At 43.1% G+C, this 144,179-nt stretch overlaps 1 protein-coding gene and 1 long non-coding RNA gene across 4 annotated transcripts; both read left to right on the top strand.

Moving 5' to 3' along the window:
* The first annotated feature begins 61,263 nt into the window (after window positions 1–61,263).
* pcdh10a (protocadherin 10a) lies at window positions 61,264–86,946 on the top strand. Of its 3 annotated transcripts, none has more exons than XM_058083696.2 (5): window positions 61,265–64,321; window positions 65,351–65,409; window positions 65,930–66,036; window positions 80,537–80,917; window positions 84,171–86,946. In XM_058083696.2, exons 1-5 carry the CDS (start codon window positions 61,778–61,780, stop codon window positions 84,188–84,190), a joined length of 3,111 nt encoding a protein of 1,036 aa, XP_057939679.1. In that variant the 5' UTR covers window positions 61,265–61,777; the 3' UTR covers window positions 84,191–86,946. The 3 variants fall into 3 exon arrangements, with proteins under 3 accessions (XP_057939670.1, XP_057939679.1, XP_057939687.1); XM_058083704.2 differs by having other exon boundaries at window positions 61,268–64,321; window positions 80,537–80,697; window positions 84,171–86,945; XM_058083687.2 differs by lacking the exon at window positions 84,171–86,946 and having other exon boundaries at window positions 61,264–64,321; window positions 80,537–82,529.
* A 31,442-nt stretch (window positions 86,947–118,388) lies between these two features.
* Window positions 118,389–119,407, top strand: LOC144899774 (uncharacterized). Its single transcript, XR_013628060.1, has 3 exons — window positions 118,389–118,486; window positions 118,586–118,656; window positions 118,838–119,407. It is a non-coding gene; the product is annotated as an uncharacterized LOC144899774 (long non-coding RNA).
* The last annotated feature ends 24,772 nt before the right edge of the window (window positions 119,408–144,179 follow it).

The following is a 144,179-nucleotide window of genomic DNA, read 5'->3' as shown; positions in this document are numbered from 1 at the left end:
TCTATCTATCTATCTATCTATCTATCTATCTATCTATCTATCTTCAGATGGTGAAGTGTTATGTCCTAAATTTAGGTTTTTCTTATTGCTATTTTTGGGGCTTTGTGGCATTTTTTTTGGTTTACACCAGCCTTGTTTCTATTTTCAGATCTTCTCACGGTTGGTGACGAGGAGATGGAGATGCACCTATTGACAATTAATTTTCTGACCTTCTTGTCTCCAAACAATTCACTGTGAGCTAGCTGCCACCAAGAACTGATGATTGCCGTGCGTGTTTGAACATCGTTCTATAACCATAGCAATCCTCATTTAATGCCACCAGTATCCAGAACAGAAATAAACTGGGTATCCAATTGCAAACTTGTGTCCTGGTGGTTATGTGGTTTTGTGGCTCCAGTTAGAACTTATAAATCCCCATAAATGGTCCTTCGAGCCGGACACTGAGCCACAACCACAGAGTGACCACTCACATAAAATGTCTACCGGGCACACAAAGCCTACTGATGAGCCCACACAAGAAGGCCACCAGGCTCCTTCTATTGAGAGTATAGTTGATGATTGAGGTGTAACAGACTCAACGCAGCTTTTCACAGAACAAGCAACCCCTGAATTGTCTTAAACTATTACACCTAGTAGGCCACCTATACATACCTCACCAAACAGAGCCATGCCTTTCACCAAAGCCATTATTGCCCTCCTCCTAAAAGGATGATCAAATCCCTTCGCTACCAGTTGAATGCATTCCAAAGCCAACAGGCCCAGGCGCTAGACCTAACAGGGTTACACGCCAGCCTGATTGGTATGGCATTTCTAAGCCACCACAAAGGGCTCCTACAAAGTCCCATGGCCCCCTGAGTTCTCACAGCAGAAGAAATCACACTGAATCGGCATCTAGTCTCCCTGCTATTTCTCAGAGAAGTTGGCATTCAGTTGGCAGCAGTGCATCCAGCTTGAGTGATGCCCAACTCAGCATTCTGGATGCAACAAAGAAGAGAGATGAGCTGGAGGAGCTTAAAGGGCAAAGAGAGGAGGAAAACCAGCTTTCTGAAAAATGTAAATTAATTGATGATTAAAGCCAGAGCTGCTCCGCTCTCCCAAGAAGATGCTTTCAAGGAGAAGGAGAGACTTGTCAAACAGGTTGAGATGGACCTCTGTAGCTCCTGCCCAAACTGCATCACTGCCCTTATATGGTCATGCTCCCACTTTGCCCTCTGTCGCTCCTGCCCAGGCTGCACAACTGTCAATTCCTCATGTGTCTGCACATGCAATGCCATCCTCCAGCCACCATGCAGCTCTGCAACACACACTGCTCCTCCATTTGCCATGTACATTATTCAGCTACTGTCCAAGCCCCCGTCGATACTGCATCCTATACTGCATCCATGCCCAGTTCTACTATTAGTCGGCCAGCAATACAAGCCATGTCATCCCAGCAGCCACAACCATAGCCACTGCCTATGGGATACCCAGGCCATCACTTCCTGCGGTCAGGAGTGGTAGAGAGAATTTGCCCCCCTGAAAATGGCGCTGGATAACTTCCTTGATATTCACCCCCACCTTTCAAAGCAGTATAAATATTAGATCCTATGATTGTCTTCAGCACAGGTGCTAACAAACTGGCCAGATCCTGCATGCATGATGTACGACCATATTTCACTGCCCTCCGAGCACTCCAAGAGTGATACGGCCAACCAAGACTCCTTGTTCCTTGCTCCTTGAGTGAAGTTGGCCCCTTATTAAATTCCCCCATTATTCGCATTAGTGATGTAGAGGCCTTGGATGATTTTTTTTTCCTCTCCATCCATGCCCTGGTGGGAATGTTGCTGTCCCTAGAAGGCCCAACTGGTTCTGAATTAACATGGGGCTCCCATGTCAACAGACTGCTTAGTAAACTCCCTGTGCAGTACAGAGATGGATTCGTGGAGTACTGCATTAACTGTGGCATTCTGACTGGACAGGCAAATCAGACCTACTCCCTCTTTCAACTTGCATGCAGTCAAGTCAAAGTCTAGAGCCAAATGCATATCAGAGAGAGCTGTTGAACTCCATAAACGGGAGAAACCACGGGCTGTAAAGGAACGCCAGCCCTCCAACCAGCTTTCCCGTGTCTACCTGTCAACATCATCATCTGAGATGGAAAGCACACCAGGAGGTCACCCCCAAGAGAAGTCATATTCTAAACCTAAACCTTACTGTCCCCATTGTAATGTCAGAGACCATTTTCTTGGTTCATGCATAGAATTCAAGAAACTTTCCAAAAATTACATTATGAAATTAATTAAAGAGAAAGAAAGATGCAGTAAAAGTGGGAGAATGCATAAAATTGACAAATGCATCTTAAAGAGGCCATGTAACATTTGCAAGGAGACTCACCTGACCATTCTGTGTCACTTTAACGTAAACAAATCCGCCACAATGATGTTTACATCCTCCCACTCAGAGCTCCTTTACATGGATAAAGCTAACTGATCCCATAAAGTCATGTTGAAAGTTGTCAATATGTGTCCCCACCATGGAGGAAAGACCCTCAGAACTCATGCAGTCCTCGATGATGGTGCTGACAGGTCCATCCTGCTCCCTGAAGCTGTCCAGTTCTTGGGTCTGTCAACTCGGCCTGAAACCATCTCACTACGCACAGTAAGACAAAATGTAGTGCAATTGAATGGAGCATCCGTATCTTTTGAAATTTCCCCTATTAACCAGCCAACAGAAAGGCATGTGATCATTGGTGCATTCACTGTTGACAATCTAGGACTGTCAGAACACACCTATCCTGTGAAACAGCTGCAAGAGCAGTATCACCATCTCAGAGATGTTCCTTTGATGTCTACTGATCATGCATGCCCTTTCGTCCTCATTGGCTCAGATTATGCCCATATCATTTCAGCCACAGAGCCAGTTCTAATGGGGCCCCCTGATGGCCATTGGCCGTAGGCTCTCCAAGGGCCAGCCAGCTTACTCAAAGCATTTCATCACACGCTGTCTTTCACCGTCACCTGTTTCAAAATTGAGTTGCTTCGTAATGTGGAAAAACTCTGGCAGATTGAAACCTATGTGAATGAGAAGAATGCTACAAGGTCAAAGCAAGACAAACTAGCCCTCAATCTACTCCATTCTATGACTGTAAGAGTAGAAATAGATGGTGTAATGCACGATGCCACTTTACTGCTAAGAGCCCCCAACATTCCTGTCTTTAAAGCCCCAAAGGAAGCTGTCTTGCCCCGTCTCTGTGCTACAGAAAGACACCTGTCCAAAGATCCCAAGCTGGCTAATAAATATCAGGAGGAACTGGATAAGCTGAACGGATCCCCACTGAAGAACTTGTTTTCAGGTCAGGTTGTGATGATTGTTGACCCTCAACTTCCCCGATCATCATGGCCTATTGGAAGGATAACTGAAACCTACCCTGGAAAGGATAGAAAGGTTCGCAGTGACAAAGCCATTATTCAAGGCTGAGAATATGTGCGACCTGTTTACAGATTAATCCCACTCCCTGAAAGCAATGAGGAAACCAAATGAACGTATTTGCTGCACAAATCCGGCGGTGGCTGTTACAAACTAAAAGGTTCCCTCAGTATTTCCCCTTTGCTCCACAAGGGGACCCAATAGTGGTGAAACCCTCAGTGGACCTGCAGCCACCTCACTTCCTGCCACTCTCTACATATAGGCCTGGATCTCCAGCCACACTTTTCTATTGTCTCCAAACAATTCACAGCAGCCAGTCTGTGAGCTAGCTGCCACCAAGAACTGATGATTGCCGTGCGTGTTTGAACATCGTTCCATAACCATAGCAATCCTCATTTAATGCCACCAATATCCAGAACAGAAATAAACTGGGTATTCAATTGCAAACTTGTGTCTTGGTGGTTCTGTGGGTTTGTGGCTCCACTTAGAACCTACAAATCCCCATAGTACCTTTTGTTCTTCTCATTGTGGGTTCATTTTGTTGCAGGCCTTGTATGTTAGACCTTCAGATCACTTTACTTAGCCAGTTAGCCTTAGTATATATTTGATTTGTTATTAGTTTAGTCACCTGGCATCTTTTCCTCCGCAGCCCTTGTTGTGAGTACACAGAAGTATTTTTGTTCATTTTTTTGTGTGTACTATTTCAGGCCTTTCGCCTCACATTTAGTTGCCGTTAGTTGTATTTTTGTCACTTGTTTTTCAAGCTGTGTGCTTTGCCTTCCGTTGCTCTTTTTGTGCCCTGCTGTTGGACAAATAAAGACTCGTCTGTTCCCACAGTCTGTTTGCCTTTTTGGTGTTTTCACAACTCTGATCTTAACAGGTCCTTAACGCTTGCTGAGGTGAAGTCACAGAAAAATCAGGAACGTCTTGCACAACGGTGGTTCAAAGTTCTTTTGACTTTAGAGTGCATTTTTTTCTCAAAAATATTGGTTACATTCCAAAACCAGTGTCCTGGATGCCATAATCAAAATATGGTCACCATACTGTAGCTTCATGTGTAAGTTTTTGAAAATCTCCACGCTGGCTGGATTTTTCCAAAGCCTTTTTAAGGACAAAAAACTATGTGTTTTAACAAGCTCCATATTGTTGTAGGCACACGTCCACATGGTCATTGTTTTCTGTGATTAAAACATTTTTGTTTATAGAAAAGAAGCATATTTAGGGGGAAATGACCTGAGCACTACGTTCTACACAACCCTTCTAGGTATATCAATCATTCAAAAGGACAAAGCGTCTGATACATGTGAGAAAATGCAGCTGACTTTCCCACTCCATGTCAATATTTTGACAGTAAAGAGTGGAAAGGGTCCAATGGGATTCCACCATGTAAGTGTTCTTTCATGTTGCAAAGTGAGTGGCTATTTCTTGCTATTTGTGCATCCATGAAATGGGGAGTCAAGATGAAGCCACTGTTGCAGCACACTCAGTTCAGAGCAACTTAATGACTTGGTGGCTGGAGGCTTCAAGACGCCCTTTTTCTCTGGAGCAGCTCTCGCCTTTTGGCACTCTACCAGTAGGACCATACAAAAGCAGCAGCAGGGAGAATTACACACAGATGATGGTGAAAGGGTGGAAGAAGAATAATTATTCAAATTCATCTGAGTGATTTCAAAAGAGCCTGCTGCTTGGTGCTCGGGCGCTTATTGTCAGAATAGAGCAGTGATTTAAAACAAATGATGAGTCTAAATTGGGTGGGGTTACAACAGTGCCCCTCTTTTGGTGGGGTTATGTATGGGAGTAATTGATACGTCCACACAGGACCCCACACCTTTCTTCTGGCTTGACGTTGACGTTCTCCCCCAATTGCAGATCAACATTTCATCAATAGAATAGCTACTAAACAATCCCATTTTCTCTTCGATTGTCATTATTCACTTATGATACAATCATGGTTTAAGCCCTGAATATTCCACACACATTTAATACACACATTTAGTATAAAATATGTGGACACTGACCACCAATGAATGATAATGTAAGATGAAGAAGAGATGCTGTGTACCTCAACTATGTACTCAAATCTTACTTTTATGCATTGTAGTTTGCCACAAAGAGATTTAGATCCCCATAAATATTACATGACATTAATATCCATTACTTGTATTGCAATTATAAAATGTACAGTAAGCCCTTGTTTATTGCGGTTATTTACTTCCAGACCCATATTTCCGCAAAGTAGGATTCTTTATTTATAAATTGGATTGTCTTCACACTTCAAGCACAAGTAAACTGTTTATGACCTTTGAAACAAGTTTATTAAGATGATTAAAGCCCTCTAAATTACACCTCTATGAGTTATCGCTACCCTCCTATTCCCCAATATAGTAGAGACAATAAGCGAAACTAAGGCACACAATGCATAATGTGGACTCACATGTTTGTGTTCCTTGTTGTTGTTTTTACCTACAGTTTCTGTTAATCCATCCTTCCATCTATTTTTTGTACTGCTTATCCCCACGAGGGCCATACAGTACTGCTATTGTCTCATCAATGTGACATTACTGCCACCAAGTCAACCAGTTAGAATACTGCATCTCTGAACGTCTTTGAATTAATCTTCTGAATGCCTTGTTTGTATTTTAGTTAGTTCATCATTTTTATGGTTGGAAATACTACATTTAGGGCAAAATTATAACATTTTTGGAGTGATAGTGATGACCATAAGTGATGACGATGGAGTGATAATACGCCATAGTCAGCCAGGAGGCAGTTTGTACATTTTTAAAAACCATGATACACCAAAATCGCAAACGCCGGAGCACAAAGTGGCAAGGGATGACTGTAGACCATCATCACCAGAAGAACTTTTTCCTCATGTTCCATGCTATTGAACTCCTAAAAGTATCGTTTAAATGCAACATACAACAAACACATGCATGCACAAAGTGAAAAGGTACGCCTCAAACACTCTAATGATGGTGTAAAGTTTCCTCCCGGATGCCCTAGTTATCTCATGGAGCTGGTACATGGCAGTCTTTGGGGACAAATGACTCCCTGAAGTGTGCGATGGAAGACGTCCCCAGAGGCAGCAAGCAGGCACTCTCAGGGGGGAACATCTCAGGACCTTGTTTTCTTCTTTGTTCTGCTCCCTCTACCAAAGATCAAAATAAAACAAAACAACATCCCAGAACATCTGGAACATAAAACAGGAGATGTGGAGCCATTAGTCAGGGTGTTTAAGGTTGGAAGTGCTGTTGTTTTTTAATTTGTGGCTACTGCATCTGTAATAAGTTATATGCGTTTACCTCTGTGCTAGCTTTTAGGTTCTTCAGTTGTATTTACTTGCAAACAATGTCTTCCAATATGAGGCAGACGTTTCTTTGACATTGGTGTATTGCTGTGAACAAGCTGTGGATGAATAGGGCCTTATGTCCACATTGTGTTATTAAATATGAAATGCTCCAAGTGTCAGGCAACATAACTGGGAAAAAGTGCAAATACATGCTAGGTTTTTGAAGTAAGGACTCCATCCAAAAAGCTTCCGCTGGAGGGAGGGAACTTGGGTCTCTAATGACGGTTTTATAATTGTTAGATTCTGTCAGAAACGATAACCCCTTCTTCTCTGTGAGATATTACGACAGCTTTAGATTCAGTCGATTAGCTCAGGGTGTTTTCAGTCTAATAGCTTCTCATAGAAGGCCTTCTTGCTACACACATAGCCCAACACTCACAGAACACAAGTTAGAGCACTGTGAGATCCAGCCTGGGTTCAATCCCATACCTTTACTTCAGATGGCTTTAAACGCTAAAACCCCATGTTCTGATGATAAAAATGGAATTAATTATTTTGTTATTTTGTCTTATTGCTAATAACGCCTATGATCTGAAGTCCGTGCATCCACTGTATTGTGTTGGCAATGATAAAGCTTCTCATAAAGTCCCATTTATTTTAATTGTACAGAACATCAGACCCCATTTATAGTCGAATACAAAGTGACTTGAATGCTCTTGGTTTATTGGCTGACAACGTCGTATCCCCCCTGCGTGTTGCGTGAGCGTTTTATGACACATACAAAAATGAATTAACACACTCGGGATGTCCAGTCTGTGGGTTGTGTCACCTTTTAATCTCATTTGCTTGTATTTCTCCGTCTTGTCTTTACAGTTATTACACTGGTGATAATTATTGTACTCCGTGTGGGCAATGAGCTCCCCTAATGAAACATGGGTGACTTTCTTCTTTCATTTACAATACAGACAGATGGAGAAATATCTCCATCTGAAAGAAAAATCCTGTCTTTGATTTTGAGATTATTGGACATTTCAGGAACTGTTCACTGGAGAGTTGTTAACTGCAGTCGTAGTTGTAGTGAATAGTATGAAAGCTGCTGCAGAGTGTTATTCAGATATGCACAAGGATGATGATTTGGACCAATTGGACAATGGTTGGACGGGCTATTGAGGAACTGTACCAGACCATTCTAAATGACAAAAGGTTCGAGTTGACAGTGTATAGTTTATATAACCAGGAGCAGAACTGGTGGGTGACAATGTTGGCTTATGGCCAACGATTATTGGAACTTGCCTAAAGGTCCATGTATAGGTCTTCACCATGTCAAGGTACAGTATGTGTGTCATTTGAGAGGTGTTACTTTACCCTGCAATGTGGGATCCGTGTGGCCACTGTTAGAGGTACAATCCCTTCTTCATCACAGTGTTTATATTTTTAGTAATAATAGGTTATATTTAACCACCAAACAGTAATGATTTGTTAATTAATATATTCTGAAAAACTGTGATCGAGTGAAGCAGAAGAATTTGACTGGCAAAGTAGTACATAGAAATTCAAGATATCAGTCATAAAAGAGAGTCGTTTTGCTCAGTGACTTCTTGTTTCTCACTGACTCAAATGTTTATCCCAAGGTGTCAACTTTTTTGACTAATATAATTGAATTAATCCGACGAAATTACCAGGCTTTATCATCGGACACCGCCTTCGCTGGCTTCTCTCTGACTTGGAACGAAACTATGTGATACCTGGAAACCCTAATGGGGCTCCACCTTGCACTTAATCTCACAGTCAATTTCTCCTCAAAGAGGAGAATGTGAATGTAAGTTTCTCCACTCGCGTACAGGTATGTTCTGTTGGAAATGTTTTTGCCTAAATTAAGATCATTCGATTTTATGGTGGCTGCACGGCAGGTGTACCCTGCCTCTCACCCAAGACAGCTGGGATAGGCTCCAGCACACCTTGTGAGGATAAGCGGGAGAAAATGAATGAATGAATGACTTAATGGCTATTTTTACCATATCATAAAGCTAATCGCAAGGCTGCAGCCAATCCCATGAAAAAAAGAGACCCCCCCTGTCACGTCCTGTGTGGGTTTCCAGGTGACAGTTTGTTTATGTTCCCCGTTTGGGCTTTGATTTCCCTTTTGAACACTCTTATTTTGTACTTGGCTTCCTGTTTTGCCGCCTCTGCCTTTGTTTCCTTAATCATTCACACCTGTCCCTAATTTGTCCTCTTATTTAGTTCAGGTGTGCGCTTCTCCCGGTGCGGGATCATTGTTACTTTGTCCGTGAGCTAGTTCAGTTGCCTTTTCCTGCTGCTGCATTTAATGCATGCAATAAATATTATTTACCTGCTATTGGTCCTGCTCTCTGCATCCTGGGGTCGCACCGCAACATCGACATGCCGCACCGTGACAGAATGATCCCACCAAGTGACGACGACCTCGCGGAGAGCGATTATTGGACCTGGCAGCTCCTCAAGGCCATGGAGGACGAGGAGATGGCGATACCACCATGGGAGATGGAGGACTTGGTGCGCGGTCCGGACGACACGTTCGTTTCCACGGCGTGGCTGTACCCCGGACCCACTGACGGCACTCCAAACCCTCCGCGACGCCGACGCAAGCCGCGGCGCCACAGAGCGAAGCCAAGCTCGTCCTTCCCTCCAAGCCAAGTCGAGGTGCATCCGCCCTCATGCCCTGCCGGCTTTGACGAACCCGACGACAATCTTGCGGAGCTCGACGAATGGACCCGGCAGTTCTTCAAGGCGATGGAGCAGGAGTGTGCAAGGTACACCCCGGAGGAACTGGAGACCATGGTGTGGGGGCCGGACGGCACCCTCGTGCCCATGGCGTTGGTGTTCCCGGTACCCGCTGCACACCCTCCGACGCGGCGGCGTCGCCGACGCACGGCACGTCGCCAAGAGGTGTGGCCGCCCTCTTCCGCCTCGCCATGTCACGCCACGGCACAGCTCAGTCCTCTCGCTGCTGCCGAGTTGCAGCCCGTCGTGCATTCCCCGACGGCTCCCGTGCCAAGTGGCGAGGCGCCCCGGATTCCTCCAGTGCCCAAGCCACGCAGCCCCAGGGGTTTCCAAGACCCGGCTCCCATGCCAAGCTGCGTGGCCTCTCAGATTCCTCCAGTTCCCAAGCCACGCAGTCCCAGGGGTTTCCAAGACCCGGCTCCCGTGCCAAGCTGCGTGGCATCACAGATTCCTCCAGTTCCCAGGCCACGCAGCCCCAGGGGTTTCCAAGACCCGGCTCCTGTGCCAAGCTGCATGGCGTTACGGATTCCTCCAGTCCCCAAGCCACGCAGCTTCAAGGTTCCTCAAACCCCGGCTCCCGCGCCAAGCTGTGTGGCCTCACAGATTCCTCCAGTCCCCAAGCCGCGCAGCCCCAGGGGTTCCCAAGACCCGGCTCCCATGCCAAGCTGCGTGGCATCCCGGATTCTGCCTGTGCCCAAGCCGCGCAGCCACTGGGGTTCCCAAGACCCGGCTCCCGTGCCAAGCTGCGTGGCATCCCTGATCCCGCCCGTGCCCAAGCCGCGCGGCTTCAAGCCTACACAAGTGGCTGCGGCCGGGACTGCTGACCTGGAGGAGCCAGTGACCCTCCTCCAAGCCTCCCTCCTCCCTTCCCTGGTTTCGGCTCCCTCTGATGACGGCGTCTGGGATCCGCCTACGAGAGGGGGGGCTAGTACCACCTGCTGGGCTACGCTGGAGGCACAGCCCAGCCTGCCAATAGCAAGGGATGGCGCCACCTGCGGGGGGAGTGAGGAGGCACAGCCCACTCCACCGGCAAGACGAGGAGCAGGGCCTGCTGGAGCAGATGGAGAGGCTCTGGCAGAGACGACACCTGCTGCTTCGCCGTCTCCGCGTCAGGGCCGGACGCCTGCTTCTTCACCGTCTCCGCGTCAGGGCCGGACGCCTGCTTCTTCGCCGTCTCCGCGTCAGGGCCGGACTCCTGCTTCTTCGCCGTCGCTGCGTCAGGGCCGGACGCCTGCTTCTTCGCCGTCGCCGCATCAGGGCCGGACGCCTGCTTCTTCGCCATCGCCGCGTCAGGGCCGGACGCCTGCTTCTTCGCCGTCGCCGCGTCAGGGCCGGACGCCTGCTTCTTCGCCGTCGCCGCGTCAGGGCCGGACGCCTGCTTCTTCACCGTCTCGGCGTCAGGGCCGGACGCCTGCTTCTTCGCCGCCTCCGCGTCAGGGCCGGACGCCTGCTTCTTCGCCGTCTCCGCGTCAGGGCCGGACGCCTGCTTCTTCACCGTCTCCGCGTCAGGGCCGGACGCCGCCTACCTCTAGACTCTCTGCCGGGGCTCAGGTTCTGCACCCAGGGCGCCCCCCTGAGGAGGCCTACCCCGCGAATAGTCGAGGGCGCCCCCCGGAGAGTGCTTACCACCTCCGCCGACCCAACCATTCCCTCCATCACTTGGAGGGGTGATGCCCCGGCCGGCCCCCAGAAGGGTCCCGTCGGCGACCCACCTCCGGTCCCCCCACCACCCATCCCTCTTTGACTTCTGTTTTGGACGTCTGGGATCCGTCCTTGAGGGGGGTGTACTGGGGGTGTGAATGATTGCCGCCTCTGCCTTTGTTTCCTTAATCATTCACACCTGTCCCTAATTTGTCCTCTTATTTAGTTCAGGTGTGCGCTTCTCCCGGTGTGGGATCATTGTTAGTTTGTCCGTGAGCTAGTTCAGTTGCCTTTTCCTGCTGCTGCATTTAATGCATGCAATAAATATTATTTACCTGCTATTGGTCCTGCTCTCTGCATCCTGGGGTCGCACCGCAACATCGACATGCCGCACCGTGACACCCCCATTAATTATTAGTTTTATTTGGAATTTTTGAAATCATTTTACATTTTTGTAAAGTGATTTTCCTGGATGTTCCCAGTTGTATGACTCCCATAGATGAACTGAAACATTTATAACTGAGCCATGAGATCGGTGTCTGCAGATTCGTCATCTCTGAAGAGAACCAATTGATGGTTCCTCCAACTCAGGATTATTCAGTATGCGTCAGGGCGCTGCTTCTTCCTGCTCCTTTTTGGACAGGTTGACTTGGGCAAGTGCAACGGTGATGCACTGTGTAAACTGTTTTGCATGGTTGAAATAAATGATATACTCTATTACATGTGCTGAATCCACACAAGAGCAAGGTAATTGACGATTTTATAAATACAATGTACAGCTTAAGTTTGTTTCCCAAAATCATCAGACCAAGTAGAATGACAGACCATTGTGCCACTCTAAATGACAATATATTCACCAATGACGTTGATAACAAAACCACTAGTGGCCTGCTAATCAAAGACATCAGTGATCATCTCCAGTGTTCACAATTTATAACCATCATTACAACAACAAACCAATGGAGACTACAAAGACTGTCCAAAGACTACGTTCAGAGGACAGAGTCAACGCTTTCAAGAAGGATCTAGAAGAACAAAAATGGGAGTGTGATTACAGTGCCAAAGATGTGGATGAAGCATACAAACACTTTCAACATACTTATATGAAGCTGTACGATAAGAACTGTCCCTGGAGAGAAAAGTCAAAAAAGCAAAGGAAAAACAACCAGCCATGGATGACAAAAGGACTTACTAATGCTTGCAAGAAGAAGAACACACACTAGACAGGAAATTCATCGTTCAACAGACTAAAGAATCAGAAAGAACATATAAGACTTGGAAAAATAAGTTGACTACAATCCTAAGAGTGTGTAAGAAGGAATATTACAGCCAACTATTAGACAAGCACAAAAACAATATTCGAGCAACCTGGGGCATTCTAAATAGTATTATCAGGAAAAGTACCAAGACAGACTACCCTAATTATTTCATGTTGGGAAACACCTATAATGATGATATAGATGAGACAGTTGAAGAGTTCAATATTGGTCCCAAACTAGAAGAAGGGATTCCGAAACAAAGGACAAGCGAGGAAAGGAATGAAACAATAGAAAGGAATCCTTTCCTTGTAAAGCAAAAACATCAACTGATTGTAATGGAATTGAAATGGACATTATAAAAACGGTAGTCAATGAGATCGTAGAACCGCTGATGTACATCAGTAATTTATCTTTTCAGACCGGAAGATTTCCCCAAGAAATGAAAACAGCTTAGGTTGTTCCAATTTTTAAAAACGGTGACAAACACCAATTTACAAACTATCGGCCAGTCTCCTTACTACCACAATTCTCCAAAATTATTGAAAAGCTATTCAACAATAGGCTGGATACATTTATTAATTTGAACGAATTACTATCAGAAAGTCAGTATGGATACAGACTTAACATTTCTACCTCCATGCCACACTGATCAAAATTACGGAGGAAATCACTAACAGTATAGCTCATAGGAAATGTGCAGCTGCAGTCTTCATGGACCTGACAATCAATTAGATACAATCAATCTTGACATCCTAATAACTAAATTAGAACGTTACGGAATAAGAGGATTAGTTTTAAAGTGGGTCAAAAGCTACTTAGCTGACAGGAAGCAATACGTGAAGCTAGGAGAACACACATTGTAAGTTCATATATTATGTGCAGAGTTCCCCAGGGGTCAATACTGGGACCAACACTGTTCGACTTGTACATCAATGATATCTCCAAAGTCACGAAAGACTTAAAGCTGGTATTATTTGCGGATGATACCACTGCCTATTGTCCTGGAGGGAGTACAGACGAAATCATTAGAAAGGTCAGAGAAGAAATGGTCACACTAAAAAGATGGTTTGATGATAATAGATTGTCCTTGAACCTAAGTAAAACTAAAATCATGCTGTTTGGTAACAGCAGAAAGTACCAGCAAATACAGATAGACATTTTAGACAAATAGACAAGTAGACATTGAAAGGGTGAAGGAAAATAAATTTCTGGGGATCACAATAGATGAAAATATGAGCTGGAAGCCTCATATTACAAATATACAACATAATCGCTAAATGTACCAAAAAAGGGTAGTAAGCATAATTCATAATGCTGCCTAAAGAGAACATACTAACTCCTTATTTCCAAAATCACAAATACTTAAACTTGCTGATATTGTTAATACTCAAACAGCTAAAATAATGCATAAGGCTAAAAATAACCAATTACCTAAAAATGTCATACGATGCTATATATATCACTCTATTGACGGTTACTATGGTACCCATTATGTCATTGTATGGTCATATCACCTGTATGTGACAAAAAAATAGATAAATAAAAAATTCAAAAAGAAAATCTTAACTTAAACTATATCAGGAAAGCAGGAAGTGAACAAATGTAACAGTTACTGATTGTAAAAGTACCAGGTGGAGGGGTAGGATTTAATGAGCTTTGCTTCTTCTTACTCCTTTTGGACATGTGGAACTGTGAACTGATTATGTGATGCACTCAATAGTAATCTGATGCATGTTCAAATGAAATAAAACAATTACCATTACCATTACATAATGACGATAAATCTCCAAATCTAGGTTAACATTTACTTGTTTTATTTTTTTAGGAGTTTCATCCCCAAAACTCATTTGAGAAGAGAACACCTAATTTTAACGAGGTGTTTCCTGTCGCTGCCAGATATCCTGACTTCAAACAGCATTCCCGTTTGCAAATGAGGATACATCCTGTTTTCAAATCACTTTCTGTGAAATGTGTTTGCCTTTCAGTGTCTTCCAACCCTCTCCCTTCATCCCTTCACTCCTTCACAATTGAGCTCTGAAATCACGTACTAATCCATTTGAAGCTGACAGGATGTCGTGATTACGGCAGAGACTTTCTTCTTCAAACACACCATGGTCCTCCATCCAGGAACACGCATCAAAACATGAAAGAGTTCCTAAGTTCAATTAGCGGTTCAACTGTTTGTCAGATGAGCCAGCAAACTGGGGGCAAGTTGTTGTACACACCTGAGCCATTATGTAGGGATTTAGGCACTCAAACACATGCGCATTCATTTGTGGAGTGAAATCACCAAGCTATTGCACTCTTAAAAAAAAATCCCATCACTGTCACTTTGTTGAATTAATAAACTGTTGAAATTAAAACCCGCTAAGAGCGTTGTGCCATGAAATGAGAACAGGAGCAAGCATTTGAAGGTGAATAACATCCATCATTCAAATATTTTCCTGCAGAAATGGCCATATGTGGCATAAAAGTGATCACCTTAAATAAAGCGATAAGAAGAGGCAGCTCATGACTTCAAATACCTCCAGCAAAGTTTTATACTAGGATATGAAAAAAATAACCATAAAATCATTCATTCATTTTCTACCGCTTATCCACACTGGGGTGGGGGTATGCTGGAGCCTATCCCAGCTGTCTTTGGGAGAGAGGCGGTGTACACCCTGGACTGGTGGCCGGCCAATCACAGGGCACATTTAGACAAACAACCATTCCCACCCATATTCATACCTATGGACAATTTGGAGTCTCCAATTAACCAAGCATATTTTTGGAATGGGGGAGGAATCCGGAGTACCCGGGGAAAACCCACGTATGCACGGGTAGAACATGCTAACTGTGTGGCCTGCACGCTAACCACTCCTCTGACATGCAGCCCATACAATGTATTTACCATATTTTTTGCACTTTTTAATGGGTTGGCTGTTCCTGCGACTTATACTCTTATACTTGGTTACAAAACTACGTTACAAAACCATTACCGTATAGCCGACAGGGAAATGTATGTTGTTATGTACTGATATTTACTGTATATCAACCACCTGGATGTCATCTCAGTCTCCATTGTTTGTGAGTACAACACAGGAAAGCTCCCAGCTAGTCAACGAGAGCTGGAGTTAGTTACTCTCAGGAAGACACTTTTGGTCGAAATGCAATACAATACACCAATACAAACTACGTCCCAATTCTTTGACAGAAGTAACGCTAAAATTGCTATTATAACTTAACTTTTATAGGCTCCAACCAATTTCTGCCGGTACTATCGAGTACTGACAAGGTACTAAACTTAAAAGCGGTGTTGCAGTGGAGTTTTGCCATTGCTCCTGAAAACCCATAATATTTGATGCACAAAATGGTGAAGGATGATCGCAATCAAGTGTGGCCGGGGAGGCAATTAAGCCCATGTCTGTTTTTCATTGGCCATCAGCCCAGTTAAGAATACAATGAGAAAGAAGAAAACTGCGAAAACTGAGAATAAAAAAAAACAAAGAATAAAGTTTCACTTTGAAGAAAATTAGGTTGGATCAAAGTTATAAATTTATGAAAATAGAAAGTGAAGTCAAAATAATCCAAAATAATAAATAACCATTGATAATAAAAAAAAACCACACTCTTTATCACAGACAAAACGAAGCTGAGATGCAGTAAACGTTCCATCACCCCCGCGCAAAATCAATGAAATCAGCATTTATAAAAACACAAAAAGATGCAACATTCTTACCATATTTGGTAAGTATGATTTTTTTTTACTCGATTTCATCTCTCATAACATCCATAAAAATTACATGAGCATGCGTCACAGCCAGTTATCCAAATTTGACCAGGATGTCATCTTTCCCACCACAGATATATGTTCCAGTGGGATTCTGCTCTAAATTCCAAAGTTTGTGATTTTGTGCCACCCTCCTATTTTGAACTACTATTACCATCTTCTAAATGGAGTGGTCAAGGTTAAATATCTAACTTGGGGTTTTGAGTGTGTGATGAAAAAGGTGAAAATTTGGAACAAGTGCCTACAAATAGCGGCTGCACACACACACACACACACACACACACACACACACACACACACACACACCAGGCATGCTGTGCTCAATCAGTTCTTTAAAGAAACCCAGCAGGATGTTCTGCAGCTCTGCTTTATTGTCCATTGTTGTAAGCCCTCACTTTTTAGTTTGGGTTCAAAAGGAAAAAAAAAAACAACTAAGAAGGTATGTGAAATGTGGGGAGGGGGGACAATATTTCCCAACAGCTTTCTGCTAACCAAAGAAGTTTCTTCACCCGCTTGCATTTCCTCCTCACATTTTCTCTCCTTAACAACAAAGTAAGTTTGAGTGAGCAACAACAAGAGTGCTTATTCTCTCAAAAGCTGTTTAAGTGAATTTCATCGGCTCACTGGGGAATCGCCCCTCTGAGGCTTCTGAAGGCATCGAGGCAGAGAGAGAAAGTAATTACATTTTTCCCTAAACAGAAGCAGGGTGTGGCGTGTGTGTGTGTGCAGCTTTGTGAGGACCACTTTGTGCAGTATGCTTATATTTATGTTGTATGTCCTCATTGTAGGGCTGCAGCTAATTAGATTTTTTTCATCAATTAATCGGAAGCTTCTTTTTTCGATTAATCTAGCAAATCCCTAAACAGGGGTAGGGAATCCATGGCTTGGGAGCCAGACGTGGCTCTTTTGATGACTCCATCTGGCTGTGACATTTCTTAACATGGTAAAATGTGTTTGTTTTGCTGACATTTTAAAGTAAAACATTACGTCATTAAAAATATCCATCCATCCATTTTCTTCCGCTTATCCAGCAGTCTCTCCAGCAGAAGTCAAGGCTTCCCGGTCTCCAACCACCTCCTCCAGCTCCACACTGGAAGGACCCCAAGGCGTTCCCAGGCCAGCTGTGAGACATAATCCCTCCAGCGTGTCCTATGTCTGCCCCGGGGCCGTCTCCTGGCTGGGCATGCCCAGAACACCTCACCAGGGAGGCATCCAGACTAGATGCCTGAGCCACCTCAACTGGCTCCTCTCCATGTGAAGGAGCAGCGGCTAAACGCTGAGTGCCCCCCGGATGACCGAGCGCTCAGGGTGAGTCCTGCCACTCTATGTAGGAAACTCATTTCTGCAGCTAGTTTCCACGATCTTGTTCTTTCCGTCACGACCCAAAGCTCGTGACTATAGGTAAGGCACCAAATCTCCATAATGGGTGATGGTGGAAACAAAGAAAGATACCGACAGTGGTGTAAAACCATGTTGCACCAGAGGTTGCATTAATGGTAAGTAGTATTTTAATTATTATTGTTTAGCTTTAGAATAACAATGCTATTTAAAATGTCAATTGAGAGTTTTATTATATTCTAAAATTGCTGGTCTTGCTTAAAGGGTACCTATCATGCTCATTTTTCGGCGCTTTGTATTGAGGTTGTTGTGGACTCCCATAGAACAGCTCCACACGATAACCAGCACAGAAAGCTTTCTCAATCTTCCATAATTTGCACCTATTCCAGCTGTATTCCTTTGTAGTTTATGCTTCCCGTGAAAACAGTTTGTTTTAATTTATTCCACCCACGACCCGCCTCCAGGCACGCCTACTCGACTGTTGTTGGTCACACTCCTAAGTGCATAGGAGGACTTCCAGTGTTGTGCTGCGAGCTGCAAACCCAACTTCATAGGAGTTGATAATAAATGGTGATTTGTCTATTTTAAACGTCTTACTCATTATATGAAGTCAAAAGTGTGTCAGTTTGTCTCCTTACTATACAAACTGGATCTCACTTTATCACTGACAATCACCCTGTACAAATACAGCCAGAACTCTGAACTCCGGTCCGTCACTTTGTAGACGTCTGTGTCAAACCCAAACAACAATAACAATTCCTGTTGTTACAAAAAGGTATCTGTAATATATTGTTGTGTGCAAGAAATGGTCGTGTCTTTAATGTTCCTTCTCAGCTGCCGTAGCATGCACAGTAGAGTGCATGCGTTGTTCGAGCATGTGATGTAGTAATAAAGAAGATGGCCACCACCCAAAACTCATGCAAGTCATGTAGTCTGTAATACACATTATTTCACAGCACCCAAAAAACAGTGAAATCTACAACACTGTGGCTGTTTACAATATCTTCCTGTATACCAGGTTAGTCATCGCGTGAACATCTGTCTCATGAGCACAATTTTCGCAACCAGATCGGACGCTCCCCACAGATTGGCGGCAAGACCAATAGGACAGGACCGCTGCAACCACAACGGATCCAGTGTGATCGTGATGTTACACCTGAAGAAACACTTCCTGTGAAACATTGCTAACAATGTAAGGGAACATATCTCGCCTACAACGCCTACGCCCATATAAGGAAGCCCACCCATGTGTGACATCAAACACCTCCAGTTTTACCACGCCCTCTGAAACAGAGCGTTTTGAGCCATCCCAAACTTCTTTCAGGGCTCACTTCCAAATGCGTAAACCTCATTATCTGAAACTTTGGCGTGGTTTAAAAAGAGAATACAAAATTCTAACCACATTTAGCGATCGGGAAAGTGGAAAATGTGTGACCCTTTCAAAATGTACACATGTAGTTATATTCCATTAAAAAAAAATATATATATATGTGTATATATATATTTTTTATCACAGAAATACATTTTATATAATATGTGGCTTTCATGGCTCTCTGCCTGACCCCTGACCTAGACGGATCAACACTATATGAAGCAAACATAGTTAGTGGTTTGGTCCCCAACATATTAGACCAAAAAAATAGAAAAAAGGCAAAACGGTTTTCCAAAGTCAACACTGATGTGTGTGAATATCTTGTTGAGAATATCTCATCCGCTGTGGAACACATACATAAACAAGATGCGACAGCCGCAGAGCAGATGAAGATGCGTGTGTTGTAGCCATTTTCATCACATACGTATGAAAGAACGGGTAGGTGCAGTGATGCAACGAAAGAGGAACGCTGAGCAAATTTTTGAGATCTGATTTCTTTTGAGGGGCCATTTTTGTGGTGTAAATGTATTACTAGAGAAGCCAAAGGTTTTACATAAGTGGCCCAGGAAATAACCGAGATCACTGAATAACTGATAACTGAAATCTGACCACAACCAAGTGGGCGGTAAGTCACCATGGATGCACTACACCGCTAATGGGTATGTCATGTCAAAAAATCCGAACTATCACTTTAATGTGTGCTTCCAATCATGTTATGTAGCCTGCCGCATCCGCATTACTGTATTGTCATATCAAAGGCTGATTGGCTTCTGGCTGCCCTGTTTTCATACTTTTCTCCAAATGTGAAATCCCGCCATGTTTTAATGTCACCCCTAGTGTATATTATAGACTACACATAGGCTTGACTCTACCTTCCACTTGAATGCACAAACTCTCTGACCACTCCAGCTCTCCAACAGTTCAATCAACCTACGCCCACACGGAATGCCTTGCTCCCACCAGAGCCAGTAAAAAACACAAACTAGTGAAAATAAACATATTAAGCAAGATACTAAAGTTTCAGAAAAATAAAACATATAATTTAGTGTATAATATATAACTTTAAAAGGTCACTTAAATGCTGCATAAGTGATATGGTCAGCTTGAATGCTTTGAATTTATTAACACCAGAAATAGATAGATAGATAGATAGATAGATAGATAGATAGATAGATAGATAGATAGATAGATAGATAGATAGATAGATAGATAGATAGATAGATAGATAGATAGATAGATAGATAGATAGATAGATAGATAGATAGATAGATAGATAGATAGATAGATAGATAGATAGATAGATAGATAGATAGATAGATAGATAGATAGATAGATAGATAGATAGATAGATAGATAGATAGATAGATAGATAGATAGATAGATAGATAGATAGATAGATAGATAGATAGATAGATAGATAGATAGACTCCCTTTATTGTCATTGCACAAAAACACAGTAGTGAAATTGCCAACGAAATGTCGTTGCCTGGCTCCCATATAATAACAGACACAAAAGAAGATACGTAATAATAAATAAATAACGATGAGACAGACACCTTGTGCACCCTCAATGCACCACCGCATTAATAGAATGTTTCCCGGGAACTGGAGTGTGTGTGTGTGTTTGTGTGCGAGGGTATGCCTGTGTGTCACTCGAAGTCAATGACGGAGCCACTCCGCCGCACACTATCGAAGATTTTAGAAACCGCGAAAGGTTGGCAGCCACGCAAACTTGTAGGTTTGCAGCGATAGCTACCATCCTGTCATGCAACTGCTTTGATCCCTCAAGAAGTTGATCCACCTCAGAGCATGGTGATCCGTCCCCAAATACCAAAACACCAAGTACCTCAGACTTTGCAGGGCTTGTTTGATTGCCAGACCATTATTTTTCACGACTGATCTCATGTGTCACTGGTTCTCCATGAGCTGAGCGAGGACAGCACCAAGCCCAGCTGCTGAGATGCCCACATGGACCAGGAACCTTCTATCGAAGACCAGGCTTTGCACTTCAGCAGAGGAGCAGAGGCGCATTCTTTGGTCTTGATGACTAGATTCTTTGTCTCCTTCATGATCAGTGCAGTGAGCGGGGCAACAATAGTTGCAAAATGGGGAACAAATCTTTGGTCTTTGGTCTTTTGTACGCTTTGCTGGAGATCTTCAAGGTCACCACAGCTACAGTACTTTCCCCACAAACAAAAATCCCCCACAGTGATTGCAATTGCACGGCCAGAAAAATCTTATGTCCTATTGTGACCTAGGCTTTAGAAGCTGAGGTTGAAACTGATATGAAATAGCAGAGCATGCTACCTGCTGCCTCCAACAGACTCTTAGACAGGAACTATGTTGTAAAGTAATGTCTTGCTGGACTTAGAGCATCCCAGATTGCCCAACACTTAGATCAGTGTTTTTCATCCTTTTTTGAGCCATGGCACGATTTTTACATTGAAAAAATTTTGTGGCACACCACTAACCAAAAATTTTCCAAAATGTCACCACGACCTCACACGTGCATCAATAAGTCTATCAGAGGAACAAGGTAGGTGTTGCCACACGGACCAATATTACATTTTATTATATTACATATAATATTACATTGCTATGCCAGTCTTTACACCACAGACACTCGACAGTAGTCACGTTTTTACATGACGAGTTCTTCTCTTTCCGAATGACCTTTCGGGAAACAATGGTATCAATGGAAAGGAATATTCCAATCTCTTGTCTACATGCACCGTGAAAAACAGAATAGTCAATAGGGCATGCCCAGTCAAACGTAAACATCAACATCACGTGATACCGGCTTCCCCAAGTTTTTCTTTCACTTGTTGGAATAACTCCGTATTGCCAGTTTTTTGTCTGTCCAGTCTTGAAATTTAGTTTGAATCAAAAACAAACTTTGCTTAGTCCAGTGCCGATTGCTGGCCTCCATTTTTAAAACTGAAGAACGTCTGGAGCTGCGTGTTACGTCATATCGGAGCATGCGCTGAAAGAACGCACCCGGGATAAATTTAAACAGGAAAAGATCAAATTCAATCTTGCTAATATTTTATAATTAAACTCAGGACATGTTTTATATAGATATATATTTTCTTTTTTAATAAAACTGCACTTGTGAATAAAGTATAGAAGGGTTTAGATTCTGTTCCACAGATGGCGGTAATGCACACGAAAGCTGCTTGCCAACCGCCAATAAACAACAGAAGAAGAAAAACACTATGAAGAAGAAGGCACCCAAACTTTCCGTTTGAGCGGGCACAGGATTGGTTAAAGGAATAGTCCATCTCTTTCATCTCAGTGGTTGAAAATCACTGACCTAGAGCAGTGTTTTTCAACCTTTTTTGAGCCACGGCACGTTTTTTTTTTACATTGGAAAACATCACTAAGTCTATAGGAGGAACAAGCTAGGTGTTGCCACACAGACCGATATTACATTGCTCTGCCAGTCTTTACACCACGTACACTCGACAGTAGCCATGTTTACATGAGGAGTTTTTCTCTTTCCGAATGACTTTTCCGGAAACAATGGGATACATGGAAAGGAATATTCCAATATCTTGTCTACATGCGTCGCTATTATCAACCAGAATAGTCAATGGGGCATTTGTAGTAAAACTTCCCCAAGTTGTTCTTTGTTGGAATAATTCCGTATTGCCAGTTTTTCGTTTGTCCAGTCTTGAAATTTATTTTGGATCATATTTATTTATATTTATTTAGTCATATCTGAGCATGTGATATGATCAATTTAACCAGGAAAGGATCAAATTCAATCCTGCTAATATTTTATAATTCAACTCGGTACATGTTTTATATAGATATATATTTTCTTTTGACTTCTGGACTTATGAATGGCGTATAGAAGGGTTTAGATTGCATTCCACAGATGGCGCTAATGCACACGAAAGCTGCTTGCCAACCGCCAATAAACAACAGAAGAAGAAAAATGCACCCTGACAACTTTCCGTTGGAGCGGCTACAAGATACCTCAATCGGATTGGGGAAAGGAATATTCCACCTCTGTTAATCCGATTATATATTCATTCGGATTGGCACTATGTCTGCACTGCAAGACTGTTTTGAGTGCACCGAATGGGACATGTTCAGAGAGCTGCAACATACAACCAACACACCAATGTGGGGGAGTATGCTGCATCTGTAACAGGCTACATACAGTGGTGCATGGAGGAGGTTACAGTCACCAAGACGACCATCACACAGGCCAACCAGAAACCTTGGATGACTCAGGAGGTGCGTGAAAGACTAAGAGAACGCAATGCTGCGTTTAAATCTGGTGATGTGATGGCACTCAGATCAGCAAGGGCAAATCTGAACCGTGCCATCAGAGTGGCAAAGCGTGCCCACAGCCGGAAGATCCAAAGCTTCTTCCAGGACCCCGGCAACACCAGACAACTGTGGCAGGGCATCCAGGCTGTCACTGACTACAAAGCCAGACCTGCACCCTGCCAGAATGACATCAGCTTCCTCAATGAGCTAAATAACTTCTTCGGAAGGTTTGAGGCTCTGAACAATAACCCTGCGAGGAAGGCTACCCCCCACCCCGATGAACAGGCAGTCAAGTTTGATACTGCTGCTGTGTGGAGAGTCCTGAGGAAGGTCAACGTGCGGAAAGCTGCAAGCCCAGACGCCATTCCAGGACGGGTGATCAAGGAATGTGCAGACCAGCTGGCCCACATGCTCACAGACATCTTCAACACCTCACTGGCCCAAGCTGTAGTCCCCCCGTGTTTCAAGACCGCCACAATAATTCCAGTGCCCGAGAAACCATCTATTACATGTCTGAACGACTTTCGGCCCGTTGCACTCACATCAACCATTATGAAATGTTTCGAGAGGGTGGTTAAGGACCATATCACCTCCATACTCCCCCCATCACTCGACCCCTTCCAATTCGCGTACCAGCCAAACCGCTCCACTGAAGACGCCATCTCCACTGCTCTCCACCTGAGCCTGGAGCACCTGGAGATGAAAAACACCCATGTACGGATGGTGTTCCTAGACTTCAGCATTCAACACGATCATCCCCCAGGACCTGGTACGCAAGTTGGAGCCACTGGGCCTCAAGACCTCCCTGTGCAACTGGCTGCTTGACTTCCTCACAGATAGAACCCAGTATGTCAGAGTGGGCAACAACACATCCAGTGTCATCTCCCTGAACACCGGCTCGCCCCAGGGATGTGTTCTGAGCCCCCTGTTGTTTACCCTAATGACCCATGACTGTTGCCCCAAGTACAGCAGCAACCATATCCTGAAGTACGCGGACGACACAGCAGTTGTGGGCCTCATTCAGGACAACAACGAACTGGCTTACAGGGAGGAAGTGCGACACCTTGTGGATTGGTGCAAGGCGAACAACCTGATCCTGAATGTTGACAAAACAAAGGAGATCATCGTCGACTTCAGGAGATCCAGACCCAGCCACACTCCACTCAGCATCAACGGCACAGCCATAGAAGTTGTGAACACAACCAAGTACTTGGGGGTGCATACCACGGACAACCTCGGCTGGTCACTCCACACCTCCGCTCTGGCGAAGAAGGCACAGCAGCGACTGCACTTCCTGCGGCGGATGAGAAGAGCCTCCCTCCTATCCTTACCACCTTCTACAGAGGAACCATTGAGAGCCTGCTGACCAACTGCATCTCCGTCTGGTCTGGGAGCTGCAAGGCCTCGGACTGGACGTTACTGCAGAGAGTGGTGAGGACAGCGGAGAAGAACATCGGGACCCAGCTCCCCCCCATTAAGGACATAGTTAACAGCCGGTGTGTATCTAGAGCCCATCGGATCTGCTCTGACCCCACACACCCCCAGCATGGACTGTTCTCTCGCCTGGCATCGGGGAGAAGGCTCTGCAGCATCCGCTGTAGGACGACCAGGTTCAGAGACAGCTACTTCCCCCTGGGCATCAGACTGCTGAATGCCAAATAAGCCCCTCTACCTTTACTTACATTATTATTATTTATTTAAATTATTTGGGCAATTTACTGTTCACGCTGCACTTTACATTATGTTGTTCATATTTGGTGTCTATCCTACCTATTTATTCTCCACATTATTATTATTATTATTATTTATTATTACTTATCTTCTTTTGTGTCTGTTATTATATGGGAGCCAGGCAACGGCATTTCGTTGGCAATTTCACTACTGTGTTTTTGTGCAATGACAATAAAGGGAGTCTATTCTATTCTATTCTACTATTCTTTCGGGATGAGGCGTATACAAAGGTTAAATTCTTTCAGTTTGAGCAAATAAACCAAATGCAATTGGAATATTTGGGTCCACGTATACGTGGATTTTGACATATTTGCAAATGGTGATTAATAAATGTTAATTATAAAAAGTGATATTGGATAATTTCTCAAGGCACACTAGTGTGCCACGGCACAGTGGTTGAAAATCACTGACCTAGAGGACCTGCAGGGTAGAGCATATTGGGCAGTATTGGTAAATATTTTACTTTGAATAAATAGCACAGTGGGTTGGTATGCAGAATAACATAGTGAAATACATATTTGTGCTTCTCACATGTTCACCCATGGGCACACATTTGCATGAAACACTTGACAACCTTCGCATTAAAATGAGCTTCCGTGTCACGTCATGGCCATATCAGCCCAAGCTGAGCCCCGACACTAAAGCCGGTTTGCTTTTCGATCACTCGTTTCTTATGGAAATCCATGTGACACCAAAGCAGTCTGTCATAACCTTCGTGTCTCTTCATCTCATGGCCTCATCTCCTGCACTCAGTAATCGTATAACCGACATTCCTTACACTAAAATCAACTACATATTTTTTTTTCTTTTTTAAAGAATTGACTATGTGGTTTTTAAAGATTATTGTAATGAAAAAATAAATAAATTAAGAGGGTGGACATTAAATATATATTTTTTAATTTTGTAAAAATGGTATATTTAAAGACAAAGCTCTGTGTTATAAATTCTTCAATTGATTTCAGCTTTTTTTCTTCAATTTCCCCCGTTTTTAAAACATTTTATTTCTACAAAGTGGCTATAAAATGCCAGTCACAGGCTACAATTTGGACACCCCTGCTTTTATCGCCTTTGCCACATTTCTCGTCAACCATTTAACTTGTTTGCTTCCTTAGAAACAAGCAAACAATGGTAATTGAAGAGAAAGAGAGAGTGTTTGAAATTATTAGAAATGTTCGATAATAATGCAGTGTTGTCACACCATAGAGCATGAATATGCAAATAATACATCGTGTTCATACTACAATCAAATGAAAATGGGCCATTTCACTGAATTTGAGCCAATGTATACAGTAAATGCACAGTGAATATTAAGGAATGTGTCCTGCTAAGTTGTTGATTAGTTTGAAACTCTACTCCAAGTGAGCATCGAAGAAGCATACCCCCCCCTCCACTTAATCATGGACCTGCTAAGACCTGCCACTCCCACTACTACTTGACAAGCACTCAGTCTTTTTCATTCTGCCGGCAGCAGATTGCCACTCCCACTTGCTCTCTGCATGATAATATTCATACCCCTCCAACCTTCCCTGACAACGGTGACCCCTCAGTGCTTTATTCATCATATCCCTCATTTCCTTCTTGGACAACACGCAGCAGTGGGAGCAGCAAATGTTAATATGACTTCAAGAAAAATGAGTGAGGAATGGGAGACAAAGACGGTGATAGAAACGGAGTGTATGCATATAGTATATGAATACACACACACATATGCATAAAAGATAATAGACCTATGCACAAATACACAGAGCTGCCACATAAACACCAAGCCGTTCTGGGTGCCGGCACATTCAGTAGATTGATGATATTTGGGGCTCAAACTTTCATCAAAATGTCACAAAGAAATTGTGAATCTGTCTGCAATGAAGTGTGTATACGTATATGGTTGTCTGTTACGTCATGAAAGGGCTGTCGGTGTGTTATTCGTTGGTGTTGGTGTGCATGGCGATAAGCACATCAGATGACAGCAGTGCAAAGGCTCCTAACAACAACCTCTTTGTCCCAAGAGCTTCAATAATTCAGAGATAATTCACAAAAGGGTAGCCTTCCCTCATATTCATACCTGCATTTCCATAGAAGAAGGTATTTGCACAGGGGATGAGCTGAAGCATTCAACACAGATGACTCATAAGTGTATTGATAAAATAACGTTTGGTTGGTTGGGCTACTTTTTAGCTCAGATAATCTCTATCGCACAGGTGTGGTAACCATGGAAGTGCAACTAAAGGGTCAGCTTTGACAAATAAGTCAAAGTATTGTATTTAACCTGGAATCTAAAACAAATTGTTCATTCATTCATTCATTTTCTACCCCTCACGAGGGTCACGGGGGTGCTGGAGCCTATCCCAGCTGTCTTCTGGCAGAGGCGGGGTACACCCTGGACTGGTGGCCAGCCAATCCCAGGGCACATATAGACAAACAACCATTCCCACCCACATTCATACCTATGGACAATTTGGAGTGGCCAATTAACCTAACATGTTTTTGAAATGTGGGAGGAAAGCGGAGTACCCGGAGGAAACCCATGCATGCACGGGGAGAACATGCAAACTCCCCGCAGAGATGGCCGAGGTTGGGATTGAACTCCTAGTCTGCCTGCTGTGAGGTCTGCGTGTTAGCCACTCGCCTGCCGTGCAGCCCTAAAACAACTTGTCCTATAGAAAATAATGTAAATGTAATTAATCTGTCACAGACACCCAAAAATGTTAACAATAAATGAACAGCTGATCATTTAACATCACTTTTATCTCATCTTGCAAAGATTGAGTGGGAGGAGAGGAGATTATGCTTGGAGATCAATGTTGTTGTTTTAACTGTTTTTTACTGCACTCATGAGAGATCTGTGCACATTTTTACTTTTGTATGGAGAAGTGAACATTTGGAGAAATAGTTGGGATTTTTTTACATGAGGTTGTATGACACCCCCATAAGCAGTGAAGTCCCTCAAAAGTGACTCACACCCACTTCGTATCCTCAACCAAGTTGTGGTGGGATTTCGGTAAAGAGGTAATTGTTTTCGGATTTCACTGCTATGTGGGTGTCATATACTAACTTCATGTCAAAAAAATCCCAACTATGCCTTTAACGTCATTTTAACCATAGTGGACACCCTTGGACAAAAAAAAGAGGGACAACAACCACAATTTGTGGATGTGAGAAGTCGTGGTGACAATGCATTGTCATACACTAAATGTAAACAGTACTTGACAGGGTGTGATTAAATGTGTGGGAGCATGGTCATTTCGTGCTGACACAGCAACGCCGCGTGTTGTTTCCATATCTCTGACATGATGATGGTGGTCTTCTGTTTGACTGTACAATTTGCACCTTAGTCTTGGTATGGTGCATCGCCTGTGTCTTTTGTGTGGTCCATTTGTTGATGTTGTGTATTTCTCTGTGGCCAGAGAAAACTCTGACAAACTCTGGGTGGCAGTATAGCTCAGGAGGTAGAGCAGATCGTCCAGAGACCGGAAGGCTGGCGGTTTATTCCTCACTCTCTCTGCCTCACTGTTGTTGTGCCCCTGGGCAACATACTTCACCCAGCTCCTCCTAGTGGATCCTGAGGTGTTCCCAGGCCAGTTGAGAGACATAGTCTCTCCAACCTGTCCTACCGGTCGGACATGCCCTGAACACTTACCTAGGGAGGTGCATGGGATGAATACTAAGATGGCCAAGCCACCTCGTCTATCTACTCTCAATGTGGAGGAGCAGCAGTTTTACTCAGACTTTCTCCTGGATGACAATAATTCTCATCTTATCTCTAAGAGAACGCCCCAAATACCCTATGAAGAAAACTAATTCCAACAACTTGTGAAGAAAACATCTGAGCAATGTTTATATTTTAAGCCTCCTTTCCTGTGTCAGTTTAGTCCTGTGTGAGTCCAAATGAATTAAATTCACCTTTAATTATGTAGTTATTCATTACTCCCTTGTTGCCAGCTCACAATTGGCAGCAGCGAACACCATGCAGGGAGCCGGTTTGACATGCTAAAGATATAAATGTGCTGACCCATATAGCCTCATTATTGATAATTACCTTCCGCCATCATTTACAGCGTGAGAGATTAAGTTGACAGGGCATGACATGGGGGGAAAGGGACTAGGAAGGGTCCTGAGACCCCGTGGAGACGACGTGGGAGGTGCAGATGCTGCATTTTAATGGCAATTTAAGTACAAAGAGGAGGCCTGGTGTGTGTGACTTGGGTGGTGCGAGAAATGTCAGGCTTAGGTATTCTCAATAATTAAGAGAGCTGTGCCTGCTGGGAATATATGCTAAATATTAGATTCAATTCATTTTCATATTCAGTGAGAAGAGCTGAGATTTTATTTTGTACTGATTGTGTGTAAAGTACAGATAAGCCGAGAAGTATTTGGATTTTCTATGCTTTTATGAAGGTTTTTTGAAATACATTCCAAATGCCATTTTTGCTACCACATTTGTTTCAACGAAGACAAAGTGCAATTTGTTTTTTAATATTTCAAATTTACAACTATTGGCTTTTTAAATTTTTCTGCAAGGGTGCTGTGTCACTGAAATGACACATGCGTGTTTCAACTGATTTTTGACAATAGTGTATGTAGTTTGTGTGTATTTTTGCTTTAACTTTATTAAAACACTACATTACAGTCTTCCCTCGCCAAACCGCGGTTTGAATATTGTGGCTTCAGTTTACCAAGGTTTTTCAAAAATACATTAATAAATAAATGACATTTTTTGTGGATGAAAATATATGCATATTTAAGCAAATTGCATATTTTTGGCTTAAATTAATCTTTGTCGAGCATATAAAAGGCTTAATCACTAAACTACAAACACAGGCAGAAGACACATTCTAATTTGGAATGTCGTTTAGTTTAAGACCACTTCCTTGTAAAGAAAACATCCTCGCAAAAATGTGCATTCAGTGTCATTTTCTGTTGGATGGCAAAGACAAAAAAAAAAGATTTTGCTCTTTAAACACGGTCCAATGGTTCAGCTGCACGAGCAAGGCAGCATGCAGTGTGCCATTGCAGCTGAGGTTGGACGCATGAAACAGTCATTTCAAACGTCCTCAAAGATCCCGAGGGTCACGGAAGAAAGACAACGTCAAGTGACAGACTCAAAAAATATGTTTAGTTTTCCGTCAAGATGGGGTCATCCTCAACCCAAACGAAGGTTGTTACTGGTTTCAAGGGTAGTCCAATAACCTTCACCAATCAATAACCATCAAAATTTGACCCCATCCTCAAATCCCTCCACTGCACTGCCCCACTGGTTTGGTTTTTGGATTTTGGTTGTTCTTATTATGTTATTACTTTTACTTACTTTTATTTACTTTTATTCTTCTATTGTAACTGTTGCACTTTGAGATCATTCATTTGATGTACAGTGCGTTATAAATTAAATGTATTATTATTATTATTATCATTATCACATGGCATCTGCGAGGAAAGGGTTTTACGAGGAAAAAACTTTTTCAAAAGCCTCCTTTCCTTCAACACCCCAAAATTGCCCATTTGAAATTTGCACAAGAGCACCAAACATGGGAAATTGAGAGGTGGAAGAAAGAACAAATTTAACCTTGATGCTCCTGAGGGCTTCCAACATTACTGGCATGACAAGGAGATCCTACCCAAGATGTTTTTTTTTCCCAACGGCACAATGGAGGGGGTGCCATTGTGATCCTTCAATGGAACAATGGAACTTCAGGTTGTGCAAGGGAGTCAAACAGCACCTGGTTACGTGGAGATATTGCAGGGGGCATCCTTCTCGACTGAAGACCCTCGACTGTGTGATAATGATTGGCTTTTTCAACACGACAACTTTGCAGCTCATAATGACAAAGGACTTTTTCCAGAGACATGACTTCGCTCTTTTAGACCATTTGCAAAAGAGCACCAAACATGGGAAATTGAGAGGTAAATTTAACGTGATCTCAGTCGAGTGGAGAACATTTTGGGATGGATGACAAGAGAAGTTTAGTCAGTTCCAGGCAGGATGCCCTCTGTGAAGCCGTTTTCACCACCTGGACCAACATTCCCACTAGAGACGCTGGCATCAAGCATGCCCAACATTACTAAGTCCCTTTTCCGCTTAATGCTTCACAATAAAACACTTAATTTTGATCAGGAGTACATATGTGGCTGTAGATTGTTGACTACTTCTCCGGGAGCAATGCATTCCAAAGAACCAGCAAGAAAAACCAGAGAGATGAAAAGTCCTTTTGGATGGAGTACTGCGTTCAGGTCAGGTGGGAGATCATAAAGAATTGCAAAACTGGGGTGTACAGTAATGGTTTGTACAAATGTACCAGAATGGGCGAGATGCTCTCCATTTGAGTTAACCATGGGATGTTTCGCAATGTGTTTGTGTGAGCATATTCCCATAGGTGCATTTCACCACGGCTGCATGGTAGAGTCCCATAGAGTCCTAACAGCTTTAGCAGCTTTAATCCAACTCCTCCTCTTCCAGTCTGGAGTGTAATGGAGGGTCAGAATATGGCTGCCCAGGGGATAATAGTCTTCCACAAGGCTCATTGGGGAAACAGATGGGGTCATTGGGATTCTTTGAGTCGGAAAAAACACGTATTTACAAACACAGGGCAGGGAGCTCCCAACCACAGTGCTCTCTGATCAACAACTGTCCTTGTAATTAATGTGTCATACAAAATGGGCAAAGAACCATCATTAACAAACCTTGTCTTCCATTATGAGCTTGATCACTTCATGTACTGTAGATAAAAGCTGCTATTTGATGTCTTAGTTAGTCCTAGAACTCCCGACTTGGCATCTTTGTGTACCATGTGTATGGTTTTACACTCATTCAATAAAACCATTGTTCCAACAAATCCCTGCTTTATACTTCCGAATAACCTTGAATGCATTGGCACTGAATGCTCCCAATGGGGATCCGGGGACTCTCTTTGTCATTAAGAGCTGTTACACAGTAAATCTGAAAAGTAGATTGCAGGGCAGTGAGCTGTGACGGGGTCCAGGAAAGAAGCAGTCAAGGTGGGATTGACAGGATTGCCAGTCGAGTCAAACAGACAAGGGGAAATACAAATATTTGACTGTGATGCAATTGGCTTTTGATCAGACCCAATGAGAGGTGGTTGGGGGTTTTGACAAACAAATTCCAGGTTATTAGCCAATAATGCGGTGGGTGGTAAAGGAGACAGGACAGAATGAATGAGATTATTCATGAAAAACAAAGAGTGAGGGAGTAAATAAATGAGTGTATGCAGATACACCGCACCAGTGGCAATGGCAGCTGTTTTAAGGATACAGGCACCAAGGTGACTGCTGATTGAATGAATCTCAAATCATTTTTTGTTTTGATCTCACTCCAATCCTCATCAAACATCAAGTGATGAGGGGAAATTGGCAAGACTCACTTCAAAGTAGAATGTGAAATACGACAGCACCAAAAGGTTAAATTAAATTGGTGAGCCGCACCAACAGTGGAAAAAAAAAGTCTGAATAGAATAGAAGCTCATTGAAATCATGAAGTCACTCATTCATTTTAAATGTGTCTGACAAATATTTTAATTTATTTGGGCTTTCTTTCCATTGGTAGTTAAAGTAAAGTTGTTATTCAATTTTCCCCTTCAAAGCGTGCATGTTTTATGCTCTTTGAACATCAAGGAAAACCTTCTAATTACATGTAAAGGAACACTCATCCAACCGTCTCTGCTGCTCATGACGAGCAATGCAACAAAATGGCATGACGGATATACAATGAATGTCTTCAAAAAGTTTTTTTTCTTGATGATTAAAAACATGAAAGATTCATCAATATTCATTCAATATTCAATATTCCACCCCTGTTCCCAGGCAAAGTATGTGATGTATAAAAAAGCAACCTGATGTGAGCAGGTACGCCACCTTTGCAGCTGGTGTAAGCACTTTTTGGAGACGTGACAAAAAGGCAACACACATATAACGTGTTGAAGTGAAGTCATATGTTTGAAATAAATAAAGGCTTATTCATCACTGTATGAAAACTTCTCGGCGTTATTGACTTAGAAACATTTGTGGATATATTTCTGGATATAATCATCAAATCATAAATTAAAGCCTTGGTCACAAATATTCGTATGTGCTCCTACGGTCGGTCTACGTGCAAAAAACTGAAGAACCACAATAAGGGTGCACGTGGCGTACTGATTTTCTTGCCGTTCACTGGCCGCAGAGTTTCTTTGTCATGTCAAACAAACGCTAAGGGCAGTTGTGTTTTTTTCAGGACAAATGTACTCACTTCATACATCTTTGTGTCTTTCCTACATTTTGCAGTTTTTTGTACGTCACACTTGACTCCATATGTGTTGTATGCCACAGCGTGTATGAGAGTGCATTAATCACATAAAAGCTCTGGGATAGAAAGCTCTGTGTCTAGAGGTTTGTTTGGTAAATTCACAATCCTGTGTGTTTCCTAGCTGTGTGGCCTGCGCAGTAACCACTCGACTGCCATGTAGCCCTGTAAGAAATTCACAATCCTTATGTGCAACATGAACACATTTTTATTTCCCTTTTCTGTGCATTATCATATGAGAAAACAAGTTAATTTCAGCTAGCTTACAATGCTGTCATTGGGATACACCTATTTCTACTATGAATCCCTCTAAAAAAAAACTTTCGAAACATGGCATCATTTGATCAAGCATGAACACGTGCAGTGACAATAACATGTAATAGTTGCAGTATCCTGATGTATTTTGATCATTTAAAAACACTCTGGAAACTTCTTTTATCTGTGCTATGATACTAGCTAACTGACATGAGGCTTTGCTTGCCTCAGCGTCATTCACAGACGGAAGAGTGGATACGTACCTCTCAATATCTCTATAAAGACTCAACAAGATGCTGGTTTGCCGTCAGCATTTTTTAACCTGAGGACTGGAGCACACGTCTTGTGCTGGAAGACACAGCCATCCCAAGGAGAGCATACATTAAAAGTGTTGTTGCTGCTGGTGTTGTTGACGGAACTAGCATAAGTGTATGTATTAATATGCAGAGGAAAGAAGTTTGGGTAGTGTTTTAAATAATCTCAATTAGGCAAGATACTGTAACTATTACATGGTATCATCAGTGTACGTGTTAATGTATGATCACAGCATGTATATCAAACCATGCAACTTTGGAGGGCTTCATAGTTGAAATAGGGGTATCCCAGTGACGTTCATGGTAAGCTAGCTCATATTAACTTGTTTCCTCATGTTATAATGCACAGCAAAGGGAAAGAAATATGTGTTCATGGTTCACATAATGGTTAACATCCAATGTATTACACCTATTACATATCTTTTTGACCATTTATGTTATAAATGAAAAAAAAGAAAAAAAAAGTCTGTATCACAGCATGTGACATTGCAGAAACTGTCAATAGGATAGGACCAACCATGTACAGGATGCGCCATGTTTCGGGATCTTATGTTGTTGAAGCCTGACTTACAGGTTGTATGTCGGATGCACGGTGATCTTACTCCTTCAGGGTCACTATAACCATATTCTTCAAAACACAGACATTTGGGGAGCACTAGAAAATCTGGTTGTAATCCTGGAAAATTTCAAGCAATTGTACTTAAAGCACCCTTTTAGTATCCCTATCTGCAATACATGCTTTTTGTAGGATCAATACCAACATTTACAAAATTGCCCAATCTTTCTTGCTGCTCCTCTGGTCGTTATAACACAGTAGTTCTGTGCAATTTGATAGTGATTTCATATCATGGCGTATACATGACAGTCTGAGTCCCAATAACAATCAGCGTATAATTATGGTTGATGATTGACAAAATTTGCCCTTAAATTAAAAACGAGACTGAATGATTTAATTAGCAATCACATTTGTTTTCTTGATTTCCAATCCGCATTGCTTTTCTTCCCTATCTTTTTCAAACAAGCTAGTTAAGACACATATGACATGATTAGCAAATAAGGATATTTTTGTAGTCTTCGAGTGCCTCGCATGTGGACTCAAAGCAAATCAAGTGAGGAAAGGAAAACACAGTACAATATATGACATTCGGAGACCACCAGAAAAAGGCCTGCTCGATATTATACAGGACAATAGCTCTGTGTGTTGTCAGTCTAATTGACTTTTCATAGAGGCCTTTACAACACACACCTTCAGCCTTTATAAGACATACATACGTACAGGACACGCACTGACATAGCACAATCAGAGTTGATCAACACTTAGATACGACTCGTGACAGAAACACAACAGACTCACACCAGCTTAACTCTCATTTTCTCAAATTAATGTTCACTTTCCAGGCACACGAGTTTACGTTCCACTTTGTCGAGGGACATGGCAACTGTTGTATAGACACCGTGTACTAACATTCTTGGCTCTTTTCTCGGCCGCCAGTATTGATGATAAGAGTCCAGCACTGTAAGAAAATATAATTCATTCATTCATTCATCCATTCATTCATCCATTCATTCATTCATTCATAAGGGTCGCGGGGGTGCTGGAGCCTATCCCAGCTGTCTTCAGGCGAGAGGCTGTGTACACCCTGGACTGGTGGCCAGCCAATCCCAGGGCACATATAGACAAACAACCATTCCCACCCACATTCATACCTATGGACAATTTGGAGTGGCCAATTAGCCTAGCATGGTTTTGGAATGTGGGAGAACCCCCGCAAGCACGGGGAGAACATGCAAACTCCACACAGAGATGTCCAAGTGTGGAATTGAACTCGAGTTTCCTAGCTGTGTGGCCTGCACAGTAACCACTAGAACTCCGTGTAGCCCTGTAAGAAAATATATTTCACTTATTTTTTAAATTTAAGCCTTTTAAATTGTGTGACCAATGACTACTCCAAAGAACCTAAATGATTAAAAATATATAAATACGACAGCCATAAAATCCATTTTCTATGCCACTTATTCCCACTGGAGCCTATCCCAGCTGTCTTTGGGCGAGAGGCGAGGTACACCCTGGACTGGTGGTGTTGTAAATCTCTTCAAAATGCCCCACACACTTATTATACTTATTTAAAGTATGAGAAGTATGAGCAGAGAGTCCAGCACACAACAAAATGACCGATTCTTCAGAGTCTTCTTTTTTTTCCTAGTTGCCCTCATACAGCCCATCTACTCCAACAGATTGGGTAGGGGACCACAAATGAGTAGTGTAGCCCAACGGGACACATCATATGATGGAGCAGGCAGGGTCTGGCCAGTGTGCCTGAAGGTCAGAAGTCTGTGGGTTCCAATAGATAGCCAGACATTAGACAAGGTCACTGGGCAGCTTGATCAGGTAGAACAATTAGAAGACAGATCTTCTCTCAACTGCAAGGTTGAAGGTTTACTTCCCTCCTTCCCCATCACTCCAGAATCAGTAGATGCTGAACCATGTTTGTGTGCAGTTTACTTATCATTCCCTTGTGTTTTCCTGTCCTTCCATTACACTATCCATCCCTGCATGAATGGATGAATGAGGTACCCTAGAAAATTATTTTCTTAACCTTGGGGGTAGGAAGAAACTGTTCAATCAAATCCATTTAAAGAAAGTCATGATTGTACAAGGCCAAACTAACTTGAATGCCAATAGCCCGCAATCCCTCAGGCAGGTTAATGAGTCGATAAATGGTGATACTACTTAGGTATAGGAACCCTTTGGACATTGTCAATAAATGGTTTGCAGTTTGAAACATCCTTAAATGGCGAGTAATGTTGTTCGTTCGGAAGAAAGAGCCATATACAGTATGTAACACATACATACTGAAGGAAAGCGACACAGTGAAACATTTTACAATGCATTCATAAATACATATTAATATGTATTAAATAACCAATGTTAAAATGAATGTTACAATAAAGTTGCGTTTTTTTCATTTTTCTTTAATATAATTCATCATGTTAGCTTCATTGGCCACTCCAAATTGTGCATAGGTATGAATGTGGGTCGGAGTGGTTGTTTGTCTATATGTGCCCTGTGATTGGCTGGCCACCAGTCCAGGGTGGACCCCGCCTCTCGCCATTAGTCAGCTGGGATAGGCTCCAGCATAAACACAACCCTAGTGAGGATAAGAGGCATAAACAATGGAAGGATAAATCATTGTTATTGAAAATAATCATCCAGTCCCTGTCTGGGGGTGGTGCCTTTGTTAATAAAAATATTTTTTTTTAATCTTTTGAATAAACTTGAATGTAATTAATCTTTATTGAAAATAATCATCAAATTGCCATTTGGGAGTCATGCCTTGGTCGGTAAAATAATTTTTAATTCATTTTTCTTGAGTGTAATTTACTGTTATCAATGATTGTTTTCATTAATGATCAGTTACATTATGAAAGAAAAACAGAAAGAAGTGACATTTTGTGGGCCGTGGTCTGCAAAAACACCAATTTTTTCTGTCATTCATGTTGTTATGGCTGACTGCTTACGGCTTATGTTAGACCTCATGTCAGCTAACCCTTATTTTGCTGCCTCAATGTCTCACAACCTGGAATTCATTTGCCTTGATGCTCAGCGAATCTAAAACCTCTGATCCCCCCCCCCCCCCCCCCCCTCAAATGGTTAGATTTTCAGCTCCATCTATTCAGAGCACAGTTCACATCTCCAACTCTGAGCACTTGCCTGATGTATTCTGAGCCCATCACTCAATCCCCCAGTGCCATTTACTCTCCACCTACAACTTCACCTTTTACACCACTTTCAGAAGTCATTGCTGGCCAGAGAATTACACCCACCTGAGGATGAACCCACATAAGAATCAAAAGAAGCACGCATTGACTGCCTTAAGGCTTGTTGGGTAACCAGTGCAAAATGAGGTATTGGAATCAGAGTTAGGTATGTTTGGCTGTGGATGGCTTGAGTTATGTTTCATGAAAGCCTGGGGGCCATGTAAAGAAGTGGAGAAGGACTAATGTATCTCTCCACTTCAGACCTCAAGGGGTTAAAAAAAAAATCTCTTCACCAAAGTTCAAATGCAGTTTTGATTCACCTCAGCAGGCTGGCGTGCGTGTGCAACTGTTGAGGCCCATGCACTTTTTGTGAGTGCTTCAAAAGAATTGGACAGGAGAGCGATCGTCGTATGAGTGCGCATGTGTGTGTTGATATTTCGCCTGCAATAAATAGACAGACATTTGAGAGATGCCCCCTGGCTTTCCTCGCTTTAGTGCATTTTGGACTATGTAAGTCCCCTTAGAGCCAAATGTCTAACCGGATCTGTCAATATTGACACAGAAAAAACACACTTTCTCCTGACATAGCCTCGTAGAACTCATAGAATGTAGTTCAGTGTTGGGAGTAACGGCGTTAAAAACCGTGGACTAATATAAGTGAATTTCACAGACAGTACACATTTATCACTGGAATATTTTCATGAATTCAAAAAAAGAAATATAACTTGTTCACAAAACCTGTATAAATACTTGTTTTAAATAGAGCCCTCTAGACATGAACTAACACCCCTATAGTTACCTTTACACTTGTACTACTCAAAAGTAAGCCATTTAAGACATAATTAAGACACATAGTTGTGTGTTCTGCTAGAAATGTGTTGTGTTTGAAATGTGTATGAAACAGGAAGTAACATCAGGGGTACATAGTTAAGTTTTAACTTGCCGGGGTTTATGGTCATAGCAGTAGCTCATGCTAGAGCTTATTCTGCCTATTGATTGAAACCTGCAATCAAGTCTGGTGCTTGTGTATAAACATGTGACCAGTGTATTCTGCTACTCATCACAGCGTTGTTGAATGCATCTAATGAATGCCTTACATTTGTATTTTACTTCATTTAGCCCTTTATGCTTGAAAATGCTTAATTTAGACCCAAAACTATAACCCATTTGCTTAAGCTAAATAATTTTTGACTAATAATAGCTTGTATTCACTCACAGAACTGTATGATTTGTTAATTTAATATACGTATTTAAGTAAAAGCGTGGCAGAGTGAAGCTGCAATATTTGAAGTGCAGTAAGCAAAACAGTGTGTATCAGCAAGCCAATAGAATGCTAACAAGAACAATTTGTTTTTAAAAAATGCATCAAGAACACAGCTAAACTCAATTAATAACAGGACTCATGCCATATTTTATGCTAACTGGAAAATGTATACACACCTAGGCAACATTTTTGATGTTCGCACAAAAAAACACACTAACCCAGGCATACGCTAACCAAGGTTCTAATGTAGTATAGGATACTACATTGGATGCTACATTCCTTTCCTAGCCAGTACCCCAACACCCAGACATTGGAGCTAATTGGGCTAAGTGAAAGGTTCAGGCTTCAGGAGCGGAGAACATCCATCCATCTATTCATCTATCCAGCGGTCCATTTTCTATGCTGCTTATCCTCATTTGGGTCGTGGGTATGCTGGAGCCTATCCCAGCTGTCTTCAGGCAAGAAGCGGGTTAAACCCTTGACCGAGGAGTGGAGAACAACTATGTAACTAAAAAAAGAAATATACTTTGTACCATTTAACATTGAAATTCCACCTTTTCGTCTCAGGCAGGTCTTTCTATGCAACTGGACAGTGACACCTGGTGAGTGTCTTTGTCTTGCAGATCTAAACATAACAATGTGTTTTCCCCATGAAATCAACGAGCTGTGAGCTTTATTACAATGAATAATGCATTGCCCCTGTGAAGCTGCATTCCATCTCACTCTCGCTTGGTGTTTGCCATGCACCCCGTGGTCTCCACTGTTTGCCTTCCCTCGCACCTCATAATAAAGTAGAATAAAGGTGCTGATCCTTGTGAGAGTGTTTCTTAATGATCTTCTCAGGCTGGCTGATGCAGAGCTACTGTTGGGCACTTGTTACACAGAAGCCAGGAACAAACGGAAATGCTGCATATTATTTTCTTGAATATGTCGTCAACAAATCAGCTAAGGTTTGTATTGCTCATGAAACGAGCTAATGTCGGATTTGCCACCTTTACGTTGCTCTCTTCCAAACTCACGCCATTCTGACATCCTTTACATTGTTCACTCTTACAAGGACTCTGAAGACACAATAGGCCCGGGTCCCACTTCCTTAATAACTCTCTCTGTAGAAGTCTACGGGTGTGTGTAAAGCCTTATTGATCCCCTGCAGAGCGGCAAGGCCAGCAGTCCTCTGTGGTGTGCAATGTTGACCTTGTCTCCCTCCATGTAATTAATTAAAACTTCACAGCGGTCTTGACAGCTGATGGATCGCCCCCTTGTTGATTGTTGCAGTTGTGCCAATCACAAGCTCATACACATGCACATACACACACTTGCCCAACGCGCTGAGGTGTATGCATTTACACCGTGCTGAGACGGACAGTTGATGAAAGCGATCTGTTAATGGTGAAGCCAGCGACATAGAGAATTGTGGGGATTAGACGTGTATGGTTGCAATAGAGCTTTCCCTCCAAAATAGCCTTCCTGTTGCAGTAATCCCTCGTTTTTCGTGGTTAATTTCTTCCAGAGCCTGGCTGTGCAAAGCAAATTTCCGCGTAGTAGGATTCCTTATTTTTATAATTAAAGCATGGAGAAACTCTCTACGACCTTCAAAATATTGTTTTGAACATTATTAGAGAACATGCTATTACCGAATAGAGTTAACATAATAAGAGAAAATTAGACATGACATACTGTAGACTCATACATGTTAGCATTGGGAGAATTCCTTGTTGTTGCTGTTCCATTTTTATTTATGGTTCCTGTACAGAGCTTCCAGCAGTGGCTATTGTCTTATTAATGTAAAGCTACTGACACTATTAGTAGTCCCCAGTTTAGACTACTACATATCATCACACCTTTGAATGCATGTTCTTTATGCCTCACCTTTGTGTTGTTCATTTAGCCATTTTTATGCTTGAAAATGTTTAATTTTGGCCAAAAATACATATAATTTGCATAAACAGGCAAAACAGCAATGATTTATCAATGACTATATTTTTGATAAACATGATAGAGTGAAGCTGCAAAATTTGAAGCGCCATGCGGGGAGGGATTACTGTATATCTTATTAACCAGGGGTCTCAAATATATTGACACTGAACCGGCAGTGAGCTCTTCAAACAGCGAAATGAAAGAGGGAATGTGGGGGTTGTCATAAGACACAGCACTTACTACAGTCACTGTAAACACAAAAATGACAGCAGGACCTAAACAATCACACATAGGGACACTTCTGTTACTATGGGGAATCAAACAACAGCTATGTTAACTCTAAGGCCAACTCACCATGCCAATGGGGTGTGGCCAGTGCACTTTGCAATTTTCGTGAGCGGCACAGTCCGAAGCAGCGTGGGGCACCCACGCCTCCATCCCTCCCACCAGTGCAAGTGGCAAAGAGGGAGCAGAGATGGTGTGGTGGTTTCAACACAGCCAAGTGTACTCTTCACCAATCAAATGAAGGCCTCAATTGCCTTTCAACGTACCACGTAAACCACCTTGTGGGACATCTATTCCTGACTGTTACATTAAACACAGCAGCAGGCTAATCTGGGCATCGTGCTTGTCATCACCAAATAGGAGAACCTTTGATGGTATATTCTCGGTCATCCTCCTTGCATATACACCATCTTTTCAGATCTCAAGACACCAACTGACATTTCTACATTACTACTACTGCAACTACATTTATTAAACGGATGTCTCTCTTTTTCCCTTTCTTTCCCCTCTTTTTTCCTGTTTAAATGAGATTCGTGAGAAAATAGAGCCCTATATGTCCTGAAGACCTGTTCTTTCTCTAAACTGTTATTGGTAAAGATTAAGAATCTTAGATGAGTTGTGCTTTTTTGGTGCAGTTGAGACTCCAGCTTTTCCCCAGGTAAGTTGAGTTTGAGACCCCTGATGTAAACAGTATGTGTGGCTCTTTCACGTCCTTGTACTTTGCACAGCATGGCTGTCTGTCTCCTCACATTGGTGTCCTTCATCCCCGACAGCCAACCAGAACTGCAGTATGTCGGCCCCAGTTCAACAGGTTCAGTCAGACTTTCAAAGTAAAACCCCTTTTCCACCTCGGCTGCTTGCCTTTCTGAAGCACACTGACAACCTTGGCGGGGCACCGGCTGACCATCTGCCCCCCTTAGCTCCTGTTACTAAGTGTGCTAAGCTTTCACTTTCTGCACTACAGTCTGCACTACACAAATAATTATTATCCAAGCTGGAAGAAGGGTCTTCCGTATGAATGATGTCAAGGTTCCATCCACAAATTCTAACTGACATGAGAAAATAATGCAAAACAAATCAAGATTGAAGCACTGTGTGTGTGCCTCATAACTAACTGGCGACCAGGCAAGGTGCGGTATGCCTTTCGGTCCTGCTCCCTGCGACCCCGAAGATGATGAAATGATCATGTGTAAAGATGTCAGAGCAATGATATTATTGGTATAATTAAAAAGGAAAGATAAATTAATTTTTGTGATTCAATGTTAAGAAATGAAATATTTCATAGTTAGAGCATAGAAAACTTGACTTTCTTAATATGAGTTTTACCATAATTAGAGCCTGGAGACATAAAACAGCACACATATACCACCTTTACACTCCAATTATTAATTGTTTTCAACACATTGCACAACTGTGATGCTGCAGGGACTCAAGACAGCCATGAGCTAGTTTGCCTGGATTTTTTTTTCTTTTAAACTTAAGAAGCCAAAAACATTTTGATGGTCCCCTTAGGGGCCATCCATAATTTTCAACATTTTCACGAGCGTACAAACCGTACTCTTTTGAGCAACCCCCCCAAAAAAAGAGTACAATCCCAAATGAAAAATGTTGATAGGTCCATGACCAACTGACCCAATACAGCCAGGAAATTTGAACATATCCAATCCAATTATGTTCTCTGGCTGTATTTTGGGACTCTGGTCAATCAGTCACTGCCCATCAACATTGTATTGAACATGAACAAGATAAAAAATTATATCAAATGCCTCTTTTTTGTACAATAAACCTCGGATATATTGGACTCGGATATATCGGAAATTCGCTCACAACGGACAGATAAAAAAGAACACATTTTTCTGTAATGCATTTCCAATAAAAATTCATTGCATTTATCGGATTTTTTATAACGGATTTCGCCTATTTGGGACAAAATCTCCAGTCCCGTTCCAATTTCCCTCGCATAGTATATCGGATGGCCGCATCGTGGCCTTTGATCCATCTTTGATCCATGTTCACAGCCAAAGCTGAAGATTATAAAATCTTTGTATGAATTACAGACATGTACATGAGCATGTACAACAAAAAAAAAAAGAAATTCTCAAATCTGTAGAAATGCCTTCTTGTTGCTATTAGCGAGGTTTAGAAACCAAATGATAAACGTAAGTGCAAACGATAATGACGTCACATGCTATTGAAATGTATGGAAACTTGCCGACTTGTCAATAGCCTGTGACGTCATTATCGTTTGCGTTTACGTTTATCGTTTGGTTTCTAAACCTCCCTAATAGCAACAAGAAGGCATTTCTACAGATTTGAGATTTTTTTTTATTTCATTGTACATGCTCATGTACATGTCTGTAATTCATACAAAGATGTTATAATCTTCAGTTCCCCCATGGCATTGCGCGTCCGTGTAATGAATGTGGCGGACATTTTCCGGTATACGCATATAACGGATTTCGCTTATATCGGACAAAACCAGTGGGAACAATTGAATCCGATATATCCGAGGTTTACTGTATTTTTCTTTCAAGAAAATACAAATGTATTACAAATTTGGTCTTTTTGTATTGTTCTTTCTATCAAATGATACATGTAGAAAGGTCCTGATGCAACAACTGTTTTCCACAGGATTTTTTAAACAAGGGAATACTTCTTGTATACACACATGATTACTCAAGGAGCAGAAGAGTTGCCCCTGGTTTCCAAAAGCCTGAGGAGATAAAATCTTCTTTGAAATGATGGACACAACCCTTGAACTCAACTCAATGTGAAGTATGCAATAAAGATGCCACAACTGTTTTGAAAAGGCTTAACAATCACACCTATAGTCTAGTCAGTGTATCACAGGAAGTGAAAATCACATTGATTGTTACTGCACTGTCCACAAAGTCAAATTCACCACCACAGAGTAATTCAGAAAATGGCAATCACAGCCAGGTCCATGCCCAAATATAGAAAATAAACACAGAGCTGGCAAATAGATTCAGGATGGTCGGTTTAGTTTTGATCTTCTCCATTTTCGCAACGGCACTTCGGAACAAATCCGCCCTGCTCGATTCCTTCGATTTGGAACCTTTCCAAGCCGCCTGGCCAGCCGCGACAGCGTCCTTCCGCTTTCTTTCCGAACGCACAAAGCAGTAAACATTGATGTATTGTTCGTATGCATTGCTCGGTGAGCGATGAATGGCAGTAATTCTCTTTTTGATGAACGAAAATAGGTAATCCAAATCACCGGGGTCGGCCATTGTCTGATTGTTGTGTTGGAATGCGAAGCACGCAGAGCTCCGTGGAGTATCGCGTGGACTGGTACACTCTCGCGCGAGCATGCGACGACAGGGGACCAGTCTATTCGCGCTAAAATTTGACTGCGTCCCGCGGTTCGAACATACAGACATCGACATTTTCTGGTTTTCAAAAAAGCGTACGTTGATGTCTTAACCCCCTCCCCCCTCGTACGGTTTGTACGCTCGTGAAAATGTTGAAAATTATGGATGGCCCCTTAGTTCCCTTAGGGCAAAATGTCTAACCGGCTCTATCAATCTTGAAACAGAAAAAAGACACTTTTCTCCTGACCATGTTTGTAGAATCCTATCATTCATGCTTGTTTTGAGTGTAAGAACGCCTTTACTAATGTTGCAGTAATGCCTTTTTTAGCGTGGTTAATTGGTTTCAAATCCGACTGTGATGAGTGAAGTTCCGCAAAGTAGGATTCTTTATTCAGAACTGGAATATTTCATTCCTGAATGACGGATGCCATGTTTTTGGTAAAAACCTCTTAAATGAAAGATATTTCTAATCTTGCAGAGAGTGCGAATTTTAAGAAACTTTGCATACAGCTCCCTTGCAAATTAATCTTTGTCTGAACCATGCAAACAAATTTAACTTTTTAACCCAAACAAATGGAGAGAACAGGATTATGCCGTCATAACTTCGGAGATACCGCACGGAATGACAGCAAAACCGCAATAATACCTTGGTGTCTTCCTCTCTGTCTTAGGGGGGCAGAGTTTGGGCTAATTAGCTATAATATCAGGAAGCAACTGTTCTCGCTTCATTGACACCCACGGCGTCCCCTAATTGCCTGCCAGAGTTTTGAGGCTGTAAAACAGTGAAAAAGCAAGCTGTATGTTGGTGATTATGAGGTTTGGGGATATAGTGAATTACACACAAAACACTGTTGCAGAACCAATCCAATGTCACGAACTTTGAATGCAACAATACTTGAATAAACAAAGATATGCTCAAACATCAGAAAACCCCCAAAGGAAAGAGAAAGCATCCTCCATAGCAGTTTGACGTTTTGGTTGGTGCTTTGAATAACACACACATACACACACACACAAAACCTTTGCTGACTTAAATGTTGTATTCCTGGTGTGGTTTGCCAATCCATTAGCCCCTGGTAATAACCTTGGCAAGGGTGTCAGGTTGTACTGTATCGCTTTGTCTCTTAGCTGAAAGTGAACCTTGGCCATTGCACTCAATTTGGGCCATTTGCTTACTTAACTCTTTTAAAATAAACCGACATGTCTGTCTTTTCTCAAATCTACCTGTGATAATACCAGCGGCAGGCATTGGGACGGGGGGCCCGTTTCTTTGCTCTGATCAACCAATAAGAATTGGGGGCCTACACGCTGGCCATGATAGTCAAATCAGAAGTCTGATTGGCTAAAAACAAACAAACAAAATACCCTTGCAAATAGTGTGCATGTGACAGGGGGCAAAACTCATTGAAAGCCTTGGCTAGATTATATTGATGTGGCACCACGCAGAAGCCGAACTCTTATTGGACAAAAAATTATAACAAAAATAAATAAAATACACCTATACTACTGGAATCACTGCAGCCAAGAAACACACAAGAACTGTTAATAAATTAATATCATATGATGGCACAAATGTGCATTTAAGTTAGAAATATACTGTAGGTCCGTGCTTCTGGTAATAGGCTAGCAGGGAAGGATGCTAGCCCTGACTGGACACCCACTGGATAAGTAACGAGTTTTTGCATAAAATGGTCAAATACATGAAATACAGCCTCATCGTATTTAAACATCAATTAATTTGATTATGTTTAATTGTAATGATAAAGAAAATAGAATTAAATCATCTTCTTAGTTTTTTGTTATTTAAAATCATATTTTTAAACAAATAGCCAAATATAACACAATGTAAATACACATATGTAAGAAAGAAACCTTTCTGAAGAATTAAAATGATTATATTTCATGGTGAAAAAAAGTCTAAATTTAGGAATCAGGGACAAGCAGGCAATCCCAGCTGTCTTTGCGCGAGAGGTGGGGTCCACCCTGGACTGGTGGCCAGCCAATCACAGGGCACATATAGACAAACAACCATTCCCACCCACATTCATAGGAAACTGGAGTACGACCATGCACACGGGGAAAACATGCAAACTCCACACAGAGATGTCCAAGCGGAGATTCCAACCCAGGTCCTCCCATCTCCTGACTGTGTGGCCTTCAGATATATCCGTTGATAGGTTTTAAGTATTTTTTTGTGTTTTCTTTAAGTTTTCGGATCTCTATGTCCAAACCCCTCTCCCCCATTTTTTAAATTGCTAAATCACAAAATGTACAATGTTTTCCAAAAAAAAGTTTCAGAGTAGAAGTACAACCAAAGTAATTGATAGAGACCCACCAGACACCACCAGAGGGAGCCCAAGAAGATAAGAAGATAACTTAGAGCAGAGATAGGGAACCTATGGCTCGGGAGCCAGGTAACATTGCTAACATTTTAAAGTAAACATCACAGAAATGACTGTTAAAAATAATATTAAAAATATTAAAAAACAACTTTTTTATGCATTTTAATTCGTCCATCTATTTTCTACTGCAATACGGCCGACCATATCCATCTTTCCTGATATTTTCCAGGTCAAACACCAAAACTCGATTATTACTGGGTAATGCGGTAGTCTACCTCGGTCATTGAGATGTCAACATGTAAATATAAACTTTTCTCCTTTAGTCAAATAGTCACCTAGCTAAAGCTGCAGAACCAAGCCTTCTGGCAAAGATGGCCAAAAGAATGAAATATACTGAGTATGGTGCAAAATTATGCAGCAGCAGAAGTTGTATTAATGGCAACAAGTATTTGATTTATTATTAGACACTGCGCTGCTCACGAAAGTGTGCTGGCCACACCCCATTGGCGTGCGGTAGTGTGCCTGGTCAATTAGAGCCCATTATATCTAAAACTGTTGGTCTTACATAACAATGCACACATTTTATTGCATTCAATGTTTAAAAGAATGTATATGGCTCTCACAGATACACATTTTAAAATATCTGGCCTTCATGGCTCTCTTAGCCAAAAAGGTTCCCGGCCCCTGACTTGGAGTGTTAGACGTTCCAAAGGTTCAGTTGGGTATTCTAAGGCGCACACCTTAAAACAAAAATCACACATTCCAAACCCTATTTGTTGATGTTTTCAGTGTGTTCCCAGTGACACTGGCAATAGAAATGCCATTGGCATCTTATATATTCCCCACAAAAAGGTCCAGCATGTACAGTATAGAAGCATGAATATTGAACACTGCATTTGTTTGAACTCCTTTGCCGTCACTGCCGAACTAAATCTTTTATCCTCCTAGAGCAAGGGAGGGACAGAGAAGTGCGAGTGGGCGGAATATGATGGAGGGAGCCTCACCTAACCCTGGGGGGGGGGAAGGCCAGTGCATTAGATGGAGAACAAATCAGTTCAAGCTAAGATGAATATGAGCACACAGATTGGTCTACTGTCTGGGGAGACTTGGAAAATGCAGTTTTGTGTATGCTGGAGCTGCAGGACTCAGACACAGAGAGTGTGGGGGTCCAGGGAAAGAGGCAATCACCGCATTACCAAGCAGACCCTGGGCGGAGCACATCAGTGCTCGGGGCCAAGTTGAGATATATAGATTGTTTATTGAGCTATTTTTACAGTGATGGTATTAACAAGTGAAAAAATAGCTCAAGCGATCTTGTGCTCTCTGACTCTGACAGCCTGTGTAAACTGTGCAAACCCCCCCCAAAGGGAGTTGATGATTGGAATCTTCTAACATACTCCAAAAAACATACTTGTGTTCGACAGAATAAATTATATTGTCTATCATGCAGTACAAGCATGGGGCCCACAAGGGCTGCGTCCTTTCAGCCATGTCACCAATTACTGTCTGTCATTAGTATTACATGAGCAGGGTCTACAGGGTCTTTGATTGCTGTCTGGTGAGACTGTGTGAGGGCAATTCCACCTCCTTCATTCACACTCAGCATTTGTGCTTTGGCCTTTCACTTCTCTTCTTCTGTATCGCTGCATTTCTCCTGATTGTCTTTTTTCTGCGTCTTTCTGATTATTTTTAATGCATGAGGTGGTTACTTAATGTGCATGTGCATGGAATTGAGCTGTAGTTGCTAAGTGGGCTCATTATTGAGCCCATGTCAATCATATCTTATGATTGACCAAACGGTACTCACCTCTGTTAACTCTTTCGCTTAATTACCCCTGCTACTACGAGCTAAACTAAACAAAAGTAAACAAGGTAATATGTAATTCATTGTGAAACTGTTGCTCTAGCTACATTTCTATACATGTATTAACCCTGTGGAAAAAAGCAACACATCCTCTCCATACCTCAAATCAACTCTAAACGGTAAAACCCTTCCTGCCTGAGTGGCATCACCGACTCGACAAAATGAACAATTCACTCAGTCAGCCCATGAGTTTCACTGACTTGCCGATGCTTGCTGAAGACTTTAGTTTCACAAAGTAGGGGTGTCACGTGATTAAAACGTAACAAGATTTCTCATTCAGAAAAAAAAATATTATTAATAATAATAATAACACTAACACTAAAATGAATTTTACTAGAATCAATATCTTACCATGTGCGTGTGTCTTCCTCTTTTCTCGCCTCCAGACAGAAGTCGGGTTCACTCTGTGCTTCTTTTCAGCCATTGGGCACATTTGCTTCATAAAACAACAGCTTAAACGAAGTGAGCCCTCTTGTCAGTTCTACAGTCTTTGTCATTGTCTCTGTGAGGGGAGGAGCGGTCGCTAGCATACACACAGCAGACGAGTGTAGCCTGGTGAGGAGCAATGCAAGGTAACGTCGTAGAAATTAGGAGAGAAAAAGATACAAAAGGAAGTTACAAATCTAATGTCACTGGCCCGGTGAGGGATTATTTGGGCTTCAAACCAAGGATCAAGGGGAGCCCATCAACACGGACAAGCCTGTATGCTGAATTAGTTTGAAAGTGGTGGAAACAAAAATATTCACTGTGGACAAAGTAAATACAAATGGAACAGTGCAAAATGATTTGCCCTCACAGAAACCGCGCTCAATCACAAAAGAAATATTGCTTTTTAATGCAGTTGAAAAGCCAGCATTTTGAGAAATGCTGCAAACCTTTGACAGTCAGTAGAAATTGCCTGTGAGAAAACACATCACAAACGCAAATTCCACAGCTGTACAGGGTGAAAGATTACATATTAATGAAATTGCATTATTATGGTACATTATACAGGATGCACGGTGGACGAGTGATTAGCGCGCAGGCCACACAGCTAAGAGACCCGAGTTCAAACTACCCTCGGCCATTATCCGGTTTCCTCCCCCATTCCAAAAACATGCTAGGTTAATTGGTGATGCCAAATTGTCCATAGGTATGAATGTGGGTGTGAATGGTTGTTTGGCTGTGATTGGCTGGCCACCAGTCCAGGGTGTATCCCGGCTCTTGCCCGAAGACAGCTGGGATAGGCTCCAGCACACCCGCAACACAGGGTTAGCACACAAACAGGAGATACAGAGAGAGTGAAAGAATGTTACGTAATTAGAGACCACACATTGAGGCTCAAGACGAGCAAAAACTGTTACCTGAATGCAGCTTTTTCTGTGTTGATTGTAAATAGAGTTCAAAATGATAAAGTCATATTGGACCATTTGTTTAATTGAGATGGGTCTTCTTACAATTTGTTACATGTTGAGCATACAAATGCCAATTTGTATGCAGACACGGTTCCTGAAGGAATCACAATTTCTGCTGGAAAAGATCTTTCTAGATCTGTCTAGAAAAAAAATTGGGATTTGTGGAATCAACCACTCACTTTCAATAATGTCAGCTTCATTTTGCTGCTCTTCAACCATTTTTCTGCACCACCATTTCATGTCAGCACCACTCGCTGCCATCAAGCAATCTCTGCACCCCCTTCTTCCTTCAAGTGTCCTCCTCGCACTTTAACACCTCATCCTCCTGGGGCCTTCATACATCCTGACTGTTCTCTCTGCCCGTCCTAATCCACTATCCACACCTTCCTTTGAGGCCCATCTATCCCTGCTTCCTTCCTATCACCCTTTGCATTTTCTCACCACCATGTCCCTCCATCCATCAGACTGAGTAATAGCCCTCAGGCCCGGGAGTCACCCTGCAGCTGTCTGGGACAGACACTGATCACATACCCAGTCACTTTGAGCTGAGGGTACAATCATCCATTCTGTACATGCTCAAATCCTGGTCTGGGTTCACCGCACTCTGCATGCTGAATTCCTTGCAGGTTACACAGCACAGTTGAAATGAATATGGTTATGCAAGGAAGGGGAAAGAGCAAGATGTTTTTTTTTTTCCCAATAGGCGACATTCCCATTATCCTCCTGGAAACATTGGCATCAAACATTCTGGAATGACTTTTTGGGGTGATGAACAAGAATGGTGTAGCGACTCATTTCTAAGTCCATTTTTGAACATTTTACTTCTATTTTTGTAGGTTTTTTAATTTTTTGAGCTATGGCTGATGAACAGCCTATTTCAAATTAATGCCTGCTTGCAATTGTTTTGTCTCACTTCCACGTCTCCGTTTTGCATTGTGAAGCTCTACTCCTTTAGATCGACTCTCATGTGGAAATTCACTGTCATGGTTTGCTCTGGAACCAATTAACCACAATAAACAAGAGATTACTGTAATCACAAGAGTCGCTTTTCTTGCAAATGTTGATTCGTAATTGGAAGAGAACATCAACGTTAGCTAGCAGGAGGGGATGGAGGGGGAGGGGCGAGCTATAAATACATTTTACAGGCATATCAATTACTTGCCATTCGCCGGTGGTACCTTAACCTTCACAAATTGCAGATATCTACTGTATTGTACATCTATAATACGTGACTGGATATGTCCTGTCATTGATAATCACAAATAACTGAATTGTTCTGCCATTCAAATGTTAAAAGTTATCAAGTCTCCTGCCTTTTTCTGCACATGTCAATAAGTTAATTTCAGCCGCTGAACCTACCTAAATGGTGACGGAATTCGGAATTCTGCGTTCATGCAAACTCAACAGCCTACAGTATACAAAGGGACCATTGGTCCCCTTTACTACCATTTCATCGGCCCGCAAGTCAGTTGTATTGCACTTCCAAAGTGCTGTTTCACACAGCCGTGAGGTAGCAGTTTATTGGAGGGCTCTGTTCTTGGCACGAGGTATATCCTTTGGGTGCTAACCCCCTTAATGATATCTTAATTGCCTTTTTGTTCATATTATGAAATTTTAATAGCCTTCTAAGCTTCAGCGGACAGACCAGACTCCATTTGTTGGCCCCTCCCAACATGTCTGGTTATGATGTAATTTGTCAAAAATATATAAGCCATTTGTCACCGCAGAGCCACTAAATTATAAATGCGCGAAGAGTAAGAAAAGTGACCGCTGATAGTTTTCTGGCAGGTCAAACTATGAATAAATGTGACATATTTATTCCATGCTTAAATTAATTTGCATCTGGTGCCAATGAAGGTCTTTAAATAATGTTGCTACCGTAGATTTGATTATTTGCTGGACAGCAATAACCCAACTGTTGACCTTACTGGAAATAGACCATGTTTCAATTATGGTAATTGTTTCACAGAGAATACTACAGAGGAGTCCCGCCCACATACAACACAACCCTGTATAATACAGTACGATCCCCCTTTTTTCTGTCACTCAAAAAATATGAACACAAAACACATTTTGTATAAAACACTAAAATAAAATTAAACAATAAAATTAAACAAAACATTTGGAAAACAATGAAAAAAGCATTTACATGAAATGGATAAATTAACATTTAACATTTGTAGAATCCTTGTTGGTGAAGGCGGCGATGACCGGAGGCAGATCTTTTTCATTCTGGTCACGTCTAGTCGTTCAAGTTAACTATGAAGAGTGGACGGCTGAGAGCTGTGCAGTAATCTTTTGTTTATCACCGTTAATTGGTTACAGACTTGACTGCAATAGGTTGCCACTGTCACGATCCGCAAGCTCGCCGGTGTGACAGTTTATTTGGTTTATATTTTCTATGCCTTGGTTCCTGTTTTCATGCTCTTGTTTTGGTAGCGTTTCCTGTTTTGTCTGCCTGCTTTTCTGTTCCCTTATTACTCGCACCTGTTGCTAATTATGTTACCCTTCTATTTAGTTCAGGTGCGTGCTCACTAGTTTGTGGCTGCATTGTTTGTTGTAGCTCTCCACGCTACTCCGACCGTCTTTGCTCGCATCCTGCTGCTGTAAACCATTTCTGTTTATATTAAATTGACTTTCGATCTGCACTTGGATCTCCTGCTCTCTGCATCTTGGGGTCGTGTCGCAATACCGAAGCGAAGGCGTGACAGAATGCAGCCACCAAATGAAGGCGACCTCGCAGAGAGCGACTTTTGGACCTGGCAGATCCTGAAGGCGATGGAAGAGGAGTGCACGAGGTTCACTCCGGAGGAACTGGAGGACATGGTGTGGGGGCCGGATGGCACGCTCATACCCATGGCGTGGGTTCATCCGGGCCCCGTAGATGACACACCGGCCTGGCCGCGACACCGACGTACGTCTCGGCCGCCTCCAGCCAGGGCTCCACGGCGTCAAAAGGTGAAATCGCTCTCTTCCACCTCGTCACGCCAAGCCAGGGCACAACCCTCAACTCACACAGTCACTGAGTGCTGGCCCATCTCGCTGCTGCCGTTGACTCCCACGTCACGACTGCCCGCCGAGCCCCAGCTGCCCACCTCTTCGGAATCCCCGTTGCCTCCCATGCAACACGAAGAGGACCACGGCGCATGTTCCCCTCCTGTGCCCAAGCCACGCAGCCTCAAGGGTTCCCAAACCCCGGCTCCCGTGCCAAGCTGCGTGACGGCCCAGTTTCCTCCTGTGCCCAAGCCACGCAGCTTCAAGGGTTTCCAAACCCCGGCTCCCGTGCCTAGCTGCGTGTCGGCCCAGATTCCTCCTGTGCCCAAACCGCGCAGCCCCAAGGGTTCCCAAACTCCGGCTCCCGTGCCAAGCAGCGTGATAGCCCGGATTCCTCCTGTGCCCAAACCGCGCAGCCCCAAGGGTTCCCAAACTCCGGCTCCCATGCCAAGCTGCGTGGCATCCCGGATTCCGCCTGTGCCCAAGCCACGCAGCCACTGGGGTTCCCAAGACCCGGCTCCCGTGCCAAGCTGCGTGGCATCCCAGATTCCGCCTGTGCCCAAGCCGCGCAGCCCGAGGGGTTCTCAAGACCCGGCTCTCATGCCAAGCTGCGCGGCGTCCCTGATCCCGCCCGTGCCCAAGCCGTGCAGCCCGAGGGGTTCTCAAGACCCGGCTCTCATGCCAAGCTGCGCGGCGTCCCTGATCCCGCCCGTGCCCAAGCCGCGCAGCCCGAGGGGTTCTCAAGACCCGGCTCCCATGCCAAGCTGCGCGGCGTCCCTGATCCCGCCCGTGCCCAAGCCGCGCAGCTTCAGGCCCAAACAAGTGGCTGTGGCCGGGACTGCTGACCTGGAGGAGCCAGTGACCCTCCTCCAAGCCTCCCTCCTCCCTGCCCTGGTTTCGGCTCCCTCGGATTACGGCGTCTGGGATCCGCCTTCGAGAGGGGGGGCTAGTACCACCTGCTGGGCTATGGTGGAAGCACAGCCCAGCCCGCCGATGGAAGGGGAGAATGGCGCCACCTGCTGGGGGAGTGAGGAGGCACAGCCCACTCCACCTGTAGGACGAGCAGCAGGGCTTGCTGGAGCAGATGGTCAGGCTCTGGCATGGACGACGCCTGCTGCTTCGCCATCGCCGCGTCAGGGCCGGACGCCCGCTGCTTCGCCGTCTCCGCGTCAGGGCCGGACGCCCGCTGCTTCGCCGTCTCCGCGTCAGGGCCGGACGCCCGCTGCTTCGCCGTCTCCGCGTCAGGGCCGGACGCCCGCTCGTCCTCTCCAGCGGCGGGATGCCGCTCGTCCTCTCCAGCGGCGGGATGCCGCTCGTCCTCTCCAGCGGCGGGATGCCGCTCGTCCTCTCCAGCGGCGGGATGCCGCTCTGCCTCCTCCGGCATCACCTCGCCTATGTTGGGCCGGCCTCCCTGGCCAGGCCCACCACCCTGGCCGGCCCCCAGAGGGGTCCATCCATGGCTCTCACGGGGCCTGTTGTCCTGGGCACCCTCCAGAGGAGCCCAGTGCCCTCTGGGCTGCTCACCCTTCTGGCCGTCCTCCTGCGTGGCCCTGCCACCCTGGCCGACCTCCTGAGAGGTTCGGCCTTGTTCGTCTAGTCCACCGTCCAGGACGACCCCCCGAGTGTTTTGCCGGCTACCCACCACCGAACCTCCCTCCACCCATCCCTGCCTTTTTGTGACTTTGGACTTTCTGGACGTCTAGGATCCGTCCTTGAGGGGGGTGTACTGTCACGATCCGCAAGCTCGCCGGTGTGACAGTTTATTTGGTTTATATTTTCTATGCCTTGGTTCCTGTTTTCATGCTCTTGTTTTGGTAGCGTTTCCTGTTTTGTCTGCCTGCTTTTCTGTTCCCTTATTACTCGCACCTGTTGCTAATTATGTTACCCTTCTATTTAGTTCAGGTGCGTGCTCACTAGTTTGTGGCTGCATTGTTTGTTGTAGCTCTCCACGCTACTCCGACCGTCTTTGCTCGCATCCTGCTGCTGTAAACCATTTCTGTTTATATTAAATTGACTTTCGATCTGCACTTGGATCTCCTGCTCTCTGCATCTTGGGGTCGTGTCGCAATACCGAAGCGAAGGCGTGACAGCCACCTTGAAAATACAGTTTTTCACATGACACCCCTATTGTCCCCTTTCCAAGATACAGTAGACATAAGAGGAAATAACGCGAAATAAATGTGTTCCAGGAAGTGACTTCGTGCAGCAGTGCTAAGTGTTATTATGCTAGGTGTTTTTATTTTAACAGCTCGCATATTAGCATTGCTAGCAGGCTAACATTATAATGTTATGCCTAGCATGTGGTGATGTATTGTCTGAGTGTGTTAATGCGTCGGGTACGTGCATACTAGCTAGGTGGCACAGGTATTATCTTATATGTACATTTAGCATGGTAGCATAAATTATCATGTTACGTTTTAGCATGCTAACAGCTAGTTTCTCATCTCTATCACTTGCAACATTGTGTGGCCCAATGGTAGGTTGTTTTGCAGCCACGATAAATGCAAAAAGCAGACTTGTAGTGATTGTCAAAGACATAAACTTATATAGTGTGTTAGCATGCTAATTGTCAGCATGTTAACATATATTTACCAATTGTACATATACAAAATTACATTGACACTAAGTGTGTTAGCATGCTAACATTGTTAACATGTTAACATTAGCATGTTAGCTTTGTATATTAGCTGAGCATGCTACAGCATTTCAGTTCGGTGTCACCTCGTCAGGGTTTGGGCGAGGGATTCGACAATGAGTGCATCATTTCATTTTGATGTCAGCATCGCCAGCATTCACACACAATTTCTCCCAAAATTTTACATTTCAATTTTTTTTATTATTGTGCCTGTTGCTGTTGACATGACTTGGTGAAACAAGTGAAAGACCATTTACCAATTACTACATTCCATCCACCTGTTTCAATGCGTCCTTGAAGCTTCATATTTGTATTTTAGTTCATTTCAGTATTTTCAGGCTTGAAAATGTTTAATTTATTTTACATCACAATCATACTTTTTTAGGACTTTTTTCTTGAATTTGATTGTGTTTCTCATCAATGTTTATTCAAAGTTCTGCCACTTGCGATTTTTTTTTACAGTGATCCTATATATTCTAAAAAAAAGCACACGTTTTTCAAACACTCAAAAATGCAAATGCCGGATCAGCGCATGGCACGTGCTCAAAGGCGGAAGAAATGAGATGGACACAAAGTTGTTCATTGTTCTGTGTGAGTTCTATGGACACATAAAGCACCACCTCTCACACATAATAAAGATGAGTGAATGATTGCCTGCATCAGGGGTGGGCAAATATTTTGACTCATGGGCCGCATTGAGTTAACAAAATTGTCCCGGGGACCAGAACATATATTTAACACACACACACACACACACTATTTTATGCTTATAATTTTCCTTGAATTATTTGTCTAATTTTATCTGTAAAAGTGTTATACTATCAGCTGTATGTTCTCATGTCCCTTTTTTCAGGAGCACTTTAAACGTCAGACCACATCAAACTATGTTAATTTGACAGTTTTTTTTTTTTTACTAAATAAGACATCCGACTTGCAAGTAATGTTGCCAGTTTGTATCTTAAAAGTTGAAATACTGGCCGGATTCAAACGCTTGGTGGGCTGCATGTGGCCCCGGGCCGTAGTTTGCCCACCCTTGCGCTGCATGGACAGAATTTGTCTATAGTGTCCCACAATCCAAAAAGAACCACATAACATAACTCAGTCAACCACGCATGGATGCTTTGTTTGGCAGCCTACAAAAACCGGGCCATACGAGAACTGAGGTGCCCCTGTATCTCTGTCCCACACTTATTTTCAGTCAGGGTACCATTTACTCCCATTTAACCCATAAAGATAATACTGGCATCAAGCGGACTGGACACACCTAATGTTAAGATGGGTCTGTACATGTCTTCTTGAGCAGGGTCACTGCAGCAAAGTATGTTACGTATGCCTTTCTTGCTGACTGTGCTCCCAACTCCCTCGACATTCAGGGAGCGGTTGCATGTAGCTGAAGAAGAACTGGAGGTAGCAGAGATGAGGATGCTGAGGTTCTCATTGGGAGTGACCAGGATGGATAGGATCAGCAAGGAGTACATCAGAGGGACATTACATGTTAGAGGCCTTGGAGATAAAGTTCTTTAGGCCAGACTGAGATGGTTGGCACATGTCCAGAGGAGAGATAGTGAATATATTGGTAGAAAGATGCTGCCAGAGGTAGGAGGCATAGAGCAAGACCAAAGAGGAGGTTTATGGATGTAGTGAAAGATTACATGAGGGTAGTTGGTGCTAGAGAGACAGACGCAGAAGACAGGGTTGGATGGAGGAGATTGGTTTGCTGTAGCGACCCCTGAAGGGAAAAGCCCAAAGAGAAAGAAGAAGGTATTGAGTTAATGAAAGAGTTAATGCATAAATCATACTGTTTTACGGTTGAATACAGCCTATTATAGTCCAAAAATATGCCTACTTAAGCACATTTAATGTATTTTTTTGCTTGAATTAATCATTTCCTAACATAGCAATGGCTAAATTAAGTAAAAATATAAATCTAAGGCATTAAGACAACGCATTGTTGTTACAACTGGCAGCAAGTGTGCCAGTTTGTGGAAAAAATGTATTTTCAGAATAACAAAAGAAGCGAAAGAAAGAAAAGTAAAACAGAAAAGTTACAAAAAGTCACTGGGAAGCTAACCAAAATATATTAGATTTACAAGAATTATAAGATTTTGAAAAAGGCTCAACAATTACAGGTATAACTGTCAGCAAAGGGAAAAAATCACAAAAGAGTAACTCTAGCAAATGTGCCATGGAGGAGCGATGCATGCATGACGCATGACGCAACTGCTGATGAGCTGCATGTGTGCTAGCCAGCCAAGCAGATGGGAGCAGTCCTCTGCAATGAGACAGCAGAAAGCAGAAGACCAAACAGGGGGCAAACCATGACAATTGTGATGATATGAATTACACTGGTCACTAATGTTACTGTGATGTTGCATGAGAAACACGCCACACCAGACTCGATTGCCAGAACTCCAAGCTTTCACTGCAGGTTTGTAGTATCTCAAAATAGGCACAGTATCCATCCATCCGCTTTCTATACCGCTTGTCCTCATGAGGGTCGCGGGGAGCCTATCCTAGCTGTCTTTGAATGAAAGGTGCGGTACACCCTGGACTGGTGGCCAGCCAATCCCAAACAGGCACAGTAATCCCTGATAAATAATCCCTGGACTCGCTACATCAGTTCCAGTCAGCTCTCCAACATGGGAACACACACAAACACGAGTCTTACTGTTAGAAAGCCCATAATTTGCATTGCATTGTATCATTGATAATGTTCAGCTTTGAGTTTCGTTTGTCCTACGGTGTTCAGCCGTCAGTAAACGCACCACAGTGCGGGGCGTTTTTTTCGGTTGAACAATTTATAGATCTCTGAGCCTGATTGCGGCTCATACATCATTTCACAAGGTTGATGCTGTGCGTGAATGCATAGAGGTGAGTTTTTGGCTCTGTTGTGGGAGCTGTGGAGTTGTTTGGGCACCCTTTTCACGGAGTTAGGCTCCCTTTGTCAGCGGTGCTAATATCAGTATTTAAGCTAGCTATGACTAACTTGTTTTAGTGAGCGTCATGTTTGCTTGGATCCTTTGTTGAATTCTGTGTGTAGTGTGCCTTTGGCTTATCATTATACTTGTGTAATATGAGTTACGTTACGATACTTATCATTTAATGTGTATTTGTCTTTGTATGTACGTATGTCATAGAGTACCACAGCATAAACCTAAATAAAATTTCCAAAAGAAGACAACCTTCCGTGTTCTTTGATTTGAACACACCCCCTATACCAGGGGTCGGCAACCTTTACTATCAAAAGAGCCATTTTACCCCCTCACTCACTGAAGAAAAATAGAATGGAGCCGCGAAACATAATTTAACAGCAGAATATAGGGGCTGCATAGCGGTCGAGTGGGTAGCGCGCAGACCTCACAGCTAGGAGACCTGAGTTCAATCCCACCCTCGGCTATCTCTGTGTGGAGTTTGCATGTTCTCCCCATGCACGCCTTAAGAAATGTGTAGCAACATGCTCACATCCAGAGCAATTTGCTAGTCTCCCAAGATTTTGATTGAGGGAATTTTGGGATATCAAAGTAGAGAAAAAGCGGAGTTGATCAAGTACTCTTGCTAGTATACGGCCTCACAGAAAGTCAGATTTTGTTCAAAAGATGCATATTTTCCTCATTTGGGTGTTAAAACAAATATTTGAGCATTGCAAAGAGAGCCACAACAAAGAGGCTGAAGAGCCACATGCGGCTCTGGAGCCGTAGGTTGCTGACCCCTGCCCTATACCTTTGACCGCTCCAAACCAGTGCATCCTTGGAGACGATCTCACACCAGAAGCCTCTCAGTTACTCTTATTTTCTCTTGCTGTGTCTACTGTATAAAGTTGACAAAACACTGGTTAGCAGTAAGTACAAGATGTGCAATATTACTTTGATCAAAAAAAAGAAAATTAAATGGTCAACTAATATTAACATTTTATAATGAATATACCCGGCATAAAGTTTTCTAATATGGTACATAATGCCTTATCCAAGACATACCTTTTAAACACCATACATTATGCTCTATATTTTAAATTAAAAAAAAATAATGAAGTGAACATATGTTGTGTATTTTAGCAGTAAAACGTTTCATCAAAATGATTTAGAAATCCAAACAAGAAATCCAAAATACCATGAAATCCACACAAAAAGGATTAAGCATGAAAGTATTAAAATAAAGAGCTTACACCAGGGGGCGACATTGTTCTCTGTAATGGTGTCTTCCATCCAGAGACAGCGGGAGCGAGAAAGGAAGAGAGAGAGAGATAAGAGAGAGGGAGGCTGTGAGTTCTCACTTCAGTGTCACTTTCATTCCGTCACACAGATGTGGCTCAGACATGGATGGAAATGTATCTAACGTCAGCTTTGTTTCCCCTGGCTTGCGTGGCTCGACGCGGAACGGTTATTTCATCCACTCCTCGGTGCGCACGTCGCTTGTCGCGCCTCGTCCATGAGGTTTGGATTGAGGGACTTATGCCAATTCGGTTAAATGATACGCCTTTTCATCCTTTTGTCGTCATCCTCCCATAACGGCATATAAACAGAAAGACCACAACAAGTATTCCACCGAGCATTTGCATATGTAATAAATGCGCTGAATGATGCATTTAAGGACAGCGTGAAGGTGGATTGTTATGAATGTTTTTCATTGATAATAAATAAATTAATGGTCACTTTATTTAAATACCAACTGAGCACACAGATATTGTTCAGGAAAGGAGTGCAAAGTAGATCAATCTCACGATGTACTATTGCGCTCCATTCTAGGAGGGCGATACGCTACCTTTGGATACCGAGTAGAAACAGGGACCTTGTTGCCGATATCAACGCTTTTTTTTGTTCTTGAAAATGTTCATTGATCAATTTGGCGTTTTTGCCTTTAATAAGAAAACAAAAATGTGTTTAAATAAGTACAATGCCACATGCTTTTAATGTAAGTGAATGGGTCATAATGCACAATATAAACAAGAAATGCACCACAGGAGGGACACAGATGAGCATATATGTTCACATGTAATCATTTCTATCACTAAAACATGAATGAGCTTTCACAACACCAACAATGTTAGACAGGATATCAAGATAATCATGTTTTTCCTTGTTTGAGGTGAAGTTGTTTGAGCCAAATAAGTAAACAAAAGCAAAAACTACATTGTAAAAAATATCCATTGATTTTCTTATGAGGATATTATATATTTTATTTATACAGATGCTTATATATATAGATATATATTTTATTTAAAATAATATCAATTATATATAATTGTGTTATTGTTATATATAAAATCTTATTAAAAATATAAAATCTTATTAATCTTATATTTATATTTTATATACTAAAATATGATTAACACTATCAACATATGAACACAAACACAACAAAAATGCGAAAATAAACATACTGGAGAAATTATAAACATTATTCTTTTCACACTTGTATCCATCCGATACTGATACTACCGGTTGTATTGACGTTGGGATCGATCCGCCCACCGCATTGGTATGAGAGCGCTGCTGTCATTGGAAGGTAAATAATGATAGTGGTTTAAAAAACATCATTTATTTCACAGCTCCGTTTTGAACCGTTTCACCAAAGCAGCCTTCTCTGGGCAGCTGAGCGCGGCCATCAAGCGTCCCTGACTCTTATTGGACTTTTCTTCACGATTTAGATGAGTAAAAGAGTTGATGTGGCTACTCCAAGCCAGGCTTGGCCTGGAAGAGAAGCGAAGAAGAAGGGGTGAGGAAGCTAAGTGTGCTTTTGTTAAGCGTCTTCAGTGTGCGCGCTGGCTGGCGTCGCCTAGCCCCAATCATGTGGCATTACGCGCGGCGTCGGCGCTCACCATTGGCTGGTGGAGAAAGAAGCTGTGCGCAAAACCAACCCCGCTGGTCACACTCACTTTACACAAGCCGAGCTGAGTGCATCATCCGCTTGGAGCGCACGGAAGCACCGATTGAGAGCGCTGCTATTCGCCAACAAGTTGACTTTTCTTCTTCCTTTTTTGTTTTGTTGCTCTGACAGACAGCCAGGAAGTGCCTGTTTTGTTGTGTGAGACTTTGCGTGAAGAAGGACCAGTGTGATTTTTTTTCTTGCACAGGAAGTGTTGGCGACACGTAGTGGCTCCAGTCTGGTGCAGAATTGATTAAAAAGGTGCTCGGATCAGATGGCCGTGCGTGAGAAGAAAATGTTCCATGTGTCAATGGAACGGATTTTCACCGTTTTGCAGGCAGATCATTTGGGAAATGCGCACTGCTTGTAAAAATAAGGAATAACGCCTTTTTGTCCTGAAGTGCACTTGGAAACTGTGAGCGGAGATGATTTGGTTGTTTTTCCTGTGCTCCATCCTGGATGGAGCAGTCTCTCAGCTCCGTTACTCTGTGCCAGAAGAGCAGGAGCCCGGGACTGTGGTTGGGAATATCGCTGATGATTTGGGGCTGGACATTACTAAACTTTCCGCGCGGCGCTTCCAGACTGTGCCCAGTTCACGGACACCTTACTTGGAGGTGAATTTAGAAAACGGCGCGCTTGTGGTGAAGGAGAAAATTGACCGGGAAGAAATTTGCAAGCAGACCATCCCGTGCCTTTTGCACCTGGAAGTGTTTTTGGAGAACCCCCTGGAGCTCTTTCGCGTCGAGATTGAAGTGATGGATATCAACGACAACCCACCCAATTTTCCCGAGGCGGACATTTCCGTGGAGATATCAGAGAGCGCCATCCCCGGGACGCGTTTCCCGGTGGAGAACGCCTTCGATCCAGACGTGGGCGCAAACGCGCTCAGCACGTATGCCATCACGAATAACAACAATTTCTACCTGGACGTGCAGACTCAAAGTGACGGCAATAAATTCGCCGAGCTCGTGCTGGAGAAACCTTTAGACCGGGAGCAGCAGGCGGTGCACCGCTACGTGCTCACCGCGGTGGATGGCGGCAACCCGCAGCGCACCGGCACGGCGCTCCTGGTCGTTAAAGTTCTGGACTCCAACGACAACGCGCCCACTTTCGACCAGTCTGTGTACACGGTGGACTTGCGGGAAAACTCCCCCTTGGGCACCCAAGTGATTCAGCTTAACGCCACCGACGTGGACGAGGGGCAAAACGGGGAGATTATTTATTCCTTCAGCAGCCACAATACGCCGCGGATTAAGGACTTGTTCAGCATTGACGCCAGAACTGGCAGGATCGAAGTGGCAGGTGAGGTAGACTATGAGGAGGCCAGCACGCACCAGATCTACGTCCAGGCTAAAGACATGGGGGCCAACGCCGTTCCCGCTCATTGCAAAGTGCTCGTTAAACTTGTGGACGTGAACGACAACACTCCGGAGATCAGCTTCAGCACCGTGACAGAGTCGGTGAACGAGCAGGACGCCCCCGCTGTCATCGCACTTTTCAGCGTCTCGGATCGAGACTCCGGTGAGAACGGTGTCATGAGCTGCGAGATCCTGGGAGATGTTCCTTTCAAGTTGAAGTCTTCTTATAAGAATTATTACACCATCATGACTGACGGCCCGCTGGACCGAGAGACCACAGAGTCCTACACCATCACAGTAGTGGCCAAAGACAAGGGCCAGCCGGCTCTTGCCACCAGTAAGTCCATTAAAGTTCATGTGTCTGATGAGAACGACAACGCCCCGCGCTTTACACAGGCGGTGTATGACGTGTATGTGACTGAGAATAATGTGCCTGGGGCCTTCATTCACGCTGTGAGCGCCGTAGACCCTGATATAGGACAGAACGCTCTCATTACTTACTCCATATTGGAGTGTGACATACAGGGCATGTCTGTGGACACATATGTGTCCATCAATCAGGACACGGGCTACCTGTACGCGCTGCGCTCTTTTGATTATGAACAGCTCAAAGAGTTCAGTTTCATGGTGCAGGCCAAGGACTCAGGAACCCCAGAGCTCTTCTCCAACGCCACAGCAAATGTAATCATAGTAGACCAGAATGACAACGCCCCGACTGTCATCGCCCCAATTGGTAAAAATGGCACCGCGAAGGAGCACCTGCCACGCTCTGCTGAGCCCGGATACCTTGTGACGCGCATTGTGGCCATGGATGCTGATGATGGCGAGAACGCACGTCTGTCCTACAGCATCCTGCGGGGCAACGAGATGGGCATGTTCCGCATGGACTGGAGGACCGGAGAACTGAGGACCGCCCGCCGGATCTCGCCCAAGCGGGACTCTCTGGGCCACTATGATCTGCTGATCGAAGTGAGGGACCACGGGCAGCCCCCCCTGTCGTCCTCAGCCAGTGTGAGCGTGCTGTTAGTGGACAGTGTTGTGGAAGGTCGCAGTGGGGATCGTGGCTCTGCCTCTAGGGCAAAGGAGACCTCGCTTGACCTGACGCTTATTCTCATCATCGCCCTGGGCTCTGTCTCATTTATTTTCCTCTTGGCCATGATTGTCCTGGCTGTGCGTTGCCAAAAGGACAAGAAATTCAATCTGTACACCTGCCTGTTGGCCGGCGACTGTTGCATGTGCTGCGGTTCCTGTTGCAGCAGGCAAGCTCGCAGCCGCAAGCAAAAGAAGCTGAGTAAGTCCGACATCATGTTGGTTCAGAGCACCAATGTGACCTCAGGTGTGGGGCCCGTGGGGCAGGTACCCGTGGAGGAGTCCGGAGTGGGCAGCGTAGGAGGGGGTTTTGGCTCCCACCACCACCAGAACCAGAACTCCTACTGCTACCAAGTGTGTCTGACGCCAGAGTCTGCCAAGACGGACCTGATGTTCCTCAAACCGTGCAGCCCCTCCCGAAGCACTGACACAGACCACACCAACCCGTGTGGCGCATTAGTCACCGGTTACAGTGACCAACAACCGGATATCATCTCCAACGGCAGCATTCTTTCGAGTGAGGTAAGAAAAACTGATTGAAAATGATTTGTCTTTCTTTCTTTCTTTCTTTCTTTTTGTTTCTCTTCAACGCTAACGCATGGTCAGAAATAATCTGTTTCCTATCAAGCATGCTTCCCATTCAGGTCATGCCCAGCAAAGGAAGATGGAAATTGTATTGACTGACTGTTGAACTTTGTGGCCTTTAATCATTGTCACGCCTCGTGGTGATTGCACATGTCAATTGCTGAATCTCATGTGTCCTTTTAGTTTTATTCACAGCGACCAGACAGAGCTCAATCTCAAGCCTCAATTCTCATTTAAAGTTAGATTTTATTCGCTTTGATGTGGGACCAAAGACAGATTTGCATAGACTGGGAGTTGCATTAAGGGGGTCCATTTGAAGTTCAATTATGGGAGTCAGTTTTACTCATTGAAATGACACTACGGGAAACTTCATTTACTCCAGTTTTTGTATAAAAATAACCAAGAACCAATCTCTCTGAGTACGAGATAGTCAAGTAACATCACAGATGGTTGTAATTACTCCCTCCCTCCCCCAAATAAGGCTTCTGATAAATACTTAGAAAGCCAAACTATGTTGAGACAGCAAATATTCAAAGAAAAGAGGAGATAAATGAGTTCTGCGTGGGGAGCTGTGAAGACTTGAGGCTTTTTTGTTGATTGCAGTGTGGAGTTTTTGCCAGACAGCCAGTCGCAGTCTTGGCTTTGCTGTGCGTTAAGCATTCTGTGCACGGCCCAGCGTGGCAGCAGCATGAACAAAGGTTGTTCAGTCCCAGCGTCAGCCGGCTCAATCATTTACGCATTCAATCGCCTCCTAACCCACTCTCCACTGCTCTCATCTCTTCTCACCCACTCACTAAGTGGATGCGTACGTGCAAGTGGATGCATTCAACATCGCTACTGATCTATGCAGAGCAGGCATACTTTTTTTAACACTCGAATGATGCATTTGTGGTATGCACTTGTGTTTCTGCTGTCCATGTCTCAGTCTGTTTTGAATTGTCATGTTTGTTTTTATGGGTTTACTAGAACAAACACCAGCGATCGGAACTCAGCTACCTGGTGGACAGGCCAAGACGTGTTAACAGGTACTAAAAACACGCATGCATCTGAATCCCATCAGCAATGTGCTGAGCCAGCTGAACCACATAACTTTCACCATCAGAGGACCGCTAACCTCCAGCAGGCCAAAGGGATCCTCAGTCTATTCACAGATCTATAAAATTGAATATTACACCCATCAGGATGAGCCTGGTGGAGTCTGCGTCATTAATTGCAACTCTGAGAGGCTACATGGTTCCCGGTGTGTTCGTAATGTAGCTCTTCAATTTGGCACCGGGCCCATAACTAGCAGTGCGGCACCCATTAAAGCTCTAAGACTGGATTTCATTACATGCCATGTGTAACATCCAATTTAGAATGGTGATGGCCGCCGTGACGGTATTAATGCGGTTATGTGGTGACGCTGCTGTTCTCACTCTCTTTGTCGCTTCCTTTAATCCTCCCTCCCAGCATCAGTGAAGCTTGACCTTTGTCTATACCTGTGAATTCTTTTCGTTTCACCCTACCTTGTGACACAACTTGCTGCGTTTTGCCTCTCTCCTCCAGTTCGGCATTCCAAGAAGCAGACATTGTAAGCTCGAAGGACAGCGGTCACGGCGATAGCGAGCAAGGCGACAGTGATCACGACGCCACCAACCGGGGCCACTCAGCAGGTGAGTCTCTAAATAACGTGTTTGCGGACAGGATGGGGCGACTTATTTGAGAAGAGGTGGCTGTGCATTATAAGAAACAAAGGTGCTGATTTGATTTCATATGCAGTGATTATTTGGCAAACCTCTGTTTTCCGTCTGTGTTCTCCTCACTGCGGTTCTATGGGGCGGTGCTGAAAGGACAGCGACTCTCAGGGAGTATGTGTGAGGCCTGCACTTCTTTCCAGGCATCAATCAATAGGTTCACTCAAGTGAAATGCACACAAGCTAGAGTAACGTAATAAGATGCTGCTGTATGTATCGTTGTACTTTTTGGGTTGAAGAGACAGAGAGAGATCTGTCTTTCATTCTGGGGGTCCTCATTTACTTTTATCAAAGAAAAAAGAACATTAGCCAGTAATCCGTTACCACGTTAAGCTTCAAATTTCACAGCTTCACTCCATCGCTGTTCATCAAAAATATATTAATCAAAATATATTTTCTCTTTCATAGTTGAATGCGGCCTATTATTATTATTTGTTATGTATTTTATGCCTAAAGTAAGCATTCTCATTGCCAAAATGGCACATTGAAAGATGATGTCATATGTAGTATTCCACACTGGTCACCAGGTGTCACTAATGTTACTATAATTTTGGATGAGACGCACAAGCATCAGATTTGATCAAAAAGATACTGTTGTCGTGGTAACCCACATCCAGCTAAATCGCTGACACCCAACATCACTTCTTGCCCACCACCGGGCAAGCACAAGTCTTATTGATGTCTTAAATCGTTTATTTTCTCATATTATGTCTACCATAGTGGAGTGTAAATGTGACTGTAGGGGTGTTATTTAATATCTAGAGGCCTCTAATGATGTCAAATTTAGTTTTTCTACGCTGTCACTATGGAAATATCCCATTTATAAATAAAAAATCTTAATTCACTGAAAGCTACTTTTGGTGGTCTGGAACCAATGAACAGTGATAAATGAGGGGTTACTGTATTTTTGGCACTCTGATGTAGCATTCATACTAACAATAGGCTAACAAGGTGCAGGTATATTGTTGAAAATATCATTCAGTGTACCACGCCAATTGGATGTACTTTTATATGAATGACAGTAAAGTGCATGTGTGTGCGTGTGCATGTGTGCGTGTGTGTACTGCCTTTTGAAAAACACAACTTACCATAAGCATTGTGTTTATAACATTTGCTTTGGTTTCTACGTGTTTATTGATCCAAGTGGAGTCAGACCAAAAGAAGGACGGGTAGAAAATTGTATTTCATATTGAACTGCCCTTTTCTTGGGAAGGGTCACGCTTCACGACTCATGTACGACCTGTGTCTAGACCGGAGTCTGCCACGTATGAAAGTGGTGCTGGGAATCTAAAATAGGCTTCATTCTGTGCTGTAGGATAGTAAACAACCCTCATCACGGCCTGTGGCATTTCACGTTGTTCAGTCAATGGTTGCGGCTTTAAATGGCTGATTTTGCTTTTGAGCTTTTCCTGAAAATTGCCAAAGAAGTTGCAGTATTTTTACGTTTGTTGTGATTAAACTGCAGGAGAGAGTGAAAGCTGAAGTAAACCATCGTATAAATCAAGTTATTTGTGAATTAATAAATATTAAAAAGATGGCACACTGAAAGACGACAAAGATGGAGCTGCCTTCACGAGAAAAAAGAAAAACTCAAGGGACATACAAAGTCTTTTAGTATTAGTATCATATCGGAAGTGAAGAAGTTGCATGGCGACACCCATAGTTCTGTACAGTACTTCCTACGGTGGCTATTGTCTGACCAGTGTAGAATACTTCATTACATCACAACACATTTGGATGCATCTTCTAGAATACCTTATTACCTCCACCAAGCACACAGTGCAGAGCGCAGTACGGCAGTTATGTTTTTGTCTGTTTGTCTACGTTCAAAATAGCTTGTATTTATGTTTAACTTCATTTAGCCATTTTTAGGTCCTGAAAATATGTACTGGTGATTTAGAACAAAAATATGTAACATTGGCTTAAATGTGCATGTTTTTTTTTATTAATAATTGGCCGTATGCTAGCGACCCCGCCTCCTCACACAGACAAAGAGACTGTATTACTGCGGAATTGGCTCACTTTATTCATGCCGTTGTTCTATAGAAAAAATGTACTAAGGTACTCAAACCAATGCACGTCTGTTTAGAGGCGAGAGGCGAGGCAAAGACAATATGTTTGTCAATATATTGATGCTGGCAACATTGTTGTGCGATTAATTAATTTATTGGCCTGGGACGATTTCTTGTGACTCTCCCAATGAATACATATAATTACATTTCAGAGGAATTTATTGCAGTATTTTTGTTAAGTAAACGATGAGGTACATGATAACTGCATGCACATCAATGATACATGAGAATGAAAATTGGGTCCGGATAGGAAAGTTAACATACACGTCCAAGAAAAGAAAAAAATCTTCCTTTGGGGGGCACCCAGTTCTGTTATTGTTCAGAACCATATTCCACCTCAATAAACCGGCCGAGCTCTGGCTCCTCAGTCGTGTCTAAGTGGAGTTATTTAATGCCTACATTCCATGACACAGGCTAATAAGTTTGGGTAATGGGCAGACGTTATCCACTGTATTGCTGCAAGACTACTTTAAAGAAAAGTCGCCCTGTGACTGATTGGTCGTTCAAACCCTTGTGTGTGTGTGTATGTGATGAATATCTAACATCTCTAACTAGCCTAAAGCTGAAAGAAATGGAAGCAACAAAGGTATATGCAAAAAGCTAAATTGGCAACGTCAATCAATATTGAATATTATGTGCTAATACTCTGCAGTATATTTGACTACACCGGCATTACCACAAGATATACTACAAATATTATTGACCACGGAAGTAGTCTTCATGTGTCGTTAGGCCAATGACACTATTCTCCTTATTACAAGCTAGTGTACTACTAAAACATATATTTATGGTCCAATTACTGCAGTGTGTGTGGAAGCTACTTTCATGTGGGTTTTGTATACCTCCCTAAAGGCTCTTTGGGTATTACGATGCACGCACTAAAAAGGAATTCTCTTCTAATCGTCAGCAGCAATCTCAAAAGACAAATATTTTGGACTTTTTTACTTGGCACTCTGCCAGGTGTGTTGTTTTGTAGGTAAATGTGCATGTTTCTTTAACACTAAACGGTATTCAGTCGATGCCACAAAGACACCGATCTTAGATGCCAGTCAAAATATATGTTTGTGATACGCTGCTCGCTTATTCCCCTCCAAGTCCTATTGCTAGCTTGACACTGACATTCTCCTCCAATTTCAGATCAACATTTGCAATAAAAGGCACTGTTGTAAATACTAGACTATATTCAACTCCAACCGATCCCCTCTTCAGTTGCTGTTGTTCACTCACAATACCCCCTAAAATGTCTCACAGGCTTATTGAACATGTTTAATGAATATGATGAAAAATGAAAGTCTCTTCTTTCTTTGCTGTGTACCATGTTTATATAGCTCTAGAACACAATCTTCTGTGCGTGCCATGAAAAATCTGTCAAAATGATCCGAGATGGCCGGTACTGGCAGGTATGTCTCATGACAAATGGCTGGGATTGAATGTGTTTTATGTTAATACTTTTAGCCGTCTGGAACAGATTAATTACATTTACATTATTTCTCACGGAAAAAGGCAATTGGGTTAGAGTACATTGTCGGACCTTCACTATCTAAAACAGGCAGTGTGCGTGCACGTGCATCGGTTCGCATGGTTTTGTGCTGAGTGCACATTTCCTAGAAGAGAACATGCGCTGAATAACCCAGAGCTAAAACCAGCAAAGCATCTTTTTTGTGTGTGTCTATTTTGCCACAATTTGCCTGCTCAAGCAAATTTGCCCGTGTGCACCTGTCCACACGCACATACATTTAGCATTCACCTTTGTACCCTTGTATTCCGTGTACGGGTGTGCACGCACATATTTGCGGCGGGGTCTCATCCTTCATTCTGTTTCCCCCACACGTTGGATCTCCGAAACACTTGGCTGAGCAGTAATTCATTTCTAGAGCCTTTGCATAGCAATTATCAAGGAGGCTCAGAGGCAGGTTGTCCTCACAGGACCGCCCGTCACAATGTCTCTTTTGGTGTTTCTCACAATAAGTGATGAGAAACCACCTGCCGTTGGTGTATGATCAACCACACCAGTTTTTGCTCCCTGCTCAGCCCCCATTCTGACATTTAAGGAAATAAGGCTAGGCTGCGAGGCTAGGGTGTCTACTGGTGCTTTTAAAAGACTGCAAATAGTCTGGAGTGAAACACGGGCGTGTCAGGAGCCAAAGCGCAAGTGATTGACTGCCACACCCTTATCTGGCCCACACCTTCATTGAGTTTTTGTGGTTATTATTATTCAAATCAGGCAGTGTGTCTTCGGTCTGCATTAGCTCCCCTCATCATCTCTAATAGGAAACTGAGTGAACAAGCCAAAAAAATGGCATCTCAGACACGGATGCTGAGGTCTGCGAGACGGTAGAGAGAACAGAAATTATTGTCGTGATGACATTTTGGGGAGAACAAACGACATGACAAATGGGGCAATTAAATCACTGTGGCAACGGTGTATGAGATAGATGATTATGAATTAGTAGCTGGCATCGTGTTTCCTTGTCAGTGAGCTGTCAAAGGCATTTAGTTAACAGGGTTTGGAAACCACAACCTGGGCACTAATTCATTGAAGGAAGAAGGCACTTTTCTCAGAGGAAAGTTCGCGTGACACTTTACACGTGCGTTCCTTGACTTTGGATAGGATTTCTGTTCATGGATGGAATGGAGATCCTGTGTCTTCCTCTAAATTTGCTCAGCTTGTGGCAAGTTTGCAGTTTTTGTCCCAAGATTAGAATCATGCAAGAGTAGTTCTTGACATTGTAGAGAAGATGATTCAGTACTCAAAGTATTTCTTCCCACTTTATGTTGTGTATTCTTAACATGGGATTTCCAGCCATATTTTGTTGTCTAATATGACGTCTAGAAATGTATTATGATCACCCTGTCAACGTCTATACCATCTATTCATATATGCGCATGCATGTCCTTTCTGCTATGACCAAATAGTATTATTTGACTTTCACTGAGGGTCGAGGATAATCTGTTTTAATCAAACCATCTTTTTAGTAAAGTCATTTCATCTGTGACTTTATTTATCAGCTCTCGCGTACTTTCTAAATAACTTGTGACACAATTATGTGAAAAAGCTGCAATGAAATCAGCCATTTTAGGCTGCAACGATGACAAAAAAAAAAGCCTGGCGAATGCTAGGGGGACTGACTGTCTCTTGAACACATTTTTATCATCCTCAGGAAATAGTGATTAGAAAGTCTTTAATTAAAAAGATGATTTGCATTTATGAACATGTGGCAGCGTGACAAGGTTGTGTAAGTTAGATTGATTGCTGATTTCATTAAAAAGATGCAGCACATCTAGCTGCATTTAGCGCACAACCCAGAGATCAATAAGCGGTGGTCACCCAGAGCCTTTCCGACCGTAAGGAGGGATATTCATCAAACGGGCAGCTCCCCAGGCAAGCGGCCATCTCAGCTCTCCATCCAAACATTTAGTAGCTGCCTCTGCAAGACTCACAACAGTTTCTCTGTCTGTCATTGCCGGGTAGGGTGGCAGCCATCTTGCTCTGTTTTGCCCCTGGGGGGTCTCTGGTTTACTCATCACAGCCTCGCTGGGCAGCTCGTGCAAGAAAGCTTTGCTGCTCCCCTGCCGTCCTGAGCTGCTGTCCCAATATTGACATGCCTTGACTTGCTCTGCAACAAAGAAGGAAAAGGGGAAAAAATAGCTCTAAGACGCAACCTACCTGGGGTGCTTTTTAAGAAAAAAAGGCATGACATAAAAGAAGAACAGCAAGAATGAGTCAGGAGCAGACAGGTGAATGCTGGGCTAGGGTTGATGTTGTTTACATATTATCCCATACAGCTGCCAAATAACGAAATGTTTTTATTGCTACGGAATTTTGTTGATGTCCAACTTGAAAAAAAAGTAATTTATCTACTTCAGGAGTATAAATATAGTCAGAACTAAGTAATACATTCACCAATATGAAATGAATTGCCATAATTATTACACACAGAAGCAGCAGCAATACATAAAGCCATGCAGGACAAAATGTCGACAATACTTTAGGTGCATACGTTTTCCACAATTTCAGCAGAACAGGTGATAATGGATGCCAGGCTTGTACACAATTCTGAAGTGAATTGAGAATGTCTCCAATTCAATTCCATGAATGCGAAAGTAGATTAGCAATCTTTTTAATTTTGGTGTATAATAAAATCATGTGTATACTCTAGAAATGATTGTTATATATTTCCATACTTTACTGCACGTGGCTTCAATATGGAAATACACTCATTGCTCATTATTGCAGCGAATTGGGTCCAGACCCGATTATTTGCAAATGTGTTTGTTGTGTTAAAGTCTATGGAATACCTGTTTACAACTTTCTTAATCTGTTTTTTAACTTTGTTACAGCCTTCTAAGCATGAAATAACACCCCTTAAGTCACCTTTAACTAATATAGTACACATTACAAGACTAAATAATAAATAATCAAGTAAGACAGAATTGGGAGAAGACCCTTGTTGTTTTTAATTTCCTTTACTGTACTCTACTTTCTGCGGTGGCTATTGTCTCAAAGATATAACTATACTGACACCTAGTGACCAGTGTGCAATACGACATCAGGCCAAGTTTGAATGAGTCTTCTGCATGCCTTATGTTTGTACGATATCTCATTTTTATGCTTGAAAATGTTTCATTTTGGCCAAAAAGATGTAAATTATTTTTGCACTCGGCAGATTGATATGACATTCTGGCAACCTGCTTGTGTTGTAATGATGTTCAAAATTCCGCTGTTTGTGAATGCACCTCCAAAGGATGATGAGCAATTGTCGCGTTGCATGTTGGTCTGCCAGCTGACCGTGTTGGAGTTGAGCGCTGCTGTCGCCGTGTTAAGGTCGGCAGTGGAGTCTGTTGGCATGTTGTGCTCCGTACCAGACCGTACCTGCACAACATCACCTTCAAGCACGTGTTTCAGGTGCCTGCATTCATTTAGCAGCTGAATGAGGCGCCGGTGCCGTGTCGCGTTTCAGTACGCATCCCTATGCAGGGCACGAGTATGGGGAGTAATCCCAGCGCCCACACAGTGTATTCAAACATGTGGCTCATTTTTCCCCTCGGAGGATTTGTTTCCCCTCATTTTCGTCAGCTGCCACTTGCTGATTGTATGTCAGGCAGCACAATTAGTGAAATCACTCCCACATGGAATTTCAGAAGCAAGCAGAGATGTAATGAAAAACAAAATAGTAGGGGAAATGTGCTGATGGCTTTTTAACAAGGAGATTGTGTTTGCATTGTGTAGCATTGTTTACCGCCGTGCATGTGTGCGACTTTGCTTGTTTGTGTGTCACTTCCCCCCGCTGGATGAGGTCATGATGAGCGAGAGGGCTGCTGGCAGGGACTGTCATTGCCACTCACTGTTTTGGTTGTTGTTTTGCTTCCTGCCTGAGGAAGCGAAGGTGCTTCACGAGGATCAACAGCTACTGGGTGTCATGTGCACATGTCTGTTTGCTTGCAAGCATTTACATAACTTGGCATAAGACTACTTTTAAGCCTGTGTGTTTGCAAACATATGCGTTGATGTCCGTGTTGGTTAAGAGCAAGCCGTTAAGCAAAGACCCCTCTCAAGCCAGCAAGTCTTTGCACACTATATTTACTTATCTCCCCCCCGAGTACAGTACCTCATTGTTGCCTGTGATTTTATCAACAGTGAATGCATATCATTAAGATGAATGTGCATTGTGGCTTTCAACCACTTAACTGCACAATGGCCCCGCCAAGATTAGAAGGCCTGGGTCAACACAGGAAAATGTCAACAAATCATTAAGAAGCTTAAAGGCCAACAATAGATGATTTAGCATAGATATGCATTCATGCCAGGGGTGGATCTGGATGCCTCTGCAGACAGCCTCTCCAGTAGCAGTGATGTGATGTGAGTGCATATAGGATAAATAAGACATGTGCTCGTGTGTGTTGATCTAAATGTGTTCCACTGCAACGGGAGTTGAGTGGGGGACGAACAGGAAAGGATGTCGGGGTTCAGAGTTTTAGCCTGGCACGGGTTCAGCACCATGTGTTAAGAATTATTGGGCCTTTTGTGAGATAATTTAAACTAGAGCTGCACCAATTAAATGAAGAATTGATTATCCAATTAATCAACAACTGTTTTATTTTCACTTTGTCGCATATTTAACCATATATATTTAAAATGTTGTTTGACATCAAAATAACAATTTATTTTAATACAAATTTAACACCATTAACTATTATAACAATTTTTACATTTGGAACTGAACTGTGTGTGTGCATGCATGCATGTGCAATAAAATTTCCCTTCATTGCGTAACCTTCTGCATGTTCTGCTCCTCCATGCCTTTCCACTTCCTCCCTGCTGTGTACTGCTTCAATACATGGAAAGGAGCCATGCTCTCATCAAAGGCTCCTGACACCTTGTCGCAGTTTCTATGGCTTAAAACGGCATTAAACAAGATCTCTTTTATTGTGCAGTTGCATCATCAAGTTCTTCTTTAGATACGTTTGAATAAGTTCATTGAATAAGTTTGAAGACGTTTTGGAAAATCCATGGCAGAGTGACAAGTGAAATTGGAAGCTCAAAGTGGCGATGAATGATTGCATCACCAATGGAAGCATGGTGTGATACAAGCACATGTAAGTTGATTGTCTGGTATGTAAACCCTCCACTTGCTGCCTCAATTTGACCACCACACTCCTTGTTCCATCTGCGGTGTCACCGTTTGGTGTTTTTGGCCTTCGGTCTCTCCATCTGTGTTTGCCAGGATCTTTCTGTTCCTTACGGCTCCTGCAGCCTCGCTGCTTTTGTTGCCCCTGAAATCTGTGACTCCCGCCTCTCGGCCTGTGCTGTCAATTGTCTGGGAGCCTTGTGGCTCATCTGACTTCATGGTCACTGCGGTCACATGGCCTGTCTCGCTCCACTTGTGTCCTGAATTAGCAACATGATTACAGCAATGCAAGGGTCAGCCTCAACAAAACATTGTGAATGCTGAATAGCAAGTAACACCAGTCCAGGGTGTACCCTGCCTCTCGCCCAAACACAGCTGGGATAGGCTCCAGCATACCCGCGACCCCAGTGAGGATAAGCGGCATAGAAAACGAATGGATGGACGGGTGGATGGATGAATCGTGAGTATGCCGAATTCCACTGGGAATTCATGAATCAATAAATTCATTGTGCAACTTCAATGATTAGTTTACACAACTTAATGTGTCTTGGTCTCTGAATGTCTTTTACATGTTACATAGGAATACATCGTGATGGGTAGTTGACATAGCTCAAGCACACAATGTCATGCTTCCCAGTGCCTGTTCTTATTACGTTTTCAGTGATAATGTTAAACAGGCATCAAACTTCCATGAATAAGAGGAAGGAGTAAAACCTAACAAAACTAAAAACTGGAATAGTTTCCCATTCATATATTGTAAGGTTCTGTCTAGTTAGATGCATGGCTTTATGTTTTGTTTTTTTGCCAAATAGTTTGGATCCAAATCACAGATAACAATACTGACAATACTTAAGTCACACTGTTCACCAGCATTAAATGAATTCATTAAATGAACAATCCGGTCTGTAAACACGAGACTGGCTTGAGAAGAAGTTAGAGCACATGTCGCCTCACGCAGCACAACAATATGAAGTGTGTGCCTGCTCAGCCACACTGAGGACGAAGAACATTTCTGTTGAAGTTTCATTGTGTCTTCCAAGGGGCAGTGTGCCAAAGAAAAGGAAAGCCATCGCCATGGAAGTAAAAATGAACATCCTTAAAAGCTCAGAGAGGAGAGACACCCACCACGCTTTGTTGGACCCAATGAGGAATTTAACTAATTATTATTTTATTAATTATTATATTATATTTATTAGGGCTGTCAAAAATAACGTGTTAACGGCGGTAACTAATTTATTTCATTAATTACATTTTTTTGCGTTAATCAGACAAGCTCACCTCGGGTCCGACGGGTCTGTGGTCGTAGCACAGTGGAGCAGTGGAGCATCCTCACAGTCCCACAGAGGCTGACACTGTTTTAGAAGCTCATTCTGACCTGAACACGCACTGCAGTACAATTAGATATACACTATATACCGTATGTATCTCTACTTCCTTCTTTTCTTTCACATTCGCAGTACAAGAACAGGAGATGCATTGAGGTACACTCCGAACATCACAAAAACGGCTTAATAACGCCTGTGTGTGTGTGTGTAAATAAACAGGAAGATAAATAAAAACATGAATTGGATATTCTTATCACTCACTTCCTAAATCTTAAGCAGTTTAATGAGATTCAAGTGCCGCTTCACAGAAGCACACGGCTTATTTAGGGGCAGCACAGCTGCCGGCAGTGACACAAAACGTCACCGTGCTCTGCATCGCAGGAGGGGACAACTCGGTGGATTCTCCTAAAAGACAGCATACGCTGCGTGTAGCACGAGTGGCCAAACCACCGCTATGGTGGTGGAGACGGTGGCAGAAAAATACACTTCTCATGAAGGAGAAGGCAGAGTGGTGTTCAAGACCCACGTAAATGATGATGATGATGGCTGAGGTGGGTGAGATGAGAAAGATTAGAGAGCTAAATGGTGGACACAGGGACCTGACCATTTCTGAGACTGGTGATGTCATAGTATGGAATGAGGGTAGTGACTATACTCCATCATTAACTTTGGCTCATACGGATGGTTTTCGCTCATTTACGATATGTCTTTATCTCTTACCAATTTCAACATACAACCATTTCAAATACTATATTATTAAAACGGAATACTCTTTTAAAAATAATCTGCCGCCTAGGGTTCATTGAGTTGTACAATTTGCTACATTGTAAGTATGCTGAAATGATGACATTTACATTTACCTTAAACTCATAATAACAGTTTCAAGTGGGATTCAAATGTTCGACTACTATTCAAAAGACGTCTTGAATAGGACGTCTATTAGACAAATAGATTTTTAGACTTTTGAGCTCGCTTTTAGCTTGATCGGCATAGTCGGTCTGTCCATAGTGGGCCTCTTAATACATACTGATATGTATCACCATTTATCTTTCTATTCATCAAATAGAGTAAAAATGGGCATATTTCAGACATAGTTCTTAATGGTGATTAATCACGATTAATTTATCAAACCACTGTGATTTCATTTCATCATTTTGTGATCATTTGACAGCCCTAATATTTATATATTATGAGGTTTTATTTACTATTCATCTGAAGCTTGTTATTATTTGAGTAATCCATTTGGCCCTGATGGACCAAATCAATATGATGCGAACACAAACAGTAAGTATTATTTTATTATTCTAATAACTGATTAAACAGTGAAATAGAATATAGGCCACACAGTCAGGGGATCGCAGAGACCTGGGTTCGACTCTCTGCGTGGCGTTTGCGTGTTCTCCGTGCATTCGTGGGTTTTCTCCAGGTTTCATGCATGTTAGCTTCATTGGCGACTCCAAATTGTCCATAGGTATGCATGTGGGTGGGAATGGTTGTTTGTCTATATGTGCCCTGTGATTGGCTGGCCACCAGTCCAGGGTGGACCCCGCCTCTGTCACTGTCTTCTAATGTGTGTGAATACCTATTGCCTAAAACATAAAGGTAATAGGTCTGCCTTTATGAATGACTTAGAACATCTGAAAAGCTGAAATGATATTTAAATTTTTACATGAACGATACCAAAATAGTTGTTCATTAGCTGGATAATCGATTAATCATCGATTCACTGTTTCACTGTTTCGATTCACCAAGATCTGGGAGTAAATTCTTACTGTTTAAATTCATTTTTAATGACTGTATAATGATATACAGTGCATCCGGAAAGTATTCACAGCGCTTCACTTTTTCTACATTTTGTCATGTTACAGCCTCATTCCAAATTGTATTAATTTAATCTCTTACCTCAAAATTCTACACAAAATACTCCATTATGACAATGTGAAAAAGTTTTTTTTTTGACTTTTTTTGAATTTATTAAAAATAGAAAACTAAGAAATCACAGTATTCACAGCCTTTGCCATGAAGCTCAAAATTGAGCTCAGGTGCATCTTTTTTCCACTGATCATCCTTGAGATCTTTCTACAGCTTAATTGGAGTCCACCTGCAGTAAATTCAGTTGATTGGACATGATTTGGAAATATAATAACTGTCTATATAAGGTCCCACAGTTGACTGTGCATGTCAGAGCACAAACACCAAGCATGAAGTCAAAAGAACTGTCTGTAGACCTGCGAGACAGGATTGTCTTGAGGCACAAATCTGGGGAAGGATACCGAAAAATTTCTGCTGCTTTGAGGTCCCAATGAGCACAGTGGCCTCCATTATTCGTAAATGGAAGACGTTTGGAACCACCAGGACTCTTCCTAGAGCTGGCCGGCCTTCTAAACTGAGCGATCGAGGAAGAAGGGCCTTAGTCAGGGAGGTGACCAAGGCCTCGATGGTCACTCTGTCAGAGCTCCAGCGTTCCTCTGTGGAGAGAGGAGAGCCTTCCAGAAGGACAACCATCTCTGCAGCAATCCACCAATCAGGCCTGTATGGTAGAGTGGCCAGACGAAAGCCACTCCTTAGTAAAAGGAACATGGCAGCCCGTCTGGAATTTGCCAAAAAGCACCTGAATGACTCTCAGACCATGAGAAACAAAATTCTCTGGTCTGATGAGACAAAGATTGAACTCTTTGGTGTGAATGCCAGGCGCCATGTTTGGAGGAAACCAGGCACTGCTCATCACCAGGCCAATACCATCCCTACAGTGAAGCATGGTGGTGGCAGCATCATGCTGTGGGGATGTTTTTCAGCAGCAGGAACTGGCAGACTAGTCAGGATAGAAGGAAAAATGAATGCAGCAATATATAGAGATATCCTGGATGAAAACCTGCTCCAGAGCGCTCTTGACCTCAGTAGACTGGTCATGTACCTTGACCATATAGACAGTAGACATTAGCACACAGCCAAGATCTCAAAAGATTGGCTTCAGAACCACTCCGTGAATGTCCTGGAGTGGCCCAGCCAGAGTCCAGACTTGAATCCGATCGAACATCTCTGGAGAGATCTGAAAATGGCTGTGCACAGACGTCTCCCATCCATCCAACCAGCAAAGAAGAATGGGCAAAACTGCCTAAAGATAGGTGTGCTAAACTTGTGGGATCATATTCAAAAAGACTTGAGGCTGTAATTGCTGCCAAAGGTGGATCAACAAAGTATTAAGCAAAGGCTGTGAATACTTATGTAAATGTGATTTTTTTTGTTTTTTATTTTTAATAAATTCAAAACATGTCAAAAAAATATTTTTTCACATTGTCATAATGGAGTATTTTGTGTAGAATTTAGAGGTAAGAGATTAATTTAATACAGTTTGGAATGAGGCTGTAACATGACAAAATGTAGAAAAAGTGAAGCGCTGTGAATACTTTCCGGATGCACTGTATAATGATTAACGTATTAACATATTCCTTTCAGTGTCATTTAGGTGTAAGTTTCAGCTTACACTAAAACTCAACAGTTGAGGAAGCGTCGTTGTTCATAACCCGAGGACCAGTTGGCTCTTTTTGGCCTCGGGGATGATGGCGGCCGTGTAGGGTTATAGATTGGCCACTTTTTTTGCTCGTCCCATTCAATTCTTTTGCCTTCCTCCTCTCTAATGGAAGCCCTGCTTTACTTTTCCCACATCGCAGCATCTACTGGGGAAAGGATGAAGGAAACACAAATCCCATCTGTGCAAGAGAAAATTGGCTGCGGGGTGTAATTATTATGATGACTCTGTTCATGTCTCTTGGTCCTGTCTTCCCTTTTCTAATATCTCGCGTACGCTTCCACCCTCCCCTTTTTATTCTCTCTAAGAGAGTGTAATTAACATAACTGGAATCCCTTTCATGCTGCTTCTTCTATTATGTAATTTCCGATGTTATTTTGATCTTTTGTGTGTGTAGGTTTTGTTTTTGGCAATTACACACGTACGGCTACACGTGGATGATTGGCATGAAAGTGCAACTAAGCAGCCAAGTGAACATGTTGTTGCTTTTTGTGTCACTTTTCTTGAGATAATTGTAGCTTTTGTTTGAGGGCGGTTTTCGGACGGTGACGGAGTGTCGATGCTGATGGTGCAGAGGGGTGTATTTTTGAAATACTACATCACTTTGATTGCACATTTAATTCAGAATGAATGAGGTGCGTAGGAAAACAAACAATTTGCCTCATCAGTGTTGGCCTTGTCTCTTTGATGAATAGTTTGTGTTGTACTTTTTCTTCTGCTGACATGAAAATGATGAATAACTTGTTTGTTGTCTGTTTTTTTTGTCCCCTTCCTGCCTGTCCTCTTCCCTGTCTTTGCCACTGCTCTCGCTCATCCATTTCTTGCTCATGCTCACAATCCCTGTTTTTGGCATCTTCAACGCAGGTGCTGACCTGTTCTCCAACTGCACGGAGGAGTGCAAAGCCCTGGGCCACTCGGACCGCTGCTGGATGCCATCCTTCGTCCCGTCCGATGGGCGCCAGGGGCCTGACTACCGCAGCAACCTCCATGTCCCCGGAATGGATGCTACACTGCCAGACACTGAGGTACCCTCCTCTACCGACCTATCTGAAGTCGCCTTGGCCTCGTCCGCCGCCACGTCCAACGATAGGTCATTCTCCACCTTTGGCAAGGATGGCCAAAGATCACAGTCACACAACAGCCTTCACCATCACCTCCATCAGCAACAGCAGCAGTACAGCTCCAGCACGCTAGAGCGGAAAGAGTATGATAGGGGGACCCTTCCATACAAACCTACCTTTCTCTGTGAGTATCAGTATGAAAAATCCCTGGGGCCGTATGACTTTGGTCTGGTCCAGTACAGATACTAAAGCAAAGGGGTCACTCCATTGTGGTCTGGACTATCTACTCCTAGTTCTCCCATTTTTAAGGAGCTTACTGTTTTTGTTGTGTTGTTCTTTTTGTTACTGTTTTGTCAAATGTAAAATGTAATCTATTATTTTCTCAAACCCCACATAAATAGGCGCACCAGCTAACTTTAAGAATTGTCTGTATTCCTGTGACGTAAAAGGAAAAATAAAAACTCTAATTTAAATTGGTTCTCTTATGGATCTGCTGTGGCCCATTTTCTTTCTCCCACCTAAATTTCCCCTTCCAAATCCTTTCAAAGCTCTGGTTTTTTATCTGATGCTCATATATGTAAAGGTCAACAACATCAATCTCACCTCATGTTTTTATTCGTTCTATCACCTCATATGTCTGAATGCTGTTTATGACAGCAAACATGATTTGGATGTGCATAAACAACTGGATAATCCATCTTTTTCTGAAGGTTAAGGTGCAAGGCTTCATTTTCAGTTGCATGTACCATATCAATAAGACTCCACATTTTAAAAGGTAAACATTTCCAACTATAAAGAAGTTGTACAGAATTCATTAGGAGAGGATAACAAATCATTTCCGAGCTCCCACAGAACATGAATAATCTATTAGCTCTAAGAGAAGAGAATGGATCGGATGTGAGCGCTGAGCAGTGAAGCGGTTTCCAGTCAAGTCACCAACATGTTCACCAGTGTTTTTTCCTTGATACTACAATACATGCTGTCTCTCAGGTAAAGGATTGTTTGTGACCTAGCAAACAGTGGCAGGCCATCACTCTCCTACAGAACTTCTCTGTGCAAAAGATAATTGCGGTTTAGCCTTTAGGTGCTTCTCTAAATATAGCACCGTGCTCACCTCTTCTGTCTCGCAGGCTTACGATAAATGTGCAATATAAAACTCCATTGTATACCACTATTGGATTTATGAGTTCCTTTTGGTGTTGGTCTCTTCAAATATATGGGCTTCGTTTTGGCACAACAGAGGTTTTGCTGTGTGTAAAAACAAGAACAATTGCCCTGGAAGCTGATGCTATAAACCGAAAGCCGGCGTGTTCCGCGTTTGATAGGAACATCTTTGCCGATGGCTGGAGTAATGTTTCTTAATAAACAATTTAGAAATGTTTGTTGATGGATACGCCGCTACAATGGTGTCGTGTACAAAAGCAACCCCTCACATGAACACACATCCATACACAGCGGAACCTGTTACCATTGGAAATTTAGAAAATGTAAATTTAGCTTCCGTTTGGCTGCATTTTATCATATGCTGCGTATATTGTCATGTTATTAATGCACTGCCAGTGTTCTTAATGTAACAGACAGTTTTACCTTCATTGAAGACATGATGACGTATTGACAAACACCATGTGTCAGCAAGGTTCATATACACGCCACCTTTGTGTTTTGCCATGAGTTATTTCTCTGATGTTTCTCACGTTTTTTGTCTTTGGCTTTCATTCATTCATAGATGTATTTTTATGCATTTTGAATTGTTTTCTGCATGTAAAATTATAATTAAAAACATGTTTTTCTGTTAACATTTTTGTCTTTCTGGAACAGATTCATTGTTTAAACAACAACAACAACAACAATGCCTTGGTTCACATCAATCCCTTTCAAAAGGTCTGACTCAAACCAGAATGGACTCGAACCAAAGCTAATTTTCCCATAGAAATGTAAATGTGTAATGTAAATCCAATTAATCCGTAAAACACTCAAAAATGTTAACACAAAAAACATTTTATAGACAATTATTATAATTTTACATGCCGAAAATGATGCAGAAATAATTACAAATGACATTTACCGGCTTTTCTTGGGGAAAAAAACAAAAATAAATTATAAACAAAATAAACATATTATTCTGCTGAATCAAACAAAAGATCAACGTTCTCGAACCAATAAATATGTACCTAAACACGTAATCCGCAAGTTGTTTTGTTGTAGGAACCAATTGGAATACCTCTGAAATGATGGCGGTGTTCTCTTTAAGCCGTCAAATTCTGAGGTCTTCTACTCTTGTCTCCGTACAGTCCATCGCCTTTATCTTTTGTGCGGTCCATATACTCTGTTACGTGGTGTATCTCTCTGGCAAAGCAAATTTGATATAAACAAACGCTGTTGCTCTAAAATGGTGCCCGTGGCGCACAATGCACTGCGCAATCCTGTACAAATGTCACAAGATTTTGTGTTCAGTTCGTTATCCAAGATAATGGCGTAGACAAAAACAGGACGTTAAACAAGTGGGTGAATGCAAGCCACGGCATAAAAAAATATTGAATGTTAACTGAAAAATGCCCCAACTGTTATGGACTTTAACCAAGGTAACGCTTTATGTTGTAATATGTTTCGGTTAGAGTCGGTCCTTCTGAACCAAGGTTCCACTGTAATCTGTTGCCACGTGAATTGTTCATTTTATACGGGTGCTGTCTGCAGCCAATGTGTAGTTTGGGCAGCCCCAGCAGCAACCCCCACATACTGTAGAACATCCGCCATCACCATGCCAATAATTGACACTGCCTCCCGGATTTCACTACGTTGCGGCAACGCAAAGTCAACTAATCCCCTCAAATACTGCATAGCCTCACAACATCGTCCAATTCTTGCAATTTTCCCCGCACATGTTGTCCAAACATCGTCATTTTCAACAATGGAATTTGTCCCCGAGTTGCACCCAAACACGTGTCTAACTGACCCTAACTAACTCACCCACGTCCTCACTTATCTGGACAGAGCTGTGGACGTGTGATGTAATCTCATATCGTTCCTGATGGTGATGCTTATACAGTATCCTGACTTGATGAAAATGAGCACAACTAAATATTGGCCCTTTAACTATGAATGTGTTTGTTAGAGGGGCGTCCTCTAAGACCTGATGAGCAAATGAAGAGCCAATGAATATAAATCCCTCCCCCATCCCTGTGGCGCCCCCTAGAGAATGCAATTGCCCACGAGGCCCATAGCTAAAACAGCCACAGCCCATGCATATATATTTAATGGCACAATTACGGCACACGTTAGTTTTAGTATCCCTGAAGAGGGCTTTATGGTATATAAATAGCTTCACTGCAAGTCTTTTGTGGCATGCATCCTTCAAGAGACTGTATTTGTAGCCGTCACTAAAAAGCCTCATGGGAAATAGTGTCATTTGTCTTAACGACTGTTCTTTGTCTTCACAGCCCGCAAGAGGATTTGCTAGCTCATTCCATGTGGACCTGTCGGAGACAGCGTGAAGTTGAGTAATCGGCCACCAACACTGACGATGGGGACCGCAGACTGAGGCTAGATAACAGACATTTGGACAACAACAACTCTGGATAAATGCAATTTTCTTGGGTGGCAAACAACACGACAGCCTTGGCTTTGGTTGCCAAACAGGGGAGAGGAGAATTTCTGAGTAGCCGTAAACCTTTCAGAGGAGCATTCCAAGGCCTTATTTCTCTCAGCAGGACTGAGATCAGGGCTTGAAATTGAAGATTATCAAGTGTTCAGCAGAAGAACAGGAATACAACACAAGACTGCGGTTTGGAGAGCTGCGTGTTTACATGAAGTTACAAACTTGGACCGACATCCCATGGAGCCCTTTAGTGATTTCTCAGTGAGCCAACTGTACAGAGACAATGCAAAAGCGAGCCAAAAGGCGATGTACAGGTAATATATGGCACAGAAGGAACTATGGATTCTGTATCTCGGCTTTTTTGACTGACTGTCTTTATATAACTTCTCCTTTTTTGTTGCTTTCAGTTGATCTCTCTGTGTGGTTCACTTGTGGAGAATCTGAACGTATTACAACGTATACTGTAGATGCAACACGTGGGGATTTGTTTCTCTTCTGGGTGGCTTTTAAACACGTAGACAAAACCAGTTTAGTATCACATGAATGTTCTAACTTCTAAGCTAGTGATATTCCAGCTCCTTTCTGAGTGGGATGCAAGTGAAGAACGACCAGTATGTGATTCTCTTAACGCCCTTGGCCTATACATAAACAATCAGACACGTTCAGTGGTTTTTATCATGTGTGCAAAGTGTTTACTGTGCTATTTTAAAAAGCTTTTCAATGAATATAAATCTCTACATATATAACTATATAAAAAAACTATATACAAAAGTTGTTGTTTTTTTCCCAAAAAACTGTGTAACCATTGATTTGTGCACCTTGTGTGTGCTACCAAATTGAGAGTTGCGTTGATTGAAAAAGGAGGAAAGCTCAACACTGTCATACCAACCGAGATTGAGATTCATTTTCTTATTTGTTACTTTCACCATTTATAAACACGCGGCCATTTTGTGTACAGCGCAGACACCAATATCTTGACCAAATGTGTATTTTTAGCCAAATATATGCTCATGTACAGGAATAGGGGGCCTCTGACTACTGGGCTATATTTGAAGGATTTTACAATCACTCACACATCGACAGGTCAAGTGATAAATAAACAGTGTCATTGAAGATTTCTACTGTGTGCTCTGTCAAGAATCATTTGCCAGAAATCCAACAGGGAAACTGCTTATATTATGCTTTCACTCTTATTTTTAACGCCAATTTTCACAAGAGACATTGGTTTGTACTCAGCGTTGGGAGCAACGACCTTAAGAATAATGGTGTTACGATTACTATGGCATGAAATGTTTCACGTTATTCAGCACTGATATCTAAGAACTGTTATGTGGTCATAGATCTGTAACATTCATGAACATATCAAATTATCCAGCTTCACTCTATCGCAGTTTTTCAAAAAAAAAATTATAATTTGGGGGGGTCAAAACTAGGCATGTGTCAGTTGCCGGTTTCAAGGTATACCAAGGTATGAAAAAATATGATATGGTGATATTTGGTGATTTGGTGAAAATGGTGATATTTTGGCCCAAGGTTATCATTCCGTCAGAATCTCATGTCTCGTGCAAACTGTGGTCCCTGGGTCCAATTGCAGTCTTCAACTCGTCTTTAATTGGCCCGTGGCACATTGTGGAAATGAAATGAGCAGTAAACAGCAGCGTCAACTAATAAAAATAAATGAAGAATACAGTAGGACTGATGCCGTGTATTAATTAACACAAGACGTGCATCATATAGTACGCTAACCAAGAAATCTACGCAAACTGAGGCACAAACTTTGCCTACATTTTCGATGTAAAATGAAAAATAGCATTTCTCAACCCCACAACAACTCAAAATCGTGTACATATTTGAAGAATTTTATTTTAAATAACACAATAAACACTAGTAATGATTATTACTTTTGAATAGGGATAAGCACCCGGATGGTTGAGTCATAAACCGGAAGTGGGCGCGCTTTAACCAAAGTAGGTGTGGCTGACATCAGTACATTATTTTAAGTCTGAAATTGACATGGATTGATCAGACGTTGCTATATTTATTATTATTGGGCTATGTGAGTACTGGTTATTCATGGTGAATCATCTGCACTGAAAAGATGTAATCATGATGGTTTTGCTCTACTTTCCTATTTCCTGACCTCAAAGCTAAAAAAAAAAAAAAAAGAAGAAGTGTCCGATGCCAGTACCCTTCTGTCTGTTTCTTCCAAATATCACTGGCAACCCCACCCCCACTCCCTCATTCCAATCCCATCAGCTCTGTCCTCACATGGACGGCCAGATGTTCACATGCAAAAAAGGAGAAAGAGCTCTTGAATTCCGGGTCATTAAAATGCGGCTGTCCGTCACTTGACTGCCTGCAAACAGACATGATCTGTTTGTGTCCATCACAAGATTGCCTTCTTTTAGAAACACAGACTCATGTGACTGCTTCATGTGGCTGATGGGGGTTTCCTGCATGAATGAATGGCCTTTGGGTTTCTGTTGAGCATCTCACCCAGAAACATTCCACCAAACGCTAATGCAAGAGCGTGGAAATTGGCTTTCAAAGGGAAAAAGTGACTTATAATTCCTTTTGGTAAATGGGTTGTTTTTATGTATATACCATACTTCTACTCCACGTGCAAGGTTATGTGGTATGTTTCATTATTCAATCATTTTAAAAAAAAGGAACAGTAATGGCTGCATTCTGATCACCAATAAACACTGAATCTTGTCTTTCTTAGAAAATCAATTAGCCGTCCTTTGTTTATTGTGGTTAATTGGTTCCAGCCGCGTCCGCAATAAGTGAATTTCCCCAAGTAGTAGTGAATATTAATTAACTAGAGGGGCTCCGATCGATCGGCCACAGATGTACATCAGTCGATATCAGTGAAAAAAAGACAGTATCGACATCGGCTGATGCTTGCTCAGCCGATCCCCTCTGCCATGTGTGGGACCTTCCTGCCTTTGTGACAGTGTTAAAAATGTCTTACCGGGGTGGCGCTTCATTTGTCAGGCAGCGGCTATAAAGCCCCAGCCCCCGCCCGCTGTACTTGTGTGGGCAAAATTTGGGGATGTGTATTTCCTTAGTACGGATTTGGGAGCATGCAGACACGATGTAGCACTTTTAGTGCGGGAGGGGCCGCGTAGGACTCCGGATGATGTGTGACAAGTGAGCGTCAAGACGTGCTTGAAATGGGCGTTGTGCACAATGATATCACAGTGACATTGTATCTCCTCTACAGGTACAGAAGAGGGAATCGGCATTAAGGAGGATTTGATGAAGATCTAATGAACAGAGTAGTTACTGAGGAACTTTGGCACATAGATTTAGAGTAGTTACTGAGGAACTTTGGCACATAGATTTAGAGTAGTTACTGAGGAACTATTGAATAACTAATGAGTAGTTTAGTGTTAGGAAGTATTGCATTCGACAAACACAATGACCATAAAGACGAGACTGACATTCCATCGATGAACCTGAGTTTACCTGATCTTTAGGCACCTCCACAGCAGACAGACGCCGTATAGCTGAATCATAATGTCTTCCTCGTCTTCTCGCCATCAAGGTTGCCTGAGGTGACCTAACTGTCAGTCTGAGCCTCTAAGCCCTTCACTCATCCCTGGCAGACGCACTTCATTAATCTAACTAAATAGACTTTCAAGAGACCCTATCAGCCCTCTCACCTTTCAACACCTCCTCCGACATACGTGTTCTGCCGTACACACACAGAAGTAACATGACAAGCCCACGCTCCGTGCTCCGTCCTCTCCCGCTGTCTTATCTTTTACAGGCCAATCAGTCAAAACGCATGCAAGACACACTGCTTGGTCCACATCCACTCCCAGACAGACAGCTCTTACAGTGTGTGCTTCGATGCCCATTTATCTTCCCATCCTTTTCCAACCCTGTCAGGCTGCAACACCCACCTGACCTGAGACACAGCTTTGCTCCCTTTTAGACACAGACAAACATGTACTGGAGCACATGGTTGTCTAGACGATGTTACTGTTTTATGTCAACAATGATTTGAATGTCAGTCAGATTGTCAGTTTGCACTAAACGTCAAAGGCTATGTTCATGCTGCAGGGTATGATCCCAATTCAAATTTTTTGTTCAAATCCGATTTTTTATATGTTCCTTCACATTGCCCAAAAAATGCAAAGTATCCAGGAAGTGACGTAAATGTGCAAAACATCCCATGCATTTACATGTGTTTATGGAAGTAAAGACTGCTGCAGTGTGTGCACACTATACTCTCCTTTAGTCATTTGTGGCCATTTCAAGGATTTTGTGTATGAGAACTAGAAGAACAAGGGCAAGAATTTTGGCTATAGGAGTTTCCTGGAGGTCGATATCCGAGATTGCCGTGAGCTGCTTCACTGACACTTTAAAAATAGCTTTCGGATGACAAGAATAACTTTGGCCTACATCGGTGCGTACCTTTACCTTTACTTGCACGGTAAACCACGCCTTTTGATGAAGTATAGGTCCGATATATGCCATCTGACCATTCAAACGGCAATAGATCGAAGACATATCGGATTTATACCGACATATACCAATTTATGCCTCAGACACATTTGAGCAAAAAAAAAAAAACACAACAGAATTGATCTGCAGGGTAACCAAAGACATTCTCTTCCTTCCAGTAACCTTTAGAACAAGTACAACTGGGCTGTTGAGGAAGACATTTTGCCTCTCAGCCGAGCAGACTTAATCAAAGACTAGATAGGACTGCTGTAGTCAAGCTTGACAGGACAGTTGCAGTCTTCACAAGAATGGTTTTACTCTTTTGTGGTGCAAAATGACAGTCGGTAAGATCCAACAGGGTGAGACCTCTGCCAGTCAAGGACAGTCGTTTGAGTGGAATCACCCTCTTTAGCATACCATGCAGTAGTAACAATGGTCATGGATTCGCCTGTAACCAAAGATGCTGTGTTGTTAAGAGGCTAAATTGAATCTCTGATCATTGTTACAACTGAACACAAACGACTGTCACTGGCTGGCAGAGGACTGTTTTGTACCACAAAAGAGTAAAACTGTTCTTAGCACGGCTCTACCTCAGAGGATAAATTGTATATATCCTGCACCAACCTATCAGACTAGAGCCTGAGAGGAGAAACATCTTCTGAGACAACCTAAACAGTCCAGTGGCAATGGATGCAATGTGCTGAGAATACAATGAGAATATTCACAAACTTGTACCTGTTGCAATATTAAAGCAAGGCATATTATATTAATTTTCAATTACATCAACCCTGAAAATATCTCCTCACACTTAATATTTCCTATAAATATATGCCTTATGTTTAAGAATGAAACAAAATAACGTTAATTATTTATTTCTTGGAGTGGATACAAAGTGAACAATAGTCACAGCAGAAGCTGCTTTCATTGCGCTCTGCAGTTTTCCCAGGTCTCATGGAAGATGCTGTTAACGTATTTGCCTGTGATAGCGGCACAACAATGTGGACAAGGCCAAAAAGAGTTTCATTTGATTTTTTTCTTCCCCAATCTGTTGTCAGGAATAACATCGTCAAGTAATTTGTAAAGATGACCTTCGGAAAGCCAATGAATTCTAAAATGTAGCTTCAACTTCGTGTCCCACTTTATAATATTCCACTCATTGGTGCTTCTCTCGGTTGGGTTTTTATTTTAAAAGTCTGAATATTAATATTTTAAGAAAAAACAACCAAACTCAGTAGGTTTCCAGTCATCCTTCTTTTCAGTCATGTTGGGTTTTTTGGTGCTTTTATTTTTCCCAATTCAGTGTCATGAGGGCCATAGTGGTATTTCATTTCATAGAAAGCCGTCAAATTCAATGTAGACCAGTTCAGAAGTAGTTTGACATGAAGAACAGAATAAATCAACGTTGTGCTTCTTGTCTCACAGACTAGAGAGTGGCAATAAGCAGTTAAAGATAGGCCTAAGATAAGATATGCCTTTATTCGTCCCTCAGTGGGGAAATTTGCAAAGATACTCTATATTACCAAAAGTAGATCCGTCAATTCCATCGGATGCCACCTGTGCAACAAATCCAGTCGTGAAATTTCCTCGCTTCTAAATATCCCACAGTCAACTGTCAGCTTTAATATAAGAAATGGAAGAGTTTGGGAACAACAACAACTCAGCCACGAAGTGTCAGGCCATGTCCACTGATGGAGGGGGGTTGGCTGAGGCGCATAGCGCAAAGAGATCGTCCACTTCCTGCACAGTCAGTTGCTACAGAGCTCCAAACTTCATGTGGCCTTCATATTAGCCCAAGTACAGTACAGAGAGCTTCATGGAATGGGTTCGGCCGAGCAGCTGCAAGCCATACATCACCAAGGCGATGCAATGCGCCCGATGCAGTGATGTAAAGCACGCCGCCACTGGACAATAGAGCAGTCGAGACGCTCTGGAGTGATGAACCATGCTTTTCCATCTGGCAACAACAGGTTAGAGACCCATCTCTACGCGGAGCTAGCATGTTCTCCCCGTGCGTGGGTTTCCTCCCCCATTCCAAAAACATGTTGGGTTAATTGGTGACTCAAAATTGTCCATAGGTATGAATGTGAGTGGGAATGGTTGTTTGTCTGTATGTGCCCTGTGATTGGCTGGCCACCAGTCCAGGTAGCCATCATATAGCCAACATATTGTTGATGGTGCTTGTATATTTTCTTGGGGACAAATGTATCTGTTTTCCCTGATGACACAATCCTTAATGCATGTAAAATGACAATTCTGAATAATACAAAACAGGGTATGTTCCTCCTCTGGGCTCAGTCCTTTTGTCCTACATTACAACGACTGCGCTAGTCCAATAAAAGCACACACACATGCTTATGCACTCACTCATTGGGCCTCATTGCCCTCAGCCACCATCCCCTCTCATTCTATATTCTGGACAGGAAGTGGTGAGTTGGTAACCTGGGGTGACGGAATCAGGCCTCTGACTCATGCTCTGACCCCCCAAGGGGCGAACAACCCAGTGGAGGACAGACCTCAGCCTGCAGCACTGTGCTAACGTAACTTGACTGACAGACCGAACACACAATAAATACACAAGCAAGATCACTGCTTTGAAGAAACCAACATTTCTCAGAGCAACCTTCTGCTGCTAAATAATTATTTTACATACACTGATACCAACCCATTCATGCCGTTACTTGATACTTTATTCAGATGAATGAAATAACTCAAAAGCATTCACCCAAATGAGCGCTACTCTGACCGCAGTTGACTTTGTGCTTCAGTCAGAGGCTCATTTTAAGGGCTCTTGATTTGCTGGTTCCTGCAGAGACTGCATTTTTGTTCACTTATTTTTAAGCGGTTTGTTCGATTTGACATTAAAAATAATTTTGACTTTGCCTCTCACAAATAAACACGACACTGCCACCTTCGGTTTTAGGTACGTCCATGACCATTGCTTCCAATCGTCATTTACTGGCAGAGGTCCCACCCCACTGTATCTTAACGACCGTGAAGAGTGAAAGCATTCTAACTCAGAGGGTAAATACTTTGCATTGGGGACGAGAGCTGTCCTATCATATTTGAACATGATTAACAAATTTGCAATATGATTACACTTGCAGAATTCAACATGCATGAAGGAGCAGGAAGGAGCAGATTTGATTTCATTCTACCGTGTATCAATATCAAAATCATGGTAATGGTTTATTTTATTTGAACATGCATCAGGTTCGAATGGTTACATCACATAATCAATTCACAGTTCCACATGTCCAAAAGGAGTGGAAGCAAAGCTTATTGTATCCTACCTCTCCATCTATTATTTATAATTTGTTACTGTAATATTTGTTCACTTCCTGTATTACAGGAATTATTTTTTTAATTGTAACAAATAATGGTCCTCATCAAAATGGTGATATTTATATAAAAATATAAAACATAAATATAAAAATACAAATATATAAAAATAAACACGACTCATTCAAGACTTTTCATCCTTTTATTTAGCAAACATAAACTGCTTGTATTTTTTCTTGAATTCCCTCATGCTTGTACATTGTTTGACTTCCTTACCCAACCGCTTCCATAGTTTGATTCCACATACTGAAATGCTGTGGCTTATTAACCTTCTTCTCACTTTACTTCTTCCCTGAGATCATATTTCTCTTCTTGCCCTATAGGACGACATTTTCAGGTAATAGGTTATTGTTAGCTTTATGCATTATTATAATGATACAGTGGATCCCCATGTATTCGCTGATTTTATTCAGGCTATTAGTGATTAAAAAAAAAAACCCTCCAGGCTACAAAACCTGGATTGTGCTCACAGGCTCCTTTTTAGCTTTTTTGTCACAAGTGAACAATGACAATTGAAGAGAGAAGGGAAGCTGAATCAAATGTAAGTTATAACAGTCACCTTTATTACAAATGTTGATCCAAAATGGGAAGGCAACATCAACGTCAACCTCGCAGGAGGGGTTTAGAGGGGGAGGGCCATGTGTCAAATATTAACATTTGTATGGACTATCAGGGATCAGCAGGAACCTACTGTAATCTGTTGGCTACCTGTGTCGCGATGCGGCATGTCGCTGCTACGATGCGACCCCAGGATGCAGAGATGAAGCGAAGGTGCAAGTAAAAGCTTAGCTTTATTTTCATAAACACGATTGCAGCAACGGCATACAACTCGTAGTAATGAACAATGCACCAACAAAAGGCAAACGCACCCGGCTGAACTAAATACAATCAAATTACAAACAGGTGCGCATAGAAGGGGAAGTAAAAGTGACGGGACACAGAACAGACCAACACCGGAAATACTACAAAATAAGAGCAGGAACTAAGGCTAAGAGGAAAACTAAGAGCTGTCACGAGGGGGTGAAGCCCAATCGTGACCGTACCCCCCGCCGTGGAAGAGCAGACGCCGAAGGAGGAGCGAGTCCTGGATCTTGGCTGGACTGTAGAGCAGAGGAACAACAATCTCGTCTTGCACGAGAGGTAACATACCAGACAGCACAGCCCAGTCAGCTGGAAGAACCGGTTGTGCTGGAGGTCCGGCGGGCTGTTCCTCCTCAGGCGACCAGCAGAAGGCATCAGCCCCACACTCCTCGGGGATGCGTCCTCCAACACACGGCTGGTCGTACTAGCCCCCGCTTCAGAAGGCGGATTCCAGACACTGTATGCCGCTGGATGTGGAACCAGGGAAGGGAGGAGGGGACGTGGAGGAGGGTCTTGAGTTCCGGTTGCTCTGCCTCTCCGACCGGAACTCCAGAGGGCCTCAGGCGGGGTTTGGGCTCTGGTGCATTAAGTCGCTGGGCACGGGAGCCAGGTCTTGGGAACCACTGAGACTGCGCGGCTTGGGCACAGGAGGAATCCAGGGCGCCATACAGCTTGGCACGGGAGCCGGGTCTTGAGAACCCCTGGGGCTGCGCGGCTTGGGTACAGGAGGACTCTGGGCCGTCACACAGCTTGGCGCGGGAGCCGGGGCTTGGGAACCCTTGGGGCTGCGTGGTTTGGGTACCGGAGGAATCTGGGGCGTCACGCAGCTTGGCACGGGAGCCGGGGTTTGGGAACCCTTGGAGGGAGCCGGGGTTTGGGAACCCTTGGAGCACCCCGGCTTGGCGCGGAGGTGAGGGAGGAGATGGCTTCGCCTTGCTGGAGCCGGCCGAGATGTGCGTCGGCAGCGGGCTGGTGTGTCAGCGCCGTGTCCGGGGTACACCCACGCCATGGGGATAAGCACGCCGTCCGGCCCTCACAGCATGTCTTCCAGCTCCTCCGGAGTGAACTGCGCGCACTCCTCCTCCATTGGCTTGAAAACCCGCAAGGTCCAGAAGTCCATCTCCGCGAGGTCGTCGTTTGGTTGGTGCATTCTGTCACGATGCGGCATGTCGCTGCTACGGTGCGACCCCAGGATGCAGAGATGAAGCAAAGGTGCAGGTAAACGCTTAGCTTTATTTTCACAAACACGATTGCAGCAACGGCATACAACTCGTAGTAATGAACAAAGAACAATGCACCAACAAAAGGCAAACGCACCCGGCTGAACTAAATACGACAATCAAATTACAAACAGGTGTGTGTAGAAGGGGAAGTAAAAGTGACGGGACACAGAACAGACCAACACCGGAAATACTACAAAATAAGAGCAGGAACTAAGGCTAAGAGGAAAACTAAGAGCTGTCACGAGGGGGTGAAGTCCAATCGTGCCAACCTGCCTTGTTCACACTTATAGTAACCAATATTTCCAATATAGGGAAGAATAACTAACAAATAGTTATTTCTAGGTTTTTCTTAATGGATTATTAGCTTATTTAGTAATTATTGGCATGGTAATATGTTGTGTTGTCTGGACATGCAAACGTTTTAATATAATCTTTAGTAATAGTCATTCTTCATACTGTGTCATACTTCCCGTCTGTTGAACAAAAAAAACCCCTGTGTATTATTAGTAAGCAGGCTATTTGCTTTGTGCTGGCGGCCAGTAGACAGTCCTTTGAACGGCTCTTTGAGAAGAATAGCACCTCAAGATCTAGCTTCCTCCAAACAACCATATATGAAGTTCAGCCTCATACTCTGCACACATTTTAGATGAAAAGCCAGTTTATAATGAGATGGTAATCATGTGTAACCACGACAATGCAATTGACCACCAAAGCTGAAAACTTCATAGGAATCCACCCTTCAGGCCATACCGTGCCCATACATGGCTCCAACGGTGGTAAGCAACAGACAGGCCCATTAAAACTTTTTTTTTAGTCTTTATTGCATTTTGAGACTTTCTGTTGTATACATTTGAAATTTCCAGCTCATTTGATCGTCTATTATGGCACCTCAAGCATATCCATATTTCTGTTTAAGTATCTTGTCTGCAATTTCCAGATAACATTCTTTTGGTTTTATTCAACTTCAGTGATGTAATCCAGTACAATGCTGTATTTAAATATAAGCCTTTACAAAGATAAATGTGCTGAGTTTTAATTGACACTCTGTTATATTAAATTAACAATGCATTATGCAGGCAGTAAGTAAAGATAGTTTTAAAACTATATATTTTGTCACTGCGGTAACCTGAAACTTACACCTTTATTTATGATAGTAGTCGTCACTGGGGGTGCACATTTTAGTATGAATCTGACAACGTAAATCCACCACTGGTTTTTACTTGGACATTTTTAAGCTTGTTGGTGGGGTATTGAGTGCCAGGGTTGTCCTCGGCGCTATGAGCTTTCTGACCCTGGTCGGGTCTCCCATGGCAAACAGGTCCACTGTGACCTTCGGCAGCCAAATGTGGTTCTTGGGACATGGAATATCACTTCTCTTGTGGGGGTGGAGCCTGAGTTTATGAGACAGGTTGAGACATACCGACTACATATCATTGACTCAGTTTGACCTTGTTCTACTCTGAAATTGCCGCAGGGGAGAGGTAGCAAGCTGGTTTGGACTTATTGGTGAACAAGAGCATCATTTCCCTATGCTTTGAGTTGAAGAAAGGGTCCTGATTGTCATTAGTCCAACAGTTTCAGAGTCATCATATGCTCAAATCACCTCATACTTTGGTACGGGACAAAAAAAAAAAAAAAAACTTAATCCATATTAGGAAAGCAGGAAGTGAACAAATGTAACAGTTACTGATTGTAAAAGTACCAGATGGAGGGGTAGGATTTAATAAGCCTTGCTTCTTCCTACTCCTTTTGGACATGTGGAACTGGGAACTGATTATGTGATCACTCAATTGTAATCTCCACTGAAGACGCCATCTCCACTGCTCTCCACCTGAGCCTGGAGCATCTGGAGAAGAGAAACACTCACGTACGGATGCTGTTCCTGGACTTCAGCTCAGCATTCAACACGATCATCCCCCAGGACCCGGTATGCAAGTTGGAGCCACTGGGCCTCAACACCTCCCTGTGCAACTGGCTGCTTGACTTCCTCACAGATAGAACCCAGTATGTCAGAGTGGGCAACAACACATCCAGCGTCATCTCCCTGAACACCGGCTCACCCGAGGGATGTGTTCTGAGCCCCCTGTTGTTTACCCTAATGACCCACGACTGTCGCCCCAGATACAGCAGCAACCACATCCTGAAGTACGCGGACGACACATTCCTCATTCAGGGGGCCATTCAGTGGGCCTCATTCAGGATAACAATAAATTGGCTTACAGAAAGGAAGTGAAACACCTTGTGGATTGGTGCAAGGCGAACAACCTGGTCCTGAATGTTGACAAAACAAAAGAGATCATCGTCGACTTCAGGAGATCCAGACCCAGCCACACTCCACTCTGCATCAACGACACAGCCGTAGAAGTTGTGAGTACTTGGGGGTGCACATCACAGGCAACCTTGACTGGTCACTCCACGCCTCCCATCGAGAGCCTGCTGACCAGCTGCATCTCCGTCTGGTCTGGGAGCTGCAAGGCCTCGACTGGATGTTACTGCAGAGAGTGGTGAGGACAGCGGAGAAGATCATTGGGACCCCGCTCCCCCCATTAAGGACATAGTAAAGAGCCGATGCGTATCAAGAGCCCGTCGGATCTACTCTGACCCCACACACCCCCAGCATGGACTGTTTTCTCGCCTGGCGTCTGGGAGAAGGCTCTGCAGCATCCGCTGTAGAACAACCAGGTTCAGAGACAGCTACTTCCCCCTGGCCATCAGACTGCTGAATGCCAAATGCCCCTCTACCTGCCCACACGCACAACCAAAACTTTAAATTATTATTATTTATTCAAAATTATTTACATTATTTATACAAATTACTGTTTACACTATACATTGTTGTTCATATTTGATGTCATCTATTTATTCTCCACATTATTATTATTATTTATTATTATGTGGGAGCAAGGCAACAGCAACTTGTTGGCAATTTCACTGCTGTGATATTGTGCAATGACAATAAAGAAAGTCAATCTATCTATCTATCTATCTAAATGGGAGTGGGAGAAGAATTTCATTTTTAGTGTTATTTTTTGGGGCACAATTTCAATGGTGCCCCATGTTTGATTGACATTGAACATTGCATTGTACTGATTCCGTGCAAGGTGGTATGGCTTAGGTCGGACAGTGGTCGTCTCCCAGCTTGATACTTGCTGGTTGGTGGATACACATTTCAACACATTTTTTTCCCAATAAAATCCATTTCACTTCAACTTCAGTATTTCAGCATTGACATGCAATTTCTACTGAAATTGCTTCATCTAGTTATTGTATATTATTGTTGTTAAATCATTCTCACTGACTTCTTTCAAACCCTCCTTGCCTTTATGAAGGCTGAATATTTGAAAAACCTTTTGTGGCTTGTCTCATTAGAATGTGCAAATGTACTTAATGAAGTGTTTAGTGAGTGTATTAATCACTTTGACTTCTATGATGGCCAACTTTTTTATAGTTGCAGAGATGGAATACATTTGCAGAGTTATGGAAATCATCAGCATACTATCATAGCGTGAGTAGCAAATTAGAAATAACACACTGGAGAAAGGTATTAGATTTGATTTCCAAAGGATCTTTAGAGCAAAAGATGAGACATCAGCGTGGGCAGGTAGAAGGAACAACAAAGGGATCATCTTTTTCAACCTCTCGAGCCTGCAGTGATACCACGTGAGACATGAGAGCAGTGATGCCATCTCAGAAGTAGAGCATCTGGTCCAAAAAGAGAAATGATTCAGTGTTAGATATTTCCTGCTTTTTCTGCCTCCTGGAATCTCGTTGCACATGTCTAACTGCTTAGTACCGCAGTCCCCTTCTTCAACAGACTCTCAGCTGTCAGACTGAGAAATGGCAGCCAAGACAGGGGTCTTCTGTCTGGGGAGATGGCTAAGGGAGGTTGGAGTTTTCCGCATAAACAAACGCACGACAGATAGACGTGAACAAGCACATCTAGTCATTTCTATCTTGGGAGGTTTTTTGCATATTTATGAAAAATACACAGATACATTTGCAATCAATACTCCAAAATGAAGTTGGGATTGCAGAATGATGCTTGCTATCTGACTCTCCTAACTGTTATGCATTGCTGCAAAGTCAGACCTGGAAAATCAATATCAAATCAAAATATGCCAAAATATACAGTCTTTTTGTTGTACATGGTGCTGCTTTTCCCCAGTGACAAATCTTGCAGCTCTGTGGTCTAATAATACAATTATGAAACAACACAGTCACAACAAGTGGCAGAATAGTGTTTTGCGAGTTAAGCACCTTCAGTAACACATAGGAAAGAAAAAGCAGTGAAAATATAACTTCCAATGCACGAGCTGGACAAACCAATATGTATTTCAATTTGGTGTCTCAGTCTGTAGCCATAAGAGTCGAATCTTACGCTGCAAGGGATCAGTATAAAGAACGAATGGATGGCTTTTTGGAGTGATTAACACGATCTGCAAATACTAACTGATATTCAAAATGTTTTGATTCATATTCTGTTATAAAAGATGTAGCTGAGATGGTAATCATGTGGTAACACAAGTTCTGGGGGCAGTTAAAAAGAGAAGTGCATGTGTCTCCATCAAATAGTGTGCTTCGGAGTCCAAATGGTGTTATGTTAGCCAAATGGCTCTTGTAAAATGTAATTTTGCCCAACGATTCTTTCAGGTAAAATAGAAACAAATTAAAACGATTCCTCATTCTAATTGCTCAGTCATGTTTTTCTACTCCTGCAAAAGTTGATGTCTGGTACAACACTGCGTCGGGACTGAAATAAAGTCAAGCACCAAATCATCTATTGCAAGATGAGTAACGCAAAAGAATGAGCGGCTGCAACACATGATAAACAAGTTTAACTGTAACTCAGGGGTGGGATAACTTTGACTCTCGCGTAACATTAGGTAAAAAGATTTTGCACAATTTAAATAAACAATTAGTCCATAAAGGGTTCATTTTTTCCAGTCTGGCCTACCTATTCTTTTTTCTAGGACATTGATTGACATGATTAGAGTGGCTATGACCAATGCAATGGATACATTTTCCATCTTCTCTCAGATTCAAAATTGTTTGACAGCTCACTAGTTTTTATTTTGTTTCACCTCTAAATGTAGTTTGTAAAACCTATCCTACCCAATCTGAAAGGGAGTGTAGACATTCAGTGCTATTTTTTGATTGAGTAAGTAACATAAAATGACAACGAGGCAGAAAAAAACATGGTTCACATTTTGCATGAAAAATGAGGTGGGTTCAAAGAAAAAGGTGGCATCTTTTAAGCTGCACATCCAACTCTGATGTCAATATCTGCAAAAGCTGAAAAGTTGCTCTCTAGTCTCGTGTTCATCTTTTTTATTATCAAGTGAGAAAAAAATCTGCACCTATGTTTCCCTGTTTGAAAAAGTGATAAGCTAGTGAGCTAACCAGTTAACCTCAAATTAATTTCTTCTAACCTTGAGCAGTCAAAAACTTACCACTCTAACACGGTAACTCAGTAGACTTTTTTTTTTCCACTCCATCATGTTGGACAAGCCATAGCTGACTTCATGATGACATGCAGTGTTAAGGTAATGTAATGTAAGGTAAGATTTCCTGAATGTTTAGTGCCCTTACTGCTGCATAGTGACCATGCATATTTTACAGTTTGACTAATAATAGACTACAGTGTTAAGAACGGCGTGAGCTGGTGTGGAACCCAAGATGCAGAGGGAAACGTCGTGTGAGAAAAGATGTTTTAAAGTAACAAAAAGGTGAAAACAAAAACAACAAAAATTTGGGCAGGGCCACAAAATGTATTCAAGAACCAAAAGTAACGACTAAACTAGCAGGCGAAGGACTAAACACAAAACACTGCAGAAAAAAGCAAGTCTCTGTAACACAAATCACCACCGTAATATACTAGCGGTGAGGCACTTATAATACAGGTATGTTCCCAAAGCTAGAAAGCAGGTACAAAGACAAGCAACATGAAGTCAGGCAACGGTGGAGAGCGTGAGGCGCATGGGGGAGTACGAAGGACAATCTGGCACCGAATGGCTACTGCTGCTGCAATTAACAAGGAGTAACCAGGCTTGGGTGCGATTAGGGAACTCCGCCTTCTTCAGATGAGCGATTTACTCCAACAGGTCGATGACAAGCAGCAGCAGAGCGACAACACAGAAGATGATTAAACTGACATTATTAATTAAATAATTAAATTATGGATGAATGAGTGAATGATATAGCAAGGCAGTGATAATCAAACAGCAACATTGTGAGGGATGATTGTACACTGATAGACACGGTCATATCAGGTGTGATTTATCAGCTCAAACAGGAAAGTTAAACAAGCACCCAACTGGTGGCATCTGCTGACAAGATCAAAGATACACTGAATATGAACTTCTCTACAGGTTTTTTTCAGACACTGGGGCTTTAAGTTCAGTCACTGTGCTTTGTAAGCAAATAACTCGCCTTGCATTATAGATAATAAAGCCTTGTCAAAAGGGATGTAATCATAATAGATACCCTTCAGCTGATCAAAAGCCTTTCTTCACCCTTGATATTAGTCATTGTGTTGTTCAGTCAAGATTATTTATCCATTCATGTCCAGGGTCATGGGGGGTCACATGCACTACCGTACTGCCCAGTCATGTATGTATAGTAAGCTAATGCTATTTTTTTAGACTGATTAACATGTAGGTTAGACATTAAAACTGTACATATTACTGTTATTATATCTTGTCACATTCATACTGTTCATACTGTTTATAATCTGTATAATCTGCAATAGCCATACTATAGTCATTTATATCCCTGTATACATCTACACTGTATCATAATCACTTCATTGTACTACTGTACATTCATTCATTCATTCATTTTCTACCGCTTTTTCCTCACGAGGGTCGCGGGGGGTGCTGGAGCCTATCCCAGCTGTCTTCGGGCGAGAGGCGGGGTACACCCTGGACTGGTCGCCAGCCAATCACAGGGCACATATAGACAAACAACCATTCACACTCACATTCATACCTATGGACAATTTGGAGTCACCATTTAACCTAGCATGTTTTTGGAATGTGGGAGGAAACCGGAGTACCCGGAGAAAACCCACGCGTGCACGGGGAGAACATGCAAACTCCACACAGAGATGGCCGAGGGTGGGAATTGAACACTACTGTTCATATTACTGTTATTATATTTTGTCACATCCATACTGTGCATACTGTTTATAATATCTATAATCTGCAATAGCCATACTATAGTCATTTACATCCCTGTATATATCCACACTGTATCATAGTCATAGCCTGTTATAGTTTGTACATATATCTGTCCATTTACAGCTCTATTCTATTTTTAAATGTATTTATTAATAAGGTATTGATAAATTTACGCTTCTAGTTGGATGCTAAATGCATTTTGTTGCCCTGTACCAGTGACATGAGCAATAACAAAGTTGAATCTAATCTAAAAGGTGGCTATGAGACCAAAAGCAACATTCATTAATTCATTCATTTACTATACCGCTTATCCTCACGAGGGTCGCGGGTATGCTGGAGCCTATCCCAGCTGTTCTGGGGCGAGAGGCGGGGTACACCCTGGACTGGTCGCCAGCCAATCCCAGGGCACATGTAGACAACCATTCCCACACACATTCATACCTATGGACAATTTGGAGTGGCCAATTAACCTAGCATGTTTTTGGAATGTGGCAGGAAACTGGAGTATCCATAGAGAACCCACACATGCATGGGGAGAACATGCAAACTCCACACAAAAATGACCGAGGGTGGAATCGAACTCAGGTCTCCTAGCTGTCAAGCCTGCGTGCTAACTCAAATGATTGTCTTCTAAACTTAAGCCAAACGTGTACCACTTCCACACATAATGGGAGGATAATCTTTTTTCACGCCATGGCTGACAGTGTTAAGGTGTCAATAGCCACGTTTACATGAAGAGTTTTTCTCTTTCCGAATGGAATCTTTCTGAATGACCTTTCCGAAAACATTGGTATCCATGGAAAGGAATATGAGTGAGTGAGTGATGCTGTAATCTCGCAAGACGGTACGTGACGCGCGCAAGTCAGACAAGCGGAATACAGCGCTCCCAAACAATCTTAACTATTTAAACATCCGCAAAGTATCCTTAGATATAAACCAACATATTCAACTGCTGGAAAAGTTACAGTTCACAAAAAACAAACCTGGAAGATCTGGAGGAGTACATCGACGGTTGCTTCGATAGTATCGTCATGGGCAAGTCACCCAAGACGCCGAACTCCAAGCGTAGCCGTCCTGAGGACTCCCCTGGGGGGACGTCGCCACCAGGCACAGACATCAAGGACATCCTCGATTCCATCGACAAGAGGCTGATTTGCTTGGACGGCCGCCTGGCTCTTGTCGAGGTGCTCCATAAAGAATTTCAGGCCATCCGTGAGTCTCTGGACTTCAGCCAAAAACAAATAATCTCCTTGGTGACGGAGAACGCAACCCTCCGTGAATCGGTGAAGTCCCTCACCGACGGAGTTTCACAACTCCGCCAGGAAAACAAGTCCATGAAGGAAACGATCTTGGACCTTCAGGCTCGAAGCATGAGGGACAACCTCGTCTTTGCAGGAATTCCGGAGAAATCCGAGGAAGACCCGGAAGAATCCGTAAGGGCCTTCATGGCGCAACGGCTCAAGCTCCCAGCTGACGTCATCGGGGACATCACCTTCCATCGCGTCCACCGCCTGGCAAAATTTGAACACTTCAAGCAGAAGGAGCAGGTGAATGGCCGAGGCCAAGAGATGAAGGGAACGGACTTCAGCGTGAACGACCAGTTCCCAAGGGAGATCCTCGACAGACGCCGTCGCCTGTTCCCTATCCGAAAAAAGTTCATCAACGAGGGGTGCCGAGCTGTCATCACAGTGGACAAACTCTTTGTTAATGGACAGCTATACCGCGATCGTGAAATTACACCGTGGCTGTATTAATCATTCTAACATGGTAACTGAATATGCTTGGTAAGGTAAGGTAACATTCTACTTTTTCATAGCTTACATGATAAAGGTTCGTATATCATAACGCACTCATCCTCGTTAACGCCTGCACTCTGCCTTCAAATTACTCCCCATTTTTCTCCCTTGCATGTCACCTCATTCCTTTCCTCCCTATCTTGCACACTTTCTCACTGTCTTTCCCCTCTTTCACTCACTTATATTCCTGTTTGTCACTTGTCTGTTTTCTGCACCAGCATGTCTATACAGTTCACACACACTCACATAATCACAAACCCGCAAATACAAACATTGTACATAAAGACACACATCCATGTACACAGGTGGCTCGTACTGTACATCTGACACATAAACCTACAACACTGCCACTTACACACACGCATATCTCACACATGCATACACCAACATTACACCTTCACTAGTCAGATCAGGAGGACTACATTATAATATGCCCATGTGCACTTTTAGCATATATTTAATTGTATATGCTTACATTACCTACAGGCACATATACTTCACACTTGCACATATATGCACACACATATCATCATAAGCTAGTCTAGGATGTCCTCACTGCAATTTGTCACTTGGAATGTCAGGGGAGTCGGGTCTCGAGAAAAAAGACAAAAAATGTTTAACCATCTAAAGAATATCCAAGCAGACATTGTCTTATTGCAAGAGACTCACATCTCCAATGCAGCTGCCCATACATTTCACTCACCACAGTTTCCACACATATACCTAGCAAACTACAACTCCAAACAGAGGGGCGTAGCCATTTTAATTAGCCGGAGGGTCAATTTTACACTGCTCAACAATACTATAGACATAGAAGGTAGATATATAATAATTAACATATTTGTGGACAATGTTAAATTTTGCATTGCCAACATATATGGTCCTAATGTTGATGACCCCTCTTTCTTTCACACCTTTTTTTCTTCTCTCTCTGCACACCTGGATTCAAGCTTGATCTTGGGAGGGGACTTCAACTTGGTATTTAATCCAGATATAGATAGGTCTAGCCCAGCTGGGGGACATCGTGAGTCTCAATCAACAACAACACTGAAAAAATATATGACTGATTTTGGTCTTTGTGATGCTTGGCGCTCTTATCACCCTACTCACAGAGAATATACGTACGTATTTCTCACCAGTGCACCACACTTACTCCCGAATTGACTACTTCTTAACAAGTAGCTCAATCTTATCTGACATATCAAATATTCACATACACCCTACCATTATTAGTGATCACGCACCAGTCTCTCTCTTTCTTACTAACCAAACCACAAGTACACTTACTAAATGCTGGAGATTTAATACATCATTGCTTAAAGACCCAGACTTTTTAAAGGACTTTGAGAGAGAGTGGACAATGTTTTTAGATTTTAATGACCAACCGGGAACCTCGGCTTGTGTTCTCTGGGAGACAGCAAAAGTAGTAATGCGCGGGAAAATTATCTCCTACTCATCATATAAGAAAAAGAAAGAAAGATTATTGGAATTGGAATTGGAGGAAAAAATTAAACTCCTTGAAACCGCTTATGCAGATTCACAGGATGAGAATACTCTGAATAATCTTAGAAAATTGAAATTAGATTTAAAAGAAATTATTGATAAGAAAATTCAGTTCCAATTACAAAGACTACGTTTGGAGAAGTTTGAACATGCCAATAATATACTTAGCTAACCAACTAAAACTTAATAAAGAAAAAAACTCTATCTCCTCCATTAGAAACTCAGAAGGTAACATCACTCACCTTCCGGAGGAAATTAATTCAGTCTTTAGGGACTTTTATAAACGACTATACACACACCTCAGATTAACCCTTCGGTTCCAGACATTGAAACATTTCTTAGCACCATAGAATTACCAAAATTAGAAAAAAATCAGGTGACAACCCTGGACTTACCCATTTCACTAACAGATCTTTATGATGCTCTACAGGAAATGCCAAATAACAAGGCACCAGGACCGGACGGGTTTCCTGCCGAATTTTATAAAACATTCTGGTCACTGCTAGCCCCAGTTTTTTTAAAATGGTTCAGGAAATAAAAGAAAATGCACGTCTACCCCCATATATGAACTCTGCTACAATCAGTCTTTTGCTAAAATCAGAAAAGGACCCAACATTACCTTCCAGTTATCGTCCAATTTCACTTATTAATGCGGATCTTAAAATAATATGCAAAGTATTAGCTAGAAGACTGGAAAAAGTTACCCCTCATATAATACATCCCGATCAATCAGGATTTATCAAGGGGAGACACTCAGTTAGCAATGTACGCCGCTTAACCAATTTGATTGATCACTCTATCATCCATAATTTGGAAACCACAATCGTCTCACTAGACGCTGAAAAGGCATTCGACAGAGTTAACTGGAAATTTCTCTTTGCAACCCTACAGAAATTTGGCTTTGGAGAGTCATTTAGAACGTGGATCCAAATATTATATAGTACCCCAAAGGCCTCCGTTCGAACCAATAATCTGATCTCTCCAGAATTCACTTTACAAAGAGGTACTAGGCAAGGTTGTCCACTCTCCCCCTCATTGTTTGCTATCTTCATTGAACCTCTTGCAGCTGCAATTCGACAACATGGAAATATTAAAGGGATCCACACAACAAATGTTCATCACCAAGCTATCACACTCATCAATAACTTTAGCACCTTCTCGGACTACTCTATTAATTGGTCTAAATCCATAGTATTGCCCATTAATTTCGTTTTCCAGAGCACCCCCTCTATACCACTGCGTTCAGGGAATATCAGGTATTTGGGCATCAACATTTCCTCCAATCTGTCAGACCTGATCAGCTTGAATTATACCCCACTGTTGAAATCGATTGAGGATGATCTGGAACGTTGGAGAACTTTGCCGATCTCTCTTATGGGCAGAGTATCCACTGTGAAAATGATGATATTACCAAGGATCAATTATCTGTTCTCTATGATCCCAACCAAACCATCTATAACTCGGTTTAAATCATTAGATTCATATATAAATAAATTTCTTTGGAAAAATAAGCCAGCACGAATAAGCCTGAAAACATTACAAAAATCTAAAGAATGTGGGGGCTTAGAACTGCCAAATTTCTCCAAATTTTTCCTGGCAAATAGGCTACAGTATATCTTAAAATGGATAAAACCTAACCCCTTGGATCAGTTATGGCTAGACATTGAACAATCATTTAGCCAAGAAATCCCCATCTTTAACTTACCTTTCATAAGTCAAATCCTTAGGAAACACGATTGTTTTAAAAGCATAAATATTAAAACCACTCTGACAGCTTGGTGGGAATTTTAAAAAATAACTAGGTCCTCGCTCAATCCTTGCCAGTACACTCCGATCTGGAATAACCCTGATATATTGCTTAAAAAAAAACCCTTGGATTTTACAACATGGCATGACAAAGGAATAAGTTGCTTGGAAAATATCATAATGGGGGGAAAGTTTGTGTCATTCACTTACCTTGTTACACAGTATGGGTTAAGCCAGAATACATTTCTTGAATACTCACAAATTAAATCCATAATTAGAGCTAGGTTTCGTAACATATCTTGGGAAAGCTATCCCACCATTGACCAATTCTTAAACGTATCCGCTCCCCAAACATTATCCAAGTTGTACATTCTTTTGTCAAAGTGTGACAACACCGTTGGGATTCCAGTCTCCAAATGGAACCTAGATTTATCTACAAGCTGTGACCCTGAGTTCTGGAAGCAAATATGCCTTAATTCGTTCCGTTTAATAAAAAATCCCAACCTACAGTTGGTTCAGTTCAAAACCATTCATAGAGTACACTACACAGGGCAGAGAATGTTTAAAATGGGTCTAACCGACTCTAACATCTGTGTACACTGCCCAGATCATGTAGTAGATGATTATTTACACTCCATGTGGGCATGTGCCCCCATTAATAATTTCTGGCAAGCAGTGTGCGAGGACCTTTCTTTGGCACTTGGGACCTCTATTCCTTTCTCACCTGTATTATGCTTGTTGGGCGATCTTTCTACAGTCAACGTAGAAACAAATCACACACAACTCCTCATCACAGCGTTAAGCATTGCCAAGAAAACCATTCTTATGAATTGGAAATCCAAAAAAAAACTGAACATAGCCTTTTACAAAAATCTTCTGTTAGATCATATAGCAATTGAGAGAATGTCTGCTGAATCCAAAGATCAACTGTCAGAATTTCAATCTATATGGACTCCAATAATTAATCTCTTAAATTAATCTCTTAATGTAATTCTCGAAGGGCTGAGTGTGCCTGTCTCTGCCCCTGGCGGTCTCGTTCCTCTGGCTTGGGGCATGGTCTTGGTCGCCGGGTTGCCCTGGCGTCTGGGGGGTGAGCGGGTGGGTGCCGTGTATCTCTGTCCCTTCCTGCTGGGCTGACCCCCTGGAGGTTCTGGTGGGGGTTGGTGGGGGGCTGTCCGGATCTGGGGATGGGGCGTGGGTGGGGTGATGGTGGTCGTCCCGGGGGTGGTGCAGGCCGTCCCTCGGGGGGGTGGGTAGACGGGGAGCCGCATCCTGTGGGTGGTGGGCGCCTGCTGCTGCTGGGGGGGGCCTGTGTGCGTCCGGTGGCGCTGGTTCCTCCGCGGCCTCCCTCACCCCTGGGGGTGGGCCGGGTTTGCCCTGGGTGCTCTGGCCTGGCTACTGTGTGGGACCGTGGGGTGGGGGCATGGGAGGCTTGGCCCTGCCCTTGGTGTGGGCACGGGTGGTTATGCCCCGCTGCCCTTGCGGAGCCTTCCCCCTTAGGTATGTAGTATATGTGTGTGTGTGTAGGTATGCATGTATATATTTATTATTATCATATCTAAAATAGCTAAAAGATCTAAATTATTAGAAAATATATATAAATTATTATATATTAAGTATCAATAGTAGTATCATTATTATACATACATAACTATTACCAATAAATATTATTATTATTATTATTATTACTATTATTATTATTACCATTATTATTATTATTATGATTACTATTATTATTATTACTATTATTATGATTACTAGTATTATGATTACTATTATTATTGTTATTATCAATTACTTTATTTTATTTATATTTTTTATTTATTATTTTTATTCTCAATTTTAATTTTTGTGTATGGTAGGTGTGTGGCCCCGGGTGGGGCGCCTGGTAAGCTCATACGGGAGGGGGGTCTCGTTTGTGCAGCTTGGGCTCTGGGTGGGGAGGTGCGGTGCTGGGGTGGGGCATTACCTGCTTCCCTCCCTTCGGTAGGGGGATGGCTTGGTTGTGGTGGATGTGGGGCGGGCGGGTGTGGGGGCTGGCTGTGGGTGCGTGGGTAAGCGGGGTGGATAGCGGTGGGGGTGGTGGGCTCTGGGTCGTGGGGGGGCCTCGACCAAGGGTTGGGGGGTGGGGCTGGCCGGTGGCTCATGGGCGGCCCCTGCTATTTGCCGGTGTCTGGTTGGCCCCTTCTGTCTCCGGTCTGGTGGCGGTATTCCCGCCTCCGGGGTGTCCTACTCGGCGGGTCCGTGGGTGGATGGGAGATGTGGTGGAGACGGGTCGGCGCTGTGGTGGAGGGTGGGACTGGGGGGGGCATTCACTTTTTGCGGCTGTTGGGGTGTCGTCTACCTGGTGGGCTCTGCTGCCTGGTGTGTGTGTCTCTGTCCCGCCCTGGCACTCTTGGCTCACGTGCCCGGGGGGCGGGGTTGGGCTCTTCCCCATGCGGGTCCCGGTTCTCCTGCGGTCTCTGTGGTGTCACTCCCTGGGCTGCCATGGTGACGGATGTGTTGCCGGGGCGCGGTCCCTGCTGTTCTGGTGGTTGTAGGAGCTGCCTCGGGGCGTGTGGTTTGTCCGCGGCTCCTGGTGGTCCGGGGGTGGCGTAGCTGGCACAATCTCTGGTGGGGCCCTCCGGGGGGGAGCTGGTGGGCCGGACTAGCCGCCACGATGGGCTGGGTGGGGCTCGTGGTTGGTCCTGTGGCCCGGGGCTTGCTCCGGGCGGCTGGCTTGCCCGGCTCGGTTGACCGGTAGTGCGGGGTGGGCGTGTGTGGGGCCCCGATCCTCCCTGCTGCACTGCACCACCTCACATACATGTAGGACTTTGGGGGGTGGCCTGCAACTGGTTTTGCCGGGGGCGAAGGGTTTCCTTGCGGATGCCCTTTTGTCCTCGGCATTCCTCTGGCTTGGTCACCCTTCATTTTAACCGCACCTTAGACACTCAGTTCGGGGGGGGGATCTGGGCAGGCATGGGACCCACCATTTCTCAGCTTCCCTCCACACACACACACACCACACACATAGGTCAGCCATACGGGGCAGGCCTATTTTTAATTGCACAATCTACACAATACCATCTTCACACACACACACACAGGTGTAGCGGGCTGGACCGGAGAGCCTACTGCCGACCCCCGCGATTGGCCCGCTGGCTGCTGGGGCTTGGCGGCTCGCTCGGGCTGCCCTGGGCTGCAGGATATTTTGGTCTGGTCTGCCTGGCCTTCCTGGGGGTCCCGCTGGAACCAGCTGACGCCGGGGCTTGCCCTGGTGTCATGGTTGGTGCTACCTCCCTGGGTCTGTCCTGGGTCGCGGGCGCCAACGTGCCCTTGGGGGGGCGTTCACCGGCCTCCAGGTGGTGGGGTCCGCGCTGCTGGTAGTCGGAAGTCTACGGTGGTGGCTTGGGGTTGTTGCGCTGTGGTGGCTGCTGCAGGGACCGGGCTGTGTGTTGGGAGGGGGCCTGATACTGCTCATGGGGACGGGGGACTGGGTGGCGTGTGGGGATGGGGAGCATGCTCCTCGGGGTGGGGCCTGCGCTCTTCCGGGCGTTTGGGTGTCTGCTGCCACTGGTCCTATGCTCTGCCGCATCGCTGTCCCTGTCTTTGCCCATCCCCAGTCTTGCCTTAGGGCTCGTCGGGGATGGTTCTCCGGTACGTGGGTGGAGCGCTGCTGGTTCTGGGGGCGGGGGGGGGGCTGGCCCTCCCGGTGGATGGTGGGGTCCGTCGGTGGCCTTGCGCTGGTCTTAACTCCTCGGCTCTGGTGCTTGGCCTCCCCGTGACTTGGAGCTATGGCTCTCCCTCACGGGGGTGACCTGCCCGGCGGGTGTCGGCCGGCCCAGTGGAGCGCCTCACCACTTGCCTGCTCGCCCCCTCCACTTGCTCATATGCGGGCCTCCTCCCCTCACCCGCTCCTTTGTCTGCCACACTGCCATAGCCCTGATGCCGTGGTCGAGGGGAGTCTGGGGGTGCTATGCCTTGGCGGTCCGTACCTCCCTGGGCTCGGGGCCTGGTTGTGGGTCTGGGACCCCTGGGTCCCCCGCCCTGTGATGCCCCGGACGCCCCACCTGGGGACGTCCACAGCATGTGCTTGCATGTGTGTGTATTGAGTGGATGGGGTGTGCATGTGTTTGAGTTTATTTTATGTATTTATTGTTTTAAATACTTAGATAAATAATGATTAGTTTTATTATAATTATATATATATATATATATATATATATATGTATATGTGCGTATGTGGGTATATGGCCATATAGATATACGGGGGGGCTCTGCGGGGGTCTGGCGTAGGGCGTTCCATCTCTACCGCCCGGTCCTCCATGGGGCAGTGTGCCCGGGCCTCTTCTGTCCTGGCCTGTCCGTGGTCAGGCCTGGGGTTGCCTGGGGCGGGCCTGGTTCTGCTTCCTGGGGGTGTGTGGGGGGCGGGAGGCGGTGCCTCCGGCCGTGGACGGGCTCCTTCCGGCCGGCGGGGGCGCCCCTGTGCCCATGGGTGTGTGGCCTTCGATGCCCTTCTGCCCTTGTGGGGTATGGTCTCCCGCTGGTCTCGGGGGTGCGGCTCTCCTCCGGCCTGCTGGCGCCCTGTTGCCGGTTGGGATTGCTCCTCCATGGCCTCTTGCTGGTCTCTTCGGGGAGTTGCTTTGGGGGCGGGTCTTGGGGAGTCGGCCCTGGCTTTGCCCACACCCACGGGGCCGGAGGATCTCTGGTGGTGGGGGCTTGACCTGGCTGCGCGGGGCGGGGTTTGCTGGGTGGTAGAAGGCAGTCTCTCTCCTTTTGTCATTCTCAGTGACAATTACACATTCACACACTCGCATTCACATACACAACACACCTCCATATGGGCACTCACAGCACATGGGTGCTTCTCTATACAATCTACTATCTTATCCCTGATGTTTATATAGTATTTGTATGCTATTATTACAGTAATAATGATGTCAAGCAGTGAGATTTTAATTACTGTAACCGTATGGTTGCAATTGTGTTTACTATCATGGGTCATGTCTTCACCGTTACTATTGCTACTGGTAAGTTGGACTGTTTCATTTCACTGATATCATCTCCAGTGTGACCCTTAGCCATCATTGACATTTAACTGTTCTGTTTGTCACTGTTGTTGTTTTGGGAATTCTTGTTGCTGCTGTTTTTGTCTCTCCCTCTACTGCCACCCCCCGACCCCACCTTTCTCTTCTCTCCTCTTTTCTGTTCTTCTTCTTGCTCCGGTCCAGTCGCTCCAAATGGCATAACAAAAACATCAAATAACGGCAAATAAAATTTCATGGTACAGGGAAGTTGTAGCCAACACCTTTCCTGACACAGAGCAAATCTGTCTAGCATGTAAGGGCATTTAGATCAACAATACTATCTGCCCCAATGGCTGGACGGGCCAAAAAAAAAAAAAAAAAAAAAAAAAAAAAAAAGGAAAGGAATATTCCAGTCTCCTGTCTATATGCGCTGCTATAATCAAACAGAATAGTCAATGGGGCATGCGCAGTAAAATGTAAACATCAACATCACGTGATGGGAAGAGTCGCTGCAGGTATGTAAAAGTTGTCTTTGTTGAAGTTTACGAATGTAGAAGTCTAAACATTATACATACGTGGTCGGAGTATAGGGGCCGTCCACCAACGCAATGCTGCATTGAAAGGAGCAGTGTTGATTACAACTACGGAATTGGTGAGTGTTTGGCATCTCGTTAACAGCATTAGCATTGTTTTATTAGTACCTTTGTCATATCTGCCTGTTCTCTCAATGTTCCATGGAAGTATTTAAAACATATTGTGGTCTGAGGCATTGTAAAGCCATCTTTTCTATAATAGTTGGTACCATTTTACAGATGCACTGAACACACTTTAAGTTGATTAATTGAATTAAGATTAAAACTACTTTTGATTATAATGAATAATACCATAGTGCAATTTATTATAAATGATAACATTGTACAATATTGAAGTTATGATACGACTTGTATTATATATATACACATATACATATACACACACATATTGTAACATCCCTGGCTCAGCCAAACACTAGACCAGGCGGGCAGAACGACAGCCGATTTTTTATTGAGCACAAAAGGACCAAGCTTCGTAACAAGGGCTACTGTTGCGGTCGTAACCCACGCCTCCAATGGGTTCTGCCTTACTTCCTGTCCGTTCCCCTTTTCCTTCTGAACCCCAGAACATATCTCCCCACTGCAACACATGCGCAAACACATCACATAATACCCCTAAGGGTCATTACACTGCCCCCCAACAGTAAGTTCCTCATCCTCGACGGAACAACAAAGTCTGAGGCAGGGAGGCAATCTACGGCACTTCCATGGCCGACTAGGGCTCCCTGGTGATGCCCGAGCTTCTTCGGTCTGCGAGTCAGGGGTGCGGGGAAAGGGCAACAGTTCCCGTTGTGAACCATAGTCTGTTGGTGGCGGCACCGAGGAAGGAGAGTAGTATGGGGGGGTAGTGACACGCTCCTCCAGGAATGGTGGGAGGTTGTGCCCCCTATATGGAGCCAACCTATCTCTGTGTAGTACTACCTTCCGCCCCCTAGGTGGCAGCTGAACCCTGTAGACCACCTCACCCACCCTCTCCAGCACCCTGCACGGTCCCACCCAGCTACTGTCCAGCTTGGGACGCCGTCCTTTTTTTCCTCTTTGGGCTATAGACCCACACCATCTACCCAGCTTGGAAATGTCTTCCTCTTGTGGTGACATCATAGTTACGCTTCTGACGCAGCCCGGCCTTTGCCAACTGGCCTTGGGCAAAGGTGTGTGCGGACTCCATCCGGTCCTGCAGTTTCTTGGCATATTCCAGACCCGGTGGTGCAGCTGGAACATCTGGTGGTCTGCCAAAGGCCATTTCTGCAGGTGTCCGCAGCTCTCGTCCTAGCATTAGCAGAGCAGGTGTGCACCGGGTGGAGTCTTGCACAGCCGACCTGTAGGCCATGAGGACAAGGGGAAGGTGGGTGTCCCAGTCCTTCTGGCGCTCAGCGGTCAAGATGGCTAATTGTTGGGCCAGCGTCCGATTGAATCTTTCTACCAGGCCATCACTCTGTGGATGGAGGGGAGTTGTGCGGGTCTTCTGCATGTTTAGCCAGTCGCAAAGGGCCGCAAACACCCTTGATTCAAACTTGCGGCCCTGGTCACTGTGCAGAGTGGTGGCCGTTCCAAACCTGCTAAACATCCCCTCCACTAAGGCATCTGCCACAGTCTCAGCCTCTTGATCGGGAACAGCATATGCCTCTGGCCATTTTGTGAAATAGTCCATGGCCGCTAAGACATACCCATTACCGCTCTCTGTGTGGGGGAAGGGCCCCCTGACATCTATGGCTACCCTCTCCATCGGCGCCCCCGCCAGCTGCTGCTGAAGTGGTGCGTGGGACTGGTCCAGCGGCCATTGTGGGCAGAGCAAGCATCACAGATCCGGCAGAAGTCCTCTATATCTCTGCACTGGTGTCCCCAGTAGTAGCTCTGCCTCAGGCGCCGGAGGGACTTGGCAATGCCAAAGTGGCCCGAGCCAATGCCCCCATGGCAGGCTTCCATCACAGCTGTCCTCAAGGCCTTGGGCACCACAATCTGCCACCTGTCCTCTCCTGTAGCTGGATCTCGCCATGCCCGCTGCAGCACGTTGTCATTCAGCCGAAGAGTCTTAAACTTGGCCCACAGTCCTTTTGTGAAGATGGAGAGGCCGGTAACCTGGTCCCAGGGTGGTCTCTGCTCCTGTTGCAGCCAATAAAACACCGGTGTTAGCTCCAGATCTTGCTCTTGTCCTGCTCTCCAGTCCACCATGTCCACGGCCTGGAGTGTTCTGCAGAGAAGTTGCGTTCCCCTCGTCCATCTGTGTGAGCTCTTTCTCCCGCTCCTCCCTCCTCTTGCAGAAGCGGCAGCCAGCTGCAGCACATGGACGGCAGGAGAGTGCATCCGCATTGCTGTGGTGTGCACCAGCTCTGCGCTCCACAATGAAATTGAAAGACTGGAGCTCCTCCTGCGAATGTGCCACTTGGCCCTCTGGCTCCTTGAACGACATCAGCCACTGTAGTGCCGCGTGGTCTGTCCGGATGATGAATGACGTACCACACAGGTAGTACCTGAATTGTCTTGTTGCCACGAGTTGCCAGGAGTTCTCGCCTTGTGACACAATAGTGCCGTTCACTCCTACTCGGGACACGGCTGAAGTATGCGACCACTCTCTCCCCCTCTGGCCCTCTCTGCGACAATACAGCCCCCAGCCCGACGTTGCTGGCATCTGTGTCCAGTATAAAAGGGAGGGAAGGATCGGGTGGGGCGAGGACTGGGGATTCAGTCAGAGCTATCCTGAGGGTGTCAAATACTTGTTGGCATTCCGCAGACCAGCTAAAGTCACAGTTTCTCCACAACAGGTTGAAGAGGGGTGCGGTAATGTAAGAAAACCTCCTCACAAACCTCCTGTAATAGGAAGCCAGGCCCAGGAAACTTTTGAGCTGACTCTGGTCTGTGGGCGTGGGCCAGCTTTTAATGGAATTGATCTTTTCGTCCAGTGTGCGGATGACTTCCCGTCCCAACCTCCCTCCTCATGAAGTGGCATTTGTTGGGATGCAATTTCAGGCCTGCAGCTGCTATCCTCTCCAACACCTTTCGCAGAGAGTCCAAGCATGCCTCAAATGAGCTCCCATGCACCAACAAGTCATCAAGGTACACCAAGCACATCCGACACGGGACACCAGCAAGCACTCTGTCCATTAATCTCTCGAAGGTTGCAGGGGCGTTACACAGGCCGAAGTTCATAACTTTGAACTGCAACAGACCTCCAGATGTGCAAAAAGCAGTCTTTGGCTTCGATTCCTGGGACAGTGGAACTTCGCAGGTCCAGGGTGGAGAACCATGAGGACCCAGCCACCAAGTCCAGGGACTCATCAATTCTGGGGAGGGGATAGGAGTCTTTTCTGGTGACCTTGTTCAGAGGCCTGTAATCCATACAAAAGCGCATCCTTGAGCTGTTCTTCTTGGCTCCATCACAACAGTGGAGGCCCACAGGCTGTCGGAGGGCTCTATTATGCCGGCTTTGAGCATCTCGTCCAGCTCTCTGCCACCTCCTGACGAGCTAGCGGCATGCGGCGAGGGTGCACTTTGACGGGCTGAGCATCACCGGTGTCAATGGTGTGCTCCACCAGGTGAGTTATGCCCACTTCATTCTCCTCCAGTGCAAAATGTCCTTATAGTCCAGCAGCAACTGCCATAGTCCCTGCTGTTGCTGGTTTAGGCCCTCGCAATTCTTGGCCCAGATGTCTCTTACTGCAGTGGTCCCCCCCTTGCCACAGTTCCTGTGGTGGTGCTAATGCTGTCTTTATGGTGCTGGCTGTCACAGCGGGGGTGGTCGAGCGTGCCGAGGATGATGTCAGCTTCTCCACTCCTCCCCCAGGAAGCAACAAGGCGCTGGTGCCTAGGTCCAGGACTGCGCCAATGGCTCTCAGGAAGTCCAGCCCCAGGATGCAAGCCTCCTGCACCTCCGCCACCCATGCAGTAAAAGGCACAGAGTGATCTGAACTGGAATACTCAGCGTCCTCTCACCGAAGCCAGCGCACCAGTCAGTCCTCAACTGGACCACAGTAGGTTCCAGGGCAGCCCCCGTAGGGACAGTGTCAGGCTGTACCAGCGTTGCGTTGGCCCTCGTGTCCAGGAGTGCTGTGCACCTCTTGCCTGCTATCGTCACTGGGATGTGGCAAAAAGGGTTCAGCCCACCGTTACCACTTGGCTCGGTGTAGGTGGAAATGGGGTGTGGTTGCTCGTCCTTTGGGCCCGTGTATCCCCCTTTACAGGGGCCCCCGGTGGTTTCCCTGCATTGCTGCCAGCTTGGGGCATTCCCTCAGGAGGTGTCCTTCAACTCCACAGCCCCAAAATGTCTGTGGTCGACGACATCGAAAATATTCAATTTTTACATTAGGAATCCTATTTTGTGGAATTACACCTACCATGGTCATGTCTGGGGCCAATGAACCACAATAAATCAGGGATTACTGTAGTTCTTGAACATACTATTGAAATTATCTTTTACTTATCTTTGTTTCTGAAAGTTTTCCACCGCCCAGCATTAGGCCTTGGCCTGGTGGTTGAGGACCCCAGGACTACAGCACTTTCTTTCAGAGAGCTGAGATGAAGAGCATATTTTGTCCAGGCTTGGTTTCCAGGTAAGAACAGATGTGACATGAGGGCAGAAAGTAGAGAGCAGTGAAGAATAAAGCCAAAAGAAGCTTGCTTCAAAGAAATTTGGAGGACAGGCTCAAAGATAGTTAAAATATGCCTTCTATCTCATAATATATGCATGCACACAAACCTTGACCCTGTTTCATTAATGGATTGACTTCCAGCATGACCTGCAGGGCAAAAATGATTTGAAGCACAAAAGAGCACAAAGGATCAAACATTCATGCGTGTATAATAAATCTCTTAAGTCTTGGAAAGTCTCATCTTGTTAAAAAGCTCCATTGGAGCATTTATCCATTTCACTGTATTAGCAAGCAGTGGACCACCTACCCTTTGCGTAAGTAGTTATTCCATCCCTACTGTAGCTTTCATGTGGAATTTGTCTTTTTTAGGGAGAGGTACCTAATGTTGGATTAGAGTACCTGGCTCACAATCTGTGTTGTAAATGTTTTTAGGAGGTTGAGGTCTGGACTCTCAAGGCGGTAATGCCTTTCCCAGATGAAACACTGAGCGAGTTTTTGTTGTTTTAGTAATTTGAACCATGGTTTGCATTATGGTTAGTCCTTTTGGTGTGCTTTTATAAATATTTCCAGACATCTCCACACAATAATTCAGATATTGTAAGACCAGTGAACAGAAAAGATTTATTGGTCACATTTTTTTCTTTATGCAGTATTGAAGTGCTTCTTGAGGCTTTATGTTGGATATATTTCATTGGAGATTTGCAGCTCATTTCACCGTCTTTGATGCCTATTATTATTAATATTGGGTCTATATCATTCTCCAGATCTGGTTATTTATGTTCAGTGTGTCAAGATGTGGCAAGTGTGTCATGTGAGGAGGACGCAAGTGCAGGGGAGCAAGGAAAAGAGACAGTGGAATGTTACTCAAAAAAAGATTGATCCATCTAACCAATTTCTTCCATTCAGTAAATTCTAGGTCCCAATCGGGCATACAATTTTTGGTGTTCCCAATGGCTGTTTTTGCCCAGGGAGAATGTAGTTGTAGTGACCATGAAAGGGTAAGATCTCAACACGCCCTGAGGACGCACAAAATAGCTCAACTTTTAAACGTTCTTTTGGAATACAAAGTCAACAAGACGCAAGAAAATGTTGATTGGGGATCTTGTCAAGTCGTCGTCGGAGCCCGCTACGAGGAGGTCGCATCGGACGTGAAATTGTTATGAGCGATGATGGCCGATCTCAAAGTGTTTCTTGGCCTCTGCTCTGTAAAGTGAAGCAATATTTGGGCTTGCAAATGCAAGCAAAAAGCGTATTAAAAGTAGCTCCAACCAACACAGTTCTGAGGGCATCCATCTTGTTTCTGATGTAAACAACATATGTTGTTGCAGTAATGACGCTGGGAAACGTGGCATCCATACCCAAACACAATCGGATTTTTCTCCAAATCCACACTTTGAAAACCTTCATTTTTGGTACCAAGTATCTGTGGGCTCGTGTGGATAACTTTTTTTTTTTGATGAGATACTCGCCTATGTGTGGACAGGACCTTAGACACCTGGGCCCCGTTTCACGAAGCAGGTTCAACCAACTCTGAGTCTAACCCTGAACTCTGAGTTGATCTACTCTGAGACAGGAAACTCTGAGTTACGGGTTTCAGAACAGGTGATTTCATTTGGTTCAATCAACACAGAGTTTGTTCACTCTGAGTTAAGCACGTGCACCACGACTTTAAAAAGCCCTCATCAATGGAGCCCCGTTCCCTCGATTCACCATGGCAACGAAAAGATCGTCATATTTCAGTCCTCTGGAACTGGATATATTAATGTGGTCATACGGCGAATTTGAAAGCGTTTTTAAAAAGAAAAGCAACACGGCTGCAGCAGCGAAAGAACGCGAGTCGGCGTGGGAGAAGATTACTGCTCGAGTCAATGCGTAAGTTTAAATTTATTATATACATTTATGCAATCACAATATTAGGCTACAGATGCAAACAAGTAGAATGGTGTTACAGCTACAATTTATGTCACTTAGATGTAATCCCACCGGCGAAAAAAGAACGTGGAAGCAGCTCAAGATGAAATATAAAAACATTGTTCAAACAGGTAAGCCCTCAGCATAACAGTCAGGGTGCCTCTTTTTAGTCATGTTTACCACTAAATATCATTCAGCGGCTGTTTCAGTGTGCATTATCTCCAACATAATATTGTTTTCACACACATAAATGTCCTCGCCTGTATACAGTTAAATCAGACATATGAAAAGCAACATCTAACTTCTACTCAGCCAACAGAAAGCGGGCAGATGCCCGCAAAACTGGCGGAGGACCACCTCCACCACGTCTGACCGAGGCAGAGGAGCTGGCCATGAGTCAGACTGTCGGGAGGCCAGTCGCAGAGGGGATCCCTGGAGGAACCTTATCCTCGGACATGATTACACAGGAGCCAGCAGCCTTGATAAGATGTAATAGGCCTAGGCCTCAAACTTCTTTTGGGCCTATAGTTCAATGTTAATTTCCCTTTCATGTGTTTTTCTTTTGTTTCAACAGATTCTGAAGGCGTACTTGGTCTAGTGGATCCATGTGCCACTTTAACTGTAAGTAGCCAATAGTCCAGAGATTATGCCATATTTAAAGTATAGCATAGTGAAACACAACACTCTAAACAGGATGATGAAGATGATGGGACCACGATGTCTGCTGCCTTCTCTGTGGTGTCTGAGAGGGAGCCTGAGAGGCCTACAGAGGTAAAATCTTGATGTTACTGATTTCCTCTCCATTCACATGTCTTTACATGCTTTTGTGGATTATAGTGACTTTTAGCCTACACTGAAGTATTAACGGATTCTTATCCATTTTAACAGCATGGCTGGGCAGCAGGAAGAGGGTCCCTCAACCTCCACAGCACAGATTGGCACAGTGAGATATTCAGTAAATTCCAGAGGTTAATTCAGTGGAATTCATGTGCAACTGTATAATGTCATCCTTATGTGTTCCCAGCTACCACTAAAAGAAATCTACAAAGTGCATTTATTAAAAACAGTACAAAAAACAGAAAAAGAAATGGTGCTGCTGGACCGCCAGATAAAACGGATCTGGAAATTGAATTATTAAAACACAAGTTAGAGGTGGGTGCATGGTCATAGGTGAATTGTGTTGATTGTAACAATAAAAAAATGGTTTCTTACTTTTTTATTTTCTTATTTGTAGGAAATAAAGAAGACCAAATAAAAAAAAAATGTTGTCTTTCTGTTTATTTTACTGCTGTCGGTGATGGTGATTATGATTTTAAACTGTGAAATGATTATTGCATATGATGTCTCTGACTGTTCTTCCGTCCTGCATCTCTGCGGGGTGGATGGGGTTGTCATCATGCTCCATTTGTAGGGCAGGGTGTTGCTCTCCTCTAACAGTGGCAATATTATGGAGAACAACACATGCCACAATTATATCACAGGCCCTCTCAGGGGTCACCCTGAGGTAACGCAGGCACTGGAAACGGGCTTTCAGCAGGCCTATGGTCATCTCCACCCTGGCTCTCGTCCTGCAATGAGCCAGGTTGAAGTTCTGTTGAGGTCCTGGGTCAGGGTAAGGGGTCATCAGTGTTGGCTGACAGGGGTAACCCCTGTCACCTAGCAGACAGCCATCAAATCCTCCTGTAATGAATAGTGGATATATGTGAGTGCATTAAAAGGAGGAAGACAAGTGATTGTGCAAAACTTTAGGCTGCTTACCATGTTCCAATATGTTACTGATATTGGACTCACGATACATCCGTGAGTCGTGCACTGAACCGGGCCACTCCACATTTGTAATTATGTTGGCTGCATCACATATGATCTTGACAGTGCAGAGAATGACAGATGTTAGTTGGTCTACATTTCTCATCAAATGTCTTTACACGTAAGACACCACATAAAAGTAACTGGTTTTCAGGCAATTTTCACTTGTTTCACGCACATTTTCAATTGAAATAAGTAGAAATAACAAACTTGCTCCACTGACAGAGGACACAAGTAAAATGTGATTGAAACACGTGAACATTGTCTAAAAACAATTTACTTTTAGGTGTGACTCGTTTTGATCAGAAATTAGACATTTTGACGAGAAATAAGACAAATATTGTTGGTATGATTTTGAGTTTTTGCAGTTTGATGCAGTCTGACATTCAATCTACCCGCACATTGATGCTGTGAATGGATTTTCTGTTCACATAGTCTCCTTCATTTTCTGAAGGAGCAACAATAGGAATGTGCATCCCATCGATGCACCCTATCACACCAGGGAATCCTAAAAGAAATTAAAATGACAAATCCCAGTGTGAGGTTGCAGCACCATGTCATTAACTGAATATGATTTATAATCATACATTTTAACTGATTTCTACATTCACCTGAAATTCAGTGGAATTCCTCCTTGATGACCCCCACGGGTTTATGTCCCGGGAACACAACGAAGGAGTTGATTTGTCTTTTTAGTGCTAGGGACACTTTTCTCACAGCTCTGCAGACGGTGGCCTTGCTAATGTTTTCTGCATATTATTATATAAAAAAATTCCGTTGGCAAAAAACCGAAGAGCAACACACAGAATCTGGGTGGATGACAGTGGACGTCCACGGTTGGTGATGTTTTGAATGTCTTGACGGATGAGATTATGGATGTAAGTGATGGATGGTGAAGTGAAGCGGTACCGTTCGAAAAGAAAATTATCTGGAAATGATAGCGTGTCCAATCTCGGCCTGTGGATAACTTCCCTACGAATGCGGAGCTCTCTTCTGAGTAGTAGTGCCTCTTCGTCTACAGGGTCTTCTACAAACAGACATGCCATGGTTCAAAAAACAATGCGACACACAGCACACCTTGAAGAAAAACGACCAAACTTGCTTTAAACACGCGCGACAATGAATGAATCACACAGTGTGTAGCGTAAGAGGGCGGAGACAGAAAGAAACTCGAGGTTCATTGAAGAAAACCCGGTCCCGACCAGGTTATGTTCACATAGTCTGTTGTCATAGTAACTGACACCGAGGTTAAGTTACCTCTCTCTGTGAAACAGGTTGGAGTTACTCCTCTGTCTCTGGTTTGACTTACCTCCCTTTGTGAAACGGAAAACTCAGAGTTTCCCTCATTTCAGGGTTAACATACTCAGAGTTTTCACTAAACCTGCTTCGTGAAACGGGGCCCAGGTTAGGATCGGGGATACGAGCCAATAACGGTACTGCACACTGACTAATAAGAGATTCCAGCCAATAACAGCTCCACCTACTAACCAATCAGTTGTCTCTGAAAAATGACATTGTTGCTTATTGCAAATCCTGTGGCCATCAGTGTGCCGATTAGGGTTGGATAGTAAGAGTTAAATGCAAGGATTTGCCATGATCAGGTAAAACCTTTGCGAAAAAGTTTTAGATGTTATGACTTATGGTGAAACAGTGCACTTACAGGTATTCTATTCCATTTTATATATTCCTTATCTGTTCTGTTGTTCCTGTAAATAAAACTGAAATTAATCTTTGATTTAGTTAAATTCTTCTATATTTTATTTACATTTTTTATCTGCGTCAATGCCTATGTGCAACCACTACCACAGACACCCTTAAATCATCATCATATGGCACGACTTCACTGTTTTGAATATTGTGTTTATATTTAATTTGCTCCCACCTTCACCTGACACTACCCAGGTTACAGCTGAAATAATCAAACAATGGTTAACTGCACCATTCAAATTACAATACACATACAGTATGCATTTGTCCCTAACGAGGTGGAGAAACCAAGCATTTAGTCTACGCATCAGTCTGTGATGTTCTGCCTGCCTTCCATTTAGCAACTGCTAGTGTTTTATTTAAGAAAAATAAATATTTATGAAGTTAAAGATAAAGACTAGCCCCCAAATGTTACGTCCCAAAAGTGTCTAGAGCGTAACACAAGTGTAAAAGAAAGTACCAGGCAAGCGAAAGGTAACACACTAGCAGGTCAGGTAGACGGTCGACATAAATCAAGTATTTAATTCCAGGAACAACTAAAAACAAACCCCACAAAACTGGGGACAAAAACGAAAAAAACAACAACAACCTCAACACCAGGATACAAAACAAACTAGTAAACCAAAAATGGCCAAGTGCATGGCAAACAGCACACAGTACAGACACCCACACAGCAACACTTCCAGGAGAACAGCACAAGAGAGAGAAGCAAGCACTGCTTGCTGTCTGCCTCCTATATATGCCAGCTCCACCTGATTGGCAATCAGGCACACCTGGGATGCACCTTCCAGGTGTGTCACCACTCTGCAGAGGAAAAGGTGTGGAGAAGGAAAAAAAAAAACACACACACACAAAGCGTCAAACAAACTCTACGGGACGTAACAAAGTATAAAAACTATATTCTTTGTACTTAATATCATTGATTGTTCTTCATAAGTGAAGTAAGCTGCTATTCTGTACATCATTCAATTTTATGATTGGTCATCTGCTGCCCCTTGAAAGACAAGACTAGCAGTTTGGCTTCTTCCAGTCCATCTGGCCTTCATAGAACTTGCTTTGTGTATTGACATACAGTCTGCTAGAACAGAAGCCTTTCCATGGTGAGACACATTTAAAGTGTCTTTGTATCCTAAAGATTTAAAAATCGGAGCATTCTCCTCCTTAAACTCAGATACACACAGTAGCCACGTATTCATGGACCCAAATATTCCAATTGCATTCGGTTTATTTGCTCAAACGGAAAGAATTGAACCTTTGTATACGCCTCATTCCGAAAGAAAAGTGCCAATCCAAATGAATATATAATCGGATTAACAGGGGTGGAATATTCCTTTCCCCAATGCGATTGAGGTATCTTGTACCCGCTCAAATGGAAAGTTGTCAGGGTGCGTTCTTCTTCCTCGTATTTTCTTCTTCTGTTGTTTATTGGCGGTTGGCAAGCAGCATTCATGTGCATTACCGCCACCTGTGGAACAGAATCTAAACACTTCTATACTTTATTCACAAGATAAGATAAGATAAGATATGCCTTTATTTGTCCCTCAGTGGGGAAATTTGCATTGCACAGCAGCAAGAGTACAGAATCAGTTAAGCAGTACAAAATACACAATAAAGAAAAATAAACAATATGAACAGCCCAAGTATTAACAAAATCAACAGTTTTCCCCAGAGTTAAATTGAGTTAATATGAGGCATTATGGAAACACTTCACATAGAACTTAGTATATTGCATTTAGAGCCCTTAATATTGCACATGGAGGTTGATCAGATATTGCACAGTGAATGGAGTCTGGAGTAACTATACTGAAAGTAAAAAACAAAGTATTGAGGAGTGCAAGGGGCACTTCTCAAGACGTTCTCAGTCTCCAGAGCAGATAGAGTCCAGTTTTCTTAAAAAAGAAAAATACATATGTATCTATATAAAACATGTCCTGAGTTTAATTATAAAATATTAGCAAGATTGAATTTGATCTTTTCCAGTTTAAATGTATCCCGGGTACGTTCTTTCAGAGCATGCTCAGATATGGTGTAACACGCAGATCCAGACGTTCTTCAGTTTTAAAAATGGAGGCAAGCAATCGGCACTGCACTGCTAAGCAAAGTTTATTTTTGATCCAAACTCATTTCAAGACTGGACGAATGAAAAACTCGCAATACGGAGTTATTCCAACAAGTGAAAAAAAACCCGGGGAAGTCGGTATCACGTGACGTTGATATTTATGTTTTACTGCACATGCCCCATTGACTATTCTGTTTAATTATAGCGGCACATGTAGACAAGAGATTGGAATATTCCTTTCCATGTATACCAATGTTTTCGGAAAAGTCATTTGGAAAGATTCCAATCGGAAAGAGGAAAACTCCTCATGTAAACGTGGCTAGTGACATCTCTTAAGTTATTATGTTCAGTCAGAGGTGAACTGGAACCTATCCCAGCTGACTGCGAGCTCAAAGCTGTGTACAATCACACGACACATATATACACATGGATGTAATTTATTTCCTGTGGGGGAAAAAGTTTCAAAATCTGTCCAAACCTGGACCTTCCATCTGACTGTTTCACCATTCTATAAAAGACTTTTACCATGCACCATGAATGCACCAAACCTTTGCTCATTGTGAGTGTATAATCATTTATATATTTTATATTTTAATCACATGTATTTTGCAGAATCCAGAACAGAACAGGATGCTATACGCTTCTTTATTAAATGCAGCTCACCCCCTACTCTTTTGGCGCAAGATACATGCATACATGTCTCAATTAGCATGTATTCAGAGCATTTCAATGTGAGTGGTTATTTCAAGAAACACAGTGAAAAAGCACATTCACTGTAGACTTTCTCCCACTTATTAACACCGCCTAGCATTAAGGGTGATGGAGAGCATGCAAAGAGCTCAATGTTGGCAATAATGATGCTTTCAAGCAAGTCAAATTGAGTCATTATGTCAAAAGAAGCCTCAATATAGAAACTATATATCACCCGCTTTGTGTTCCATGTTATACTTTATCTCCTTAACCTAATCCAGGGATGTCCAACGTGCAGTCAGGGAATCATTTGCAGCCCACGACTGTTTTTTTAATGGCCTGTGCCACAGTCTAAAAATATAATTTAAAAAGGAAACTATAAGGAACTATCGACACACATCATAGTAATGTAGCCTCAATGGGGTACAAGCCAGTGCCTTGTTGTGCCAGTCCCAAGCCTGGATAAATACAGAGGGTTGTGTCAGGAAAAGCATCCGACGTAAACATTTTGCCAAACCAACTATGCAACTCAAACACACGATTTCCATACCGGATCGGTGGAGGGTGCCGGTGGAAACTGGGTTACTGTTGGTCAAAGAAAGAGAGGAGGAAGATGTGCCTATAAGAAGAGAGAGAAGAGGAGTGCCAAGCAGTTAGAACTGAGAGTAGGGACTTTGAATGTTGGAACTATGACATAAAAAGGTAAGGAGTTGGTTGACATGATGCAGAGGAGGAAGATAGACATACTGTCTGTCCAGGAGACCAGGTGGAAAGGTAGCAAGGCTAGACGTTTAGGAGCAGGGTTCAAGTTGTTCTATCATGGTGTAGATGGGAAGAGAAATGGAGTAGGAGGACTTGGTTAAGAATGTCCTGGAGGTTAGAAGGAGTGTCAGATAGGGTGATGAGTCTGAAGCTAGAAATTGAAGGTGTGTTGGTCAATGTTGTTAGTGGGCATGCTCCACTAGTAGGATGGGAGTTGGAGGAAAAACAGAAATTCTGTCTGGACCTTGATGAAGTGATGAAGAGCATCCCTAGAAGGGAAAGAGTTGTCATCAGGGCAGACTTGAATGGACATGTTGGTGCAGGAAATAGAGATGATGAAGAGGTGATGGGCAGGTTTGGTATTCAGGAGAGGAACGCAGAAGGACAAAAACAACGCTGTCATCTGAAGGAAATCAGTAACTGCAAAGTAGTGGTAGGTGAAAGTGTAGCCAGACAGCACAGGATGGTGGTGTGTAGAATGAACCTCATGGTGAGGAAGATGAAGAGGGCAAAGGCAGAGCAGAGGACCGAATGGTGGAAGCTGAAACAAAGAGTGTTGTAGCATTTTTAGCATTTGTAGGCAGGAGTTGGGACAGGCTCTGGATGGTCAGGAGGTGCTTCCAGATGACTGGACAACTACAGCAAACGGGATCAGGGAGACAGGTAGGAGAGTACTTGGTGTGTCATCTGGAAAGAAAGCAGACAAAGAGACTTGGTGGTGGAATGAGGAGGTGCAGGAGTGAATACAGCTAAAAAGGTTAGCTAAGAAGAAGTGGGACATAGGGAGGACTGAAGGGAGTAGACAGTAGTACAGAGAGACGAATGGTAAGGTGAAAGTAGAGGAGGCAAAGGCCAAACAAGAGGTCTATGATGACTTGTACGCTAGGTTGAACAGTAAGGAAGGAGAGATGGATCTCTACAGGTTGGCAAGGCAGAGAGACAGAGATGGGAAGGACGTACAGCAGGTTAGGGTGGTCAAGGAAAGGAATGGAAGTGTAGTGACAGATGCCAGTGGTGAGATGGAAAGATGGAAAGAGTATTTTAAAGAGTTGATGAATGTGGAAAACGTGACCAAGGAAGAGTAGAAGATGTGTCTGCTGTGGTCCAGGAAGTAGCATAGATCGGAAAAGAGGAAGTGAGAAGAGCATTGAAAAGGATGAAGAGTGGGAAGGCACTTGGTCCTGATGGTATACCTGTGGAGGTATGGAAGTGTCTAGGAGAGGTAGCAGTAGAGTTCCTGACCGGGTTGTTCAATCGGATTTTGGGTGGTGAGAAGATACCTCAGGAATGGAGGAGAAGTTTGTTGGTGGCCATTTTTATCAACAAGGGTGATGTGGAGAGCTGTGGAAACTCCAGAGGTATAAAGCTAATGAGCTATACGATAAAGTTATGGAAAAGTTGAAGCTAGACTGAGGGCAGAAGTCAGCATCTGTGAGCAGCAGTTTGATGCCAAAAAAGAGTACTACAGATGCAGTATTTGCTTTAAGTATGTTCATAGAGAAGTACAGAGAAGGTCAGATGGAGCTGCATAGTGTCTTTGTAGTTCTGGGGAAAGCCTACGACAGGGTGCCTAGAGAGGAACTGTTGTATTGTATGAGGAAGTCTGGCGTGACAGAGAAGTATGTTCAAGTGGTGCAGGACATGTATGAGGACTGTAAGACAGCGGTAAGATGTGCTGGAGGTGTGACAGAAGAGTTCAAGGTGGAGGTGGGACTGCATCAGCAATCAGCTATGAGCCCCATCTTGTTTGCTATGGTGATGGACAGGCTGACAGGTGAACTTGGACACGAGACAAGAATCTCCATGGACTATGATGTTTGCAGATGACATTGTGATTTGCAGTGAAAATAGGGAACAGGTGGAGGAGATGCTAGAAGAGTGGAGGTTTCCCCTGGTAAGGAGAGGAATGAAGATTAGCTGCAGAAAGACGGAGTATATGTGTGTGAATGAGATGGACCCAAATGGAAGAGTGAGATTACAAGGAGAAGAGATACAGAAGGTGGATAATTTTAAGTACCTGGGGTCAACAGTCCAGAACAATGGAGATTGTGAAAAGGAGGTGAAGAAGTGTGTGCAGGCAGGATGGAACGGGTGGAGAAAAGTGTCAGGCTTGATGTGATAGAAGAGTTTCAGCTAAAATGAAAGGAAAGGTTTACAAAACTGTGGTGAGACCAATCATGTTGTTTGGTCTAGAGACAGTGCCACTGAGGAAAAGACAGAAAGCAGAAGTGGAGTAGCAGAGATGAGGATGCTGAGGTTCACATTGGAGTGACCAGGATGGATAGGATCAGGAAGGAGTACATCAGAGGGACATTACTTGTTGGAGGCCTTGGAGATAAAGTCAGAGAGGCCAGACTGAGATGGTTGGGACATGTCCAGAGGGAAGATAGTGAATATATTGGTAGAAGGATGCTGCCAGGTAGGAGGTGTAGAGGAAGACCAAAGAGGAGGTTTATGGATGTAGTGAAGGAGGACATGAGGGTAGTTGGTGTGAGACAGACAGATGCTGAAGACAGGGTTGGATGGAGGAGATTGGTTTGCTGTGGCGACCCCTGAAGGGAAAAGCCCAAAGAGAAAGAATAATAATAACAAGAAGACACACATTATAGTCTTGGGTGTAGAAATAAGAATCATAGAAAAGAAATACTTTTCTCTTTCATCGTGGCTATGAGAGCAGGACAAGAATGATTAGTTGTGTGTTCAACCGTGTCTTAAGTGTGACAAATAAATACAAAACACCCGATGATGCCCTTGTTCTTGCTCTCTGCTACAACTAAGACAAAACGATCAAAAGTGTCTTTCAAGCCGCCTTTAAGATACTCAAGCATTCTAGGTTTATTGACATGAGAGCAACCTGACAAGAGTATTAGGAGTGAAAAGCTCTCATTCACACAGAGGCAGGTCTCCAATGTTGCATTTAATCCAAGGAATACACAATAGGTTTGATGCTGGAGCCATATTGTTGTCTTGTATGTAGTAGTATGTGTAATGTTTATGTTTGTGTATAAGGGTACAGTACGTGTGCATTGGTGCACATTCTTCCCCAGAGCCATAGTTAAACCCTTGTGACATCTGCAGTCATGTCTCATTTCCCTATTACAAAGGCCCAACTGTAACGCAGTCCGAGCAGGGACCAGTGCCTCATATGAGTATGCACGCAAACACACACACACACACAGGAATACAGGGGAAACAAGCGCAATGTAGGCTGTCCATGATAATTATTCATGAAAACTCTATTTAGAAAAATGAAGATCACACTCGGAAAGAGGAAAGTCCTTTTTACACTTGCTTTTACATGTATGTGTACACATTTGTACAAATTCCACCAGGAACTTCAAAGATGAGAGAAGTGTGCATAATTCACACTGTGCTTTTCAAAGAGTCTGCCATCCCACAGATGGCACAAATTAAGCTATCTACGCTCCTTCATTCACATTTATTCAATCATTTAAAGTCTATTAAGTACTGAATCGTAAGTAATTAAAAGACCCAATCAATTTGAAGCTGATTTTGGATTTGGATGCAATCAGCTGACGTCATGCCATTTTAAGGAAGTCCAGGTATGCACATTGCAAACATGAGGTGTTTCACCGTTGGAACAGAGTGGGGTAAATAGTAACTGTGTTGATGCTAAAGAGCTCAATTTAAGTCTGATTTGACCACCTCACGTTCTTTTAATCACGCAGGTGCTTTCATATCAAATGTTCAGACAAAGGTTTGTTTGTGGACCTTCCCGGAACATTCCAGAAAAGTCTCTTACTAATTAATTCTTCTTGCTGAGTGTGCTCCCAACTCCTTTGAGATCATTAACCAGCTCCTCCCTTGTCATTCTGGGTTGCTCCTCCACAGAATCAAGCGTGAGGGTGATTGACCGTTGTTTATGTGCTTCCTGTCTGTCTAAAATAAAGCCACCATGTATGCAGTATGTTGTGTTGTATGTATTAAACAGTACTTTATTTGGAGCCCCCACCTCCCTTCATCTCTAGAATCAAACTGACCCATTCGAAGCTATACTTTTATACTATTTGACTTGAATTGAAGTTAGTTAGATGCATGTTTTGGAGTACATTACTCTTTTGTTTGTCTCAGTTCATTCGTTCTCAACCGTGATGAGTGAATTTCTGCAAAGTAGATTTCCTTATTTACAAATGGAATATTTTTTTTAGTATAAGAAACCTGTTTACGACCCAGTATTATCATTAATTTTGTGGTTTGTTTTTGGGTGTCTTCAATGAATTAATTGGATTTACATGACTTCTTATTGCAAAAATTGCTTCACTTTTCTTACATTTCGATTTTCATCATACCTTTTAGAGGAAATTAATTACAGGCGCGGCACAAGCGTATCACTCCTTCTCTTGGATTTCAGATGTTGCTCATTGTTTACTGTTTAGTAGGTAATGCTATACCGTTCATTGAGAAAACAATAAATATTCTCCTTCAAGTCAATGACAAAGTTAATAACTCTCTTAGCACAATGGATTGCAAACCAGAACGCTCCTGTTTTTTGTTTTACTCATTAAAGTGCGTAATTACTGTTTTCTGAAAAGCATGCTTCAGTCCAAGGAAGTGTTTCACATTTTGCATGTCAGTTGTAAACTACCTAAAACTAATCTCTCCTGGTGCATTTCCATTTAGTTCCACCTTGTTTGTCCAAACAAGGTAACAAGTCTTGAGGACATTTTATCGAGGCAGTTGTTTACACCAGACACGCATATTTCTTTACACGGACACAAAGCCTTGGCTTCTAAACAGCTGCAAAGCTCCCAGTGCCCCCTGCTAGCTAAAACCCAGCATGTCCTCTTTATAAAGTCAATGAATTTCATGCCACAGCTGTGATATCTATCGGATTGACGATCTACACAGCTCCATACTAATTAGCCTTCATCATCTCTTTGAGCAAAACATTCCATGTCAGACACTCCAATCCATGGGCCTGTGCTTATAAAATGTCGCTTTTATGGCCTTCCAGATTTGAAACGACAATACCCACATGCAAGCTATAGATTTTTAGGCACACACTCACACATCGACGTTCTTATTGGAAAAGTAGCTGTGTGTGGAAAACGCCCACTGCTTGGCTCTCCCTCTGTGCATTCTCCCACCATAACAGAGCCCAAACTAATGATGTTAGCCACAGAAGTCTGGCAGAGAGCACCGCGAACATTGTGCAGTTTTGCAACTGTGTGCCTGCGTGCATCCTATTAATTTCCATTACACAGAGTCTGGAAATTGAAACAGGGCGCTTCATTGACTAAGTAGATACAATTTCTACCAAGATATGTGTGTCAAATTTTAGTACGACTACAACAATTCAGATGGAAAAGCACAAGTTCACATGAAAATGCATGACTAGTCATATGATCAGTGACATGCTGCCATTACAGAGGAATGTGGTGTCACATTTTTTTTTTCTTTGGCACAGGGACACTGTGGGAAACACAATAGGGTAGTTTTTGCCACTGCTATCTCACATGTAGTAAAAGGGTTCCAAGATGCAATCATTTGGGGTTGTTTTGTAATGTTTGTATTGCTCTGTCTACGCTTGTACAGGTTGGTTCTGGGTTCTCTGTCTGGCTGTTGCTAAACGTGGTAAAAAAAATAATAAATAAATAAAATATCTAAATAATTATGACAATGACTACTTGTCGGAACTTAGGCCGGAACTGTCCAGAAATGGGTGTTAACACGAATTTTGCTTCACATTGCCCATTTTTAAAAGCACAGTTAAGACTTGCATGTCATGTAGTTTGGAATAACACACAACCTAACCTACCCACTGCACTGTTTGGGAAGTTGAAAAAGAAAGACGTTCACATACTTAAATAGTCAAAGTTTTATCATATCACAAGTAAGTGTTAAATAGTGTACAAGTATATATAGTCTGGCCAACTCAATGCGGATCATGAATCAAAACAGTTCAGTCATGTCCACACGAATATGGCTATCTTAAAAATCATTTTGTTTTCCATGTGTTTTGATCTCTCCTTCTGTGCTTTTGGAAAACTCCAACCAGTGGCAGCGTGTGCAAATGCCTTCGCACGCATGACCAAGTCAACTCATTGGCAAAATCGCTTTGGGAAATTGGACACTGGAAGCATTATTTCTTTCCACCATGTTTACCTGTGAGAGAGTATTGAATAGCGTTCTGCCTGCTCATTGGTCGGTCAGTGAAACGCTCTGTGATTGGTTGTTACCTGGGTGACAATAATAAAAAGTTGCATCGCAATCTATATCATATAAATACAAAGTAGTACCTCCTCACTGGTAATGTAATGTAATGATACAAATAGATATAACACAATAGGAGTGTGTACAGTATGATGTGCTTAAACTATTTTGGACGACAATTGTTTTTATATTCGTGGAGGCGGATCCATGATGACAAAAAGCCAAAAAAATAGTTCCTATATGCTTGCAGAGGCAAACGTACACCTTTTGAAAAGAACATAAGACACAATCAAAATGCAGAGAGTTGGCCTTGTCATATTGAGACAATTCTGTTTGAAAGGTCTGAGGTGTCAGTCCTCAGGTGTGTGTGTGACTTTTTATTTTCTTTTTAATGCAAGATCAGCCCAGAGCCACACGCAGAGTCCAACACAAAATGTCTTGATCAATCACTTATAACCATGAGAAAAGAAACGGTCTCATTTAGAAATGCTTGAATAACACAACAATAACAATAACACTCTTGGAAGTATCAGCTATTATCAACAGAGATAGCATTGTCTTTTGATACAGCAGTGATCCAATTAACATACAATTTGTGTGACTCAGCATGCTCAAACTCAAAGGCACAAAACTGTTTTCATGATTGGAAGTTTCAAGGCCATTCGTGATGCTCAATAGCGCAAGCATTATTTCTCTCAAATTAATTAGCTTAAAATGGTCCGTTTTATGATGAAAGTTTTATTGAAATAACAGTGAGTGAAATTAGAACATTGTTAAACTGGTGAGCATGCATTCAATGCACAGTTGTCAGAGAGAGTATTGAGTATAAATCATTTAAAATATAATGGTTTTCATAGCAAGGACATAGAGTGTGAGAATGAAAAGACAGTGTAAGAGACAAAGACATAATTAACACATACAGATATAAGATACAATTTAGGCCTATTTGTTGCACAAATCTGAGGAAACGTACGTATGTTCCCAGATTTTCTGTCTAGAGCCAGTCCATCCATCCATCCATCCAACCAACCATCCATCCATCTCCTTCTGCTTATCCGAGGTTGGGTCTTTGGGGGCAGAAGCCTAAGCATGGTAGCCCAGACTTGCCTCTCCCTGGCCACTTCACCCAACTCCTCCCGATATATCCTGAGGTGTTCCCTCAAGAACAGCTGATGGTCAGCTGAGAGACATAGTCTCCCCGAGGTGTCCTACCGGTCTGACATGCCCCAGAGAGGCATTGAGGTGGCATCCTGAACCCTGGCAGAGTCCAAGCCTCACTGGAAATGTGACTTCAGCAATGCGAACTATACTACACCAGTAGTAGTACCAGTAGTACACCATACTGGGGAAAAAAGCACTTTTTAACAGTTTATTCCAACAATAATTACTATGATAATCGCTTGGCTACATGTAACAGATAAATTAAGCCTGAACATTAAAGACAGGTTTTCCTGACCATGAACAATCAGTGATAATGTTGTTCCATCCATCCAACCATTTTCACATCAGTGCTAAATAGGGTTGCCAACTCCCACAAAAATTAATTGTTAATTGTTAGCTGGGTCCACTGACCTGACAATTTATTTTTTTTCATTTGTGTGAAACAAATGTTCTTTTTATTGTCCTGCCCAGCCATTGGGGCAGTGTAAGCTGCACCTTCCCTGTTGTATGGAGTATTATTTGGCTTTATTTGTTTTGCTGTTATGCACATTTCAGCATCCGAACCAGAGCAGGAGGGGATACAAAAGAAAACAGCGGCGGGAATGGAGGGAAAAGAGGCAGCCATACAAATGATAAAATTAAAAAAAAAAAATCATACATCAGTAGTGAACATGAAGCTTTAGGTCGATCGAGAAAAAAGGAAAAGGCATGAAAAAAAAATACACTTAAGATAATAAAAGATTTTAAAATGTTGCCTTTTTTATCCCATTTTTCACAAGGTGAATTCAAAGATGTAAAACTTGGGCCTATTTTCTATCTGTCTGCATGTGTGTTAGTGAGTGCTTCTCCTTCGCCAAGATAATCATCTCAGGATGCTGATTAGACAGTATGATTGTTGCACAGGTGTGCCTTAGGCTGGCAACAATAAAAGGTCACTCCATCTTTTTCCACTTTTCCAAAGTCGGGTTGTTTGGGCGGCAGCCTTAGCAGAGAATCCCAGCTCCCTCTCCTTGGATACTTTGTCCAGCTCCTCCAGGGGGATCCCAAGGTGCTCACAGGCCGGTTGAGAGACATCGTCTCCCCAACCTTTCCTGGGTCTTCCCTGAGGCCTTCTGCCCTCATGCAACTGTTCCAGCCACATCATCTGGCTCCTCTAATGTGGAGGAGCAGCGCTTGTCACCTGATGTCCAACGGAGATAACCAGCAAAAGCTTATTTTGGCCACTTGTATCCGCCATCTTGTCCTTTTACTCATGAACATAGGTGAGGGTAGGAACGTAGATTGACTGGTAAATTGCGAGCTTTGCCTTTCAGTTCAGCTCCCTCTTCACCACAATGAACCGATGCAGAGTCCCCATTGCTGCAGACTCCGCACCAATTTGCCTGTTGAGCAAATAGTTTTATACACTCATCAAAGCAAATCTTTGTTTTTACTGTATAATAACATGGATATGTTATGGATGCATATATGATTTCATAGTGACTGAGCTGTCAGCACAAATGCCCAAGAAGCACAGCCATTGACCCAATTCGGATTACCACACTGTTCAAGAGAGCATCTAAATGCTATATAATATTATTCTTGTTGATGATGTCATGCTACGAGTTATTTAAATACACCGATCAAGGAAGTACAGCAACTTAACAAGACAGGAATAATCGCAAACAGATCGGCATATCAGCTTGAATCTTTTAAAGGAGAGTGGGCAGATAATCAGCAAGGTGGAAAAGAAAGGATGTGTGCATCTGAACTGAGACCACGAGTTAGTATTTTTTTTTATTATGAACAATGACTTTTGAGTTTATTTGTTAGTTTTGACAATCTTGTTGATTTGAATTATTGACCGACTTCAGCGTTCACAGAACAAAATTAACTGGTACCAGGATGAGTGAATCTAAATCCTTAGGAGGTCTGTGAAAAGGTGTAAGTTGAACTTTGACCAACTCCATTCTTTGCCTGTTCTCATCATATATCAACTCCAAAGTTACAGCCTTGTTTGGAAACTCTGGTCATCCCTCTCAATATCACAGTTATATATCATTGTATATGGCATTGTTTCAGAAATTTATGAATTTTGTGTTAGACTATGGTATATTCATAATCAAAACATGATTAAATAAAAAACAGTGATGTGTAGTATTCTATTCTACCCCTTTGACAGCAGTAATAGTACATGGATGAGGCATCTATCCTGATTACATTACCCTTACACTCGATGGAGAGCAATGGATGGAGAGTGAAAAAAAGGTTCTCCTCCCAATCCATGTGGAATTGGTAAGTGTGCAGCTTTTTTCTCCGTCCTTCTTCCTCACTCTGTTGTGGAATCCAATGTAAACTATGAATAATAAGAGTATAATGGCAACTGCCAGAGAAAGTGCAAAATGTCAGCTCTTGAGGAAAAGGGAAACATTGTGACATAAACATGTAAAAATGTTGGGCGTTTTTAACAGTGGTACATGGATGCTGGGCATGTGACCTCTATTATTGCACAGATAATAATGTTTACCGACTAAATGTTTTCCCCCAAATCTGTAAATTTCCGAGATAGAATATATATATATATATATATGTACAGTAAAGTCTCGTTATATCGATATTCTCGGGAGTCGGAAAAAATACCGATATAACCGGACTATCCATATATCCGATCCTGCGCCGAACTGCATTAAAAGTGGGCAATAATGCACTCGACATTGTTCTATAGCAGGGGTGCTCACACTTTTTCAGCATGCGAGCTATTTTTAAAATGACCGAGTCAAAATGATCTACCCACTACAAAAATGCAAAACATCTATTTAATTTCAAATGTATTGAGGATTATTTGTACGTACAATGTATGTTGGTGTACCTTACATAACCAAATGAGCCAATATTGCAAAACACACATAATTAACTATTAACATTTTTTGTAATTACCTGAGTTTACTTTGATGACTTGTACTGAATTGAATCAGCCAGGGATGCATAGTCCGGACAGTAGCTGCTGATAGCCAGGTTAGCCAGGTAAACGCACTTCGAAAAAGACATTGTGAAAAAAAAAGTCCACCTCCCATTCCGTATGGAAGTGATATGTTTTTGCCTTTTTACTTGGTCCAGCTACTTCACTCATTTTAGTGACCATAAACTTTAGCGAGGGCTTATGTGGGGCGGGTTGAGCATGACCTGTGACCCAGGAAGTGCGAGAATCGGTGTGTGTGCTGCGCTCTGGTGGTGGTGTGAAAAAGTGTGAAAAATAAAGTTGACTGGAAGCAGCCGTTCGCCGTGTTCTTTTTTGGTATTGAAATCCTTAAGCAAAGATTGATTTAAGCTGCTTTTGTATCGATATAAGCAGACCAAATTGGCTGGCGGGAGATGAAAAGGGCATCGTAGTAACCGGATTATCATAATAACCGTGTATCGTACTAACGGAACTAATTATATCATAAAAGACTAGAAATTTGCCAGGAAATGAAAATATGAAAATATCGTAATAAGTAGTAATTCGTCATAACCGATATCGATATAACGAGACTTTACTGTATATATATATATATATATATATATATATATATATATAGAGAGAGAGATAATCTATCAAATTAATTCACTTATACATATTCAATCTTAGATTACAGTAGTCTTTTTCACTAATGAAAATGTGACATTTTCAGTAAAACATTGATCTTTCAAAAGCTTGATGAGCATTAGGAGAACGTAATTAACTAAAGCACACCGTTGAATTGTCAATTGTTAATTGCATTGCGATCAAATGCAGAAAACTTTAGCCTGAAACCATCTGATTTGTCTGATCCAATTCATTTGCAAAAATACACAGCCGTCAGGATAATCTATTCATGAGGTCGTGTAAGCACAATCTTTGTGCTTTGGTGGGTTGACCTGATGTGTACCCCTTAACTGGTCCAAAGAGGGTCTAAGCTGTCTGGATTCACCATATGCTGCCTAAAACACCTACCACCTTGTACCAATTCAGTGTTTTTTGGTAGTATTGGTAGTATATAGAGAAGGCTCCAAACCTGGGGTGACAGAGCCTTCTCCATCGCTGCCCCCACCCTCTGGAATTCTTTGCCCCATTAGCTCCATGCTTACCCCAACCTTCCCAGTTTCAGAAAACAACTAAAAACCCACCTCTTTAAATCTGTTTTTAATGTCTAACTTTTTATATCTGACTGCTGTGCCCCACTTTTACCCATGTTTTATAAACAAATGAATGTTGTATTTTAATGTACCTTTTACTTGCTTTTATTCAACTCAGTTTTTTCTGTAAAGCATCTTTGAGTATTTTGAAAAGCGCTATACAAATAAAATGTATTATTATTATTATTATTATTATTATTATTATTTTACAATGGTGGTGGTAATCTAGAGTCTTCCAGTGTCTTCCCCCATGTAGTGGGGGTCTCGTTTGAGGGAATCAGTTCTTTTGGCTCAGGTGTCCTGAACATTCCAACATATTGATGTTGGAATGTTTTGAATTGGTTGACAACCTGTAAAAAAATAAAAATCATAGTAATATGGATGTGAATAGTAATATGAACAGTGATGATCAATGATCACACAATTTAGAAGGTTTTCAAAGTGTATCAAAGGGGACCTATAATGCTCATGTTTCAACCCTTTGTATTGAGTTGTGGTCTCCTATAGAGCAGATACACACAGTAACCCGCACAGAACACTTTTTGATTTTCTGGAATCTGTACCTATTTCAGCTGCATTTCCTTTCATTTGTGCTTCCTGCCTAAAAAATTTCATTTATCCACACACACCCAGAGTGCTTCCTAAATATGAACCACATAAAGGAGTCTGCCCATCTATGATGAAGGGAAATTTTTACCACAACTCTGAACCCTTTTGAGCCAACCTAAATTTCTTTCAGGGCTCACTTCCAAATGAGCAAACCTCATTATCTGTAACTTTGGCATGGTTTAACATGAGAATACAAAATTCTAAATACATTTATAGGTCAGAAAAGTGGAAAAAGCATAATAGGTCCCCTTTAACGATATAAGTCCAACACATTAGCTACAGCGCTGAGCTCTACATCGACAAGGAAGATGAATGAAGAATGAAATTAAACTGAGTATTTACAGCAGTTGCAGTGCCCCTCTAGAAAGTCAAAGTTAAGCTTGAGTGAGTGAAAACAATACATCTATTGAATGTCTTCCTCTCTTCCACCAGTCATATGCAACTTTACCTCTGATTGTGCTATGTGAGTGTATGTGTTTTTTTTGTGCGTCAAGGCCTTTTATGATAAGCTATTTGACTGAAAATGCACTGAGCTAATAGAATGAATCAAAATGCTAAAGAGCTTTTATAAAATACATTATATCACTAGATTAAAAATTGACAAGATTTCTCATTCAGAAAAAAACAGACTTGTATTAATGATTAAATAAATCAATCACACGATAAATGAAAATGAACGGTATAATTTTGCCGGCCTCCATATATTGATGTCCGCATGTATTTTTCCCGTCTCTTGCCCCCAAAGAGGCAGAAAAGCATTCACTTGATGCATTGGTTCAGCACCTAGGCGCTCCATAGAACAATGGCAAACAGACTGAAAACTCTTATTAGTCATACAGTCACTCTGTCTCTGTGGGGGGAGGAGGGGCCGCTTGCATACACACATAGCAAAACAGCGGTGCATCATGAGGAGCAATGCAAGGTAGTGCAGTAGAAGCTAAGAGGAGAAAAATATGCTTTCAAAGCCAAATACTACAGGAATATTAATAATCAAGCAAGTTGAGCCCATCAACACGAATGAGTCAGTATTGCAGCCGAAAGTGGTTGCAAGATAAAAAGAAACCAAAAAAACCTGCCCACCTCAAACCTGAACTAGTTTTCCCATTTGAAAAAAATAAAAACAAAACTACACATGAGATTCAAAACCTTTCTCCCAACAGTCTGGTCTGCACAAAAGGGCCGCACGCTGTTCTGGTGCTTGGCATGTTGGCCATACAATCAGGGGTTATGGGTCTGTTGGGCATCTCTGTGTGGAGTTTGCATGTTCTCCCCGTGCATGCGTGGGTTTTCTCCAGGTCCTCCGATTTCCTCCCCCATTCCAAAAACATGCTAGGTTAATTGTCCACAGGTATGAATGTGAGTGGGAATGTTTGTTTGTCATATGTGCCCTGGGATTGGCTGGCCACCAGTCCAGAGTGTACCCCGCCTCTCACCCAAAAACAGCTGGGATAGGTTCCAGCATTAATGAGGATAAGCTGCATATAAAATGGATGGATCAAATCACATTGGAAAGAAAGTGTTGTAACTCTTAAGAGGAAGTGTTTCACCTACTAATGTAATACAAAGTAGGATCTTATATGTGGGCTGAACAGATGGTTTTGTTCATATCCTAACAATAGTACGCAAGCGCATCTAAGGCTCCTGCAAAACAGTTCACCTTACGTGGTCTTAAAGCAGTGATCAGATGCAAAGCTAGGAGTCTGTCCGTGTGTTTTTGAATTGGGTTGTCTTCTCATCTGGTCTTGGCATTTTGGAGTCAAGCTTGTTTTCTTTTATCCCCTCCTTTGCCTCACAAGTTGCTCCTACCATCTGGCAACAAGCTTTGAAAACAAGGCCAAGTTTCTCCCACCAGAATTGTATGAAAATATAAATATAATATAAATAAATATACCCACATCAACCCAGCCGTCCTGCTGGTCTCTCTCAAGTCAGATAAAAAATGACAAGCGAAAGACAACAGACTCTGGGAGCTGAATGGGATACAGAGGAACCTGATGGGTCAGAGGAGACAAGGTGTGCTTTCACAATGACAAATTGTATCTACTAACACATTTAGGGAAAATTGCCGTTTGGATTAAAAATCAAAGATCCAATTCTAAGATTCCCCAAAGTATTATTGATCTAGGTCAAAATTATGCCATCACTCATAGGCAAGAAACATTTAAAAAAGGAAAAGACTGGCTTCAGCGCTCTAGTGACTTGTTTGCTTTGTTAACTTTCTGCTCCTGACAGTGTGGAGAAACTCCATTGACTCTCCTCTGTTTGAGGCCATGGTCATTTACATAACCTATTCCCCTTTCTCGCTGTCAGTTGCCACCGCGCCTCTGTTTACACTGAGGCCATGTTGGATTGCTGCACTGCTGTGCCAGGTCGATTCCCCTGTCCATTGCTGGTTTTTAATTGCCTTGGTTTTATGCTGGGTCAGGCCACTCCTTAGTAGGCCTCATTGTAAAAATGACCTTTATGCTGCTCTCATACACTCATTCTCTAATACACAAGCAATTACTTGTTTATCAGGAAAAAAAATTCTCACCGCCCGAAATACTGGGCTGCACGGTGACCTAGTGTTTGGCATGTTGGCCACACAGTAGATCTGGAGGGTCTGGTTTTGAATCGCCATTGGACATCTCTGCGTGGAGTTTGCATTTTTTCCCTGTGCATGGGGACGTTAATGGGGAGGTGCATGTTGGGTTAATTGGACACTCTAAGTTGTCCATAGGCATGAACGTGAGTGTGAATGGTTGTTGTCTATATGTGCCCTGCCATTGGCTGCCATTGGCTGGCCACCCCTTTGGGTGGGAGGGGGTGGCCAGCCCCCTCACGACAAACCATTCACTCAAGCATACCCTTGACCCTAATGAGGATAGACTAGTGAGGATAGAAATATCTTCAGTAAGGTCACGAGTGTATGCTGCAGCCTATCCCAGCTGACTTTGGGTGAGTAGAAAATTAATAAATGGAAAAAAATGGCAGATTTTCCCAATCTTTGACACTCATTAGCAAAAGTTGGCGTGTTCCATCTCTTAAACACTGTTTTACAAACAAGTGGCTAAAATGACAATGAATTTCATCTGTATGTAAATTGCCCATGCAACCAAAACCTTGGCCAACAAAAGATATTGATGTTGCTTGTTGGAGAGGTGCCAATTTATTGACTAAGTACGGCTGATGTACTCAAGGTATTAAATCTGCAACAGTGTGGGACGTTTGTGTGCTGCCCCTTGACTGTGACATCTTATCTCATGTAATCTTAGTGCATGTGATGCATGTAATGTGGAGCATAGGATCTTTGCATACTATCTAATAGGATCATGTTCTGTAATAATGCCATAACCATAACCCTTTATCCGATATATACTATATTGTAGTGTCTTTCCGCTGATAATGAAAAAATGAAATGCTGGAAGGAATTTTCGAAATGGTGTTGTTGAGTGTGAAAAGTGCATTCACAGAATGGGTGCTTGAAGTCAGCACCCAAATTTGCCGGCTTTGGTGGTAGAATCAGAGACATATCAGATGCGTATCGAAGGCAAAACGGTAGCAGTGGGAAAAGGTTTTAGCCTTGTGAAGTTTAACAACAAAGACACACCTCCTCCGCCCTGCTGTGTTGAAACTAATTGTCGTTATCTCATAAGTATGGAATATTCACACCAGACACTGAGGGGAGAAACTGTAAACAGGGTGATCCTATGAGGCCCAGAATCATCCTTGCCAGGGTGTGCATTTATGTATAAAAATAGTAACCAAGTGGCTGTCAATTTCCGGTTCACCCTCTTAGATTTATTTAAGTGTGATTGATTGAAGAAATCTCAAGTGGCCGTCTCAAGAAGGGATAACATCTAGGTGCATTATGGCTACTCTCGCACATGTCTACCACCCTGTTGTTTTCATCCACTGACAGACAAATACAGTACTTGTCCACGGTTTCAGTGTTCATGACTCCAAAACACATGTTAAAGAGATAGTTGTGATTTTTTTGACATGAAGTTGTATGACATCCCCATCAGCAGTGCACTACAGCAACAGTGACTTACACCCCACCACAATTGGACCTGTGACTCCAGTGACAAAGAACATACATTAGTTCCGCTTTGTTGCTGGGGCTATTTACTGTAAGTATGGAGTTTGGCTTCTCAAACCAATATGCGTTCAAAAGAGTAATACATTTGCATCACAAAAATGCCTCCTAAAAAAATAAAAAAATGAGACCTCATAAAACGCTGGGCGTCATATTTGTTGTCATCTGTGCATTCATGTGGACGTGATGAAGACGCCAGCCTCTTCCTTTGCTGTGGAACACATACATAAAAAGCTGCCCCAAATGTTCTCTATGGGACATAAGTCAGGGAAAGATCCGGGATGGTCCAAAAGAGTGATGTTATTCTCCCTGAAGAAGACCTTGGTCAAGCCAGCATCGGGAACTGCAGCGTTGTCCTGTTGAAGAACCCAGCTGGTACCACACAGGTCTGTATTATAGAAATGTTTAGTCGTGGCAAATAGTAGCACGTCAGATACAAAAGATTTCCATAATACATATATTGCATTTAATCTGTCACTTGAGATGGAAGCAGCATTTAGCAGTGGAGTAGTGTTTTATTTATTCTGCTGGCCTGTGTTGATTTTCTGCACACCAGATTTCTTGATGCAGTTTGATTTGAATCTAAAAATAAAGTACCCAGACAAAAAGAAAGCTGCTTTCTTAATATGTCTGACTAACATCAATACTACCAACATTATTATAGACTTGAGAAATGCTTAGTGGCAAATAGTAGCATGCTACCAACCTCATACTCCTGGAGAACCCTTCCCAGGACACCAAGAGGGACGTGGTCGAAGTATGCAAAGCGCATGTACCCTTAGAGTGTAGAGTCTGTCCAGTGTTCCATGACCAGAACGACAACCACATTACACCTCCTGTAGCCCAGGTTTGATTAACAGTCGTACCCTTCTCTCCAGCACTCTAGAATTGGCTTTCCCATTTAGGCTGAGGAATTTGGTCCCTTTAGAGTTGGAACACACCTTCTGGTCACCCTTTTTGAAAAGGGGGACCACTGTCCTGGTCTGCCAATCCAGAGGTACCGTTCCCGATTTCCATGCAATGCTGATGAGATGTGTCAACCAAGACGGTCCCAACAATCTAAAGTGTCTATCAGTGGCCATTTGGATACTGACTTTTGGTACGCATCCCTCTTGCTATAGCAATTATTTTTCTTTTCATTTGTTTCACATAATACCTCGGCATTGTTTTGCCAGAGGCTGACAAAAGTACCACAGTGTCTACACTCATGCAGCCAAGATGTTTTTCTCACTTTTCTGTGACATTTTCAGCAACATTGGTATTTATCAAACATTGAATTAGTAAAATTATTGGTATACTGTATTTACATCAGTTGCTATTTATTGGAGCACATACGTCTTTCACATTTGTCCAGCCTTAACCGTGCACGGATGACACTAAAAGGCTTCGACTGCTTTCATTGAAAATGTTCGACTCCTGCAGGGGGTAAATCAGTACAAGTATCTGCTGGGTAGCATTGTCCACATCATAATTGTTTTTGATTAGTCTATCATTGCAGTGGAGACCAGAACAGATGTTGCCTCGTTGCTCATATGATCTTCTGTACTGATTCATGCACACACACACTCACACTCACACCCACGCATGCACACACACACGCAAAGGAAGGGAATAAAATTGTTTGTCAGATTTACCCGTTTTATTGAAATATATTGTGTGTCCACAAAAAATATTAGCTTCTTTTGGGTGATTCAATGCTCAATGTTGAACTGTGCAAGTTTTAAGTCCTCTGTAAGGGACAAGCGTTTCTCAGCTCTATTTCAATGCAAAGCAGTCTACGAGAATAAAACCTTTTGTGCTGTCGAGACGATAGCCAAAGCTTGCCAGTAGTATGTGATTTGTTGGGGTTTGTCCAATGACATAAAGACCTGTTTTCCCAAAATGGTGTGTTTCATGGGAACAATGTATGTTCAATGTATTCATTTATTATCAATTATTCATTCATTCATTTTCTACCGCTTATCCTCATGAGGGTTGTAGGGTGCTGGAGCTTATCCCAGCTGTCGAGAGGTGGGGTACACGCTGGACTGGTGGCCAGCCAATCACAGGGCACATAGTCGCCAACTAACCTTTTTTTGGAACGCATGCACGGGGAGAGCCACACAGAGATGGCTGAGGGTGGAATTGAACTTTGGTCTCCTAGCTGTGAGGCCTGCGCGCTAACCACTCACCCGCCGTGCAGCCCTTATTCAATTATATTGTTGTTTTTTTGTTTGTTTGATTTTTTTTATTTTGGGTGGGGGCACTTTTTGTTGACATACAATATATTTTTTAAGATACACCTGATGTCCTTTGTGGTGAAAACAATATACTATTCATGCAACAAATAACCAAGAAATAGGTTCCAGCATGCCCACAACTCGCCCGAGGATAAGCGGTACAGAAAATGGATGGATAGATTAAGTGTGGCATGACTCTTACACAATTGCAAAACTAAGAAATTTCAAGTTCAAGCATTCCTTTCTTAATGCCTT

Source organism: Doryrhamphus excisus, linkage group LG9, assembly GCF_037039965.1.
Source record: "Doryrhamphus excisus strain RoL-2023G ecotype Guam linkage group LG9, RoL_Dexc_Guam_v1.1, whole genome shotgun sequence".
NCBI classification, from domain to species: Eukaryota; Metazoa; Chordata; class Actinopteri; order Syngnathiformes; family Syngnathidae; genus Doryrhamphus; species Doryrhamphus excisus.
Note: the sequence above shows the minus strand (reverse complement) of the source record. Positions and strands in the feature narration are given on the sequence as shown.

What these genes read in the sequence shown, in the direction of transcription:
- pcdh10a (XM_058083687.2), top strand. Translation starts at nt 61,778, where the DNA reads ATGATTTGGTTGTTTTTCCTGTGCTCCATCCTGGATGGAGCAGTCTCT. An exon ending in GCAGCATTCTTTCGAGTGAG is followed by an intron (nt 64,322 to 65,350) that starts GTAAGAAAAACT and finishes TGGGTTTACTAG; the next exon opens with AACAAACACCAGCGATCGGA. An exon ending in AGGCCAAGACGTGTTAACAG is followed by an intron (nt 65,410 to 65,929) that starts GTACTAAAAACA and finishes TCTCTCCTCCAG; the next exon opens with TTCGGCATTCCAAGAAGCAG.